The sequence below is a fragment of the Macrobrachium rosenbergii genome, chromosome 18 (assembly GCF_040412425.1).
Source record: "Macrobrachium rosenbergii isolate ZJJX-2024 chromosome 18, ASM4041242v1, whole genome shotgun sequence".
Taxonomy (NCBI): Eukaryota; Metazoa; Arthropoda; class Malacostraca; order Decapoda; family Palaemonidae; genus Macrobrachium; species Macrobrachium rosenbergii.
In genome coordinates, this window is record NC_089758.1 from 2,754,875 (window position 1) to 2,899,053 (window position 144,179).

The 144,179-nt window shown below is 39.8% G+C and overlaps 4 protein-coding genes across 28 annotated transcripts in view; 2 read left to right on the forward strand and 2 right to left on the reverse strand.

The window, feature by feature from the left end:
- LOC136848032 (uncharacterized) overlaps positions 1–12,103 on the forward strand; it is a 68,903-nt gene extending 56,800 nt beyond the window's left edge. For 11 of the 12 annotated variants that reach the window (XR_010855914.1, XR_010855913.1, XM_067120082.1 and 8 more), the window contains 5 exons: positions 4,576–4,641; positions 5,388–5,477; positions 7,132–7,682; positions 10,100–10,263; positions 11,551–12,103. Coding sequence is in view for 10 of the 12 variants with exons in the window: in XM_067120073.1 (XP_066976174.1) it covers positions 7,539–7,682; positions 10,100–10,263; positions 11,551–11,734 (492 nt within the window). In the remaining 2 variants the exon portion in view is untranslated. Of the gene's footprint in view, positions 1–3,671; positions 3,789–4,575; positions 4,642–5,387; positions 5,478–7,131; positions 7,683–10,099; positions 10,264–11,550 lie in introns of those variants that run through there. The other variant, XM_067120081.1, reaches the window with a different exon arrangement.
- Positions 12,104–25,176: 13,073 nt separating this feature from the next.
- Positions 25,177–38,456, reverse strand: LOC136848034 (vacuolar protein sorting-associated protein 33B-like). 6 transcript variants are annotated; one of them, XM_067120093.1, is made up of 6 exons: positions 38,321–38,456; positions 35,707–36,011; positions 30,254–30,406; positions 28,895–29,050; positions 28,283–28,460; positions 25,177–26,564 (listed from the first exon to the last, which is right to left on the reverse strand). In XM_067120093.1, the coding sequence occupies exons 2-6, from the start codon at positions 35,868–35,870 to the stop codon at positions 25,395–25,397; spliced, it is 1,821 nt and encodes a 606-aa protein (XP_066976194.1). In that variant the 5' UTR covers positions 35,871–36,011; positions 38,321–38,456; the 3' UTR covers positions 25,177–25,394. The 6 variants fall into 6 exon arrangements, with proteins under 6 accessions (XP_066976194.1, XP_066976190.1, XP_066976193.1 ...); XM_067120089.1 differs by lacking the exon at positions 38,321–38,456 and adding an exon at positions 37,692–37,909; XM_067120092.1 differs by lacking the exon at positions 38,321–38,456 and adding an exon at positions 37,595–37,763.
- On the forward strand, positions 38,093–118,667 carry ClpX (Caseinolytic protease chaperone subunit). 4 transcript variants are annotated; one of them, XM_067120084.1, is made up of 13 exons: positions 38,093–38,185; positions 39,738–39,903; positions 55,505–55,735; positions 63,832–63,974; positions 65,441–65,615; positions 71,101–71,331; positions 81,840–82,004; positions 86,038–86,138; positions 86,352–86,507; positions 89,698–89,865; positions 90,092–90,220; positions 90,656–90,748; positions 115,901–118,667. In XM_067120084.1, exons 2-13 carry the CDS (start codon positions 39,825–39,827, stop codon positions 116,069–116,071), a joined length of 1,842 nt encoding a protein of 613 aa, XP_066976185.1. In that variant the 5' UTR covers positions 38,093–38,185; positions 39,738–39,824; the 3' UTR covers positions 116,072–118,667. The 4 variants fall into 4 exon arrangements, with proteins under 4 accessions (XP_066976185.1, XP_066976187.1, XP_066976186.1 ...); XM_067120086.1 differs by having other exon boundaries at positions 65,441–65,609; XM_067120085.1 differs by lacking the exon at positions 38,093–38,185 and adding an exon at positions 38,298–38,421.
- Positions 118,668–139,031: 20,364 nt separating this feature from the next.
- The window catches only part of LOC136848036 (neurofilament light polypeptide-like), a 102,749-nt gene continuing 97,601 nt past the window's right edge, over positions 139,032–144,179 (reverse strand). For 4 of the 6 annotated variants that reach the window (XM_067120095.1, XM_067120098.1, XM_067120097.1 and 1 more), the window contains one exon: positions 139,032–140,261. In XM_067120095.1, the coding sequence (XP_066976196.1) occupies positions 140,152–140,261 (110 nt within the window). In that variant the 3' untranslated portion in view covers positions 139,032–140,151. Of the gene's footprint in view, positions 140,262–143,095; positions 143,132–144,179 lie in introns of all 6 variants that reach the window. The other 2 variants (XM_067120100.1, XM_067120101.1) reach the window with 1 other exon arrangement.

A 144,179-nucleotide genomic window follows, 5' to 3' on the forward strand; every position in this document is an offset into this window, starting at 1 on the left:
CAAGAATGTCCTCGGAGAAATGGGAAGTTCATTTGTAAAGTTTATTTGCCGTTGAGTCTTGCGAGTAATATTTGGGCGTTTCGGATATCTCGTTTACAATGATGAGAATAAGGCCAGTTCATGAAAGAGGGTTTGGGTAAAGCGATTTCGAGAGAATTTTAGGCAAGAACTCCATGATGAACTTAAATAAACATCACGGTTCAGTGACATGACAACTGCACTAAGTACATTTATTCACGATTGGCTCTAATTTCAATATCAAAAAGGCGAATAATACAGTAACTCATTACGTTTCGTTACCGATGCGCTTTTATCCATACAGGGGAACTCTAAAACCATGTTCATAAGGAAATGTGATGATGGCAAAAACCTGTCGTTTGGTATCCGGACATCATGGTGTCTATGTTCTCGTGAAAGAAGAGTGTGCTACTGAGCGCAGCCATGCGATTTTCAGTGCTCTGCTGTTTCTAGTTCTTCGAAGCATGACTGAGCGTATACGGAGTGACAGCCCGCATTCCATTATCAAATTCTTGCGGCTACTGTTCGCGAAAACACGTGAAGCTAGGTCTAGAGAAGACAGTGACTTCGCCTTTAAACACAAAGAGATAAAAAGCGATATTTGGCCTCTTCGGGAGATTAATAATCCTGCGGCCGTGGTTAGAACATGTGAAACATAAAAGGAAGTAATTTCATACTATGCTTTTCCGAAGAGCGCGTTCTTATGCATATGTATGTGTGTGTATGTATGTATGTAAAAGTGACTTTATTTCGAATTTATGCCCTGCGTTAAACTACAATGGTAGAGGATGCTTGGATCTTTTGTGCATTGAGGATGCAAGGACCTTAGTCACCCCACCTGGTCCAAACTTTCTTCTCCCTTCCTCCTTATCTTTTCTCCGCATTCGCTACTTATTTCATGAACGGAACTATTTTAAACGAGTTTAAATTGGCGGGTTCCTTTTCAAAATTACTGGTTATCTTTTCTATCAAAATTTTGATTAGGAAACATAATACCCTCACAATGAAGACATTGTAGGAAAACGTCTTCTAAGTTCGCAGGAAAATTGTTCGTTATCAGTTCTTCTATGGTTTCTTAAAACGTAAATGAGCCGTAGGAAGGTTATTGCTAGGCTTTTACCCTGACTGTATCTTTTGCAGATAATTTGCTCTCCAACCAAGACACTTTAGATTTTTTTTTTTTTTTACAATTATCACGGGTACTTAATGTGTCTGGCTAGATCGCAGTTGCTCCTTAAAAATATATTGTTCTAGTTACGACTTGCGCTGTTTTGATTGTGACGTCATACTCTTCTGTGCTCTCATGTTTGGTTGAGGTTAGCTGAAATAACACCAGCAGGCCTTTTACAAATCACCGTATAGAAAAACCAGAACCATTATAGATCCATAATTCTTTTCCCTTAAATATTTATCAAAACCCCAGTGTTGTTTTCATAAGCGAGCATAACACTGAACTCAAAATACATTCTAGTGTGAAAAGTGGCAACAGCATTGCCCTCTAGTGACGGTTAACCATCAAAACATATTAGAATCCAAGTTATTTCAGATATTTTTACCATTGCGAACGGATGAGAAGAAATAAAATTGGAAGGTTTATATAATTATAAATAAAGCAGTATGGTGACTGTTTCGTACAGGCGCTGTAAGTCGTTTACTTTCTACGAGTTGACCATACTATTTACACAGCCCTTTTCCGATTACTGGAAAAATTATGAACCAGGGCTGGTGCCCGCTGTGTCAAACATCTTGAATGAAGTATCGGGGAATTTGTCCACTGCGGCTACCATACGTAAAGTAGCTGTACAGTGATTGAGAGAGAGAGAGAGAGATTTAGCACGAAGTCAGTATATACTGTAGGCATTGATTCATTTAAGGGGATAGAGTATTGCGGATATACGAATTTCAAATGTCCCACTTACAACCGGTATTCAACATCCAAACTTTGAGTAAAGCAACGATATACACTCGCTATTTTAGCTCTGTTGACGAGGTCTGACGTTGTAAGATTTTCCCGTTGTAGTTGATGATCATCTCTTTGAATTTACAGAGCAGTTCTTATGACTAAGAATGAATTCAGGTAAAAGGACCTGGGATTAGAACCTACACGCTCACTCGACAGAGAATGAGTGAACATGGGAAAGCCCACGTACTTTCACGATAAGATACTCCCTGTGGTAACATGAAGGTGATTGTAAAGTCTAAAAAAAACTTGAGATAATGCCACGTAGCATGCTAGGAAAAGGATAAGAATTCCACGACGTACATACGAAACCACTGGTTCTTTTAAGTCACGTTGGTGTTGGATATAATGCGTGATAACATATTCATCATCATAATAACTCGTATTCTAAATGGGAGTGATAATGATCACAGGTATCATAGCCAGCACACTTACTGTACAGTGTAGTAAATCAGATTCAAAATAATGAGGAAGAAACTTTCCACTGAGTGACATTTATCCACTTAGCCTTCTGTTGAAAGCCATTAAAGGTAATCCATCCTCTTGCCTCCTGATCAGAGTGGATGACGTAGGAAAACCTGGGAATCGCAGCTGTTGCCTTTCTTGTGCCCACCGATAATAATTATTCTGTCAATTCGTCATAATGGATAACTAGAGCTTCTCTTAGGTCACTGTAAAAAAGAAACAAACCGCAGCTGGTGTCTTCTCGCGCGCGCGCGCACACACACACATGTATATATATACAGTATATATGTGTGTGTGTATTTGTAGGTGTATGTGCGTGTTTTCAAACTTGGACTCAGTGTTCTCTCGAGATTGCGGTGTTTAACGGCAGTTTCGTAAATACATGCACATACTGAATAAATACGCCTAAATTCGCACACAAGCACATATATACAATTAAATATATACATATATTTCTATATATATATATATGTGTGTGTGTGTGTGTCCTCTGACACTGTGTGTACCGAGCAAAGAGAGGGCCTCTGAAATTCCGCCGGAAATTACTGATCTTTCCTATTTACACTTCCACAAAATTCGCTTACCTCAACGCCATATATATGTATATTATATATATGTATATATATATATATATATATATATATATATATATATATATATATATATATATACATACACATATATATATGTGTGTATATTTGTATATATTCATAACGTATTTTAAACATGTTACAATAATGTGTTCATTATACTGTAAGTTGTATGTTGTTACTGTCTTGCTTGAATTCATAGCGAATAGTGTTGTATTAGCCAAAAATGTTCCACCCTCTCAATAGATATCATTATCATTATTATAGTTGTCTTGTGACGACAGACTGAGTAATCACGCCTTGTGGTTTTTAAATTCGTCTTGCAATTCACCATTAAATAACTTCAGCCGCTGTTCGCTCTTATACCTTCGGCTACCACTTGTAAACATACGAGTGAATTTTAAACACCCGATCTCCAGGTAAAATATGCTCTACGGACAGATGGAAATTTTATTTTAGATTCCTGCGAGCATGTTTAGATTAATTGTTTTTTAGGCCTAAACAGTGTATGAATTTTTATATCTCAGACTCGTGCTTCGTTGTATTGTAGCTTATCTGATTGTTGGTGTCAGTCTACTGTCGCATGATGTAAGGATACAGTACTTTAATGAAAGACATTTCTTGTAATCACAGGCATCAGTAAAGCGTTCATCTGGCCTTCTGTCTCCAAACGCTGGTCGTCAGATTGAATCCTTGATGGACAGTCACTCATTATACGAGAATGCCAGCGATTGTCTATATTCTTTATTCATTACGTATGTCTAATGATTGTACAGTTTGAGATTGATTAGGGAGTGTCTAGTTAAAAAAAAATAATTTAATGAGTATACAGTTTGGGGTTCATTAGGTAATGCCTAGTTAAAAACCTAATTAATGAGTGTACAGTTTGAGGCTGATTAGGTAATGCTTAGATGAAAAACCTAATTAATGAGTGTACAATTTAAGGCTAATTAGGTAATGCCTAATTGAAAAAACCTAATTAAGAAATGTACAGTTTGAGCCTGATTAGATAATGCCTAGTTTAAAAAGAACGAATGAATGCGTGTACAATTTGAGGCTGATTAGGTAATGCCTAAAAGAACGAATTAATGCGTGTACAGTTTGAGGCTCATTAGGTAATGCCTAGTTTAAAAAGAACGAATGAATGCGTGTACAATTTGAGGCTGATTAGGTAATGCCTAGTTTAAAAAGAACGAATTAATGCTTGTACAATTTGAGGCTGATAAGGTAATGCCTAGTTGAAAAAGACCGAATTAATGCGTGTACAGTTTGAGGCTGATTAGGTAATGCCTAGTTTAAAAAGACCGAATTAATGCGTGTACAGTTTTAGGCTGATTAGGTAATACCTAGTTGAAAAAGAACGAATTAATGCGTGTACAATTTGAGGCTGATTAGGCAATGCCTAGTTTAAAAAGAACGAATTAATTAGCGCACAGTTTAAGGTTGATTAGGCAATGCCTAATTGAACAAACGAAATTCTGGTATAACAGTAACTCTAGTTTGGTGCTGATCTGGTATAGCTCCACTTTGCTTTCTTTCCAGATGGAGAATGGGGGATATGAGGAATCTTCTGCTGATGATCATCCAGTTGTTTCACCGATGGTCCCGGTAAGCAGACATAAATCTTTCGCATCTTTTAGTGAAGATAGTTCAGCATTATGCAACTATTACATGAAATCATTTGCCGGTTTGACAGACAATTTATTAGTACTCGCCTATAGTGCTACTGATACATTTATCTTTAGTGGCCATGAGAGGTTTTCAGTGTGCCAACTGGAGTTTGATTAGAACCACCAGAAAATTCAGTTTGACGTGTGTACTTCACGAATGCCATTCATTAATAAAAATTCCTTATCCTTACTTTGGTCCATTATATTCTGAGTGTTCCATAAGTCACCAAAAGAAGCCGTTGTCCTTGGTGTTCATATCCTTATATTCCTTTGTGCGTCTTGTTGGTACTCACGGCGTCATTTCCTGAAATGAAATTGTCAGTGCACTGACGCCGTTTAGTTGTAGACTCCACCTTTTGGTTCGCATTGTTTGCAGCTCTTTAGGTCTCTGCGACATTTCCTTAATCGTTTATTCAGTCTCCTCCGCAGGACTGCACATTATAAGAACATACTCCCTTTACAGCTATCATCAGATATAACACAAAGGCATTATACTCCTTTGGTTCAAGTGGAAACGCTTGTCTGATGTGCCTAACATGAAATCTTACTTAGCAGTGATACCTCACCAGGCTTATCTAGTTATCAAAGTTCAATAGTGGCCTTGGTTATATTTCAGAGAGCAGAAAGTCTGATTTATTTCTTTATGCAAATGTTACCCTCAATATAATTTTGTTTTTTATTTAGGCACTAACTACGTCCAGTGCTTCTTGTCGATGTGAAGAGGAGCAAGTCCAGTGTGCCTGCAAAAAACAGTCACATCAGCCAAAGCAAAAGGTAATTTTTTCCGTTTGTCCCTTATAATTATTTTCTAGAACTTTAGTGCTAGGGGTTAAAAAAATCATTGTACTTTACTTGTAATTGATCTTTTGTTATTCTAAGAGAACTGTAACTAGCTCATAAGTAAAATCCTAAAATTATTTGGCCGTTTTGATAATTTTACAGATCATAAAATTTCTGATTTTTGGTGATACTTGATTCATACTGCCAATTCATAGGTTACGAATTTATGTTTTCCATTCAGAATTCAGCAGAATGTGTTAAACCACAGTTTAAATAAAAGTCAATAAAAGTCACTGTGGAAATCCTATCAAAATTGCGTAACTTTCATTTAACTGAGACATTGGTAGTCATAATGATGTCATAATTTAGGTATTTTTTTTCAAATGAGAAAATATTAATTTTTAAATGTTTATTAATAGCATATAGTATTTTAAAGGAATACTATGCAGCCAGATTTGTTGAATGATTATGGAACCATCCATGTAAATGTACTTGTTAAATAGCATTGACAAAACTTCGTCACGGTTGACTGAACGCCTCTGATGAATACTGATAGCCTTGGAATGTGGCTACGAATTTTAAGGATCCAAATGAACACAATGGTAGCTTTTCTAAACAACGAAGGATCATGACTCGAATCTAAAAGGCTGTCATTTAAAACAATTTTTGTATACAAGACGATATAATTATTACTATCGCTAATATTATTTCATGCCCTATACAGCTCTTGTAAATTTATCACCCCCCAAACCTCCCTCTTCATGGTATTACAGCTATCAGTCCTCACAGGTCCTTCTTTTTTAATCTGCTTTACCCTTGTTTATCGTTAAGTGGTTTCATACCAGCTGACTCGTCATCCGGGCTCTTAATATCGATTCGCTTTTTCAGTATGCAAAGTCAGTAAAATCTTAGGCCTATGAGGATACGGAAAGCCAGTGGGTCTTATGGTATCCCCTTGATTTTTCAGCGTTTGCAGATGAACTTTGCCCTGTCATTTCTTCCATTATGATTTAAAACTTTGGAATTTAACGCATAAAAAAACAGACTGGAAGTGGCTCACTATCTGTAGTTTTGAACATCCCGTAAACCTTGATTCCATAGACCAGCCCCTGATACATCTGTTAACGAGCCGCAGTAAATTTCGTGCAATGTCTCAGGTTCATTTGAATTGGCCATTTTGTACAAAACTTCTTCACCGACCACGTTATTTGCAACGGAATTCAATAGGGCACAGTGCATTTATTTATCACCGAGTAAAATCTCACTATGATCTTAATGCAACAAGAAGTGAAAACTGCTGTTAAGAAAGTCAGGTTTATGGATGACTGTATAGAGCATTTCAATGTGATTTCTGTTAATTGTGTTATTTTTGCTGTTTTCTTACCCAAAGTAAGTGCGTGTAGTGGCGTTTACTACGGAATTTAAGTTATAGAATGTGAGCTGAATGGATAAACATATATAATTGTTGAATAACTGAGCTAAGGACAGTAATACATACTGGTGTTTTGTAATGGTACGCCCCAAATAAGACAGGTTAATTGCACATCCTTTATGGTAGACATCCCCCGTCAATGAAACGAACGTTTGAATATACGGTAAAAAGATACTGCTTTTAGGCCAGACACTGAAATTTTTTTTTTTGTTTCAGATTGAGCTGCAGTCTTCAAGCCAGGCTAAAGTTTACTTTTTAATCGGGATTACCGGAGCATTTGTTCTCTGGGGCGCTATCTACTTCACCTTACTTGCCCTCGGTTACGTCTAAATTTGGCAGTTTATCATTAATCTACTCCAAAACTGTCAAATTATATTACATAAGGTGCTCGTTTTTTGTTAGGACTTTTTGTACGTGGAAATGGCTATTTTCTATACTCTAGCGAAGAATTTAAATTCACTGTAAAGTTTTAGTTAAGTGTAATTTGCTTCAGAAAGAAAAGACTTTGCACAAAAATTTATTGCAGCTATTGTGCTAACGAAGGGGTGATTTTACGTTGCATGCTAAAAGTACGTCATCAAAAATTCACTTGATTTAAGTAGTAGTGCAGTGGGCTTCTGAAAATGATAGCCACAGTATCTTGCAAGGAGAAGACTCCAAATGAAGGAAATCTTTGCCGTGGACCAAGTCTGGAGATGCACAATGTTGCAACGACAATCAGCAGCATTGTTGCAGAAAGAGTTGAAGGCGATCCGTCCCCTAACAAGGTTAGTGACTTCAAAGCAGTTAGCTGAAATTTCTTGCAGATGCTTTCTCGGTGTCATTAGCAGAGTGATATGTTCTCAACTTGGTAAGAATGAAAGGATCTTTCCTAGATAGTGACCCCAAGGGTTTAACCCGGTATGTATCCACCTTCGCGGCGTGTTTAGTACAAGCCCGTTGGGGGATGACCGTAAAAACGTAAGCAAAAGACTGTAAATATCATAAAGTTAATGACAACATGAAATATTAGTCCTAGATAACGACCCCCGAACTTTGTTGGGGTCACTATCTAGGAAAGATCCGAATGAAGTATTATAAAGCTCAGTTTTTATCACTCCATGACACTTATTTTTCTAAGAATTATTCGCCTAACTTCTAAAATAAATCATAGCCAGATACTCCTTTGTTGCTGTGAAAATTTCATCAGGGAATGATTTCCTTTCCCGGATTGGTTTGCACTAAGCACTTACAGGAAAAATCCTGTAATCTCTTAAAATGAGAAGTGCCGTGAAATTTTTTATGAAAAGTTGTTCGGCGACTAAGTGACATCATGGTTCAGGTATTCTAGAGTTGTTTGCCCGTTGATTCTCTTTGAGAAGCGCATGGTAGTCATACCGATTTATAAGAGCCGAGGCACTCTCAGACGGGGGCATTTGTATCGGTAGACAACACTGGTTTTCTCCAAGGGATCCTGCTTGAGGGAGCCTGGTTATTTCTCATCACCAGGCTGCTGATTTTCTTATTCCTTATTCCTGTAAAATATGACGAGTTTAATTCTCTTATCGGGCTCGGACAGGCTGATGTTCCCTTCAATGACGGTCCTGAGGGCGCGTTCGTCTTCTTTAAATCCTCTATGGAACTTTCCTTGGTAGAAAAGTTTCATGTCATCAGAGGTGTCGGGGCGAGGTTCCTGATGGTACCATCCGTTCACGGCTCCTCTAATCCACACGTCTACCTCCCGATTCATGTGTCCACTATCAATGAGGATCTGGGCAGCACGTTACAGTTTTCCATGGGTGTCAGTCCAGAAGGAGAAGTGCGAGAGAGCTCTTCTGACGAAGGTGCTGATGGCGGAGTGCTTATATCTCTCGGGGCACTCACTCTCTCCATTTAGGAACATGCCCAGGTTCGTAGGTTTCGTGTACACCTTCCTGATGAAGCGTTCCTCGACGAGGACGTCAAGGAAAGGGAAGCGACGATCGTGGCTGTGTTCAACTGTGAAGTTGAGACAACTGTGGGTGTGGAAGCCACGTTTCAAGCTCTATTTCTTCACTAGTCGCAGCGCTGACGAAGGTGTCGTCGATGTACCGTACGTACATTTGCGGCTTTCCTATACAGGTATTGTTAAAGACCCTCTTCCCGACGGTAATAATAATAATAATAATAATAATAATAATAATAATAATAATGATATTGATGATAGCACAGTACAACCAACTTTCGTTAGACTGACAGAAAGCTTTAAGACTAGTTGTGGTTTACTTTTGAGAAGATACTCATTTAGTTCTATTTTCACTCTCTTGTCTTTGCCATAAATACCAGCAAAAAGTTTCGTGAAGAAAATCTTTTCATTTCCTTTTGGCGGACCTCTTGAAGTCAGTGCCTATAGCCGCCATCCTCTTAGTATATAATCTCAAAACTAAATTTTGATTTTTGAAAGAGAAAAATACAGATGGTGGTGGGTATGAAATTCCAACTAAATCCCAGGTGGTAACCCATAACAGCAGTTACAGAAGTGAGTGCAAATGGCACCGTTTGGGAACTAAAGAATCACGTGTCCTCGAAAAGGATACTGGCACGTGTCTAAAAACAGAAATGTGGGAATGCATTCTAAGCCAAAGACCAATATTGCCAGAGGAGAGGAAATGAGAAAAACTGTAATTCCTCAGAACATGTAGACAACAAGCGGCGCATATTATGACAGTAAAATAAGTCTCTATAAAAATAACACTAACATACAGTCTTGTGGAAGTGTAGTATCAGAGAGAAGGTGAAGGTCTGTCTTGGAACGTCTTGTACAGTTCATCCCTCTCGTATGGGTAAGGTTATTTTTATTATAAATGACTCTGAGATTATTGAGCCATAATATTAAACCCTCATAGGACTTACCCTAAGGATTGGTTCTTAAGTGACAGTTGAAAGAAATGCCTATAGTAATATATCTTCAAATTATCAAATTATTCAAGGAGTTACTGAAAAAAAGACATAAAGACATAAAGTTGGTCCAACACTTGGTGTAGGGAAGAGCCAGTGAACTGGTGGTCTGGACAGTAATTTTCACATCTATAGTTGAAAAGATTCTGTCTTCAGGCGTGAGGTCTGTGCTAGTCTTCTCTTGAACCGGCTGATGAACTTTACAGAAAAGATTAATTAATACCACTTTGGTTGAAAGAATCCTCACAACAACTTCGTATGTTTTCAGAGATTGGAGGTCTGCACAAATTGCCAACATTTGTATAAAAACTGTGAAGTGGTTCTTACTCCTGCCTCCCTCTGCTACAGCCATCTTCCAGAGAAAGAGTCTTCTAAGAAAGATGTTAAGAAGTTCCATCCCTCTTCACCACTAAAGCCTTGGAAAGCCCGCAGGTAATACTCTAGAATGCTTTACTTGTTATTATTTTGTTTTACTGCAGGGCCAATACACGCTGATCTTCTCATGGAAGTGGCGTCAGCCAGTGGTTATTAATTTTAATTTTTTTATTAAAATGGGTAAAAAAAAAAGAGGAGCAATGTTATTGATCAATAATTTTCAACTAACGAACTATTGTTCCTGTGTAATACAACTGACTATAAAACAAAAAGTCTCCGAAAGAGAAGTAGACAGAATTGATCTTACGCTGAGATGTTTAGTGCGAGTCAGTGACTTGTGCATTGCGACCATTATTTTTAAATCGTTCTTATTAGATCCTTTATACCATACATCCATGGTAGCTCTGTAAGAGCCTGATGCCGTCTCTTCCAAACACGTGTGTGTGCGTGTGTGCGTCGTCCATCGGAGTGGACAAGACAACAAGAGCATCTCGTTTTCTTTCTCTACAGGAACCCGATTTCAAGTTCGTTTTGAGCTATAGTACTCCACTCCGATGGACGACGCACACACACGTGTTTGGAAGAGACGGCATCAGGCTCTTACAGCTCTTTTTATCATTCCCATTTCCTGATTTCGGTTGCTCGTGGATTTTTTGAAGAATTCATATAGCCTACTGTAGCTCTTATGGTTCTGTTCACAACATTCTCACTTTGAGCAGTGGTTTATTGAATAGAAATTTGTAGCTTATAAATTTTATGTGAATCTTTTGCACCATATTGCATATTGAGAACCAGTGCATTCCTACTATTTTCTAAACTGTTTAATATCCAAGGAGTCTATTGATGCAAGAGACTTTTCGTTATACTTCTTGTCTACATTGACAACTGTATGATTCACCAGGCCTAGGAAACCTTTGACAAGTAAAATAGTTACTTATTCTTATATAATCTTGGGTGGTTTTTTCAACTATTCTTCAACTTCTTCAACGTCTTATCACTTTCCTATTGTCTCGCAAAATATTTCAAACTAAATCTAGTTCCTCGTTGGGAGATTCGGTAGAGTTGTGGGCTAGCACTCGCTAGGCCTGGGTTCGAGTCTCCGGCCGGCTAATGAAGAATTAGAGGAATTTGTTTCTGATGATAGAAATTCATATTTCGCTATAAAGTGGTTCGGATTCCACAAATCCTTCGGGCCAGCCCTAGGAGAGCTGTTAATCAGCTCAGTGGTCTGGTAAAACTAAGGTATACTTAACTTTCAAACTAAATCTTTTTTTAATGATAGAGCAGAATGTAAGTAGCATAGAGCTTTGAAGGTGTCATAGTGAAGAACTTCGTTGCCTGCAGGTATGAAGGCATCTGCCGTTGGGATGAAGCGAAGCAAGTGTGCACCTGCGGCGCCACAGACCACCACCCGCGGACGACAAGAGCAAGATTCCTGGGGCCACGTTTCAAGAAGATGCTCTTGATTGGTGCTGCTTGTCTACCATTTATTTTTCTTATTGCCTATTTAGTTCTGACTTACATCTAGCATTGTGCTCACAGTTATTTCATAAACTGTCGCTTCATTTTTACTACTGCATGCATTACAGCCAGAATGTGTCAGTCTGTGCAACAAAATGACCTACATAATAACATGTAAAGCTCTGTGATAATGTTTTTGTGATAAGTGATTTTCATTGTTTGTTAATCTTTTACAGATATGTAGAGTTAGTCTATTAGAGTAGGTTATAAATTTTGTAGGCCTTTTAAGCAACATTATATAGGAATATATATATTACAATACATTTACCTACAAAATTATCCCTATATTGTTAAAGTGAATGTGTAAACAATTTATTCTTGTTAAGAGATCAACAACAATGTTATCTGAGATTTATGAATAAATATATTTCCCTTACTCTGTTACGAATTTATTCCCAACTATTGGACTGAATAAACGGGTTTAATAGTTACGTTGAGTAAAATTATAGTAATTGTGATTAAATAATTCCTTTTTAGATAAATAAATAGACTTAATGTCTAATTTAGACTAGTATAAGTCTAAACGTAATTATTAGATAGTAATAATGGGCGATTAAGGATGTATAAATATGCATTATTAAGCATTGTTGGTAAATAAATAAATAAACATATCGTTTAAATATATTGCTTTGTTCAGTAATGTTAAATGAATATGAACTTTGCTTGTAAACGAATGGTTAACATTATGCGGTTTAAACCGGTTTACGGTGTTAAGTTTTCAGAGAGTAAATTGGTTATGCGATTCTTAACTACCGTTTAAGTAATATCATTATCCATTATTAGATAGGACAAAGTAATTACTGTATTGTTAAATACGTAAGTATCTATTCATAATAAAACGAATGTAATATTTGTATTAACTGAAATATTCTAATAATTAATTCGTAATATCCATAAATAAGAAACAAGTTAAAATTGCATGCGAAATACCATTGACCTTTACGACTGGGCTTAACCTAGATTTGCAGCAAATGTCAGTTGGATCGGGACGGAATGCGTTTAGATTCAGAAAGGAATCAGGTAAGTGCAATATATGGTTGTTATTTTAGGCCTGAATTTTAGACATATATATATATATGAACGGTTGTCTGGTGAATTTCGACAGTGCAATTTCAAAGCAGTTGTAGTTGCCGATTAATTAATTTAATTTTATATGTTTTGTAATATTGCCTACTTAGGATGTAAGATAAATAACCTAATTTTCTTAAAAAGCACTGGGCCACTTCCATCAACACACGTGCTTTGCTGAAAGCCTCTTCTTATATGACAGTAACCATCTTGCAAATTTTTTGTTCCCCTCTAGATACAAATTATACATATACTAAATATTTACTGACATTGAACAAAGCTAATAAAACATCTTTGTATTTTACATCTATATTTGATGTATGATGCCTCAGCTTATTAGCCCAGCTGACAAAAATCGTCCGTAATCGAATCAGGTTATGCCTAAAAACTATGATGCCATATTAAAACACCCACGAAATATATCACAATCAATGGGAGTTTGCAACAGTCTTTGTAATGTATAAAAATATTAATGCGAATATAACCTTTTTCAAGAATTTGAATCTCAAACTTTATTTCAATGAAATAATTAATCAATTTAGTTAAGTAAACCTTTGAATTTGTATGTACATGGACTTCCATGTCTCCACGGTCCTTGGACACGTCATTAATTGACATACGTCAGACCTAACAAGGACGTGGAAGAAGCTGTACCATATATAGAGGGATGAATGAATTTTTATTTAGCATTTCCCAACAACGCTTTGTGTGAGAGAGAGAGAGCGAGTGTAATTGTCGTTAGTGAGTGTTTCGGTTGTTGGAGGAGGAATAGGGGTCGTTAGTTGGAGTTTGTTTACGGCGCTGTCTGTCTGTCTGTCGTGGTTCAGTATTGAGTTGAAGTTCAATCGTGGAAGTGGTCAGTTCAGTTCATCTGAGTTTTTGGATACCGGTTATTGTATGTTTCGTGAGTCGTGTTTTTTTTCTGTCACATGCCGTTGTTGTCGGTGCATGTGTGATGTGTCTCTTCCTTTTCTGTTGAGAGTCTGCTTTCAGTGTTGTTTGTGTGGTTTTGTGTGCTGTGTTGGCGACCATGGACCCTTAATCCATCTCTCAGCAACCGAGGATCAGGGTGAGTGTTGTGTGTGTTCTATGTATCTGTGTTGTGTGTTGTTTTTGTGGTTTTGAATTCCGCCACATTATATTGGCGCCCAACGTGGGGCAACTGGTGTTGCAGTTGCAATTAAGATTGGTGGCGGGTAGTGTGACTGGAGGAAAGGATGGAAGAGAAACTGGTGAGGTTGAGAGAGGAGAATGCATGGTTAAAGAGTGAGAATGAGAAATTGAGGCTTCAGTTGGAAGAGATGGGATCATTGGTAAAAGGAGCGAAAGAGGAAATGAAAGGGAAGATGAAAGAGTCAGAAGAGAGAATGGAAGAGAGGGTGGATAAAAAGTTGGAGGGAATGATGAAAGGTGTGGAAGAAATGGTGAAGGGTATGTTCAAGGGTGTTTTTGGAGAAGGGGCTGTTGGAGGCAGGTCCTCTGGAACGTGTGAAGGGGCAAGAGAGAAAGAAAAGGAGGAAGAAGTGAATGGAAGCGTGAGTGATGAAAGTGATGTGGGAATAGGAAGTAAGAAACGAGAGAATGAGAGGCAGGGTAAGGAAAAGGGGAATGAAAAGCAAGGGAAGGAACAGAGGGAAAGTAAGGATAAGTCAGCGGAAGAAAAAGGGAAGAAGGGAAAAGGAAAGGAAACTGGTAAGAAGGGTAAGGAAGTGGGAAAGGCAGGAAAGAAGGGAGAGGGTAAAGATAGTAGTGATAGTGAGGTGGATGGAGGTGAATGGATAAAAGTGGATAAAAAGAAGGGGAAGAAGAGTGTAATGAGTAAGATGAATGTAAGTGCGGAAGTGGACTTGTAAAGTCACCAATTCGGCGCCAGGATAGTGTTTCGGCGGCGCCATTAATTAAGTCTCCGCTGAGCTTGTTTTCTTTGGTGACTTCCCGTTTTCTTCAAGCTCAATTAGTCACGCCTAAAACGTGCCAGGTCACGCATTTTAATCATTTTTACTTTATGGTATTTATACGAATGTCACACATTGTGTATCACATGTTTCTTCATTCACAGGCATCAAGACTGTATCTATATTGTAGCTCTGTATGTTTTGTATTGTAATTTTGTACTCGTTCACTGCATATTATTGTTTATTGTTTCGACCTCAGGTCACAGTCAATTCCATTGTCTCTCACGACCCGCGCCAGTCGGCCGCAATATAAGCTGCCTGGATCTGTAATAAAGTAGCAGTAACCTTTACCTGCTCGTTTCTTTGACACACCTTACAGTGGTGACCCCGGAGTATCCCGGAGCCATTAGCGGACTCACACGGCGACTCAGTCTTGGCTCCAGGATTTCTCCAAAACGCTCTTAGCGGCTTAAACACGGCGCTGTAACCAGCGTTTGAGCGTGCTGACTCGTAGGCGCACCCCACCAGCGTCACTAGCGGAACCACACGGCGCACGAAAGTGTGCGTACTGACGCGATACCCCACTCCAGTAAGGGGTCAAAGGAGCGAGCATGGACGCGGATATCCCCTCCTTTATGCAGTTAAACGGTTGACTCCGAGGTTACCTACCTCCCATCACAGCCGCGCCCGCCCGCGCCGAGGCCCTCCCGCAACTCCACACCAGCGCCCGAACACACGACGGCGGGCAACACAATCGCGGCTGCCCTCACCGTAAAGCTGCCGCCGCGTTACGCAGGGGAACCCATCGATGTGGCTGCGCAGGGTGGAGAGCCACTTCAGAATCGCGGACCTCACGGACGAAATCCTACAGGCCGACACAGTGCTCAACGCCCTTCCGAGGACGGTACAACAAACTCATCTCGCGAGTACCCGAAACACACACCTCACATACAGCACCACAAAAAAAGTTCCTCCTCGGCTTGCTCCTGCCCATCGCCGAGCGGGCCGCCGTGCTATCGACCTTGCCAATAATCCACGCCACGACCTCAATCCAAGAGACGCGGCAGGGCATGGTCGAGATCTCCTGTCAATACCAGTCTTGGGTGGCACAAACAAGCGGCAGGAGATAAGCTTCATACGGAAATCTTCCTTCGCCAACTCCTCCCGGAAGCACGCAACCAGATCGCCACCCCTACACCATGCCTGTCGGGGACCTCAGAGGCGGCACAACACCTCACAGACTCCGTCAAGGCTTCACAGCGGCTAAAACCGGCCACACAGCCGGTCAGCTCCGTCCAGCCTGAAGAGGACGTAGAGCAGCCCGTCAACGCCATCGCCAACAGACGTCCACCGAACCACAGCAGACGGTGGTCCCGGGCTTTGTCGCTACACAAGTGGTTCGGAAAGGACGCCCGAAACTGCCTGCCGCCCTGCTCGTTCAACCGTTCAAAAACGGGGGTGGCGGCGGCCAGCAGGACAGGCCGCCATGGCAGCCGAAGAACCCAGGGCCTCAAAAACAGTAGGTTTTACGTCCAGGCGACACCGTCTCCGGCAGGATGATGCTGGTCGACACAGGAGCCTTTAAGTCGGTCTTCCCAGCATCCAGAGAGGACCGAACCAGACACCAGACCCGCCGCCTTCCTGACGGCCGCCAACGGAGGCCCCCATCCTCTCCCCACGGCACCAGGCTCCTGTCGATCTCCATCCTTGGCCAGAGTTACTCCTGGGACTTCATCGTCGCGGACGTAGGAACCCCACTCCTGAGGCCGATTTTCTGGCGCACGGCCGCCTGGAAGTCGACGTGGGGCTTAAGCGCCTCCTCGATACCGACTCCTGCCGGTCTCTCCCGTTAACGGCGGGACCCAGACCCACCATCAGCGCCGCCCCTCACCAGTATGCACACCTTCTGTCGGAGTTCCCTGAGGTGTTTAAGCCCGAGCCGCCAAGTCCCCGGGCCCCAGCCAAGCACGGCATATACCACCATATAGTGACTAAAGGGCCCCGACACATGAAGTTCCGCAGGCCCCCTCAGCGCCTTCAGGAGGCGAAAAAAGCATTCAAGGAGATGGAACAGATGGGCATCTGCAGGAAAGCCTCCAGTCCATGGGCCTCCCCTCCACATGGTGCAGAAACCGGACGGCTCCTGGAGACCCTGGGCGACTACAGGCGGCTCAACATTGCAACGGAGCCCGACCACTACCCTCTGCCCAATATGCAAGACCTCACGGCCTCCTTTCACGGGGCCAAAATATTCACTAAATTGGACCTTCTTAAATCTTATTTCCAGGTACCTGTTGCGCCAGAGGACATACCAAAGACAGCCATCATCACGCCCTTCGGGTCCTATGTGTTCGCCTTCTCCACCTTCGGCTGAGGAACGGGGCCACCTTCCATGCTCATGGACAGCATCCTGGGGACCTAAATTCTGCGTCTGCTACGTCGACGACATTCTCATATTTTCCAGGTCTCACAGCGAACACCAGAGGCACATCAAAGCAGTCCTCCAGCGCCTCCAAGAAAACGGCCTCGTCAGTCTGTTTTGACAAGTGTACCTTCGGCGTCCAGAAAGCAGAATTCCTGGGTCACGAGGTGTCTCCGACAGGCGTCCGCCCTCTTACATCGAAAGTGGCAGCCGTAGCCAAGTTCCCGACACCCACCTCCATCAAGGCCGTCCAGGAGTTCCATGGGATGGTAAACTTCTACAGGCGGTTCATCCCGGGATCGCGCACACCACGGCCCCTCTGACGGAAGTCCTAAAAGGTCAACCAAGTCCTGTCTTGGGGACCCAGCCAGCAGCAGGCCTTTTCCTGACGGCCGCCCTCACCAAGGCAACCGCCTTGGCACACCAGGATCCCAAGGCTCCCTCCAGCTGACGACAGACGCCAGTAACGTTGCCTGCGGTGCTGTTCTGGAGCAAATCATCAACGGCGCCCCAGCCCATCGCCTTCTTCAGCAAGAAGTTCAGTCCCGCAGAGTCCCGCTACAGCACCTTCGACAGGAACTCTGCGCGATGTACCGCGCAGTTGGCACTTCAAGTTCCTCCTGGAGGGGACGCCCTTCACAATCTTCACAGACCACCAGCCACTGGTTCACGCCTTCACGAAGCAGGGGGACGCATGGTCTTCAGACAGCAGCGCCACCTCTCAGCCATAGCCGAATTTACCTGTTCCGTCAGGTACCTCCCGGCAAGAAAAATCCCGAGCAGACGCCTCTCCAGAGTCGAGTTGAACGCAGTGCAGCTTGGTGTAGATTACCAGGACCTTGCCAGAGAACAGGCCGCTGACCCAGAAACCCCAGCATACCGCACCGCCATCACATCCCTCAAGTGGCGGGGACGTGACCCTCGCCCCGGAGGCCCCAGCCTGCTCTGTGACATCAGCACAGGCCAGCCCGCCTTTGGTTCCAGCCTCACGCCGCCAGGTATTCGACATCATTCACGCCTCTCACACCCCTCCGGCAGGACCACGCCAAACTGCTTTCAAAAAGTTCGTCTGGCACGGGTGCAAAAGGACGCCACAGCCTGGGCAAAACAGTGCCTGCAGTGCCAGACCAGCAAAGTGGGTCGTCACACGCAGTCGGGGTAGGCGAAGTTCCCACAGCCAGGGCGCCGCCGCCACATCCACATCGACGTCGCCGGGCCCCTTCCCCATCAGGCGGATCCAGATACCTCCTCACGGTGGTAGACCGTTCGACGAGGTTTCGGCCACGCCCATGCAAGAAGCCACCGCCAGCGCTGTGCGCTGAGGCCCTGCTCTCCAGTTGGGTTAGCTGCTTCGGCGCCCGGACCACATCACAACCGACAGGGGCCCCGCTTTCTCTCCGGTTGTGGTCTGCCCTGGCTCAACTGCTGGGAACCACGCACCACACCACCACAGCGTACAACCCAGCGCCAACGGCCTTTTGAACGGTTCCACAGGTCCCAAAGTCATCCCTCATGGCCCGCTGCGCCGAGGACTGGAAACATCAGCTGCCGTGGGTCCTCCTCGGTTGAGGACCGCCCAGAGCCGACGGCACCCCATCCGCAGCTGAACAAACCTATGGGGAACCCTCGTGGTGCCGGAGAGCTCGTGTGGATGATCGCCACTCCCCATCTCTGCAGAGGCCCGCGACGTGGCCGCAAGTTCGCCTTGCAGGCGCTCATACATCGACAGAGCAACCACCTTCATGCCGCCACAGCTGTCATCCGCCACCCACGCTTCGCCAGAGTCGGCGCCGTCCGTCCACCACTAACTAAGCCCTACAGGGGACCCTTCCGCGTGCTGGAGCGGAACAGCAAGGCGTTCGGCTGGCACTCCCAGGCAAGAACGACTGGGTTTCCAGACCGGCTAAAGCCCGCCTTCCTGTCGGAGAGTCCCGGCAGCGACGCAGCACCCCTTCCGCCCAAACGCACTCCAGCACGCCACCACCGCAGGCGGCGCCGCCCCAGGAAGGGACCGCCCAAACAGCAGCCTCACAGGCGGAGGCCCTCAGTTATCTTCAAGGAGCCGCGGCACCCTTCAGCGTCCCACCAGGTACAGGATTAATCAGACGCGTCCCTCGTCTTGGGAGTATTTGTAAAGTCACCACCGGGCGCCAGGATAGTGTTGCAAGCGGCGCCATTAATTAAGTCTCCGCTGAGCTTGTTTTCTTTAGTGACTTCCCGTTTTCTTCAAGCTCAATTAGTCACGCCTAAAACGTGCCAGGTCACGCATTTTAATCATTTTTACTTTATGGTATTTATACGAATGTCACATTGTGTATCACATGTTTCTTCATTCACAGGCATCAAGACTGTATCTATATTGTAGCTCTGTATGTTTTGTATTGTAATTTGTACTCGTTCACTGCATATTATTGTTTATTGTTTCGACCTCAGGTCACAGTCAATTCCATTGTCTCTCACGGCCCGGCGTCAGTCAGCCGCAATATAAGCTGCCTGGATCTGTAATAAAGTAGCAGTAACCTTTACCTGCTCGTTTCTTTGACACCTTACAGACTCTTTGTATTCGGAAGAGGGTATGAAAGGACAGAGTGAAAGTAGCGAAAGTGAGAGTGAAAGTGAGAAAGGCTATGTATGTGAGGGAGGTACCCCGGTGTGAAAGGTATAATGAGTATGGAAGTAGGGATGTGCATGATTTCTTTAGGGAGTATGAAAGGTTTTGTCAGGATAAGTATGGGGAGAGTTAGAGAGTGTGGGCACGAGAATTTGGAGAAAATTTGACTGGGTTTTTGCTTGATATGTACAGTATAGGGTTATTATGAGTGTGGGAGATGTTGAGTATGACAAGGTGAAAGCAGACTAATTGAGCAAGCGAGGCGTATGAAAGCGAGTGTTAAGTATAAGAGGAAGAATGGATCTGATGAGGCAAGAATGAAAGCTGGGGAAACCTTGTCACTGTATGCTTGTAGGCTGGAGACATTGGCGAGGAAGAAGTTTGGGGATGATGGAGTAGATGAATGTAAGGAGTTAGTATGAAAGTTGTTAGAGGCAGTGCCAGATGGAGTGAGAAAATTTGTGAACTTGAAGCGGAAGGAGAAGAAAAGATGGACGAGTGAAAGGTTGACTTGGGGAGAAATTTTGGAAATTGTAGAAGATTATGAGCTTGACAGGGTTATAAAAGAGAGCAGAAGTGTGAGTGTAAGGGCTGGGGTAGATGAGAGAGTGCCAGAGTTTGGAAGCTTTAGGGATGCAGTGTTGAGGGCCCAATGAGAATGGCAGATAGTGTAATAGATAGGAGTGTAAGAGCAAGTAATGTGGAGGTGCCAGTGAGGGTGAATGGTGGGTTTGTAAGGGAACAACGGGTTGGACGGGTTAGGGGTAGTAGTGTACAAAGGGGAAGGTCGGTGAGTGGAAGTCGAGCAGAAGTGTTTTAGATGTGGAAAGGAAGGACATACAAAGAATGAGTGTAGGTGGGCTTTAGGAGCGTGTTTCGGGTGTGGGCAGTCGGGACATTTGGTAAGTGAGTGTACAAAAGATAGGGGGGTTAAATGCTACAGGTGCGGACAGGTGGGTCATATTGCTAATGGTTGTAGGGGTACCCGAGTGAATGTAATATGTGGCAACTGTGGTAAGAATGGGCATTATGCGAGAATGTATTCAGAACCGAGAGCGAAGTGTGTCGAATGTGGAATGGAAGGGCATGTATCAAGTGTTTGTAGACGAAAGAGGGTGACTGTGACAGCGAATTCGGGAAACTGAGTGTGAAGGGGGTTCAAATGGGTGAATCCTCTAGGATGCAAGCGGTGCGTGTGATGCATGTACATGAGGGGTTGTTGCATGAGGGAGGCTTTGCTGGAAAGACTGACGAGTGCATGAATGTGCAAGTGTGTTGTAAGGGAGTAAGATTGATCGCATTAGTAGATACCAGGTGTAGTATGAATGTCATATTTAAGAATGGATGTGAGAAATTGAGGAATACGTGTGAAATTAGGAATTGTCAGGGGGAAGTAAGAGGGATTGGAAATTTAGGGATAGCAGTGGTTGGAAGAGTGTGTGAACGGTTAGAAATTGGGGTGTAATGATGGAAGAAAGTGATTTTTGTGTGATTGAGAGTACGAATGATAAATATGATATTTTAGTGGGATGTGAGTTTTTGAAAAAATGCGGGATGGTGGTCTGTCCTAGTATGAATGTAATTGAATTACGTATGAAAGGGGATGTGCTTGGGGATTTGTATTTGGGGAAGGATGGTAGGGTTGAGCAAAAATTGTGGAAGAGAGTGCCTGTAATTGCGACAGAGAGGGTAAAAGTGCCACATGAGATTGGAGAAGTTGTGAGTGTGGAAGTGGCATGGCCGGATAGCCTCGGGATAGCCAACAATGATAGTTGTGAGTATGTAGTTGAGGGAATAGACGTAAATAAATTAGTCAGGGCAAATGTGTGTGTATATGATGGGGTGTATAAATGGTTGAAATCGAATGTGGGTGAACCAAGTATGCATGAGAGCTTGTGTATGGAGGATCAGCAATTGGTTTTGATAGAGTATGGTAGGAAATGTAAGAAAGGGAAGAACGTAAGTGAACGGAATGATCGTAAATTGTGTGATAGGGGTGTGAGTGCCAAAGTGAAAATGAGTGATAAAGCGTGTAATACGGATGGAGCCTCGATGGCTCAGTCGGTTACAGCAGCAGCTTCGACTTCGTGAGAGGTCTGGGAAGGTTCAAGGGCGTTGGGTCTGATCAGAGAGGCAGACACTTTGCTATCCGGGTCTAGACATCCCGGGATTATATATGTAATCAGACGGATAGGTTTGCTTAAAAGCAAATGGATGTTACAGACTAAATACACACAAAAACAAAGCCACTACAACACCTTCTAAAAACATAACAAACATCTCACACGTTCAAACTCCTCGCCATAGAATAACGGATGCTGCTGGGGAGAAAGGGCGTATGGGTCTGGTATGATACATGAAACATAGGTTGACCGGGTCTGTGATGTCAGGCAGGGCAGCTGATCGAGACCACAGGTCTAAAGTAAAAGCGTAAATCAAAGTCCTTCAAATGAATGCATCGTGCTTACCCCCATACAAAAATGGGAATAAAAGCACGTTAAAGAAAAAAGCGTGTAATCTGGATGAATGTCTCGAACTTACTGCCATACCCAGGCGGCAATAACTTCTCGCTGCTGGGAAGAAAGGGCGTTGGGTCGGGTGATGACAATGAACCATACGACCTGGGTCGAAGCGATGTCAGGCAGGGCAGTGATCGAGACCACAGGTCACCCCAAAGCCAAATCAAAAGTCCTTCAAAGAATATCGTGCTTACCCCATACAAAAATGGGAATAAAAAGCACGTGAAAAAGAAGAAGAAGAAGACGGATGAATGGGATGGTATGAATAGAACGATTAATATGCGTGGTTTGATATTTTGGGTTGACTGATTTGTGGGGTGAGTGAACGGTTGGAGGTGAGCGAAAAGTGTAAGAGTAAGAGGCTTAGCATTAATATACGAGTGATTGAAAGCATGAATGAATCGTTGCAAGAATTGGAAAGGTCAATGAGCGAATGGGATGGGTTAGTTGAAGAATTTGGGGAGGTATTTGGGAACAAGTTAGAGGGTATAGATGAGATTGTGGATGAAATTGAGAGTGGTAATAGTGAAGAAGATAGCGTGAATCTGAGAGAGAATGGAGGAGAAAATGTAAATCTGAATGTTGCTGGAAGAGAGAGCGAGTCTGAGAGAATGATTGCGTGCCCGCGAACGCGTTCTAAAGGACCTGCTAGTGAGCATCCGTGGGTGTTGCGTAAGGCAATTTGAATGCAGTGTGAAAAGTGTTGGTTGGGAAATGCTAAAGGGGGGAGAATTATAGAGGAATGAATGAATTTTTATTTAGCATTTCCCAACGTTTTGTGTGTGAGAGAGAGAGAGAGTGTGAGTTTTAGTTTGCCATTTGAGATGGTTTTGTAAAGTAACGTAAGTTTTGAGTGAGACAGAGAGAGAGAGAGAGAGTGTAATTGTCGTTAGTGAGTGTTTCGGTTGTTGGAAGAGGGATAAGGGTCGTTAGTTGAAGTTTGTTTACGGCGCTGTATGTCTGTGAAAATGTGAAGGAGATTTCGGTTTTGGGGGTCTTTAGTCAGAGCTAGTGCCGGTCAGTGGTTTCGTGTTGGACAGTTTTTTCCGAGAGTTGTTAGTTTTCCTTGTTGGTGTGCTATTTATTTGTGTGTATATGGTTCTATTTCCTTTTTTTATTTATATTTCCTTGTTGTGTAGAGTCTGTCTTCAGTTTTGTTTGTGTGGTTTTGTGTGCTGTGTTGGCGACCGTGGACACCTTAATCCATCTCCCAGCAACCGAGGATCAGGGTGAATGTTGTGCGTGTTCTATGTATCTGTGTTGTGTGTTGTTTTTGTGGTTTTGAATTCCGCCACAACCAAAGTACCACTACCACTCTTCAGTACCACCATCGTCGCTAGTTGGCTCGTCGAGTGATCAATTTCTACTTTCTACACTTTTTATTGGTGGATCATTTACCGGAGGTACTGATGTGGTAATGCAGCTCAAGGGACTTCCTGTTGAATCACGAATCTTCGTAAGGTGTACGAAATTGAACATGGGAAAATTAGCTCATCGTGTGGGGGTACGAGGTGAAGGAAAATGCATGGTGGAAGACGACTGCAGAGTTCCAAGATTTTAGCCGATGGCTTTCGGGTAAGTATATGGAATGCAGATCCAAGGGTGTTGTGCGTACTTAGTCAGGCAATAGTGTACTATACGCTTAAAGATCACTGAGGCAAGGCCCGCCATTAATTTTTCAACCTTCAGTGATGTGATTAACGTATCGAGTATAAAATCGTTTGAGATATAAGTTTCTTGGTTTAGTCTCGGTACCCTTTTTTAGTGCTAAGTGTTTTGGGATGGCAACCAGTCGCTCCTTGTCGTTTTTTTCTCCTGTAGGTTGAAGTTTCACTGAAAGGAGTGGAACCTTGAGTGAAGAGAGGTCAAGAGCTATTGTCTTGGAACTAATGGGACACTTTCATCAATGTAGACTGGGGATATAATACTTAATTTCATGAAGCTCTAGCCTTCGATAACTTCAGTCTTGAAACGCACGTTTTATATCAAAGCTATTTAATTTTCATCAATTTCTCCTATCTTCATTAGTCTTTCCACCCTAAAAATTATCAAGTAATGTTCAATATTTAGTGAATACAAAGTTTAACGTAGATTTTACCTGCAATGTAAATATGCTGGACATTTCGGTGGAATTAATGATTTTATAAATTTTTTGATATACAACTAAACCTGCACAAGTGCCAGGAGTGTTCTTTTTTAATGTAATAACAGATATACATTGTTGAAGAGGTAGCCATTTGTCTGGGTAAAGAAATTTGGGAACACTTCTTTATGCAAAAGTACAGTGGAATAATTAGTGAGAAATTTCTTCAGAACTTAAATACTGTATTCATATTCCTTTTCCTGCTCAGATAACAGGGTTGCATTCTGCTTTCCATGTGGACATACAACCAGCATCGAGTACCCTAACTTGAGACAACCCAATAATGACAAAATTTGGGTTACTGAAGTGTTTGGCTGGTTTACAGTCATAAAACTATGGAACCACTTGACTGGGCACTTCAACTACTTGAAATTTTAAATAATCTTAGCTGTAAATTTTTCTCTTAAACTTTTATTTGGGGGGGGGTTTACAATTTTATTTTTTACTTTTTTTTTTATTTGAAATTCTGTTCTTAATTTTTCTAATTTTATTCTTAATTTTTTTCACAAGTGAATCTTTATTTTCCGAGTTTTCTGATTGATAATAAAGGCTGAGGCTCCCAGGAACTTTTGCATAGATTTCAACATATTTCAGAGGGAAAAATTAATGTGGCAGTCATTTGCAGTAAACATGAAAACAGTATTCATGTCAACAACAAAAAATATAAACCATAAAAAAAAAATGGTCCATACACTTTCCACTCCCAGTGGATGCTGCAACTGACTACTCAAAAATACATTTCAGAAAGAAGCAGCTTAAAAACAAGTAGTCTATAGGGGATGAAAACAAAAAAAGTATTGAATAATGTAATTCCAATTAGGTCATTAAAGAACACTTTATAAACTCGACCAATCTCCTAACACCAATCCTCAACTTTGTATCAAATGTGAACGCATATTTCACGATAACAAAATATAGAAAATGGAATCTTGTATGACAATAAATGGTGGAAATGTGACATGTTACCAACGTTATTTAAAACTTAGTATATTGAAAACAACAGCAAAAATTAATTCTCTACAACTGCACTGATTAATTCTGCACCAGTTGTAGTGCTTGTGGAAGCCAAGATGATCCTAGTACTTGAGGTGAGAGCAAGCAGTCTAAAAGCAGCAATTTCAGCGAAAGTTAATCCACCTAGCACCAACACTAATGCAACTCTTGGAACAACACCAGATCCTGGTGAAGCACTTCGTAACACAGATGTTCCAGGGAGAACCTTCAAAGTATCTGCAAGGGACTGGTTGCTACGTCCAGATAGCACATCTCCAACCACCTTTGGGATAACAGGAGTGTAAGCACCGTTGAACACATAGCTCATGTCAGTAGGGTTATGTAAATCTACGGGCTTATCGGCATCTGGTATAAGACGTAGACGTTTGGATGCTGCTTTCCATCCTGAATCCTTTTTAGGAATTAATGATGTCACCTGGGCTAGTCTTCCTTGTAAAGGAGCATTACTGGTATTACTGCTGGCACCAGTAACAATATTTAGGGTGCTATCAGAGTAAGATACTAAGCCAAGCTGGCGAAGGTTATAGAGGGTTATGAGTTGCTTATGGCCATACGCATTCATTAATTCAGTGCTAATAGTTTCATAATCCCGACGGGAAAAGCCATCCTGAGTTAATGAATAAAGACACAAAAGACGTAAATTAGCTGTTACGGGAAGCATCCTTGCAATGCAGTTTTTAAGGAATGTTTGAACTTCATTAGTATTACTTGCTCCTGTAACAAGTCCATGCTCAGTTTTAAGCAGTGTGTCAAAATCACGTCGCATCTGTTTGGTAATTTCCTCACACGCGCTTAAATGTAACTGCAAAGTTTTCTGCAGTGACTGCAAGGTGCGAAGTTCATTTGCAACAAAATCTTTCATTTCTGCAGTGGTCATGTTTTGCGCCTGATCTTTCTTGGCCTTTACTTCTCGAGCTCTTGTTATGAGGTAGCTCGAAACGCCAGCAAAGTGCCTGTTTCTTATGTTGTCATAGATTGTGTCTTTGCTGTTCAAGGGTACTTTGCGAGCCGCGTCTTTTCCAACTACCACTTCAGGAAACTCCACAACTCCTGCGTGAATACCAAAGTACTCGTCTAACGCCCCTTCGTAAGTTAATTGTGACAGTAGTGGTGTGACGTAATCAGCATCGCGATCAAACACGAAAAGGTGTCCGATATCTGGGGTCTGTTGAAACAAGAAATACATTAGCTTTATAAATCTGTGCTTACATTAGCTTTATAAATCTGTACTTATATGTTTAAAAGGGACAAAATTTTCTTATCTAAAAATTATATAATTACAGGCGTACACTGTTTAAGGTAACAGCACTACCACTTCATCATAATACAGTACTTAAATTTAAACCATCCTCAACAGACAAAAAACATTAAATTTACTAATGCTTCAATACCTTATACTCAACTAGGGCAGACAAACTAAGTGACAAATTAGTTATTTACAAAATATACCTTAAGAATTGTTGATACATTCCACTGCCTTTGAACATTTATCAATTCAGTGAAGAAACAACTAAGAATTTACAGATCTTGCTCTTCCAAGAGTGAGAGAGAAGCCTCTGACTCCTAAATTGTGTTTCAATTGTATCACAAAGCAAGGATGCTGTTAGGGTAATTCAAATTTACATAATACAGTACATGGATATAGTTTTGCAAATGTTTATTAAACAATCTAATTTACATGATCTGAGTATCTATATATGCCTCAATAATATATCATTAGGTAAACCTTATATTTTTTCTTACAATTTATTATGTAATAAATACTGTACTGAGTCACATGACTTCAGAACCATTTGGAGTCATGAGACTCAGTACAGTTTTTACTGCATAATAAATTGTAAGAAAAAGTATACGGTTTACCTAATGATATACTATTGAGGCATATATAGATACTCAGATCATGTAAATTAGATTGTTTAATAAATGTTTGCAAAACTGTATCCTTGTACTATCCTTTCTTATGGAGGAGTTCTCCATAAGAAAGGATTTTCTTTTTATCTTCACTCTGGTTTGTACCTCCTAAATGGACAAAGAAGAGTTGTCACCCTTTTGTTCAATGACTTCTGTCATAATGACCTACTCATTTACGCATTAGTTACAAGTAACAGCTAGGCTTAAGTATACTATTAGCAGCAGATTATATTTATATTTCAAAACTGAAAGGTTGGGTTGCTTCAAATGTTTATGATTGTGGATTTCAAGGAAATGTTTAAATGATCCAGTTGCTAGATCTTAATAAATCTAGCTAGGAAAAAGAAATAAACTATTTATAGCTAGTTTGGTTTGAGTAACTAGATGATATTCCATGCAATTCACTAATACATAATATGAAAGCACCAAAGACTAGAAAGAATGCTGTTTATATGATTAAATTCTGCACAAAGGCCTTCTTTCTAGAGGGGCTGCAGAGAGTTCATTTTGAGATTGCTGTATATGCAAGGATCTAGTACCATTTAGGATGAGAAGCTTGTGCTGGTATCTTACCTATGAAAGTGAATGAAATCCTATCTCTTATTAGGGCCACTCTAGGTGGCAGAATACAATTACTGTACTGTGGTTACAACATAGTAACAGACACTAAAAAAATGTAAACTCAAAATAATAAGCACACTTCATTTTTTATGTCAATAAATAATAAATCGTAAAAATACAGCAAAGCACAAATTTGAAGACGAATAACGAAATTGAGAAAAAGAAGAGACGAGGTATGGGTCAGAAGATCACGCAAAACAAGTTCAGTTGAAACTGAGTCCACGAACAAGAGCAGATAAGGAAGATCTCACCTACTGTTACCATAAATTCCAACATCTTAGCTGTTACTGTATTTAAGACTTACTGTACACAAGGAAACATAATTTACATGACACAATTTCTATTACTTACACGATTTGACTTTGTTGGTGAACCTTGCTCTGTCAGGATATCAAGGGCATTAAGAACTGCTTTAGATGCTCTTCCATGTGCTACAACATTTGGAATATTTCCATAAAGCCCCTGAAGAGTCTGAAGTGCTCGAGCAATACTCAAACAGGCCGAGTAATCCCCATCCAGAAAAGCATCTCTATAAAGTAAAATGATTCTCTCTAAAATCTTTTATGAAAATTTTTTAGCATTGGCTAAAATTCAAAACAGAAAACACTACTGTACATAAAATGGTGACAAAGCTTAATATGCCTTCATCATAAGCCATTTTCTTTGATAGAAAGGCCTACAGGTCTGTAGACATTCAGTCAAGTTTATGTTACACACTACAACAAAGTCTTCATTCTCATAAGGGCAGGAGGATAAGAAGCAGGGCTGCCAACCCCACCTAGCACCATATTGCTTTTCCTATAATAAATGGCAGAGGTCATCACTTCAAACTGAGGTGCACTGCTATCTAAGGCAGTGTTTTATTTGATATTAACAAACTATTATTTCATTACCATATCCATGTCATTATTACTATCATCAATTTTTAAGGAATAATGAACTGTAATAAAGTTTCCAACTTACCTAAAGAAGCTGTTCATTTCAAGAGAAAGTAAATCATCATCCAATGGAATGAAGTCTGGTGTGAATTCATGCATAGTAATAACTCCAAAGAGTCCTTCCTCTTCAACCAGACTAGTAACCCAAGTAGTGATTCTAGGTACGACAACTACGTGTACCCTGTTACACAAAGAAAAAATAGATTACATAATAAATAAATACATTTTTAGGATAACATGCAGTTTTCCTATTTATACAAACCTAGAGTCTTTTATATAGATATACTGAAGTCTGGTTACATGGTACAGTAGTTAACTAGCAACAGGTGAGTTAGGGGGAGCAGGACCCACCAAATCACTTGGTAAAAAGTGTCACCTTTTCCTTAGGCAACAAGGACAACTGCACATTAGTATACAGGTGGGATTTTTATGATAGAATTGTATATCTAAAAAAATGTGTCTTGAGAAATACAAGTGTCCCACAGGCCCCCAAAATGACACCCCTGCCTTTATTGAAAAAAAAAAAACAGCAAAATATAAATAAAATGTTATTTCACTTACAGAATCCATTTATACTGCACTTAGACTTTCATGTAAATTCTCTCTCTCTCTCTCTCTCTCTCTCTCTCTCTCTCTCTCTCTCTCTCTCTCTCTCTCTCTCTCTCTCTCTCTCTCTCTCTCAGTATACATATCCTTTAATGAAAAAACAATATATCAATAAAATGCTATTTGACTTACAGAAACCATTTACACTATGCTTAGACTTCAATGTAAACACCTTTCTCTCTCTCTCGCTTTCTCTCTCTCTCTTGGTATACATAGCCTTTAATGAAAAACATTTTGCTAAAAGAATCCATTTATACCGTGCTTAGACTTTGATGTCTGTCTGTCTGTCTGTCTGTCTGTCTGTCTGTCTGTCTGTCTGTCTGTCTGTCTGTCTGTCTGTCTGTCTGTCTGTCTGTCTGTCTGTCTGTCTGTCTGTCTGTCTGTCTGTCTGTCTGTCATACACAATGTTGCTCTACGAAAAAAGTGACTGACATAATTTTAGAGATACGGGCGACAGAAAAAATTCGTGAACTGGTGAAAGTTCCCGCAGAAAAGTGAAAGATACGTTCCACAAAAATCCACAATAAAATGTGTGAAAAAGTGAAGTGCGTAAAAGTGGGTAGTACTGTACTTCAGGATTGGAAAATGATAAACAAAAATTTATGGATTCACTAATTTATGTACTTCTGCCTCAAGTACAGATACTCCATTATTATTTTTTACTTTTCATAACGCTGGTTTATCCACTGGGAGTGCTGGTCGCATAGGGAAGGTTTGTGTAAACTGTTGAGTTGTTTTATATTAAGAAAAATAAAAATCTTGGTTATATTTTACTGACCTTATTTCTGGATGAGTTTGCCTATCAGCATGAACATGATCAGCAACATATTTCATAGTGACTAATGTTGGTCTCACAACATAGACTCTCTGAGAACTTTGAATGGGAGGAGGGAGTCGTTCCAAGCGATACATCTTCTGAACACCATGTTTCCTGCATAATTAATATAGAGCAGTTTACATCATTTGATTTAAGAAAGCCTGCAAAAAAATTCTGAATTTTGGGTGGGCAACATATAAGATCTTTATACATTATGAAAATACAGTTTTGTTTAAAAAAATACTCATGTTTTTACAGACACACACATCATCAACTTATTTTGCTTAATTTTAGTTAAATAATTGGGGAAAGAGGCAATCTATCTCATTTTTTTCATCTTTTGTTAATTTTCACTTCAACTTGCAGAATAAGGGTGAATCTGCACCTGATATGAGGGATAAGAGAATCACTCCTTGTGAACAATAAATTACTTATACTGTATTCATATGGGACCTAAACAAAATATATTTAGGTAATCTTCATGCCTATGGTAACAGACAGAGTAATGAATACTTTACTTGAAGGCACAAATCACCTCCCCTCCATACACCCGTTTCAACAGGAAATATCAAAACTCTTCATGTTGACATGTGATCATTTAATGTAATTTGTAATGTGTAGCTACAGTGTAACAGAAAAAACTTGGAATAAATATGCAACTTTGAAAGCGGCAAAAAGTAGCAAATTTTTTAAAGTAATCTGTATTTTTCCTTCGTATATAAAACTTTTGTGTAAGAGTACTTCTCAGCACAAATATAAAATTGGGTGCTGAAACTTGGTATTAAGGTAGGTAACCGGAGAAACTAAGCAGGGTGGGTGAGGTGAGATAATGATCAAAGGCTCTTGTTTGTACATCTAGGAAAAATACAAATTTCATAAAAAATTTGTCCCTACAGAAATACAAACCATTACCTTTTGCATAGAAGACTCTCTCCTTGGTGGAAGATTATCTTTCAACTGACTGTTAAGTTGAATCTCCATCTGAAAATGTCATGATAACTTGATGACTCCTGCAACCTATTTGATCTGACACAAACTCTCTGGACTAAGAGGTCGGGTCTTTGTTAGGTAGCACCTTACAGCTCACACCATCTGGACCCTTCATCTGGACCACCAACAAGGTCTTGGTGAGAAGGAATTGAAAGCTCTCTTGTGTCTCATCAGGAACTGTCACATGCTGGCTTTTCCTACCAACTCAGGAACCAACGAGAATGAGAGAGACTCCTTCAGTGCTGGACGAGAACAAAGGCCATGTGGCTCACCAATATGCTATGACAAGGCTAAGTTTAGCAGGAAGAATGTCTTGACTATGATACCTTAGTCCAAGGCTTCTCTCCAGGCCTCATACAGAACTCGAGTTAGGCTGCAGAGGATGAAAGTCACGTCCTACTCCAGCAGCCAAAGCCCATGGGGGAAGCAAGACTCTTTCAAGCTCATCAAGAGCAAAAACAGCTCAACAGAATCGGAGAGATCTATGCCTTTCAGTGTTAAGGCCTGGCTGAAGGCAGATTGATAACTATTAACCACAGGAGCCTGTCTCAATGAAGGTATTTGAGGAAGTCCACAATCCACTGAACAGAAGCTCCAACTGCCAAACGAAAGTTAGTTATTGTACGTAAGGCCTCATATATTTATAAGTGATAAAATCAATGCAACCTGTTTTAGGTCACCTGTCCTTCCTTTACTTCAACTGTTCTCCAGTGTGGATGCCTGCTTCTGCCAGAGATTTATCTCTGTTAGATACAGTAGTCCATGGTGGTAGGTTCCTGTTTCCTAATATTAGCGATTACGACTTGGACCACTGGCGGATGGTCTCGTTTGTCAATTTTTCACATTCACAATTGATCCCTGATCCCGTTTTCCTGCTGAGACCAACCAGATTTGCTGAAGAGCAGCACCAATATGCAGTAAATATGCGTTGCTGTTGAACATTACAATTCCAGAAGTCTTTTATTCCTCACACTGTTGGACTGTGGAACAGTCTCCCTCAGGATGTTGCGCAACTGGAGCTTCAGAGGTTCATGCAAAGATGCAATGAATTACTCCCCTACTCCAATTATCCTTGTATTTTAATAATTTACTTACATTTTTATCTACTTATTTCATAATTTTTAAATTTTCTTCTTTTTTTTATTAAGTGATCTCATCTTTCTGTATTTCCCATTACCTTCGGTTGTTTCTTTCCAATAAACACCATATGCTTTGGAGGCTTTAATTTCATGTCAACGGCCTCCATGGACTTGTTCCATATGAAGAGGGTTCATATTCTGAATAATAATAATAATAATAATAATAATAATAATAATAATAATAATAATAATAATACAGGTAGTCCCTTGGTTAGCAGCAGGGGTTCCTTTCTGAGGGTGTGATGATAACCAAAAATCGCTGGTAACTGAAAATCGGTGATTTTCGGGGCTTATTGGTACCGAAAAGTACCGATTTGCGATTATTGGCACATCTGTTAGGTATGTATCAGCGACGACACCCAATTATCGGCATTGATAAGCGGAAATCGACGATTTTCGGTGCCGAAAATTGCCAGTTTTTGTCGCTAGACAAGCGCCATAAAACCAGATCACCATTAACCGAGCCCACTGTTAACCGGGAACTGCCTGTAATAATAATAATAATAATAATAATAATAATAATATATGAAGGGAGTAGACCCTCTTTTAAACAGGTCTTATTAAAAAGGATGGCTGTATTATGCGAATTTATCTTATACAGTGTCTTTTCTATCTTCCTTATGATTCGCTTTTCAGGCTCAGCGATGTTAGTCAGCAACTGGCCAATATTCATGTTGGAAAAGGATAGTGTACGGAATATGGGAAGACTTTTATTAAAATATATCCAATCAGAAATCGTTCGTCTGAATTCAGGTTCTATTTTAGGAAGAAACGAGCTCCATCCTCTTTTGCAAGGTAATAATAGCCATCCTTTTAATAATAATAATAATAATAACTGGAGAGTCCCTCCATCTGCAAACACTAAAGATGACCCACTGCAGGTACACATTAGATAAGGATTTTTGAAGGTACCCAGACATCTCTCTCTCTCTCTCTCTCTCTCTCTCTCTCTCTCTCTCTCTCTCTCTCTCTCTCTCTCTCTCTCTCTCTCTCTCTCTCTCTCTCTCTCTCTCTCTCTCTCTCTCTCTCTCTCTCTCTCTCTCTCTCTCTCTCTCTCTCTCTCTCTCTCTCTCTCTCTCTCTCTGTAGCTAAGGGGACTGTACCACCTGATAAACCTTTGAACACATGGGGAAGTCGACCACAGGACAATCTCTCTGGGAGCCTGCCAAGAAAGCTAGCAGATCAGGAAACCACTTGGTGGGGCCAATGAGGAGTTGCCAGGACCATTCTGAGCATGGGGTGATCAACACACAAATAATCACCTCATGGATCAGACTGAGAGAGGGAAAGGTGTAAATGTTCAGATTCCCAAGGGTGCTGGAAGATGTCCTCCAGGACCACCCAGGGATCTGGCACCAGACAACAGGACACTGGGAGCTTCCTGTTTAGCTGTGTGGTGAACAGGTCAATCACTGGTAATTTTCAGAGCTTGAACAGCCTTCCCACTATGAATTTTTAAGGACCACTCTCTCCCTGCTACTTGCCCTTGATAAATAAGCAGGTTTGCCAAAATATTCTTCCTTTCTTGAATTAACCTGCTTTGCAGCTCAACAACTTGGAAAAATGAAATTTCATATAATAAAATAAAGTTTTATATATACTTACCAAGTAATTACATTGCTATTACTGTACTTCCACTCATGTGGCAGCTCAAAATTTAAAAGCCATGCCAGCGCTTTCATTGTTTTTGTGTTGGTGACAGCCCCATCCACTATCAGGGAACGATAGGGAACAACCCAACGAAAGAGCCCAATTTATTTATGCCCTTCATGTCCATGAGAGGGAAGGAGGGAAGGCTCTGATCATGTAATTACTTGGTATAAGTATATATAAAACTTTATTATAATAACATCATTTCTATATAAGTAACTTACCAGGTAGTTACAATGCATTGGTGAATCCCACACTGACAGGACTTGGGATACATGGACACATTCTGCTCCAAAACAATCAGTAATGGTAGCGAATTTGAAATACAAAAAGTTCACTAGCAATAATACAATGCTTGTTGTTTCCTTACCTGATTAGGCAGCTACTGCAAGTGATTACTGCCTCTGGTTGGTGCTCTCCTAATCCGTAGTGGCGTGGCATAAGAGCCATGGGGTGCCTCTACTTCAAATGGGGCTTTGCAGTGAAGGAAAAAGTCCCATGGCTTGCAAAGATAAAAGACCAGTGCCCTTGCCCTGGGCAGTACCAAAAACAACCAGACAATGCTGTCACCTACAATGAAAATTAAAATCCACCACCCATCCCCTAAGAACTGGTGGGCACTCCAGGTATATAGTACCCCCAGACTCCCCAGAAACTCGACACCCACATCAAGGCGATGTGGTTAAGGATATGAAGGAATGCTTCCTGTGCTTCCGCCCCTTAATACCATGCCAGCCACCAATATTGGCACCAGGGTACTGCAATTATCATACACTGTTTCAATGTCACGTAAACAGTGCAAAGCGAAACAGACTTACACTTCCAGTAAGTTGCCTGTAAAATTGAGGAGAGAGACATATTGTGTTTAAAAGCATACGAGGTGGTGACTGCCCTGACATCGTGTGCTTTGACCTTTAGTTGTTCACTTTTTTGTTCATATCCATGTTGAAGAAAAAACACAACACCATAAATACAACAAAAAAGTTTCAACTTGATGGTCAGTTTGAACACAAGAAATCATAATTTGACTGTGACTTTAGAAACAGTGCTTGACAACAGCAGGTGAGTGAGGGGCCCTCCCCCAACCCACCTACCACCAGTCAACTACCTTGCTACCAAGTTTCAATGGCCAGCCCATGCTGAAGAATACTCGTACAAAAAAGGCAATTGTTTGTATTCCAACAGAAACAAATGCCATGCTATACCACAACTGTCTTGGCACTAGTGTACATTATCAAGTTTGTAAACAGTATACTGTACTTGAAATAAAATATTTCCAAATAACAAATCCATTATCAAGTTTGTAAACAGTATACTGTACTTGAAATAAAATATTTCCAAATAATAAATCCATTTACCAAGCCAAAGACTTGTAAAGCAACTGGTATGGAAATGAAGTGTTCTCACGGTGTACTACTTAACTCTTCACTCACAGTACTAAACTTCAGACATCTACACCTAAGGATAATTACAGTACCTAGTTATCTCTGATTGCAGTTCTTCAACATCAGGTATGGCCAGCAATGAAACATGAAGAAAACTTCTGTTTCTTTATTTATTTGGATAAAGAACCAAACCTAGTCTGAAAAGAAGTGAAAAACACAAAAATAGATGTATTTGCAATCTATAACATACCTCAAGAGTGTTGCTCCAGCAATGCGATCAAGCATCTTCATCAATTCTCCATCAATGATAAGGTCCTTTGCTCCTGGGGCATCTTCAAGGACTCTTACTAAGCGATCACTACTCAAACGGCGAAGGATCTCGACATCCAATCCTAAGCTTCCTGAACGAGACATTATGCTCTCTGCTGGGATGTAGCAGGAGGAATTTTCATTTACATCCTAGCTCTGGTAGCAATGTAGCATCAATCACTGAATCTTCATGTAACTTTCAAGTGCATACCATCTCCATGGTTACATACAAACATGGCCACATGGCTAAAAAAACACAATAAAAATGACAGGTTACATACAAACATAGCCACATGACTTAAAAAACAACAAAAAAATGACAAGAGTAGTAAATATCAGAGCCACTAAAGCTACTTTAACTGTACACGGTAGTCTTTTTCATATAAAATTAAAGATATTTCACAACTTTACAACATGAAATAGTAAAACTGAAATGGTTAAAAGTGGATAACAAGATATACTATAGTCTTAAAATACTGTAACTTAAATTTTTTAAAGATATACAAACAAGAGGTGATTAGGCTATGTAGAAGTAACCACACCCGAGGGTTTGGCTACCACTGCCTTCAACCTACAAATAGGCTTGAAGGACACCACATTGTAAACAAGAGTGTCCTGAGACTCTACTCTTCTCCTTTTCACTTCTGCCTCCACACTGCTTTTCAGAAAGAGTAATGAAGAGTCCAACACCAAACTGTTCCTGAACAAGAGACCTTTCATAGGAAACTTGCAAGGGGGACACACACACCCATGTCCCTTCTTCCCAGACACAGGTTAGCCCAAAAGCTGTAACGTAGGTGTATACTGGGAAAGTCAAAGCCTTTCCTCCAGACAACAGTAACCTCACAAACTTTGTCCTATTGTCCTGGGATGTGACGCCTGTCATGGCAGGGTCTGAAATTGTGTTCGACCAAAGATCAAACTATGAAGTAGCCTGATGCCATGGTGTCAGACCCCACGGCAATGATCTTGAAGGCTGAAAAGGATGCATCTTTTTAAAAAGTCTCTCTAGGGGAGGTCCAACACAAGAATAATCTCTGCTTCCTCTGGTGTACAGTGTCCCGTATGTTGTGTGAGCAGAGGAGAGAGAAGTTTACTTGATCTGCTAGACTGCAAAGAACTCCCTGAGCTGCAGATCAACATTCACTTCGCCCAATACAAGCAAGATGGGACAACAGCAACCTGACCAACAATCTCGTTTCAGGAATGCAACCATGGGTGGGCTCAACTGATAGGACTGTGGCCAAGATTGAAGCTGATTATTAAACTTATGAATGAGGGGGTTTGGGTGAGGAAATACACTGGGAGAAAACCGGAATGTCATGTTGGCCACATGGAATGCTTCCGCACATTCACAAGTCATTAGGGAGCAATATGTTCAAGAAGGGAATGGTTAAGGAAAGCTATTATAAAAGGAACCATCTAACCTAACGTACCCTAACCTTACCTAAACTAGTAGGCCGTGTTACTCAGCCGGGGCGGACCTGGTGAAGTTAACTCCACTTTTTACCGAAAGTTCCCCTAAAACACTGCGCTTGCACGAGGCATTCCAGGGTGGCCAGCATATAATAACATATCAGTTCTGTGGTTAATTACAGTCAAACGACAAAAAATAAAGGTAAATTCTTGATAAGCAACCAAAATACAATAGCACAACTCAATTTAAATATATATAATGTATGTATATATAGCCAATATACGGCTCCGAGGAAAATCTAAAGGAGTTTTGTACCCACAATGGGCTAATGGTCAGAAATGAATATGAATATACGAAAAATATGTTGCTCTTGCATTTGCTGATAAATTAAACTATCATACCCTGGCATTACCAACGACTCCACGTTATCCGTAGGAGCTACTATAAAGTCAAACAAACAAAGAACAGTCCACAAAACTTTTCAACAGGCAAAACAGTTTACTACTTGCCCAGAGAGTGTAAGGGAAAAGTTGCGTATAACTGTAGTGTTGTTTGTTGACACTGTCGGTAGACAGCTGATTACCGTCACCACTGGCGACAAATTTAATTCCATAATTTGGGAAGATAGAGTTTTTCGACGGTGTCATAATAATTTACATAATAAAACATCGTAAAAATAGGAACATTTTATAATCGTGCATGTTTATTTTTTGTTTTGTAAATCACTGTCGGTTCATTCCTTTAGTATTATTCTCCAACAGTAATTTTAATAAAATGCACAGTAATTATTCTATAAATGCCACGAACTATTGAAATTTAATTTAAATATCATAAAAATTACGTCATGTGAGTTTTATGATTTTCATTTAATAAAGATCCCAGAAATGCTGGCCTCAATATTTCCTAAAAGCATCCGCTTACCTCGCAGAACTTCATGACTTCGTCCATCACTGAACTAGTGACAACCGCAACATCATAACAGAAAGGTCCCATGAATTTAAAGGTATTTGTATGGATTCTTTGTATTCTGTAATGCAAGAATTATGGTGATCAATAATATTGTTGTGTGTTTCATTTAATTTGGCAAGGTTGCTGTTGTCTCACGACGTGTGGACAGTAAACCAAAATGAATACAAACCCGAGTGGAAGATCAGCTGAGTGTTGCTAGTGAAGTGTTAGAGTGTATCGCCTTATCACGTTACTGTCCCTGGTGCCATTACTTCCCGATGCTGCCTCTTGGTCGGTGATTTAACGCTTGTGTGTTTGATAACCTCATTTATATTTCTGTAAGGTTAATTGGATTAGGGTCGCAATTGGTACTGCATTGTTTATACGGTATATGGCACTCTATTACGTAAGCTCGTGTTACCTAGTCACAGATTATGTAAACGCAGGAAATTTTTGGCCATTATATTTGACTTCGTGTAGCCAGAATATATATTCATTACTTAAACTAGTACCAGGCACTTTATGGAGTATTATCCTACCCAGTTTTGCCAAAAACTGATGAACGATTAGCCTACGGTAGGCTATCAATTTTAATGCAACTTGAGGTTGCCAACTTTCGAGGTCACACGGCTATTGTGTGTGTGTGTGTGTGTGTCTAGGGTAGAGTGCCCTAGGCACGTGTACAAGGCCCTTTGTATTTACAACCACGCTCCAGGAAGTAAGATGTTAACCCACTTTTGATTGACCAATATTGCTGTTTGCCTAGCCTGTGTTGCTAATTTCATTGCCTAATTGCCTTAGTGGTCACAAGGTTGAAGTTCGAAGTTCTGCAATGTTGCTTAATGAGTCCAAACTCGGGAATGTGATTGTAGCTTTTTTTTTTGGGTGAATTACTTGTAACTTTATGTTTAGATACATAGTCTTGAAGAATATGACAAGGCTACTTGGTATTTTTTTCATTTTGAATTTATATATGTGTATGTGTGTGTATTGATTTTCATTTTCCCATGAAGGTAGTGCCCTGAGATACTCTCATCTGCTTAGAATACATATTGTATTCTTAACTTCAGTTATCTAAGTTTGACCACATCAAAGAGTTCTTTGAGTTGTTGGTAAATAGCTCATAGTCCATATCATGTACAGTATGGTAATTAATTAGTAATTCATTTAATCTTTAATAATACTATGGAATTTTATAAAATAGGTCTTATTAGCTATGTTGTAGAATATTAAAATTACTTTTTAAAAAAATCATATACTTTTTCAAGAGATCTACAAAGCATTTTTTTCCCTCAGTGATAGGGCCTCATTAGGGTTTTATAGCCATGATGTGTATCATAAGGTATATTATATACTATTATAACCAAATTTAGCTTAACCTAAGCTGTAGGTTACTTTGGCATTGTTAGTATCTCATGCATTTTAATATAATATACTTTGCTTTAGTGTTTTTAAACACCTAACTAAACAAATTTACAACCATTTTTCATGTCTTTTAGATAGTAAAGGTGACAGAATTTGTATGGCCTGTCTGCACACCAAATTATGTATGTTATGAATGCATACAAAATGCATTGCTATTAGTAATTTTTTTCTTTATTTTTCAGTTTTGAATAGTGCTTATAAACTGTGATTACCAAAATCAAAGGACGAAAGATAACCAGTGCCTGAATTTGTATTAAAGAGAAAGCATTATGTCTGGGGTAAGATGGGGTGCCCGATCCCTCAGGTACCTTCTCACCATCAAAAACTCCAAGAGCTTCTCTCGATACGGTAGTGTATTTTTGTGTCTTTTGCTTTTTACTGCATTTGTTTTAAAACAGTTTAATCAGTTTAATATTACCTAATCCTTTTGTCAGCAGCTCCTGTAGACTCTAAAGAGAGAGAAAATAGGAGCCCCACCAACTGGTTTGGTATGCATCATAGAGATAGGAGGACTGACATTGTGGTAATTCTAAGTATTAGCTCTGTGCCTGTTTTTACCTTGGAAACTGGTTTTTTCTACACTTTAAGGGCTTCTGATACTGGCGGTGGTTTGTTTTTTTGTCGGCCAAATGGAATATCCCTTTGCTGTGTTTAGTACCGGCCCGGGGGCCGTGGTTACCCATACCTTAACAAGTTATTGCACTTGCCGGAGGGGATGTGAACCGTTCCAAACAGACGTACCCGTGCTCTTTCTTGTGAAGATGGCATATGGAAACCCCTTGTTGGATGGACTTCAAGGGTTAATTACAGGTTAATTACATTCGTGCGACAAAAATTGAAGGTAAATCCATAATTAGCAACCAAAAAACTGTAGAAAAAGTCAAGTTAGAAGGTAGTCTCAACTACAGAGCAACTACTTAGTTCTACCGAAATTGTTTTAACGAGACTTTGTATTAGTCATTCCCGATTGACACAGCTTTATTCTTGATGGAAGTGATGCTCCAGTCTGTGCTCACTGTGGCTGTCTGTTGACAGTTAAGCACATTCTGGTGTCTTGTCCAATATATGGTCTGCCCATAGGAAATTTGGTCTTTCTGGGAAACAGCTTGCATATATTTTAGGAGATGAAGTTGATATCGACAACCTTGTAAAATTCTTGAGAGAGATTGATATGCTGTATAAACTAAAATTTGAGTTACTTTACTAAGATGTAATTCTATCAATTACCTAATGCATACAAGTGTGTGTACTTACACTTTTATTTGTATTTTAATTTTTTTATTTTATTGTATTTCTTGTATTATACTAATATATTCTTACGTGAGTCATTCGGATGATGAGTTTAATTATTAATTACTATTATTTATGTATCCTTGCTTTACCTTTACCTAAGACCCACGTAATCCTATCAACCAAGGCTAAAAGTTACCAAAAAAGACAGATAATTAACTTAGATTCAGTCGCCAGTTGAAACTAGGTTACTGAATATATTGATTTATTCTGAACACATGAATTAAATAAACCACATTACTCAACCATCTAGTTCAGCAAAAAAAGTGAATGAAAGAAAAAATCTTATGGGAGCTAATACTGTAACAGCTCCAACTTCGTCCCACTTCGGACACACAATATTTCAAGATACGTTAGTGGATGACGCAACGACAGAGAAAACTCTTGTGATGCTCAAGAAAGTGAGGCGGCCCTCACTCATTTTCTCTCTGCCAGACAGCAAGAGACCTTCTACTGTGGACAGACCAAATCGAGTGAGTCTAGTCACTCAATTTATTCAGGGCAAACTAAATATTCTGGCGGATGAACTGAGCCATTGAAAAATAGGTCCTTCCCACGGAGTGGACCTTGAATCCCCTGGTCTATCAGAGTCTGTGAAACTGTGGGGCAGGCCAACATTGGACCTGTTTGCCACCTCAAGGAACCATCGCCGATAACCGGAGATTAGCACCTCTGTTAGGTATATATCAACGCCAATATCGATTATCAGTGCTGATAAGAGGAAATTGGCAATTTTCGGTGCCGAAAATTGCCAATTTTCGTCACTAGGTAAATGCTGTAAAACCAGATTGCCGATAACCGAGCTCGCCGATAACCGGGGACTGCCTGTATACCGAGACAATTTTTTTTTTTTTTTTCCTTACTCAGATGGGAATATTATGTAAACTAATCCACATACTGTACATTGTAGCTGTTATTTACAGTAAGATATGATTATTTGGCTGTTGTAATTTGGTATCACTTAGCTCTGTTACTAATTAAGTTCATAATATAAAAGTGTCATTTAGCATAGCCAAATACCTACATTGGGTGCTGTTTACAAACCAGTATATTGCTCACTAATAATGAGGATGAGTCATCATATGTAGGTAGCATGGAAGTTTTTGTGTCATTTTTTGTAGAAGGAAGTGTTCTACGAGTAAATTTAGCTGTGATTTGTAAGAATACACATTTTCTAAGTACACTATATTACTATTGTAGCCTATATAGTATACTGTATATCTTTTGTAAAATGTTTTATAATTGCAGTTATGTTTTCATACCAGTAACATACCAAGTAATTAAATGGCTAATGTTTCAACTCACATGGCAACTTTTTAAAATGAGCGGCAGCGCTTTATCTAGGTGACAGCCCCGCCCACTATTGGGGAACACGGAAAATAATCTGGCAGGTATGCTCAATTTGTTGCTGCTGGCTCTGGTACTGTATAAACATCAGTGCCATTTGCAACAGCTTTTTGAATTCTCCAGTTGTTATTTTGTATTTGGTGAAGTACAGTTGCTTTGTTCTGGTTGCGCTAAGGCTATAGGCAGTTTATTGTCTTAGTTTTGATTAGTTTTCCACAGGATTTTTTAATTATGTTGGATTGTAGCAGTTCTGGTATTCGATTTTGCAGCGAAGGCAGCAAGACTAGGCTCAATAAAGCTTGCTGTGATCCTCACAAGATCTGTAATCAGTGTAAGGGACAAGACAAGCTGTAGCATTGATCAGACCTATAACGAATGTTCAACATGGGATGATAAACAGTGGAAGGTTCTTAGGTCTCAGACAAATTAGAGAGGGATAGGAAGACGAAAGCAGCTGCTAGAGCCAATAAACAATCTCCTAATGTAGAAGCTACACCAAAACCTAGATTGAAGGTTAGTCCTATTTCTCTCCCAACTACTATCCCTTGCCCTCTTACTGTACAACCTCCTACTCCTGTGCCTGGCTCCCTCGCTTCCGATCCTAATGCCATCGCCAGTCTCGAATCTAGATTTGACAAGAAAATTAACCTAGTTATTAGTACCGTTGTAGAATTAGGAGCTTCCCTTAAAGTGATTTTCTGATAGAGCGATAAGTATAGTGCAGTGCTGGTGGAGGAGGTGGCTATCCGTCCCGCCGGTTCTCCTAGACTGAGGTCCCCGTCTTGCACCCCCCAAACCTTGGAGAGGGGGTGCAGGACAGGACTTGTCTATGGATGTCCATCAGTTATCCTCAAGCTCTTCTGAAGACTATGGCGTGGACAGGAGGCACCTCCAACAGTACCTGAACTCTTCCCGACTGCTTAAGTGTCCTTCTGAAAACCTTGGCCGACATCCAGATCCGCTACCTGTTAAGCGGTACAAGGAGTCTTTTAGTAGTCCCAAGCCATATTGCAGTTACACTGTGGACCCTTCTGTCCCTGCCCCTGTCCATCAGTATCCACTTCTGTCTTCTTGGGACAGTCGAGAGACCTCACCGGAGCACTTAATAGCTGAGTGCCCTCACCTGGCTCCCAACCGCCCAGCAACAGCTCATAAGCGCTCGACTCCTGCTTCCAAACGTCTGGTGCTACATTCCAAGTGCCCAGCGCCCGTTTCTGAGCGCCCGGCGCCTGTTTCTGAGCACCCGGCACCAGCTTCTGAGAACCCAGTGCCAACCACCCACTCCCAGGTGCCCATCACCTCTTTTGTGTGCTCAGGATCATGGTCTCCTTCGCCTCCTCCAGTTAGACCTCCAGCGTCATTTCCTTCACCTGTGGACCATGAAGAGCCTGTTCTGGATCCTATTAAGCAGCAGTTAGCTCAAATTGTGGAGTTATTGAAGAAAGCTCCCTCCCCTCCCAAGCCTTCTCAGGATGATGCCCTGTCCTTGGTTTCCTTAGAAGAAGAGACCTACCAAGAACCTGCACCTCCTTCAGCTTATGCTGCTTTACTGCAGTATTTATTGGCGAATTTTCCCTCATTTTTTTGCCCCAGCTGCCCGGTCCTTGCCTGATTCAACCTTTTCAATGAGGAATCAACCAGATGACAGGACAAGACTCCCCAAGATGGTACTTTCATCGTCCTCTAAGAAGTCCTTCAAGGAGATGGGAGACTGCCTTTAATTCGCAGGAGGTGGTTGTCGCACGTGATTGGCGAAGCTCCTTCTTTGGGAGTTGCTGCCTCCTCCCAAGGGGACTTCTGTGGTCTAATCAACTCATCTCATCATTCTGCATTTTCATTGGTGAAGATCATGTTTTCCTCTGCAGAACTAGATCATCTAGTCAAAGACATTTTTAAAGTTTTTGAAGTATTCAGTTTCCTGGATTGATTGGTGGGCACACTGGCCAAGAAAATTGAGGACCACCAGTACTTGCTGTAGATATTGCCTCAGACTGGCTCGGGGTTCTGTCCTGTGCCAACTAAGCCATTAGAGATGGCTCTCTAGAGCTTTCCACTCTAGTCATGTTTGGAGTACTGAAGAAAAGAGAGCTCTGGTGCTCCTTTACTTCCAAGGGGTTACCCAGACTCAAAAGTCAGCTCTGTTGTTCTCGCCTCTGGACCAAAATCATCTCTTCTCTCAAGACACAGTGAAGGGAATAGCTTCAGATATTCAAAAGAAAACTACACAAGTCTTGCTGGCCCAGTTGTCTAGTCGTCCCAAGGAATCGACTTCTTTTCAAAACAGGACTACTTCACCCCTCCAGCAACATCCCTTTCTAGGAGGGAGATCTGGAGCCCCATTTAGGACCCGTACAAATGTCTGGTTCACATCGAAGTCAGTTAAGCAGAGCTCTTTCAAGCCAGTACCAAAAAAGTGAGATAGAAGTCCTGCTTGTACCTGTAGGAGCCAGACTTCTAGAGTTTTGGGAGCAGTGGCTGTTAAAAGGAGTGGAGCCTTGGATCATCAGTGCTCTGAAGGAGGGCTACGTCTTCCCATTCTTGGAGAGCCCCCATTTGTCACCTCTCCCATCACATTGATGGCGTACTCATTGGGCTCCGAGAGACATTCGGTCCTTTTGGAGGATGTTTCCTCTCCCATCTAGAAAAGGACCATAGAGAAAGTCCGGAATGCCACCACAGAGGGGTTTTACAACAAACTCTTTGTGGTATTGAAAGCATCATGGTGTTGGAGATCAGTCCTCGATGTAAGCGCCCGCAGTCATTTTGTCCTGAAGACCAAATTCAAATGGGAGACAAGGCATTCAGTCCTTTCATCCATTCACCAGGGCAACTGGATGATACCTTAGACATGCAGGATGCATGCTTTCATATTCTAATCCATCCAGTTTCTAGGAAATATGAATTTTTCATAATAAAACTAATATTGTAATACTTACCTGAACACCTGAATTAGCCCTGGTTACCTACCAGCCCGAACTATATCCCCGACTCATTACCCACTAAGTGGGTAATTAACTGTCAGCGTTACCAACGCTTACAGGAAAATCTTGTCAAATGAGTTACCTAGCGTAGCGTTGGCAACGCTGCTGTAAGTCCCGGCTGTGTATGGCCGAGATCCCCAATTGCGTTATTCATTAATCGGATTGAAGTGGGGAGGAGGGTGGGAATCATTCAGGTGTTCAGGTAAGTATTACAATATTAGTTTTATTATAAAAACTTCATATTGCAATACACTCCCTGAACACCTGAATTAGCCCGATTAACAAAATTTAGTGGAGGTGGGTTCAATTAAGTCAGACCGACCTACCAACAAGTAAAGCAGGTAACTCATTATTTATCTACTATGCATATAAACGAATCCTCACCTGGTTGTCCACTCGGCAGGTGGGGATGCCTGAAAGGAGAGAGTACCCTTAACGTCAGTCTCGAGTCACGGTACTGTCTGGGTTGAACTACTTCCCATGTGCTATTCAAAGAAAACCTTCCACGGAAGAAGGGAAAACTAACTCCCATGTGGCTAATCAAAGCCTCGCATGTAGCGGAGTCTGGCGAACCTCCCATGTGGCTATTGATAGCCTCTCATGTATGGAGGGGTACGACGAACCTCCCATGTGGCTATTGTAGCCTCTCATGTACGGAGGATAAGTTGAGTGTGCAGTCGGATCTTCTGATTCATAGCCGTCCGTTGCCGTCGATGCTGTGCCGAATGGGTGAAATAAATCGAGCTGAAAACCACCTGGATTTACCTAACCTCGTTGAATTATTGTAAAATCTTGTGTTCCGTAATGAATTCCGATTCACTGACAGTTCTACTTTCCTATCTTATGCTGTCCAACCCCGCCCATACTCTCCCCCCCACCCTGAGTTTACCCTTTACTAAAGAATTGAATTGGCCGCCACAAAAGGACCCAGCGAGTAACCCTTCTCTGACGAAAATTGAATGTCCTTAAGGTAGAAAGACTTGAAAATAGATACTGATTTCCAAGTTGCTGCTTCTAGTATTGCCGACACCGAGAAATTCCTGAGAAATGCCGACGATGTCGCCACCCCTCTAATACTATGGGCTCTTGGGCGCTCAGAGGAGTTCGATGGTTCCGAAAGAGCTGAATAATTTGCCGACGATTGTTGAATCACTTCTTTTAAGAAAAAACTAATAGCAGTCATCAAGATCGAACGCGAAGGACATCTGGGAGAAACGAATAGCATTCTCGGGCGAGGTAGCAGCTTTTCTGTGTGTAATAAATAAGCCTTCAGCGCCCTGACCGGACATAATAGCATTTCTGAAGCGTCACCTCCTATGAAATCTTCCAAAGACGTTACTCTAAATGCTCTGGGTAAAGGATTCGATTCCGATTTAGCTACGAATTCCGGCAAGTATGACAGAAAAATATCTTTCCCTGAGAAGGATACAGTTCTTGAAACAGCCCGAATTTCTCCTACTCTTTTAGCTGTGGCCAGTGCAACCAGAAATAATACCTTTTTCGCCAATTGCCTTAACGACAGTGATTCTAATGGCTCTATTCTGACGATCTAAGGAGACTTAATACTGCCGCTAAATCCCACGATGGTGCCCGAAGAGGAAGAACTGGGCGTTCTATCTTAAAAGACCTTAGGAGATCGTGAAGTATTCTGCTGGTCGCCAATTCCAGAAGATGGAAACGGAATGTACTACTAAGCATTGATCTGTAACCTGTGATCGTAGAGTACGATAGTTTCTTTTCTATCCTAAGAAAAAGGAGAAAGTCCACTACTTTTGCTGCTGTTGGAAGTGAAATACGATGACCTTGGTTCCGGCACCAATTGCGGTAAACCGCCCACTTGGCCTGATACAGTTTCCTGGTTGATCTTCTCAGACAGAAAGACAGTTGGCGAGCCACTGCCTTAGAGTCCGGCATGACGTGCCGCTCGCTGGACAGTCTCCACGCAGCTAGCTTCAGCACGCGGAGGTTCCGGTGGAAGTGATGGAAGTGCGGCTGTCTGAGAAGATCTTTCCCCTCTGGAAGGAATACCGGAACATCTGTCAGTAAATCGAGAAGGTTCGGGAACCAAGGTCTTTGAGGCCAGAAAGGGCAAATCAACATCATTTGGGTGTTGTTGGAGTTCCTGAGCTTCATCAACACTTGTTGAATCATTCCAAATGGAGGGAATGCATACGTTTGCATGTCGTTCCAAGAGTGCAGCATGGCGTCCGTCCTGAAAGACATGGGATCTTCTACTGGGAGGCGAAAATTTAGTCTTGTAGTGAACAGGTCTATCATTGCTGGCCATTTCTTCAATAGAAGTTGAACTTACTCCTGCACTAATGTCCATTCTCCTCCCAGAACCTCTTGTGATTGGCTTAGGGCGTCCGCCAATACGTTGAGTTTTCCCGACACAAACTGGGGAATGAGAGTAGTCCTGTGGCTCTCGCACCAGCGGAGAATTCTCTGTGTGATTTGGTTCAATTCTTGCGATTTTGTCCCCCCCTCTTTCTTGAGGTATGACACTGCTGTTACATTGTCGCAAAAGAGCGCTACAGTCTTGTTGCTTATTTGATCTGCGAAGCAACCTAGAGCCTCTTCTACTGCTCTTAGTTCCCTGTGGTTGATGGACTCCCTCCGATCCAGACTCGTCCAAAGGCCCCTGGCCTGACATTCCTCCAGGGTTGCTCCCCAACCCTGATCTGAGGCATCTGTGTACAGATGGACGTCTGGAAGGGGCGAGTCCAATCTTACGCCGATGGTCAGATGATATCCTTCTGACCACCACCGAAGATCCTTCAGGCAAGAATCGTCCCAGACTATGAACGCGTTCTCTTCCCGAAAGTCCCAGCGAATCGTGAGACATGCCTGAAGAGAACGCATCCAGAGACAAGACCCTGGAATTAGGAGTGAGAGGGAGGCCATCCTGCCCAGCAAGCTCTTCCTTAGGCTCACAGGTTGAGCTCTGTTCTATCTGAATGTTTCCAGTTGGCTCAGAATTGCCAAGACTCGTTCCTCCGTCGGGAAAGCCCTCAAAAGACGCGTCTGAATTGTTATTCCCAAATACGTCTTTGTCTGAACTGGAATTAATGAACTCTTTTTCCAAGTTGATTTGTATTCCCAACTTCTGACATAAGTTTAGTAAGAAGTCTCTCGCCTGCAAAACTTCGTCTACTGACGAAGCCTGAACTAACCAGTCGTCGAGGTAGCGCCTCATCCTGAAACCGTGACGATGCATTATCTCTGAAATAGGAGACATCGCCCTCGTAAAGACTTGAGGTGCTGTGGTCAGACCGAAGCAGAGGACTCTGAACTGAAATGTTCCAGTTGGACCCGAGAATCGAAGGAACTTTCGAGATTCCGGATGAACCGAACCTGGAGATATGCGTCCCCTGAGGTCCACTGAAATCATCCAGTCGTCTCTCTCCGGACCGACCACAGCACCGACTGAGAAGTTTCCATATGGAACTTCGGGGAGATGATGAACCGGTTGAGAATTGAGAGATCTATGATGGGTCTCCAAGATCCTCCCGACTTTGGTGCCACAAAAATCCGACTGTAAAATCCTGGGGAAGAATGAGCGGGTTCTAATGCTCCCTTCTCTAAAAGGGCTCGTACTTCTGCTGCTAAAGCTATTCCCCTGATGGAGGAAGGGAATAACTGGGAAGATGAACCGGTGAGCTGGATAGCGGAGGAAGAGAGCGAAAAGGGATTCTGTACCCCTTTCTTAACACCTCCACTACCCAACTCTCCATGCCACACTCCTTCCAGATTTCCCAGAATGGAGCTAGGCAACCTCCTACCGGTGCAGACGAGGGGAATGTCTCCTACTTCCGAAAACCCTTCTTAAGGACAGAAGGGTTTGGATCTGTCTGAAGCAGGAACTGAAGACTTGGATGAGAAACGGACTTTCATAGGGGACCTAATTGGTGATTTGGAACGCGTCCGCTTAGACGGTGATGTCATCCTGGAACCTCTCGGTGATCTGGCGGTCTGCGCTGCCACCTGAATCATTGCTTGCTGTGACTCGACAGCCGAAGATGAGGAAACGAAATTTACCATAGACGCTACATCTTCTTCCCTGAAAAGACTGTTGCTGAGCGTCAATGGTGCCCTCAACAGAACCCTCTTGTGAATGTCCGGATAATGCGGAGGCAGATGGTTCAGAAAGAAGTCCCTCCTTTTCTTACCAAAGAAAGTTGTACATCCGGCCGAAATGTTCGCCTGATAGGCCAGTCCCATTGACACCGAAGTGATGAGATTGTCGAACAACGTTGGGTCCGAGGGAGAATATCCATCCTGTTTAAGGAACCCCATTAAACCGGATAACATCCACATCGAATGGGATAAGGCCTCCGACTGAGTACAGAAAGTGTCTTCCAAAATACCCGCCTCTCTCGCCGTGACAGATACCAAACGATTCGAAGAAGGGACCCTAGACAGAATAGCTTCCACCGATTCATTTAGAGGGACCCTAACACCTGCAGAAGGGTTACCCGCAACCTTGTAAAACCCCTTTCGAGTAGGAATCAAGGTGGAATCCTGCTTACCCGACCCAATTAATGCCGCTAACCTACCGTCCGCCTCCCTCAATGCCTGCTCGACACGGCCAAACCAAACTAGATTCTTTGGTACATGCGCAACCACTGGTTTTGTCGCAAACAGCGACTCAAACATCACCTGATTAGGTTGAAAAGATTCTTCCGGAGCCTTGGACTGTGGATAAAGCGCATGAATGAAGTCCACCATCCGCTTGTACTCATTCTCGTTCGCTGAAGGAGAACAGGCTTCCGGTACCGGATCCTCTTCCTCGCAAGAGAAATCCTTATCGGAAAGATCCGACCGAGTCGAGACAGGAATAGAGACAGGCTGACACCTAGAAAACGCTGGATCAGCCAACCCAGAACACGAAATACCTGAGTGCGCAAGACGAACACCTGGAGGCTCAGTCGCGATCATGTTGTGGGCAGCCGAGAAGGGTTGCGCAAACCCCGCACTCTCCAACAACAGTGGCGCCACGCTTGAGCCAGCCACACCTGGGTGAACCACGCCCACCTCAGAAAGCGGAGAAGCCGCAACACCCGCAACCCCCGAACTAGACTGAATAACAGTCGCATGTGGATGAGGAACCGCAGCAGACACTCTGCTATTTGTGGAAGAAGAACTAGGGGGGAAAAAACCCTGCTAACCTGCAACCGAACCCGAACCTACAAAAACCGCCCTAACCGGAGGAACAGGGAAACCTGTCGGAAAGGTAGAGAAGGAAGGTACTGAAGGAGGGAAGAGAGAAGAAGCCACTCTCGGGGTAACCACCGGAGTCCCTGCCGATGACGTCATACAGGTAGAGAACGTACCAGTCAGACCAGAGCTCAAAGGGGTTTCGCATGGAAAACTGCGGGATACCAAACCCGAAGCGTTTGCGGCTGATAGGTTACCAGTAATCCTAGCTACCGGAGTGATTGTTGAGACTACCGGAGCCATAACATTGAACGTGGGAACAGCTGCACTGCCAGTTGCCGCAGCAACTAGCTCCGGAGGATGAGAAGTCATAAGATTTGCGGAAGATTGTCCCGAAGGCAAGTCCGCTAATGGTAGAGAGCTTGGATGAGTGAGAGAAGAAATCGAAAGTCTCCCCGAAGAATGACCCGAAACAGAAGGCTGAGAAAAGGCAATAGAAGAAGATTTTGAAGCCCTAGGAGAAAAGATGTCTATAGATACAGAAGAGGCCATAGATTTTAAGGAGAGAAAATAGACCGATGCTGTTCCCCCCTGATAGTCTTGTAAAGCATCATTCGTGAATTCTGGGAGATTTTTCAAAACATGCTCAAAAATGTTAGAAAAACCAATATTGAAACAATTTCTAACCAAAGATCTGTAGCCTTTAGAAAGACCGAACAGGTCAGCATTATACTCTGCAATGTTCAGCAGTTGATCTACCGAATTAGTCTCTGAATGGGACGAAGGTTTGTCCCCAGGGGGAAACAGAAACTTCGAAGAGGAGGAGGGGATACTTTCCAACCTATCCAAACCAGAAGAGCTAGGAACCAAAATTGAATCATCCTCCCCGATTTTGCAACCTTTTGTTGCAGAGAACATACTGCAGGAAAAATAACCACTGTTGGATCTAACAAGGGAGCCGCAACTTTAATCACACCTGACTCAAACCACCTTCAGCCTATCTTCCTGATTATCTACTACCATCCTATCCCTAACTGTCTGAGTCAAGCCTAAATTTGACTTTACCTTAGGACTTATGTTACCAGGGGAAATCTGCTGCTGACACTGCCTGCTCCGTGCCGGGGCGGGGGTGGGCGGCAGATCCTACCTTTGAGGTTTGCGGTTCTCCATGTCCCCCGGCACCCATTAGGGCTGGTTCTGGAACAGGCAGGGGAGCTGAAAAAGAACGATTAGATTCTGTGTCCCTATTACCTTTGTCCTGGTCTTTTATTTCTGTTAATTTTGACATGAAACTGGAAAACAGACTAGACATGCTGGCTGACAGTTTGTCTTCTAATTTCCTAAATAATTCCGATTCTAAGGCATCTTTGTCAAAACCCTGAGTCTCTACCGCTGAATCCTTACGCTTGCTCTTAGAAGCTAATGATTTTCTTTACTTGAGATAATCTTCCATCTGTCGTATTGACCATGACCTACATTCGTCACATCGCAATGTGACGTTACATTGTACTTTCCTGCAATTTATGCACAACGAATGTCTGTCATTTTTAAAGGTACTCATCCTTTTTCTTGCAGGCTGTGCACGAACGATGGGCTGCAGTTTCTCCAGCGGTAGCAATCTCCATCGTCACGGCAGAAGCAGAGGTGGAAGCCGAGGTGTTGTCCAAGGGTGGTGTCTTATCTAGTTTATCCATTTCAAAATCCAAAGCCAGGCCAAGTCAAGACGGGAGAGAAGGTCCAAATCCAGGGAAAAGAACAATCCAGGAGAGAAGGGGCGATAAAAAAATCAGTCCAAGTCGTTATCCAATACAAGAACAAAAAATGGGGGTCAGGCTTAGAACCAAAAATTCACCTGATGTAGGACAAGTCCTAGCAGCACGGCGAACAAAAAGCAATTGGGGATCTCGGCCATACACAGCCGGGACTTGCAGCAGCGTTGCCAACGCTACGCTAGGTAACTCATTTGACAAGATTTTCTTGTAAGCGTTGGTAATGCTGACAGTTAATTACCCACTTAGTGGGTAATGAGTTGGGGATATAGTTCGGGCTGGTAGGTAACCAGGGCTAATTCAGGTGTTCAGGGAGTGTATTGCAATATCCAAGGTTTGGCTTCCAGGACAAGCTGTACCAGTTTTGGGCCATTTGCTTTGGCCTTTCCATGGCCCCTCCAGCATTCACTCCAAGTCTCGAAATGGCTCCACTTAGTAGGGATCAACGTCAGTCTTTACCAAGATGACTGGCTGCTTCAATCCCTGTTGAAGGACAGGTGCATGGAGGACACACAAGATACTTGTTACCCAGGAGCTGGGCCTTCTTATCAATCTTCAGAAGCCCCAGTTGACCTCATTGCAAGAAATCCTATATTTGGGGATGACTCTGAGCTCTCAGATTTTTTGGGCTTTTCCACCTCATAAGAGAATATCCAGCTGCCTTCAGATGGTTTGGAGTTTTTTACCCCTTTAGTCTTGCTCGGCTCAGCAGTGAATGAGCTTACTGGCGACTCTAGGATCCTTAGAAATGTTCGTCAGACTGGGCAGACTTCATGTGAGAGTTCTCCAGTTTTACCTGAAGGCCATCTGGAACAGAAAGACACAGCCAGACACTTACAGTTTTCAGATCAACCCAGAGATCAAATCGGACCTGCAGTGGTGGCTGCCAAAGAAAGGCTGTCAGAAGGGAAGTCCCTTCAACCTCTGAACCCCGACCTAGACTTTTATTCCGACGCCCCAGATATAGGCTTGGAAACCCTACTGGAAAATCAAGAAGTATCCGGGACATGGACCCAAGATCAGCAGAGCTTACATATCATCGTAAGAGAGCTGAAGGCAGTTCAGCTAGACCTTCAGAGTTTTTTGCCCATAGTCTGCAACAAAACAGAAGTGGTGCATGCAGACAATACCACAGTCTTAGCCTATATTTGCAAGCAAGGTGGCACTCATTCCTTTTCTCTCTGCCAAGTTGCTAGAGAATTACTCCTGTGGGCAGACTGAAATCGAGTGACTGGTCACCTACTTTATTGAGAGGAAGTTAAATGTGATGGCAGACGAACTGAGCCATCTAAAGCAGGTCCTTCCTGCTGAGTGGACCCTGGATCCCCTGGTTTGCGTAGATCTATGGAAGCTTTGGGGCAAGCCAATGATAGACCTGTTTGCCACCTTGAATAATCATTGCCCTCCTCTCTTTTGCTCTCCAGCCCCAGATCCTCATGCATGGGCGATGGACACCATGCTACAAGATTGGTCGAACCTAGACAAAGGGTGGGAAGGCCCCATTTTGGCCTCTGAGGGAGTGGTTCCTGGACCTTCTTCGGCTATTAGTAGACTACTCAAGACTTCTTCCCAAAAAACCATCTTTACTCAAACAACCCCACTTCTGAAGACACCACCATGGTTTGTCTGCTCTTGCCCTGACAAGCTTCAGACTTCTGTAAGCTTGTCAGAGCAAAGGGTTTTTCAGGGGGAGCTGCAGAGGCTATTGCACAGTGCAGGCGAAGGTCTAGCTTCGTTTACCAGGCCAGGTGGTCAGTCTTTCGTCGGTGGTGCCACAACCACAACGTCTTAATCTTCTGAGACGTCTGTGACACAGATTGCAGATTTCCTTGTTTACCTGAGGAACACTAGGAATTTGCCTTCCTCCACCATTAAAGGTTATTGGGCTATGCTTAGCACAGTATTTAAGCATAAAGGTCTGGATCTTTCATTGAACTCCGATATTAATGATCTGTTAAAGTCTTTCAATACGGCGAAACAGAAACAACAACACTTTGGTCTCTTGGAATCTAGATGTAGTCCTGAAATGGCTGACGGGCCCATCTTTTGAGCCCCTTCATTCTGCTTCTCATAGGAATGTGACATGCAAGACTCTCTTCCTCTTTGCTTTATAAGCTACAGCTAAACACATCAGTGAATTACAAGCCAGCGATAAAAGGGTAGGTTTTTCTCAAGGAGATGCAGTTTGCTCCTTTACCCTAGGCTTTTTGGCCAAGAAAGGACCTATCCAAGCCCTGGCCTTGTTCATTTACCATTAAGAATTTAATGGATATTCTCAGCCATGAGGAAGAAGAGAGAGTACTATGTCCAATCAGAGCTCTGAGATACTACCTGAATAGGACAGAAAAGATCAGGGGTCCATCTAGTAACCTTGGGTGTTTGGTAAGGGACCCAGATTGTCCTCTGTCAAAGAACACCTTTTCTTTCTTCCCGAGAGATTTTATTAGAGAGGCACATTCTCAGATCCAGGAGGACTTTTTACCAAATTTTAAAGTGAGGGCTCATGATATTAGAGCAGTGTCTACCTCTTTAGCTTTCAGACATAATATGTCCTTGGCCTCTGTTATTCAGTTGACCCACTGGAAGTGCAGGTCCATTTTTGCCTCTCACTACTTTAAGGAAGTGGAAACAGTGTTCGATGATTGCAGTACTTTGGGGCTGTTATTGTTGGCTGGCATGGTATTGGGTAAGGAATTACAGGAAGCACTCTTTTTCTCCTACTATCTTTTCGCCTTGGTGTAGGTTTTTCGTGTTTTAGGGAGCCAGGGGGTACAAGGTGCCTGTAGTATCCACCAGTCTTAGTGGATAGGTTGTGGTGTTTTACAAGTGTTTTCAGAGTAGGTGACAGCATTGTCTGGTTTTTTAATCTTGGTATTGCTCCATGGCAGGGTCACCTTATTGTATGTTTTGCTAGCCATCAGGCGTATCCTCCGCTGCAAAGATCCCACTTAAGTTGAGGCAGCCCACGGCTCAACAGCCACGCCAACCTACGGGTTAATATGAGCACCAGCCAGAGGCAGTATTCACCTGCAGTAGCTCTTACCAGGTAAGGAAACAACAATGCCGGCAGATTTTTTTCTATTTCAAAGCCATTACCATGCTTTACGTTTTGGAGTAGAATATGTCCATGTATCCCACATCCATTCAGTGTGGGATTCATATATACTTACCAAGTAATTACAGAATCAGAGCCACTTATGGACATGAGGGCACAAGCAAATTGAGTATACCTGCCAGATCGTTTTCCATGTTCCTGATAGTGGGCGGGACTGTCACCTAGATAAAAACAGAAGCAGCGCCACTGTTAAATTTTAAAAAGTTGCCGTGTGAGTTGAAAAGTTAGCTATGGAATTACTTGGTGAGTATATATGAAACTTAATTTTATCGTAAAAATGTCATTTTCAGGTGTGGTATGCTTGAGGTTGGAAAATAAACACCGAAACATCTCCCTGACCCATCTTCGGCCTATATGCACAACAGCAAACAGGTGTCAGTCATCGTCAGCAGGAGGACCTCCAACGGATGGAAGTGGTAGCGGCGGCGATGATGGCAATGACAAAGATGCGCAGAAGAAGAAGGATCAAATGCTCTGCCCCAAGTGTGGTGATCCCTGTACACACGTGGAAACTTTTGTCTGTGAGTAATTTTTCTTGTTCAGATTTTCACTAACTCCCTACACTTACTGTAGTTAGAAACCAAGATGGTGTGTAGTTTAAAGTTTACCAGGCATATTTATGCACATAACCTAGGTAGTACACATAATAGGAGGTTTATTAAAATTGCCTCAGACATTTGTATGAATGGTACCCCCATACCCTATGCTATATAGATGGGATTTTGTGCATTGATGCCCAGTTTTGCTGAATTATGAATTATTGAGATGAATCTTACTGTTAAAGATAGGTTATACTTCAGCGCCAGTAGCCAAGTCAGAATTCAAACTAAAGAAGATCAAGTGGCTGACCCCAGATGACTGCCTAGTACACCTGTTCCCCACCAGGTGTGTTTTGAATGTTTTAGCTCTTGTCAGAATTCTCTTTGCCACCATACCATTGTGTATAGGCACTCGTTGGTATTGCTTGGTTTTGACTGTTTGCTGCTTTCACGAGACTTTACATTTATTTTTCCTAGAATACCTTCTGCTGGATTCAAGGCTAGGGGCATCAAATTCAGTAGGAATGATTACTGTGTTTGCAGGATGTTGATTTTTGAGGCAGATAGACACACTGTTTGTGCTGGCTGCAATGGTATAAAGTATGATCTTGGGAATAGATGTGAGGAAGTAGGGATTTTGTACATGCAACTTACCCGTCAGATATATACTTAGCTATAGTCTCCGACGTTCCCGACAGAATTTCAAAACTCGCGGCACACGCACAGGTAGGTCAGGTGATCAACCATACCCGCCGCTGGGTGGCGGGAATAGGAACCATTCCCGTTTTCTAATCAGATTTTCTCTGTCGCTGGTTCCGCAACATCTGTTGTTGGTTCCTCCTGCTTTGATTTTCGTTTTCTCGCTTGCTGAGGATCTATTTGGCCTGATTTTGGTGACGTATTGGATCTTTGGTTTGGCATACGCTATTGTGGACTGTTTTTTTTTGGATTTGCTTTTGGATTGTTCATTAAGATGTCTGACGTTAATGTTTCGCCTGTGTTCGTGGTGTGTGTGCTAGGCAAGAATGTAAGGTGAGGTTGCCGAAAGCTTGTAGACCCCTCACACTGTATGTATGAGGTGTAGGGGAATGATTGTTCTTCGGACAATAGGTGCAAGGAGTGTGAGAAATTGTCTGATCAGGAATGGAAGGTTTTGTCTTCTTATCTGAAGAAGCTTGAAAAGGATAGAGTTAGGAAGGCTTCCTCCAGAAGCTCGAGTAGGTCTCGCTCTGCTGAGCATGATCTAGAAATTAACCCAGTAGACTCTCCTAATCCTTTGGTTTCAGCCCTTCTCCCTTCATCGAACCTGTGGATTCGCCTCTGAAATGGCTGCGATGAAAGCGGAACTTCTTCGGTGAAATCGCAACTGCGCGCTGATGAAGGAAGGTAAGAGTGACAGTGATATGTGCAGTGTCCCCAGTGTAGTGGAGGGGGCGTCTGATCGGCCCGCATTGCTCCTAGGCCTAGACCTCTTCCAAACTCCCAGGACCAGTGGAGGAGGAATGTCGAAAGCCGCAGGGAGGATGTAGAGCATCCCCAACGATCAGGCGTCCCTTCGGCAGATCGTGTTGTTGCGCCCCAGGCTGCCTTGGATCGCCATAGAAAAGGCATCCTGAAAAAGTGTTTCTCGTCGCCTGACGCGTCTTCTCCGAGACGTGGTTGGAGTTCGGCTGAGGAGTCGCGCCCTTTGAAGAGATCTTGGAAGGCTCCTAGAGTAGAGCGTTTGGACTCGAGCCCTGAGCGCTTTCCCGAGGATTCTCCTATTGTCAGGAAGAGAGCTCGAGATCCCCCTCCTCTCTCCATCAGGGGTGAAGGATTCGACGAAGAAGATTTTGATCGGCCTCCAGGAGCAGTTATCGCGCTTGTTGGATCTCTTGCAAAGGACTCCTCTTCTCGTAGGAAGGATGACTTTCTTCCTGTCAAGAGTTCCAGGAAGCTCTCTTCTTCAACTCGTCGCTCTTCTCCTGCCAAGCTTCCTTCTTCCAGCAAGTTTTCTTCGCCTCGTAGACGCCGAACAGGCGCCAGTCTCCCAGCAGGCGCACTTCTTCCAGGCGCCGTCATCGAGAGAAGCGCCTCTCCTTCCAGGCGCTCGTCATCGGAGAGAAGCGCCTCTCCTTCCAGGCGCACTTCGCCACTGTACTCTCTCCTTTGGGCAGGCGCCGTCGTCTTCCAAGCTCCCTCCTTCCGGCAGACGCCGCTCTCCTACCAAGCGCCCTCGTTTTAGGGCCTCCTCTCCTGGAAGGCTCTCATCAGTGGACAGACCCCTCTCCTGACAGGCGCCCGTCCGGGTCAGGCGCCATTCTCCTGGTAGGCGCTCTCCAGTTGGACAGAGTGCTTCTCCTTCCAGGCTCGCTTCTCCTGATAGGCGCTCTTCTTCTCTTAAGCCTTCCTCTCCGCCTGCTGCTTTGGAGGAAGTTTCAGAAGAGGATTCTCCTAAGGACGCTGGAGTTTCGGATTACAAACGGTTGGCTTCGGTTTTAATTCAGGAGTTTGGAGATTCTCTTTGTCATGCTGCCCCTCCTTCTCCGGGATCTTTGTGGGACAGCACCAAGTCAACTAGACCCTCTTCGTTTGTCAAGATGCGCCCCACGATTTCGATGAGGAAGGCCTTTAAAGGAGTCGGGGAGTGGATGCAATCTAAGAAGGATGCAAGCAAGACGGTTTTCTCTTTCCTCCTTTGAAACTTTTGGGAAAATCAGGAATGTGGTATGAGACCAAGGAGCCTATGGGGTTAGGGGTCCCACATCTGCTGACTCAGATTTCTCTAATCTGGTTGACTCCTCCAGAGACTTTCCCTTTCTTCAGCCAAGGCGACTTGGGAATGAGTGAAATGGATCATCTCCTCAAGGGTCTTTTTAGAGTTGTGGAGGTCTTCAACTTTATGGATTGGTCTCTTGGAGCTTTGGCCAACAGGACTCGGGATCCCGAATTCCTGTGTTTGGATGACTGTGAGTGTTTTGTCTTGCTTGGACAAAGCAGTGAGGGACGGTTCCATGGAAGTCGCTGCCTTATTCGGAGCTGCTATTCTGAAGAAGAGGTCAGTATTCAGCTCTTTCTCTCACGAAGTCTGTGTCTCCTCTTCAGAGATCTCTCTTCTGTTTGCTCCTTTTTCTCCTCACCTTTTCCTCAAAACTTGGTGAAGGAGATTTCTAGCTCGTTATCTGAAAAGGCGACACAGGACCTTTTGGCCCAGTCTTCGAAGAGGGTCAGACCTGCCGTCCCTTTCGCCAAGAAGGAGAAGGCTCCCTTTCAGGAGCCCTTTCGAGGTGGTCCTTCGTCCAGACCCTCCTTCAGGAGCAAAAGACCAGAGAGAAGAGGAAGGTCTTCTCCTCGTTCTATCAGAAGGACCAAATGAAGAACGAGTACTCCAGACGACAGTGGGTGCCAGACTGCTACAACCGCCGAGGTCTGGGCACAGAGAGGGGCGGACGACTGGTCCCTCTCCATTTTAAGAAGAGGCTACCTTATCCCCTTCAGGGAAAGTCCCTTTAACATCAACTCCCAGGAGTTATCCGCCAGCTACAGGGATCCCATCAAGAACCAGGCTCTTTTTCTAGCAGTGGAACAAATGTTAGAAAAGGAAGCAATAGAAACGGTTCAAGACCTCCATTCCCGGGTTTTACAACCGTCTTTTTCTGGTTCAAATCCTCGGGGTTGGAGACCGGTTCTGGATAAGCGCCCTGAATTTCTTCATAATCAAGACGAAATTCAAAATGGAGACTACCTCTTCGGTTCTTGCAGCTCTTCGTCCAGGGATTGGATGGTCTCCCTGGACCTGCAGGACGCTTTACTTCCACATTCCCATTCATCCCTCGTCAAGAAAGTTCCTGAGGTTCGTGATTAGGGGAAAAGTTTTTCAATTCAGGTCCCTGTGCTTTGGTCTTTCGACGGCCCCACAAGTGTTCACGGGCATCTTAAGGAATGTGGCACGCTGGCTTCACTTAGAGGGGAGTGAGGATATCAATGTATCTCGACGATTGGCTGATTCGAGCTCAATCAAAGGACAGTTGTCTGGAGTACTTGTCGATCACCCTAAATATGACACAGTCCCTTGGACTATTAGTAAACCTACAGAAATCCCAGGTTGTTCCGCAGCAGAGCATTGTTTACCTGGGGATTCTGATGGATTCTCGGATTTTCTAGCCTTTCCATCCCAAGAGAATAGATCGCTGCATAGAAAAGGTGACAGTTTTTCTAAGGAGAAAACATTGTTCAGCGAGGGAGTGGATGAGTCTGCTGGGGACCATTTCCTCGCTGGAACAGTTCGTCTCCTTGGGAAAACTTCATCTGAGACCTCTTCAGTTTTTCCTAAAGGAGAGTTGGGACCAGAAGTCTCAGGACTTAGCAACTTTGTTCCAAATTTCGGACAAGATAAAAGAGGATCTCAACTGGTGGTTAGACCTCGAAAATTATGCCAAGGACTGTCTCTTCAGTTACTGAGCCCTACCCTAGTGTTGTTCTCAGACGCTCGGAGTCGGGATGGGGGCAACACTAGGGTCGAGAGAAGTGTCAGGCACCTGGGAGGGAGACCAGGTGAACTGGCACATCAACAAGAAAGAGCTATCAGCAGTTCATTTGGCTCTCATCAAGTTCGAGTTCTTGTCGCAGGACAAGTAGTCCAAGTGAACTCAGACAACACTACTGCCCTGGCTTATATAAGGAAACAGGGAGGAACACACTCCTTCTCCTTTACGAAACGGCAAAAACGTTGCTGTTATGGGCTCAGGAGAGGAGGATCAGACTCCTCACCAGATTTGTACAGGGAGAGAGGAATGTGAGGGCCGACCTTCTCAGCAGGAAGGATCAGGTCCTTCCCACAGAGTGGACTCTCCATTCAGAAGTCTGCGAAAGACTGTGGAACCTGTGGGGAAGGCCGAATATCGACCTTTTGCAACCCACTGGAATGCAAGGTTGAAAACTACTGCTCTCCGATATTGGACCCGAGAGCAGTTGCAACAGACAGTCTTCTCTAGATTGGACAGGATTAGACGGATATGCCTTTCCCCCATTCAAGATCCTAGGAGAAGTGGTAAGAAAGTTTGCATCATCGGAAGGCGCGAGACTGACACTGGTAGCTCCGTTTTGGCCAGCTCAAGACTGGTTCACAGAGGTACTGGAATGGATAGTAGATTTTCCAAGATCGCTTCCACACAGGAACGATCTTCTCAAACAGCCCCACTTCAACAGATTCCACAAGAATCTCCCCGCTCTCAGTCTAACTGCCTTCAGACTATCGAAGGTCTGGTCAGAGCGAAGGGTTTTTCGCACAAAGCTGCGAAGGCTATTGCAAGAGCCAGGAGATCCTCAACCCTTCGCGTCTACCAGTCGAAGTGGGAGGTCTTTAGAAGATGGTGCAGGACCAATAAGATATCCTCTTCCAGTACCTCTGTGACAAACATTGCTGATTTCTTTATCTTCCTGAGGGAACATTGCAACCTCGCTGTATCCACAATTAAGGGATACAGGAGTATGTTATCTTCAGTTTTCAGACACAGAGATCTGAATATCTCGGAAAACAGAGACCTTCATGACCTTATAAGGTCTTTTGAAACGTCAAAATTCATGACTTCGAAACCTCCCAGTTGGAATCTAGACATAGTTTTGAAATTCTTAATGTCTAAAAAATTCGAACCTCCTCATCAAGCTTCCTTCAGGGATCTCACCAGGAAGTCACTTTTCCTCTTTGCCCTTGCCTCAGCTAAGAGAATAAGTGAAATACAAGCCTTAGACGGCAAAGTTGGTTTTAGGGAGGTTCGGCTATATGCTCCTTTAAACCATTCTTTCTAGCGAAGAATGAGAATCCTTCTAAAACCGTGGCCAAGAACCTTTGAATTAAAAGGTCTTTCTTCTGTGACGGGACATGAGTTGGAGAGGACTCTATGCCCTGTCAGGAGCCTTAAATTCTACTTAGAAAAGAAGAAATCTCTGGGAGGATCGGTTGAAAGTCTTTGGTGCTCTGTCAGGAATCCTTCACGAGCGATCTCAAAGAATGCGCTGTCCTTTTTTATTAAGGACGTCATCAAGGAAGCGCATATCTCATGTGAGGATGAGCACTTTAAGCTCCTTAGAGTGAAAGCACACGAAGTGAGAGCCATTGCTACTTCCTTGGCTTTTCACAAGACGTTGTCTCTCCAGTCTATTTTAGAGGCAACCTATTGGAGGTGTAATTCAACGTTCGCATCTCATTACTTACGAGATATTAGAGTAACATTATGATAAGTGCTTCTCTCTAGGAGCGTACGTATCTGCGGATTCGGTGCTGGGACAGGAGCTGAATCCAATCCTATTTAGTTTAGTTAATTTAGTTGTTTTTAGGCTTGGTGGTGTGTGTTTTTATGGTTGGTTGAAAGAGGGTGATGGAATTATGCTTCCCCCTTTCAATTCTTATCACTAACAAGGTTAGGATTGATCAGGTGGTCGGGATTGGTTGTCATGTTCCTTGTAATTTTTATGGACACCTAGCTCTGTCATGTAAGAGGGATAGCCCCATTGATACGATTCAGGTGTAGGCTCGGTCATGTAAGTGGGTCAGCCCCCTTGACACGATCCGCTATAGGCTCGCCATGTTAGTGGGTCATTCCCCATTGGCACGATCCAGAAGGGCTGTCAGTCACAGGTCACATCCTCGCTGAAGCTCCTGAGGCAAGCAGACTCATAGACAGTATCCATGAAGTCTTCTGCCCAATCAGGTAAGAACCATGGTTTTTGTTTATCCTACAACATATGTTGTTTCCCGTTTTTAGTTATTTTCTGTCTCTTGCCCTCCTCCAAGGGTGCCATTCAGCTAAGTATATATCTGACGGGTAAGTTGCATGTACAAAAATGATATTTTTATGATAAAATAAAGTTTTGTACATACTTACCCGCAGATATATACGATTGATGGCCCGCCCAGCCTCCCCTCAGGAGACAGGTGGAAGAGAAAATCTGATTAGAAAACGGGAATGGTTCCTATTCCGCCACCCAGCGGCGGGTATGGTTGATCACCTGACCTACCTGTGCGTGTGCCGCGAGTTTTGAAATTCTGTCGGGAACGTCGGAGACTATAGCTAAGTATATATCTGCCGGGTAAGTATGTACAAAACTTTATTTTATCATAAAAATATCATTTTTCGAAGGACTGTCTGCTTAAGTTCGTTTGTTAGTACAGGGAGAGAAGGGAAGTGGATAGATTGCGAAAGCAGCTAGTTAGGTCAGGTCACCAACCTGCCTTTTCTCTCCCTTCTCTTGGTCCTTTGTCTGTAGTTATTCATACTCAGTTTAGGCTTTTCTTTTGCTAATGCTCAAGGTAGTATCGAGACTTCCTTTTTAGCTCCACCTTCTCTGCTCCCCTTTCGGTTCAGGAAGTTAGAACAGGATGTAAACCCTATTTTGGTCAGTACAAGGTTTGTCTGAATTGTTTGGGAACTGGTCCGAGTCTCCCCATAGTGTGTGATAATTTTTGCATTCCCCTATAAGAGGTAAGGTGTTGGTACCCTCCCCCGTCTGTAGCCCGAGCCTAGGACTGCCCTGTGACAGTTGGAAGAGTCGGTTGCCAGGGAACTGGGTCGGGGCGATGTGGTTCTGTGCCTTCCATCACCTGCCTCTCCATTTTTCACATTCTGGGTCTCGTTTAATGCATTAGCCAAAAGATTGTTTTGGTGAACATTAATTCCAGTACATGGGTATCCTGAACTAAGACCCGTCACACATGGGACATGGCTTGGCGGACCTGTGGAATGGGCGAGCAAGAACAATGGACGTCCACTCGCCATCAGAGCCAAAACACAATGAGAATGAACTTGGGCCAGGCGCACCTGACTCATGGCAAGACCAGAGCACCTCAGGGTCTAGTATGGCCGCTGCTTATGGTAGTGACTGCATCCTTGTAGCAGCTCTCTTTCACGGTAACCTATAATGAACAAGAGATTGGCGGCAGCGGAGGAATAATACAGGAAGGACAAAATGAGAGGAGTATACTATATGGGCAGCCATTTGCACTTTATTTGCATGAGGGCAGCCATTGTGTAAATATAATAGATATATAAGATATTTTATTTAGGATCATTTTTTAAAATTTTTATTAATTTGTCTTTCAGCATCAACACGTTTTGTGAAATGTGAGAAATGCCACCACTTTTTTGTTGTTCTGTCAGAAGCGGATTCAAAGCGCAAACAGAAGGAAAAGAGAGAAGACCCTAAAACTGCTTTTAATCGTAAACCACCACCACCCCCCAAAAAGGTAAGGATTAAATTTTAATTGTTTAAAGATGCACATGTAACTTTTGTCCGATTTGCTTAAAAGTTCATGACTGTAATTGATATTTTAGTTGTGTTGATTTCTATTGCTGATCGCGTTAGTAGCACAGTAGAATGTCAAAATTTGGACTTTGTTACAGAATGGGGCCTTTATAGATGGAAAATACTTTGTAGAGAGCTGTGAAAAACTAGCATATGTTAGCCTCTGGAGACATTGAACTCCACTGATATGGCTTTCAAGTACTAACTAAACAGCATACAGAGTGAAGTGGTAAATATGCATATTCTTGTATGTGAATGTGAAAATAGTATCTGTAGGCATATTTTTACGAAGCTTAAAATTACAGGGTGCTTAACATAGGTCTTGGCGTATGTATGTGTGTCCATGTCTGTAAGAGAGAGACAGAAAGAGAAAGAGTGAGGGCGGGTGAATGATTGTGTAAGTCTGTTTATACAGGTGCCTAATTCCAAGTCCTTATGATCTGTTTCGATGCTCTTATAATCAATGTTTTGCATGCCCTAGTACGTCCTTAAATAGCAGTATTATTTTAAGATACAGGCAGTCCCCAGTTATCGGCAGCATCGGTTATTGGCAATCCAGTTTTAGGGCGCTTGCCTAGCGACGACGATAATTGGGTATTGGTGCCAATATACAGTATACCCAACAGAGGCGCCGATAACTGAAAATCAGCACTTTTTGGCACCGATACGCCCCGAAATCGCCGGCAATGTTCGGTTATCATCACACCCTCAGAACAGAACCTCCGCCGATAACTGGGGACTGCCTGTATAATCAGTAAACTGTAGATTATATGGAATAATGAACTTGATAGTAACAAATTAAAACAAATCAAGCCCAGTGTTGGAATATGGAATTCATAGTAACCAAAGGAACAACACTCAGGTAATTTTGACTCATCTTAGAATTGGTCACTTGTTTGACCCATGGCTATTTGATGAATAGCTCACATAATCCAATTCCTGTATTTACAGAATGTACAGTAACACTAACAGTTAAACATTTTTTTTAGTGAAAATGCCTAGTATGTAAGGAACAACAAATGTCCTAAGAAAGTTTGTCAGAATTACCATCATTTTCAACAAATATAAATATAAAATTTCCTCTAGTAATAGAACTATCTCCTCCTCAGATTATATATTAAGCTAATTCACTCTCATTCATCTGAACTTTCAATATTTAAAAGCTTTAATTTAACAAATGAACTAAAAATTTACATAAAGAAAAATCCTTTGTAGAACTAAATGAATTGGCTGTGATCTGTGTACTCTAATTAATAAAAGTAATAATGTAACAACTGCTGAGATTGACAAAAAATGGCATTTTCATACCAGTAATTTGTATTAATGAAATTTTTACTTTTTATTGCTGATATAAATCTTGCTACTACAATTAATCTGTTGGTAACAGTATTTTTATTTTATTTGCAGATCTATGAATATCTAGACATGCATGTTGTTGGACAAGAACGAGCAAAGAAAGTCCTTAGCGTAGCAGTTTACAACCACTATAAACGCATATATCACAATATTCCGCAGATTAAACCAGAACCTTTGCAAGTGGACACTGCATCTATTCCTCAAGGACTAACTAACAGGGGTAGGGGTCAGTGTCCTTTATTCTTTGGTTATAGGAGTGTCATCAGCTTGTAGTAGGCGTAGATAATGTCCTGCTGCCTGGAAAACATCCCTTGATGCTTGGACTCCTGTCAGTTTCATTTGTTCATGTGTTTCATTAATTGATACTAGTTAAAAAAACAAAAATCAGTATTTGGGTACTGTTAGGCATGGATATGTGGACTCCTTACCAGGTAATATCAGGTTTGTTATGAAAACCCTTGCTTGCTAGTTTGCATTTGGGATAACAAGAATAGATTTATTGCTAGAGTTTAATCAAATAATATAGTGCAATAACACATCTTGAACTATTTAAACTACTTTGCAAATAATGGGTTTCACCCAGTAGTGGAATTCAGCCCATTCCCACCAGTTCGTGCGAACTGTCTCATAGAATTTTATGAGTTTGGTGAACCGGCTAAGTGTAACAACCAGTTGATGACCCAAATAGGCAATTATAAGTAGAATAGAGCATGCAACTTTTAGCTCGTAACATAAATTTCACTAATCATTACCACTGGTAATCGTGACATCAGACTGGTTTCCTGCCTGAGAAGGAAATAGGATGATGATGAGGTATAGGGGAAACACAACAATTACATAAATATGTATTATAATGCATATATGTCTTGTAATTAAATTTTACCAACATATTTATATATTCTTCATGTTTATACTTTCATGTTTCAGGTCATACTGGTCTTGATGATAGAGAATGTATAAGAAATTATGACACTCATAATATTATGCTTATTCGTAACTGTCTTTTTTTATTATTATTATATTCACTTTTAATTTTAAATTTATCACAAGAAATGTAGCAGTATTTTCTTGCTCATAATGTTTTCTTTCATATGATATTGTTTATTAGGAAGAAATAGAGCAATAACGTAACTAAAATATACGTATTCAGTTAACGAGTTACTGAAATATTCACCTTTTCCAGAAAATGACTTAATTAAACATTTTGTGAAATAGACGCAATTCCTCAAGAAAATCACAATAGCTTTTAGATTGAACATCTGGCCATTTTGTTTCTTTTTCAATAAATACTCTATATCTAATGACTTTTTCGCTAATTTGGTGAATGATTACCACCTGTTGCTCACTCATGGTCAGTAGCCTATCGCATCCCATCCAGTAATGTGTTCTCAGTGACTTAGTGCATATTGTGTATTTCAACAAGCGGTCGAGCAGGTTTGTTACCATGTGTACCATGCTTGCTTTCCCTGTACATTCGTATATATAATTTATATTATTAGACTACACTATAATATAACCAATGGTGCAGTTCAGCAGGTTCAGTAATCCAAGTAAGATTATCTAGGGCCCGGCTAGAAGCCTGCATGGGCCGGGCCATGAGATTTTACCACAAAATCTTTTTAAAGATTTCTAATTCAGACATAGTTGGCAAACCTAAGTCTTAATCTAAGCTTTTCTCTTCTTTTTCAAATCTAGATTTTATAGTCTCAGCATACAAGTAATACACTGAATTTGATCTGTGTAAAAAAGCACAACATTCAAACATATATACAATACTGGTACATAGATATGTTAAGTTCATTACCTATACTGTATAGTCTAGTAACATAGACACTACTCAGTATCATTATAATGATTCTTAACCATTATTTAAACATTTTATACGGGAAATAATTATAATTGATAATTTTATTTGCTAGAATCCAAGATCAACGTTTGAACCTAAGTGGAGCAAATTTGACTTGCTTTTTGTGATAGAACCAGACGACAAAATATTTGAATCCCACCACTGGTGTCACCCCAAACCCACTACTTTATAATTAGTCCTTTCTTCTGCAGTAAAATCATCCCTGATCTTTACACTGCAGTCCATGTTCAAGTAAAAACAACAGTTAGCAGACAGTACAGCATATGCATAATCTGATCCCTTGAGTTTCCAGTTGCAATACCAGTCGTTTATTGTGTCTTGGAGTGTGTTGCCAGCAAGTTTGAAGATCCTTAATGTTTTTTTATATATTTTCTGCCTTAGTGATAGATGATGAGTGAGTTTTCTTCATTTCTGCCAGGAGATTGAAATCTGAATTGGTTACTTATAAGTTTTGTTTTTTCCAATAGTTTGAAAGTACCTGTACCAGAATTTTTTTTCTTGAAGAAAAACTTTCATTAACCATTTTTTCATATCAAACCTGTAAATCAAAGACTCCAGTTTGCAGTCTGTGTGCCACGTCAGGCTGATGGTTCACACATGTATGCCACTGGTCCTTTTGTTAATAAGTGCCCACTTTGTATTGCATGCCACACCACTTTAAAAACTGGTGTTAAATCATTCCCAGTTTTGCTCAGATAATGTGGATACTGCATTAATTTTCATTCATTTTTTATTTATTCTTTTTAATTCTGTCATCATTTGATATCTCTCCTTTCTTTCCCATTATTTAATGAGTGTAAGTAATTACTCATAGAGACTAGTCTTACAGGGTTCCAGGTTCTTACAAGTATTTCAGTTATATGTATTTATTAAATTTTGCCTTATCTTTGTAGTGTAATTTAATGCATAATTCAGTCATTTTTTTAATGTTTGCTCTGACTGGGTGTTAATAATACCTAATACATTTGTGATCATACTTTGTGTTGGATAACTACATTCTGATCAGTAGTTAATACCAAGAAATTTTGTTAGGTGCTTTTTGTTTTTCAGTTAGTATTTCTTTGCTTTACTCAGTTGTGCTGAAAACTGTAAAAACTGTTAAATCAGTTGTTGCCTTTGAAAAGTCAGTATAAAAGTGGGATTTGAACCTTTGATGTCTAGTATGTTTGACAGCATTAGGTACTCTGTTATTGAAAGTGGGATATTCAAGACTTAGAATTGACGCTTCTCCTCCTAATCACCTATGCTTGACATCCTCCACTCACTGATCACTTATAATGCCTTCTAGGAAATGTGGAGATAGAAAGGCCTAGCTGAATTTGCATCAATGTAACATGAGAAAGGCACTGTGCATAATGAAATTAAGGGGTTGTGAGGGTGACTGTTACATGTCAGTTAAAAGATTATTTTAGCCTTTGACCATTTTGCTTCTGTACTAAAAGAAGTGTCAGCATTGTTAATTAAAAGACTGGATGGTTGGAAATGAAATTCAAAAAATATGGATGCTAACTGTTACAAACTAAAATCAGAATATAGTTGTTTACAGCTAAATATGATGACTTGTTAACATTAGGGCAGTTAGTGTTGATTCAAATAGGTTATACAGGCTTGTGCAGCTTGAAGTTGAGTTTTAGTTTTGGAAGTGCATAGAGGTACTAATGCTCAGAATAATAATCTATTATCTTTGTTAGCTTAAAGAGAATTGAGGTTTCTGTTGTTGTAAATTTGAGACCACCTAATCATTTCTAGGCCCGTATACAGCTGAAGGATTTGTTTGTAAATAAGAGGTGAAAGAGCAAAATTGGAAAGCCTGGTAGGAAAAACTAAATGGAATGAATAAAAAGTAAGAAAGCAGAGAGTTATGTAACTGGGGACTGAAGGGGTACTGCAAAATCTTTAGCAATGTACAGTGTGCTATACAAGGTGCATTTATTATAAAGGTCTTGAACTAGACCCATGGGTCACATCATGAGACTCTTAGGGCTCACCAAAAAGAGAGGCTTTTAATTGATAACTGAAAATTGGAGCCAGCTGACGTTAGATTGGACAGTAGTTCAGGTGGGATCCAAAGTGTCACTGCAAATTGTTCAGTGGAAGGCAGACCCTCTGTAAGTGACAGCCTTGTACAGGATTCCCTGGTATAAGACTGCAATATCTTTCTTGGATGACACAAGTGCTTTTCATTATAATAAACTTGTGAATCAGTTTTGAGTATTATGTATATTGTCAACTTCCTCTTAGGCTTCTTATAAATATTGTGTCCAGTAACTTTAGGCTTCCTATAAATACTGTGTCCAGTAACTTTGATCCTTGGATCTAGCAGAATTCCATTACCGCCTACCCTCCTGTTTTAATCCTCCAAAACGCTATCTTTCCAACACATCTCATAACAAGCTTTGTCGGTTTCTACTTGGCCAAAGGTCTTCTACTAGTGTTGTGTGATAATGGAACTTTGTTATGGCGTGTTAAAAACTTTCCTAGAAGTTATTTTTTCATGGTCACTTTATATGGCAATGTGTATGAGTCAAGACTTGTTATTTTTAGTCCTACCCTTCACATGTTTGACCATAAGTCTCTAATAGTTTCTAATACTCTTTGTAACTTTTGTTTTGCCTGGTATGTAATGAATTTTGTTTGCAGTTTTTCAAGTGGCTTTTCAGTTGAGAGTTGTTATTGCCTTTAGTGACTAAGAAGTGTTATGAGAGACCTTCTGTTTTTGGGTCTTTACCATTGACATAATTGTTAGCATTAGTGATATACATAAAGACAGGTAAAAGTGGCGTTATTACGGGTAGGAATGGGTACATCCATCAAACATACATGTATAGTTATTTAATGCCTACCCATTATGACCCAGTTCTCGTTTGTAGCAAATTTAGTAGAACATTAAGAATTGAGTGTGGTTTTTGTGAATTTCCAAGTTTTACTCCAAGTTGAGGCGCATGTGTACTAAAAATGCCCTTTCCCATAGTTTAGATTTCCATTTGGTATTCTTAGAATTCTAAAGCATTGCTCAGAAAAATTTATGCTACTCTTTAATTTTGCAGGGTTATTTGGTGCCATTTTATTATGCAGATAGTGAAGTTAGTTTTTCTCCCTAGATTGTATAGAGATTTTAACTGATTCATAAATTTGTTGAGTAAATATGAACTAATCTAAAGTTTCTGTACTCTGCTGCTAGATTTTGGGACATTAGGTAGGTATCCACTCAATTACCTTATGTCTTTTTTAGCTGTGAATATTTCTTTTTGAGAAATCATACTGTCAGCATGCATATTCAGATATTGTCCTTTCATGAAGTGGATACTGTTGGTAACCTATTCCCAGTTTTAGTTGTGAATTTTTCATTGAATTAACAATAACAGTTCCATGGCAAAGTTATTTAAGATTTTGTAGTCATAATGTTTTTAACTGAATGCAATTCGAGATTTCGTTTTGAGTTAACTTCTTTGATAATTACTTTTTTGTAACTGCTACTGCGATATTCAGTTTTTTCTTAACTCCATCTTGCTATAGGTTTTCAAGAGTTGTTTTAGTGTGAAATCTGTTGCCAGCCTGCTGTCTCAACAAGCATTTTATCAGTTTAATTGAAATTGATAGGTCAGTGTTAGCTGCCTGTGTAAAGAAAAATGAGGGGTAAAAAGGAATATAGCTTTATAATTTTTTTAATTACAGGTTTGGTGTTCTCTTATTTCTTTCCATCAAATAGGCTTAGTGAAGTTACTTCTGAAGTGCAGTATTAAGAAATAAAAGCCTTTGATAGGAAGTGACTTTTTTATACATGTATATTATCATTGTTGTAAATTATCCTTCTCCTAAATATATTTTCCTCAAATTTCATCAGATCTCTTACACATAGCGGGGATCAGTCAAGGACATGCACTTGGCGTCACGGGGTTCCAGAATCCAGAGCAACAACAGCAGCAACAGCAACAACAGCAACAAATGGACCAACAACCTGGTCCTAAAAGACCGGTGGCAACAAATTCTCACGGATCCGATATTTTAGATGCAACAACCCATAACTTGAGATTGGAGAAAAGTAATATTCTGTTGTTAGGACCAACTGGCTCTGGTAATTTCAGTTTCACTGTACAGTGATTAATTTTGTACTTTACTCACCCAAACTGCTAAACACTGCATCTTTATTTACTTTAGGATTGCTAGCTTTAGCCCAAGCTTTAGGAGTTGCATACAAGTTAGACAATAAGGAATTTGTAATTTTTTTAGATTTTAGATGTACTTTGGACTTTTTACCCATGCCTTTCACCCTTTGATTAAAAAAAGTTAAAGAATGGCTCATATCTCATGTCAGTCATTATTCCCTTCATTTTTGTCGAGTTCATGCACATGTTAGAATCCAGGGAAATGAAAAAGCAAACATTGAGGCAGGAACTTTGCATTTTCTAGTTATCAGTATCAGTAAAGTCCCTCATTATAATTTGAAGCAGTGAAGTGACCAGTACAGTTATCTGCTTTAAGAGCATGACAGAAAAGATAGTTTTCCCTTCTTTGGAGCCTTAGAAATACAGCTATTCAGGAGATAGTGTGCCTCTTTGGTTATCTTTGTAATAAGATAAGTGGACAGATAATATTAACAAGACTCTGGATGATGGTAGATTTCTAACCCACAAATTGATTGCAGAAGGAAGTAGTGTACCTAAGTTAGTTTATTGTGATACATTTCTGTCAGTGAAGTACATTCTGGGTCACTTTCCTATGCTGTATTTTAACCAGTGGCAAACATGCCTTCAGGGTATCTCCTTGCCCAGTACACTAGGAGGTGATGGTGACATTGATGCTGATATCTTTTTCTTTAAAAAAACAACTGGAAATCTTGGTATCTAGAAATAATTCAACTTTCAGCTTATTTATCTATTTCAAACATCTAACTGACCTGGCAGTTATATATTTAGCTTAAGACCCTGACGTGACGGCAGAATTTCAAAAACTCGCGGCAATCGCCGATCGGGTAGTCAGGTGGTCCACCTGTACGCCCTCTACCCAGGTAACTGGAACCATTCTACACATTCCTCAGATCTTCCCTGCCACCGTAACGGTGACATCGTTGGAATTTCATTCGCAGCCTGTGTTTTTTCAGTTATTTGGTGAAGTACACTTTGGCTTTGGCTTTCGCTTGCCTTTGGATTTGCTTTTGGATTATTCTTAGACCTTTTAGATACTGATTGGTTTGAACCTCTGCTTGTGTTTTGGATCTCTCTTTGATTTTTCAACATGTCTGACTCTTCATCGAGTGTAAGAATGTGTGTGAGGGGATGTAAGACTAGACTTCCTAAAGCCTCTTTGGATCCCCATCAAATATGTGTAAAATGTAGAGGTAAGAGTTGTGAATTGGATGATAGATGTGAGGAATGTTTGGGTCTGTCTGAAAGAGAATGGTTAGATTGCAACCGGTATGTGAGAAAACTTGAAAGAGACCGGCTCAGAAGAGCCAAGAGTTGTATATTTCACTCTTCAAGGGACAGTCAAGGGTTAGATATATCCTGCCCAATTCTAACAATCCAATTGACCCTTCCCAGTAGCGGTAATTTCTAACCCCCTTCTGATACAGGTAATAAAGAACCAACTCTTTCAGGATATGAACCCCTTTGCAGAAGACAGGGAAAATTATGGTCCGATATGAGAGATCTAAAAGTGAAAAGATTAGTGCAAGTGCAGTGGAGCAGTGGAGGTGCTCGGTCCTGTTGCGCCCTAGTCCTGGACCTCTTCCAAGCTCACCAACCCTGTGAGAAGGAATGTCGAAAGACGAAGGGAGGCGAGAGGCTTTAGTTACCGAGCGGTCGTCCCCTTGAGCGCACCTGTTGACGTTTCCCAGGACGCCACCCCGCCATAGAAAAGGCGAGGTTAATTCGTGTTTTTGTCTTCGACGACGCAGTCCCCAGACGGGCTGGCGTCTTAAGTCAGAATCGAGACCTCTCAAGAGAAACTTCCGCTGTTGAAGGGCGCCAGAGAGAAGTCAAGCTCCAGGGTGTAGCCACTGGAGCAGTCCGGAGCGTTTTCCTTCCAACTCCGAAGGCAGCTCACCCGCCAAGAATAGACGTAAACTGGCAGGTTCGATCAGGACGCCTGACAGCAAGAAGGTGGACACATTACTACCCTCTGTACATGCCCCTCCCCTTCCCTCGGATTGGTATTCGTCCCCAGAACACTCTCCACAATCCTTACGGGACGTTGAGAGAAAGTTGATAGATGAAGTTGTGTCTTCCCCGGTCTGTCCTCAGCAGCAGGAAGCTCCACAATTACAACTGATTAAAGACATGCAGCAGAAACTCTCGTCCTTAGTTCAAGTCTTACAGCCTGCAGGAAAGAAGGATACGGTTCTTCCTCCGATTGCTGTATGCCATCCGGAAGATACTTGGGACAGATGTCGCACGGGCGGCCAGTTCTCAAGTGACTTAAAGGATCGGCAGTACAGCTTTAATCAGAAAGAAGATTGGTCCTGCTCAAAAGTTACTTATCGCTGAACGCCAACCTGAGGAAGCTTTTGACAGATGTCGCACAGGCGCCAGTTCTCAAGTGACCTCAAGGTTTGGCGGGACATTGAACGCCAGAAGGCTGGACGCCAGGACGCAAACAAGTTGAACAACAAGGCGCCAAGTGTCATTTGGCTGGACGCAAAGACGTTGATCTTCAAGAAGACAGGCACCAGGACGCCAGGCGCCAGGAGTTTACGCCAGGACGCCAAGCGCCATGAAACTGGGCGCCAAGAAGTTGATTTCTTAGAGGAGAGACTCCAAGACTCCAGGCGCCTGCAGATTGGAAAACAGGACGTTGGTCGCCAAGAGGTTGGACGCCAGGACGCCAAACGTTATGAGACTGAATACCAAGAGGCTAGTCTTTTAGAAGGTGGACTCAAGACGCCAGGGCGCCAAGAGATTACGCCAGGACGCCAGGCGCCAAGAATTTGGACGCCAGGACGCCAAGTGTCATGAGACTGTACCATGGGAAGTTAATCTTTTTAGAAGATAACCTACAAGACACCAGGCATCAAGAAACTGTATGTCAATATGCTCTAACAGGACGCCAGGACGCCAAACGTCAAGATGACATACATGAAACTGAACTCCAATATACAAAGGAGGACTTTACTCACCCGATAACAGGACAGCAGTCGGATGACGTGGAAGACGATCTGCCTCACCCACTCAGACAATCCGTGGATGACATATCGGACGAGGAAGAGCAAAAAGACCAACATCCTCTTCGGACTTAAAGAGATTAATGAAAGTTTTCATGGAACTTTTCCTGATAACTTCATTCCAGCCTTTCCTCGCTCTCCTCCATCGAATTTACTTTTTAAGAAAGACGTCACAACGAACTTCTTTATGAAAATGGTTATGTCTCGCCATCCAAACGGGCTTTAAAATTGATGGAAGAGTGGATGAATACTAAGAAAGATCTAGGCCGACAGTGTTCTCCTTTCCCCCAGCCAAGCTAGCTTCTAGATCTAGTGTGTGGTATGAAACTGAGAATCTCTTGGCCTAGGAGTTCCTCTTCTTCCCAGGGGATTTCTTGAGCCTAGTAGACGTTCCCGCCGCACAGCTATGATGAAGTCAAAGGTGTTTTGGTCCGCTTCTGAAATGGACCATCTTCTCAAAGGAATCTTTAGGGCCTTTGAGGTTTTTAATTTTCTTGACTGGACCCTGGGAGCCTTGGGTAAGAAGATGGACGTCAGCAAGAATGCAGACACGGAGGACCTGGTACACATAATGGCTTGCATGGATAAGGTTCTCAGAGATGGTCAGACAACAGCTGGATGGCGCTTTTCTCTGCAGGATCTTAAAGAAAAAGGGCACATCTTTGCTCTTTTCTTTCCACTGGAGTAACTACTACTCAAAGATCAGAACCTTTATGCTCCTCTTTCTGCTCACCTGTTCCTCAAGAGCTGGTAAAAGAAGTCACAGCGGCCTTATCACAAAAGGCCACGCAGGACTTGATTAAAAAACAGCTAAAAAGTACTGCCAATGAGCTGCTTCAAATCCCTTCAGTAGAAGAAACTCAAGATCTGCTGGGAGAAGATCAACTAAAAGAGGCTACAGACAAGGAAGACACAGAGTCTGATGGGAGTCTTCCCTTCAGACAGCGGTAGGAGCCAGACTGAACAACTTCTGGCAAGTGTGGGAGAGGAGAGGATCGGATCCAGTGATCCATCCAGTTGATCAAAGAGGGGTACAAGATCCCTTCTCAGAAAAACCCTCGGCATCAAGACCGATAGACCTTTCGCCAAATACAAGAAGAAAACTCAAGGCAGAAGGCTCTGCAACAGCAAATATCTCTTCTGTTGCAAAAGAAAGCCATAGAAAGAGTTCAAGACGTGGATTCCCAGGATTTTACAATCGCTATTCCTGGTTCCCAAGAACTCGGGGATGGAGACCAGTGTTGGACGTGAGTGTTTCAACTTTTTATTCAAAAGACAAAATTTACAATGGAAACTACGAAATCTGTCCTAGCAGCAGTCAGACAGAACGACTGGATGGTATCATTGATCTGCAGGATGCTTATTTCCATATCCCTATCCACCCAAGCTCCAAGAAATATCTGAGATCGCTCACGAGGAAGAAGTGTTCCAGTTTCGAGCTCTTTGTTTCGCTAAGCACCGCATCCTCAAGTTTTCACGAGATTGATGAACAATGTAGCAGGAATGTTGCACACGAGAGGCATCAGAATCTCCTTATACCTAGACGACTAGCTTCTCAGAGCCCCTTCCCACACACGCTGCCTGAAGGATCTTCAGACGACAATCCAGTTATCAGAAGAACTGGGCCTACTTATAAACAAGGAAAAATCCCAACTGAGTCCATCCCAAGAGATTCTATACCTTGGGATGAGGATTCAGAGTCAGATTTTTCAGGCTTTTCCGTTTATTGTCAAGAACGGAACAAGCCTTAGAAAAGATTCAGAGCTTTCTAAGGAAACTAACATGCTCGGTGAGGGAATGGATGAGTCTGCTGGGGACCCTTTCTCTCTATAGCAGTTTGTCTCCTTTGGGAGACTGAATTTCACCGTTACAGTTCCATCTCAATCGGAACTGGGACAAGGGTAAAGAATTGAGACGAAGTGTATCCCCATCTCGAATCCTGTGAGGCAATATCTAAAATGGTGGAATGACCCCATCAAGCTCCAGAGGGCCTTTCCTAAAACAGAGGAACCCAGACCTAGTGTTGTTTCTGACGATCGGACTCAGGATGGGGAGCAACTCTGGGAATCAAAAGTCTCGGGCTCTGGACCAAACAGCAAGAGTCTTGGCATATCAATCAGAAGGAACTAACAGCGATCCTTCTAGCTCTCAAAGAATACGAACAGGTAGTAAAAACAAAGTGGTGCAGGTCAACTCCGACAACACAACAGCGCTGGCCTACATCAGCAAACAAGGGGGCACTCACTCCAAATCTCTGTACGAGACAACAAGAAAGCTTCTTCTCTGGGAAAAGGAGAAGAATGTGATACTACTAACCTGCTTTATTCAAGGGCAGAGAAATGTAAGAGCAGACATGCTGAGCAGGAAGAATCAAGTCCTGTCCACAGAATGGATGCTACATCAGGACGTCTGCAAGAGCATGTGGCTGATTTCCTTGCATAGACCTTTTCGCCACAGCACGGACGAAGAGAATAGAAACTTATTGTCTCTGCCCAGATCCAGAGGCTGCTTGCATAGACGCGTTCCTCATGGACTGGTCAAACTTGGACGTTTATGCATTTCCCACCTTCAAAATAATCCACAAAGTATTACAGAAGTTTTTGTCGCACGAGGGCACCAGAATGACTCTAGTCGCCCCTTACTGGCCAACAAGAGATTGGTTCACAGAGGTACTGGAATGGATAGTAGACACTCCAAGAGAACTTCCTCTAAGAGTAGATCTACTCAAACAACCCCACTTGGAAAGGTATCACCAAAACCTCCAAGCGCTACACATGACTGCCTTCAGACTATCGAAAACTCGCAAGAGCTAGAGGTTTTTTGAAGGAGGCAGCTAGCGCGATTGCAAGAGCAAGGAGGTCTTCCACCATTAAGGTATACCAATCCAAGTGGGAAATTTTAGAGGATGGTGTAGAAACAACTCTGTATCCTCTTACCAGTACCTCTGTGACTCAGATAGCAGACTTCCTTCTTCATCTTAGAATAACCTTAGATTTTCAACTTCAACCATTAAAGGGTATAGAAGTATGTTAGCATCGGTCTTTAGACACAGAAACTTAGACCTTTCTAACAATAAGGACCTCCAAGACCTTCTCAGATCCTTCGATACATCTAAGGAGAGGGTACAAGAATCACCGGCTTGGAACCTAGACGTGGTCCTGAGGTTCCTCACGAGTGATAGATTCGAACCTTTACAAAAGGCATCATTTAAAAGATCTCACTATGAAAACCCTTTTCTAGTCAGTTTAGCTACTGCAAAACGAGTCAGTGAGATTCATGCTTTAACAAAGCTATAGGTTTTAGACAAGGCAAAGCAGTTTGCTCACTGCAACTAGATTTTCTTGCAAAAAATGAACGTCCATCTCAACCTTGGCCCAAAGCATTCGAGATTCCTAACCTGACAGATGTCACAGGTGAGGAAATAGAAAGAACTCTGTGTCCAGTAAGAGCTCTAAAATATTATCTAGAAAGGACAAAAGACCTTACGGGGGGATTCAGAAGGGCTTTGGTACTCTGTCAAAAAACCCTCTTTACAAATGTCTAAGAATGCTCTGTCCTTTTTTATCAGACAATTAATAAAAGAAGCTCATTCGGAATGTAGGGAAGCGGACCACAAAATTCTAAAAGTTAAAGCACACGAGGTCAGAGCGGTAGCAACCTCTGTGGCTTTTAAACAAAATAGGTCCCTCCAGAGTATCTTGGATACGACCTTCTGGAGGAGCAAGTCTGTTTTTGCCTCACATTACCTTAAACAGGTACAGACTGTTACACGCTGGGTCCTTTTGTAGCTGCAAATTCAGTAGTGAGAAAAAGAACTACCCCTACAATCCCATAACCCAATACCCTTTTTCTTCCTTGGAACTAAGATGTTGTTTTTGGTTGTTTGCGAAGGCTGGACGCAGTCTTCCGCAATCATTAGCAGACAGTTTTTTTAAATAATATCATTTACTTCAGTTCTCTTAGTCAGGTGGTCGTTTGTTCCTTGGTAGCGCCCGGAATAAGGGTATTAAAAGGAGGTCTAGTCACATAGAGGTTATACACCGGTTGACAGCCCCTAGAGATTTTTCAGCCCCCTGGGTGGATCGCTGGATCTCTTAAGGAATGCAGACATAATGAGGCAGGAAAACAATGAAGTCAGCTTCCTTAACAGGTAGGAACCTTTAGTTGGTTTTATTAAATTTTAGTATTTCAATTCCAACGATGTTGGCTGTCTCTGACCCTCCACCAAAGGTGTCAATCAGCTATATATATAACTACCAGGTCAGTTAGATATTTAAAATGTTATTTTCATAATAAAATAAATTTTTGAACATACTTACCTGGTAGTTACATATAATTAAATTCCCTCCCTCCTCCCCTCTAGAGACTAGGGGCATGGAAGATCTGAGGAATATGTAGAATGGTTCCAGTTACCTGGGTAGAGGGCGCACAGGTGGACCACCTGACTACCCGATCGGCGATTGCCGTGAGTTTTTGAAATTCTGCCGTCACGTCAGGGACTTAAGCTATATATATAACTACCAGGTAAGTATGTTCAAAAATTTATTTTATTATGAAAATAACATTTTTTTGTGACCTTTTTAGCAGCATGTTTAGAAATAATCTTTGTTTATCCATTAGTGGTCTACCAGCTTTTTATCAGTTTTTTAATATGAATTACTGCACTGGTTGTCTTTGTCATCCCCAGTGCATGGGTTCTTTAAGAAATAACTAGAAATAACTAGCATACCATTCTTTATTTACTGCCACTGAATTGACCAGAGCTTATCAAATGTATACATGAAATGCAGTAAATGCAAGATGAACACCTGATTTGAAGCATAAAAGCACTGGTCCCCTTTTCTCCAAGCAACCAATAATCCCAGTGCTAATTTTTAGCAAACTACCATTCTTGACAGAGGGAAACTATTTGATGTGGCCAAAACTATTTGATGTGGCCATCAACCTTCTGTCTTCAGAAATTAATTAAAATCACTAACAGCCTCATTGCTTCAGTGAGAATTCATATAAATCTAGAGGGAAATTAATGGGATGTGAAATGAATGTATGCTATCCTTTGTTGAAAGCAATTAGTTCATGATAAAACAAATAGCTATTATGCTTATCATGAACTAAATGTACAGCTATTGCATTTTTGGTAAAATCCATTTTTTAAATGGACCTTGTCTCTCCATTTTATAGCTTTTTACTTCCATGCCAGTGGGAGTTCGACAGATTGCAAGAGAAAAACAAGAGCACTATTTTCAGTGAATATCAGTTTTCCATCCATCTATTTCAACTACCAGGGGACCAATAGGTACATACACTCATAGCTGGTCTGTCTACTTCTGTTGGCGGTTTTGATAGGTGGTAGACATTGTTACATGTACAGTACTCAGATTTCTGTTGACGAAATTGTTTGTTTTTGGATGTTTTTTATTTTATTTTGAATGTATTGGTAAGAACCTGTAAGATAACAGTTGCTTTATTCCAGTTTTATTGACCCTCGTGATGTGTATACTGGTGAGGGAAGGATTATAATTTGAATAACCAATGTGAATCTTAGTTTAATGAAGTCATGCAGAAATTAATTGTGAGCAGAGAGAGCTTATTAGTTTATAGAAAAAACTAAAGACAAGAGGATAGGTCTCCTAAGACTTGTCTTAAATGGATGCATGTTTGTCTGCTTCCCCTTTTAGTAACTGAATACTGTAGGTCCTCTGCTGCTTCGCTTCAGTCAGTTTCTCTAACTGAGCTACCCATCAATTCAGGGCATTAGATTTGATAGGACTGAATCATATTTTATGTTTACGTGGTGAGTGTTCCGCAGAATTTTTTTGTGCGCTATCCTCCAGTGGGTCTTGTTTAAGTTTGGATATTTCTCCATGTCGGAGGAAGGGTCAGTGCCCTGCTTTTGACTTGCCAGGCCTTTGGCACATCCTGTCTTGCTTCCTCTGGGCCTGGGGCAACCGGGAACCAGGACATGTTGGAGAGCGGTGCGTTTCTGTGCCTGTTGTTTCCTTTCTCTATTCGATCTGGCATCAGTGGCACCAGTTCCAGCATTAGCAGCACCATATCTGTTGTTAGGAGCTCCTGTTCTGATGCCAGAATTCATTCTCCGATAGGATCGTTTGGAAGAGAATAAGATGAGTCGCTGCACATTTCCCTTGCTTAGTTTTTACTATCAGATCAGCTTGGTAGGAGTGATGCTTTGTCTTTTCTGGTATTTGTAAGAGCATCCAATGAGTAGGAGTGTAATGTCCTTTTCTTTAGGCCTTTGGTTAAGGAATCTCGTGCTAATTTGTATCCTTGTAATGGTGGTAAACCATTTGACATGGGAGTAGTGGCTACAGCTTTTAAATTTGGAAAGAACTTATCTTTGGACAAATTATTGAAGTCACTCATTGGCATGGTAATTCTGTATCTGCTATGATCTATCTTCATGTTGCGGAGATTCCACACGATTATTGCAGAGCGTTAGCTCCTCTGACATGTTCAGGGGATATTAAGTCCTGTATCAGTTGCTGGCCTTTTTCTGCCTACTGCCTTTTAGACCCAGTTGTGGCTTTGGGAAGCTTGGAGGCACTCTTGTGTTGAGTATAGGTAGTGTACCTTCTTGTATGTACTGTAGGTATCTGTTAGTTATCGATCGTTGGCTGTGCAGTGTTTTGGCGCAGTAACCCACCCTCCTCCTTCTGCTGAAGGGGGCACCCTCCAAAAGAGATCTCGGGTATCTTCATGGTAAGGCTCTCATGCCTGAGTGGCATTCTACCCAGGGCAGCAGTAATAGCCTATGGATTGAGTTCACTAGGTAAACAAGCACTTTTGTGCATAATTTTTTATTGCTAAGTAAATTCTAAAGGATTAGCTGTTTTTCACTTTATCCACCTTTTCAAATGTGGGAATCAGCTATATAATGGAGAGGTAAGGGTCATATAAAAGATATAAATAGTTTGATATTTAGTTTTTAATACCTCTCCATTATATAATTTGCCCTCCCTACCTTCCCACATTCAGAGTAGACAGAAGTAAACTGACCAGCTACGAGTGGTTGTACGTATTGGTCCCCTGGTGGGGGATGGGAGAAATAGATTGATGAAAACTGGGATATCCATTGAAAGCTGGGTGTTCTCATTTTTCTTTTGCTATCTGTCGAACTCCTGCTGGCACAGAAGTAAAAGCTATATAGTGGAGAGGTAAGTATTTAAAAAATAGATACTAATTTAAGTATTTATATTTTTTATATAGTACTTCCTTATGTTTCTCTGCCATAGTAATGGCTTGTTGAGAACAACTTGGGGCTTATAGTGATGCCTTGACATGAAATTTTGGTAATTTATGATTCTGCTCAAGTATTTTGAATGTTCATTAGTTCTCCAAGTTTTCTGAAATTCCATCTCTTCACATCAAAATTTTGTGGAAGTAATCTGTGTAATCTTTTTCAGGTAAAACCCTCCTAGCTCAAACCATTGCTCAGTGTTTAGATGTTCCCTTTGCAATTTGTGATTGTACTACACTAACTCAGGCTGGCTATGTGGGTGAAGATATCGAATCTGTTATTGCTAAACTTCTCCAAGATGCCAATTATAATGTAGAGAAAGCTCAGTGTGGTAAGTTTCTAGCTTCTGGCGATGTTTTACATTTTTTTTTTTTTTTGGTTTAATATGTAGGTACAGTATTCCATCACAGCAAAAATAATACATAGCTACTGGAGGCCTCATTTCTTTCAGTTTACTGTATTCCTGAGAGATTTTTCATATTGTACAGTATATGTAAACTAGGAATGTGTATCTTTCATTGTCTGAAATCTGTTTAAGTATCATGTGTCACAAAATGTTTCCAGTACAAAAAACTTTCGTAAGTAAGAATGCCAGTGCTCTAGCAGGTAAGTAGTGAGCATTTGTGGTAAGATCCTTTACGTTTCATATGGTTCCCCAGACTTGTCAGAGTTTACTAAGCATTGCTTTGATATTCACTATCATTTTTTATACTGTTTTCACACTACTCGGCATCATTTTGGTGTGTTTTGACCTATTTTGGGGGAGATAGTGCATTTATATCTAAGGCCAAGAAATTAATTTCTTCTTGAAGATCTTCAATCCTTTGTTTTGAGGATTGCAAGTATGCAGCCAAGGATAAGTTCTCTGACATCATGGCTTCCTCAGAGAGGAGAGAAACCTTAGATCATCAGATTGTGTAGTCAGACAGCTCTTCCTAGAGTCCACCATAGTAACCAAATAGGGCTGATGTGCATGATCTTTGAATTGTTATGGCTACAATTGGCAGCAGAGTGTAGGTCCCCAGACCAGGGAGGATAACAAGCAAGATTACCAGGAGTTCTTTTCCCTGGACTTCCCATGACCTTGAAGATCTCTCGGCAAAGGCAGCAGTAACACTTTCATTGATGTAGATCCTGTAGATTAGGTTTTAGACCATTCCTTAAAGGGAGGAGCGAAAATTGATGTCTTTTCCTCAGCGTAGATCCTGTAGATTGGGTTTTAGACTATTCCCTAAAGGGAGGAGCGAGAATTGATGTGTCTTTTCATCGGCGTCAGGACTCTATACTAAGGGCAAAAAATTTGGAGATTGTGGAAGAGTTAAGGAGCAGAACCTGGGGTTACTCAGGTGATCCAAGAAGGTTGCCAACTTCCTTTTTGCCTCTATGGCCATTCAAGCTGTTCGCGGGGAGGGTGCGGTACGTATCCCCTGCAAATATAGGGGGTTTACTGTACTGGATATAGTCTTATGCAGCAATTTTCGCTAATCACAAACAAAGGAAAACTAAACACCACAATGGGAAATTTCAGTAATATGGAATAACCTTTTATTGCTCAGTTACATTCCTTCAAAATCACATGAACATGACATCCAAATAGAAAAATTGAATAAAGATTAAATTCCACACAATACAGGTATTACAAATAAGAGCAAAATGTTTTAATCTTCAAAATCCAAAAATATTTTGCACATTGTTACTTTTAAATTTTGCAAAGTACAAGAACTTGATACAAATGTATGATTTTGACAGTAAGATTTACCTGTAAACCCTTTGGTCAGGTATTTTTTCAGGAGAGTTAAAGTACTGGTATATTTATATAGAGCAGTCAAGTTTCTACTCGTCCATTAATGGTCTACAGTAGTCTGCCGGTTCAGGAATGAATTTTTATGATTATGCCTTTTTTTATGATACTTCTGTTTACAGTAATACCTCGATCTTACACAATTCGAGTTGCGTGAATTCACAGACACGCAAACTTTTCATTGGAATCTAACTAATTGTCATATGCAATTTTTTTCACAAACAAGCTACATTTGCAAATCCTTGATAAAAGGAGAGAGAGAGAATGAGAGAGATAAGTGTTATCCTTACTTTAGAGAGTGAAATTATTTATCAGTTATTACAGAGAGAGAGAGAGAGAGAGAGTTATGATTTACAATGGAAAAAGGAAAAAAAGAAGAGAGAGAGAGAGAGAGATAACATTAGAAATCCTTGGACATGCTGTGGGCAACGACTGACATATTTGACAGCTTTGCCATCGCCCCTCTCTTCAAAGGTTTCGTGAAAGATCGGGAAATGATATTTGTTTGTCTAAAATATCACATAATTTACTATAGAAATGTATAAATTTTTGTAATTACAGTATTATTATTATTATTATTATTATTATTATTATTATTATTGTCATTATTATCATTATTGTTTAATCTTATTAATATTTGAAAATTAGTACTTACTATTAGGTAAATAATTTATTTATCAACAAAACAAATAAACATATACACGTAACCATAAACATTCTCTCATCTCGGTAAGAAATGAGAGAATTTTTATGGTTGGATGTATATGTTTATATGTTTTGTATGATAAATGATTTATTTAATAATAAGTACTAATTTTCAAATATTAATAATAATAATAATAATAAAACTAATTCCGAATTTATACATTTCTACAGTAAATTACATGATATTTTAAACAAACAAATATCATTTCCCAGTCTTTCGTGAAACCTCTGAAGAGAGGGGCGAGGGCAAAACTGTCAAATATGTCAATCATTGCCCACAGCATGTCAAAGGATTTCTGATACTATCTCTCTCTCTTTCTTCTTTTTTCCCTTTTTACTTCATAAATCATGAATTTCCATCTTTTGATATCTAACATAAGAATTTCTCTCTCTCTCTCTCTCATGTTATTCTCTGTCTCCGTAATAATTCATAAATAATTTAACTTGATATTTCAAGTAAGGACAATTCTCTCTCTCTCTCTCTCTCTTTTGTGTTAGCCTCTTTGTCTCCGTAATAATTGATAAATAATTTCACTCTTAAGCAAGGACAATCTCTCTCTCTCTCTCTCTCTCTCTCTCTCTCTCTCTCTCTCTCTCAGTTAGCACTCACACATTTTATAGCTTATTATTTCTCTGCACATCTTTACCTATACAACAAATAGTTTAAATTGATCTAATTTTACCTGTACCATCCATGAAATGTAAATGCACTAGTGTGGCAAATACATTCTAGAACATAGAGACATAATAATTAAGAGTTGTATTAGTCCAAATAAAAAACACTGTTTGAAAAATCATATCGGAACAGAGAGAAGACGTAGAATAAAGAAGGTATTAAAAAGAGGTTGAAGAGACTTCTAAAAATAGATTGGTCAGAAGGGGGGAGAGAGAGAAATTCTTGGAGTAATGTATTAAGCTAACTTTTAAATGAAATTACAGTAACTTTAATTTCATTTAAAAGTTAGCTTAATAATTTGGGAGCATGATTAGGTGATATTTAGTGTTTAAACTTCATAAATAAGCATTTATTACCATTTTTAGAGACCATGCTAAACTTGTGTGAAAATTTGCCTTGTGCTAGGAGTTCTGGAACCTAACCTCACTTAAGTTCTGATTACTGTCTAGCAAAAAAACCTACCTCTTAGTTTAGTATAGGCCTATGGAAAACTTCACGTTTGGTCTTTGGAATGCATGGCAAATTTCCAACACTTTTTATGGAAAAAAAGCATCTTCAATGCCAGGAATTATGTAAGTTTATATCAATTAAAATGGAAATTCTTATGCAAGTGGAATGGAAGGAATATTAATCCTATCTATGCCATTGCCCCCTACTCAACCAGCTTCTATCTTTTTCTTAGGAATGAGAAGATGTCATTTCAGCAATAAAAGTTTAGAGGTCTGATTTCTACTAGACCTTTGAGACCCAAGATATGAACCCCTTCTGACCTGAAATGACTTATTTTGAAAAGGTGATACCTTGTTAGATGATTAAGCCCCCTTACATGGGATCACCCCCTGGTTTTCAGAAGTTGGCTAAAGCCCCTTATGACCTATTGCAGCAAGCCTCTTTGTTCTATCTTAGGGTGAGATAGCTCTTCTCTTGGTGTTTACTCTTATTGTATAAGTGCACTACTTATCTGGTGCAGTACCATTGCGTTTTCTTTTCGTGAAGTTTTTGTTGTGGAAAACTTTGCAAGACAAATGAAATGGGCACTACAAGTTATGTATTTATATTAGAATTAATTGAGTCTTGATAATCTTGGTGAAATGGGAGATGGACTACACACTGTTTGCTCTTTCGTTTCATTTTTACCATTTTGAAAGGGAAGGTGTGTCAATTCATTTTAAAATTTTCCAGGTATTGTGTTTCTGGATGAAGTCGATAAGATTGGTGCAGTGCCTGGAATTCATCAGTTGCGTGATGTTGGTGGGGAGGGTGTGCAGCAGGGGATGTTGAAGGTAAGAGTGGTTTTATTGCCATCAATAATTTAAAAGGTTTTTAGAACAATAGTGAGACATTGGCAAGCACACAGCCTAGGATGCAAAGCAGAATGGTAATTAAAGTAGTATTATGAATATTAAAACATAATTTCCATACTTCAGTTGAGTAGTTCACAAGATCCCTTCTTTTTTTTAGAAATGTGCTTCAGTGGATCTAATTCTTTTTAACAGATGCTGGAAGGTACGGTTGTTAATGTACCTGAACGAAATTCTCCACGTAAACTTCGTGGTGAGACTGTGCAAGTTGATACAACCAACATTTTGTTTGTTGCTTCGGGGGCATTTAATGGCTTAGACCGGGTTGTATCTAGAAGAAGCAATGAAAAGGTAAGGTGCAAAATATTGTGCTATGTAATTTCTGTAGACTAATGTAAACTACCTAGGAAATTTGTCATGTACACCTTTGGTTACAAGAATATTCACAATATTTAACAAGCTTGTAGCAAAGTTAGCCAGTAGGCTACTATTATCGTCACAGGAAGGGGGACTAAAAGAAGTTCAAATGTTTACCTAGTTCATGTTTATAATGTTTGTGTTCAGTCAGTTAGCTATTGTTAACAGTTATCAACTGATAAACATTGCTGTTGCAAATGATTAGCTAAATGTTTTGAAACCAAGTAATTTATGTACAACCAAATGCCCTTTATCATTTTTTTTTTTTTTGAGATGCCAAAACCAGTGTCTTTGCTTAAGAAATATTAGCATGACCATATTTTTGTGTGTTTTACCTTGTGTAAGATCATGCTAGAAAAATTGATGAATTGAATGCTGTTGTACCAATTTAATTTCTTGCTTTCCCATTTACATCTATAAATACCAGTTAAACTGAAAGTAATATACTGTAAACAAAGAGGTCAGTATGTTGTCAGGCTTTCTTTTCCTTGGCATCTCTTTGTGTCATTAATGTTTTTTACTAACGTGTACTGTAGTGCACGTCTTATTTTTACTTGTCTTTTTATTAGTCCACGTTTCAAATAACTCATTTTAAAGTTCATGGATTATTTACTGTACTAATGTAGAAGGTCTGACACGAGTTATTATAAATATTGGTTACTCAGTTCCTGGAGTTAGAAGAAAGGCAAACAGGAAAAAAATTGTATCCTAGCATAAATGTATTTATGCTCTGAGATCATAGTGGCAAAGCTATTTTCAAAAATTTGGTTTTATTATAAAAGTTGGTATGTTGACATGCTAGTTATTTTATGTTTTAGTTTAGTTATCAAACCAGTCGTTATTTTGAGCATCAAATTTAGTTCAGTAATCAGACAATTCATCAAGTCAATATTTTGATGAATAAGTACTTCTTTAAGCTAATAAATTTGTTTTCATGGTATGAAAAAGTATTATGAAGTCGTATGCAGCACTCAAGAACAGTGGTTATCCTTATAACTAATAGTAATAATTAATAAGATGTTTTCTTCTTTTCATGCTTCAGTATCAAGTAAGTGTGAACATTTACTTTTTAAGTAAGAACTTCTTTTTGTCCCTTTCCTTATTGTTGCTTAATTTTAGGTAGGGGTTTGTATTTTTTATCCTTTAAAGGCTCGTGTCTATATGGTCTTTGAGCAGTTGAAGCACAGGATGCTTATACTGTCTCTCCAAATTCATGGGTTTCATATAGTCTTAAAATTAGCCAGGTAAGTCCAGGATTTTGTTGGTATCATTTATTACTTCAGAGAGTTTATTAGTGTAATCATTTGTTACTTATCAGAGAAAAACTTTCAAGTATAAAATTGAAGGCTAGAAGTCATAAGTCCTGTGGAGAACAGAATGATTAGAAGGTTAGAGGAAACTTTCGCAAGGAAAGGGCAGTAAACATTTTAGTTATTCATACACGAATACAAACCTTCAGTCTTTACATTTGGGATATTGTCTAAGCGCGAGCTGGACTTGTTAGAGTCGTGAACGAAGTGAAGCCATAATTGCCCAGTCTCCAGGAGGGGACAGGAGGAGGAGGAGGAGGTGCTCCTGTCTTCCCCGGACTGTTAGCGTCAGTTTGTCTTCTGACGCTTCCTAGTGCAGTCGTTCATCGATTCGCTCGCTACCTGGAAGCTAATGTTTCATTCTAGAAGCTTCTAGTGGTTTCATCATGCCGATAATCGATCTGGTTTTACCTTTTTGATCTTTTTTTTCTTGTGTGATATTGCGCATATTTGTCTGTGATTTAGTTTGTGTGTTATGGAAAACAAACAAACACCCATGATTTACCGCAGGCTCCAGAGGCCTCTGGCCTCAAAGAGGTACCGAAGTCTCATGTTCAGAGACACTGCTTGGGACACATTTTCCCGAGATGTAACCGAGTACCGGAACCTTTCCCGAAAAAAGCAGGATGCCATATCTTAAAAACTAACCATAGAATTTTCTTGAAAATAATCTCATTACGTTTCCCACACCCAAATTAACTTAGAGGTATTAATCTAACCTAACGTAACGTAGGGGCATGGCAAAAAACCGGGGCTGGTGCAGTGCTAGCATACATCTCAGAAATTTGCACCCGGGGCATGAAGGACAGCCCTGTCTGTGCTACCTCTCATCTTTTGAGACTGACCCCCCACACTTTTTGCAGTAGGTGTCATATTCATGATTGTAGTGTGCGTAACCCTTGTTCTGAGTGTTGTGATTGATCTGGACAATGGAAACGTTCCTCCAAGAAGAAGTACAAAAGGAAAACTTCAGGTTCGTCATCGGAGAATGCGTCTCCGATAACGCCTAAGGGAGCAAATCCGTGGAGTACCTTTTCTTTCCTCCAGCGAAATTGCCCACCTTTGCTTCATCTTCTCTGGAAGATGTTTCCCCATAGGAGTCTACTACTGCTTTGACAATAGATATCCCACAAGGGGTGACTGGTGTCCATCATGACGACTTGTTGGCTGCTTCGGTTCGTTCGGGGGGGAGGTTTCCCCCTGAGCTAATCGAGACATCTACTACAAATGTTTACCCAACTGTTTCAGGGAATTGCTTCACTTTGTTCGCGAATCTGATGAGTCCAGGTCACCCTTAGACAATATTCCACATGTAAAGACATCAGGTTTGTTGGTAATGAAAAATAAAAATCAGACTTAAAAATCTGTCATTTTTAGAATATTTATCCCAGAAGAGTTGTGTAATTTAAATACTATAAATGAAGGCCAAGTCTTTGATCCCAAGGTCATCTTTTAATAAAAGTTGGGCAACACATAGAAAATACCATGATTGGTTAAAGGTTTGATATCAGAGTTGTTGGTAATATCAAGATTTAACTTCAGGGTAATTATCATCTCTTGAAGGGATGCTAATTATCCTGTGACTGAAGCCTCAAATTGAGAAAAATGGGTAAGAATATGGGACACTCTCACCCTCTAGAAGAAGCAGGTAGCCATTCCCATTCACTCTTAGTTTCTTTTCTCTTCAAAAATGGAAGTAAAAATCTCTAGTAAGACAATGATTGGTTCTTCATATGAATATATAAATGTCATGTTTATTGAAGATTATATTGACTTAAGGAAAATTAATTTATTACTTTTTTGTTATCCCTCAGTATCTTGGCTTTGGCATCGGTGGACAGTCAGCAGGTCGACGAGCTGTTTCTCAAGCAGACGTTGCTCACCAAACAGCTGTCAATGATGTTGAGGAGGATAACCAGGAAAAAGATGCATTGCTCAGTAAAGTAGAAGCAAGGGATCTCATCGAATTTGGAATGATTCCTGTGAGTTTTAAAACAAAATAATTCGGTTGCATTTACTTAAAATTTTTTTTTTTGTACACAGTGCACTAATGTGTATTTTTCTGAAAAGTTATGACACTTGACATGTGGTTTAGCTGTATATCAGAGTAACATTCAAAATTTTTCAAACAAAAAAACTCTGTGGAAGGTGTGCAAAAGATAAATACTGTATTTGGCTGTGGTTAGTAACATCCATTTTTCTTTGTAGGAATTTGTTGGGCGGTTTCCTGTAATAGTACCCTTCCACTCTTTGACGAAGGCTATGCTGGTGAAGATTTTAACAGAACCCAAAAATGCCCTTGTACCACAATTCCAAATGCTGTTCGGAATGGATAAGGTATTTAAATCATATTTTCTTATGTTCAAGTATTGACAGAGTTAATTGTGTATTTGGATTTATTTTTTATTGACATATATTTAATTCGTAGGTATGTATGATATTTAATTCGTAGGTATGCATGGTCACACTATTTATAATATTTGAACGCTAAAATGTTCTGTATATGTAAAGAAAAGTTTTAGGTTTAAAGTATTCCAAGATACCACTTTGATGTATGTAGTGGAAAATGTCAGTTTGAATAGATTAACGGTTTTTGGCTTGTAATTTTCATGCAATTCTTTTTAACTTATTATACTTAATAAGGAAAATTTTTAACTACATCTCTCCAAAACAAGTGATATTTATATACTACAAAAAGTACTAACCATGTTGTTACTAGTGCCATAAATATCCTGAAACTAATGTACTTTAAGGTAATTATAATCATTACAGGTGGAGTTAAGTTTCACTCAAGATGCAATGGAAGCTATATCACATTTGGCAATGGAAAGAAAAACTGGAGCCAGAGGTCTACGTGCTATCATGGCAAGTGTTAACATATATTTGGCTATGTGGAGTAAGGTGACGTTTATATTTGTTAGTGAAAAGATTTTCACTGAATCTTTACATGTTTCATCAGATTACTTAACTGCTAAGTGTAGATAGTATCTAAGTTAACAAGAAGGACATCTTTTCATTCATAGGTAAGCAGTTCATTGAGAGTTAATCCATGTACTTTCCAATGAAATGCTTCTTTGCCAAATAAGCAGGGCTTTATTTGAATCCAAGTGTCATGTATAGATGTGTTTAGTTTAGCAGAAATCAAAAGAAAGAGGAAAGGGAGCAAGAAAAATTAATACTTTTTAATAAGAACAATCAACATTAATTACACCAGGTCACTGACATGCATTAGAGTAAATCAACCAAGGAAATCATGAATGTCTGCAGACGCAGACTTAAGACCAGGTAGTGATTTGAAAGCTTTTGGAAAGCAATCAACCCACCCCGCCACATTCGTTAATCATATCATGTCAAGATTTTACAAAAAGGAAACAAATTGAATAGTAAAGTAAAGTAGGGATATTGATGGATGGGAATTTTTTTTTATATATATTTGCAAGCATCGTCTATGTACTGTATACCCAGTAAAACCTTAATCATCATCAGTGTTCTGTGCTCAGGAAGATCATTATTTGCCCACACTTTTTTGTTTTGATCACTAACTGATTTTTTCATTCAGTGCTTCTCCCTATATTCCTTTAGCATCCTATCAACTTTATCCAGTCAGGTATCCAAATTAGTGTCCCTTCTCTCTGTAATACATAATCATTCTGGCAGTGTTTTGAGCTGCATCTTATTTGCCCTGGCAATAGATGACATTACTATGAACCTGCCTGAGCAATATTTTTAACTGCTGTCATTTCTTTAAGGAAAAATTTTTAATGAATGAAGATTAGACTTATTTTTTGTAAAATTCCAGATGGAGGTATAATTCCCAGTAGTTACTAAATGGTACACCATAGAAATTACTGAAGGTTCTTTGCAGTTTCTCTTTAAAATCCTCCTACCAAATGTCCAATTCAGTTTTTTACTTTTAAATATAGTGCATGAGGAATTTTTTATGCATAGTACCATACAGAACCTAGTTATCTGCCATGGTTTTACAAGGAGAGTCTTTTGTAAAACTTGGCACTCATGGGACTTTTCTTGACAGACTGTCTAAGACTAAAGCAATGTGCATGAAGTGGATATCAAGGTCTTTGTACCAAAGATCTTATATTCCTAAATTTGTAGGGCCACTCTTGAACCATATAATACTTTATATTTTATTATGGAATTAAACCCACTCCTGAAGTGGTGTGAAACAGCCATGAATAACCCCACACAACCAAAATGAAAGTTAATGTTGTATTACCTTAGAGCCATCCATAGAGTGCCTGATGTACATGTACAGTAGGAAAGAGGAGGCAGGATTTGAAACTCAGTCATATTGTCATACATTTTTGAAAATCTTTAGAAGTTGGAAATAGGTTTTTACTCATAAAATCAGACAATGTCTAAAGACCCTCTAGAAAGTAATTGATTGATAATATAATACCCTACATACAAAATGAATGTCTTTTTAGGCTACTTTATTAGAACCAAACAGTTAGTAATTGAAGCAGCCATGAAGAATAGTGCATTATCTATGTGTTAATTTCATAGGAGTGGCTCAATGCTAAGTTCTTAGCATTGAGCAGCTGTTAATAAGCTCATTAGCTTCCAATTTCTCCCCTTTGTTTCTATGTATGTTGAAGGGTCACTGGGCAGTGTCTATGAGAGTGTACACAGAGTTTTTTGTGTTCAGTGAAGAGCTCGTTTCTCTGTGTGTTTCTAGTTTTATGTGCTGTAGCTCTTTTGAGCTTGTTCCATTGTAACTGCCATACAGTTAAAAAGCACCCCTTCAGAGATTTTCCTTTTATGCATATGTAATCTGATTGTTTCAATCTTTCTACCTATTGTTAGTAGAGGAGCAGCTGCTCCAACTGATGTCTTTTTCTGCCCTCTTACTTCTCTAGCTTCTGGTTTAAATGTGGTTGCTTCCTCTGGTTTTAGTTTATTTTTAATTTTTTTTGTCCCAGTCACCCCTTCAGGAGTTTCAGGCTTCCAGCTCAGTTCCCACTTCATCCAGTTTTGTTAGCCTGTTCATGTAATTTCTCTGTCCTGTGTTCTTCTGCTTTATGTCCCCTACCGACAGTGTTGCTTCTGGTCATCCTCCATCCATCTTGATGATTCTTGAGCACCAATGAACATCCTTTTGCCAGGACAAAAATTTCTCTGTAGCCTTTCAGCCCCACACTGCCTTTTCCAGATGTTATCTCCATGTTAGTTAACAAATTTCAAATTAGCAATGCTTCCCAGTATTACAGACCTTTAGTAGCCACATAATAGAATGAAGGTTTTGTGAGGATGGAAAACTTTGTAATACTGAAGTCTCTTTTATTGTTAGTCTGAATCAGGCTGTACAGCAATCATTGTTCTTAAATGTAAATATGTAGTTTTAGTAGGGTAGAGTTGATGTAAATAAACTTAGACAATAACAGTGAATATCATCAGACTTGAAACATTTGTAGACAATAACAGTGAATATCAGACTTAAAACACAAATGACTGGCTGGAGGAGGAGTAAGTGAGACAAAAGAGATCATCAAAAACATATCTGTAAAAAAAAGTGGTTTTGTTAATCCCTTGCGCGCACTTGCATCTGGCGCCTGGGGTCTATTGACGTGATTCTTTTGTTCCACTAAGTTAGAAAAACAAAGAAAAGGGCACAGGAGCACTAACGCTTGTGCTCTTTTGGTGACTTACTCGGCTCTCTCTCTGACCTGGGTCGAAAATTGGAGCTTTTTGCTTGTCGTGAAACAACCATCCTTTAAACAGCTTGCGGCAGTCTGAAAAATACTAAGAACTCGTCAATACATACTTCAGAGAAAAATGTTGGATGGGTCTCTAAAGCTAAACCTGTAAGCTGCTAAGACTTTTTTTAACACAAACAGTTAGCTTTTCCTCTATATATATATATACAAATATATACATATATATATATATATATATATATATATATATATATATATATATATATATATATATATATATATACATATATATATATATATATATATATATATATATATATATATATATATATATATATATATATATATATACTGTAATATACATATATATACATATGTAATGGGAAGGCTTACTTCTTATTAACTTTATCCGTTGTACTGCTTGCTTTCACTTACGTAGGAACAAGTTGCTCGATATTTAACTATGCTGGAACTTCACTTATCGTGCTCAGATGTCGGCTATCTTTCAATATTACATAAGTTCTTCTTTTTGTTAATGTTGGTTAAATGAAATTTATGTTTCCCATAGTACATTTATTTAGTCTTTTAAACTGTATAACTTTTCCACCTTTCAATGGGTAACAATGACGAGTCTTTATCTTAAAGGCACATCGTAAAATTAGTGGACTTAAATTTTCACTTGTACTATAGAGCATTCAAAATTTTATAAGTTCACAAGTCTGTTCGAGTTGTCTGTCACCTCTCTCACATCTAGCACACTCCCTGCCCTGATGCCCTTTTCTAGTGACTCTGCTTCCAGAGACTTCGGTATATGGGTATGGGTTGATGCCTAAATCTGGTATATTTCTAGTTTGCGTCAGATAGGCTTCCCTTTTCATTAATGTTTCCGTTTAATTGTCTATGCAATTAGTTCGGCGGTTGTTATCGAGTTAACGTTATGGTCGTTATGGTGTGCGAGAGGAGTGCGGGCGGTCAAGATCTAATTATTTCATCTTTTGCCCAGCGCATGATGCGGGTAAACTTACTTTTAGTCACTAGCTGACGGTTAAGCTTCGGCATCTATTTATGTAGTTTTATTAACGTCTTTTCTGTTTTATTTCTCTTTGTCTTTATCAGTGATTTTTCTGTATGCCCTTGTCGTATATTGAAATAATTAGTTTGTTGAATTATAGACTCATTTCTATTATCTGGAGAAGCAAGTTAGTATTTGCCTCTTACTATCTAAACAGTCCAGACATTATCACGAAGATTTTGCTATACGCTGTGCCGTTTATAGCATCTGATTCAATGTGAGGAGGAATACCCCTACAATCCCATAAACCAATGCCCTTTTTCTTACCTTGGAATTGAATATTTTTATGGTTGTTTGTGAAGACTGGACGCAGTCCACTAATCATTGGTTGAGGATTCCTTGGTAGAGCCAGAACAAGGGTATTGGAGGAGGTCTAGTCACATAGAGGGTTATACACCAGGTTGACAGCCTAGAGATTTTCAGCCCCTGGGTGGGTGCTAGATCTCTTAAGAATGGAGACATAATGAGAGGGAGTTCATTGAAGTCAGCTTCCTTAATCAATCCCATAAAAAACAATACCCTTTGTTCTTGCCTTGGAATGGTTGAAGTTGATGGTTGTTGTGAAGATTGAGCGCAGTCTTCCACAATCATTGATTTTGATGAATCATTTTGTTTATGGTGGTGCAGTTTCAAAGGGTATTATAGGTTGTCTGTCACATAGAGGTTGAGTACCGGTTGGCAGCTCTAGGGTCCTTCAGCCCCTGAGTGGTCGCTGGACCTCTTGGGAATGCGAACATAATGAGGGAGTTCATTGAACTCAGCTTCCTTAATCCAATTCCATAAAAACAATACCCTTTGTTTCTTACCTTGGAATGGTTGAAATTTTATGGTTGTTTGTGAAGATTAGACACCAGTCTTCACAATCATCAATTTTAGTCAAATGACCATTTTGTTCCTTGGTAGCGCCGGAACAAGGGTATTATAGGTTATACATCACATAGAGGTTGGTACACGGTTGGCAGCACCTAGAGGTCTTCAGCCCCTGGTGGATCCGCTGGACCTCTTGGGGAAAGCAGACAAAATGAGGAGTTCATTGAAGTCAGCTTCCTTAATCCAGGTAAGAACCTTAAGTTGGTTTATTAACCCTTAGCAAATTCCAACGATGTTGGCGCAATATCTGACCCTCACCAAGGTGTCAGTCAGCTATATATATAACTACCAGGTAAGTTAGATGTTTTAAAAATGATATTTTCATAATAAAATAATTTTGGTATACTTACCTAGTGATTCCTCTCTGTCAAAATTCCCACCCTCCTCCCCTCTAGAGACTAGGGGCATAGGAAGATCTGAGGAATAGTTGGAATGGTTCAGGTACCTGGGTAGAGGCGCACCAGGTGGTTCACCTGACTTCACGGTAGCGATTGCCGCGAGTTTTGAAATTCTGCCGTGACACGATAGGGACTTAAGCTATATATATAACTACCAGGTAAGTATGTTCCAAATTTATTTTATTATGAAAATATAATTTTCATATAAGTTTTAGTAATCGATAGGTTCGATATTGGTCTATAGAAGCTTAGTTTTCCTGATAAGCCTCTTCGCTATAGGCCAACATGCTGTAAAGGCGTCAGATGTCTCTTCCCTTCCCATTAATCACGATCATGATAAGCGTCTGTCAACACAGCGAAATCTGTGTATATATTTGTATGTAGAATTTCCTGTCCTTTTCGCCAATATATATTTTATCAAGGTATGTACATTATGTCTCTTATTATTGCTATTTGATTGACTGTTAACAAACACAAATTGCTCTCACTCAGCGTACGGGTCACGGCAATCAAAGGTCGGGCACTTCATTTCCGTCCGCACGCTGCTATGTATACCTGTGCCCAGGTAAATAAATTAGTCAGTACCCAGTTCTGTCTCTTTGACCTCACAATACAAGCAAGCTTTTCACTATTTTGGAGGATGCCTGTACTAGACTCATTTTGACAATATCAAAATATATAGCTCCTGCAGCTGATCAAAGTTAGAGAATGTGATAGTATGGTATAGATACATACTAGACCTAAAGGTTCCAGCATAGTGTGGGTCAAGTTAGGCGTTCAGTCGTATTGTTATATCCTAATATGCTTAATGCTTAAGCTTTGTGCATTGTGTAGAATTAAAATATTGGGAATGGACTCCATCTCCAGTGGGCTAAACTTATCAGGTCTTCCCAGCTGAAAATGATTATGCTGTGATGAATTCTCTATATAGACTGTGGGTTTTGTGGTACCCCACCGCAACCCTTGCACTAAGCTATCTCGCAGTGTCTTGTAGTTTTCTTTATTCTGGCAGGAGGGGTTGGGAGGATGGTGTGATGAGAACGGCAGATCATTAATTAAATGTTTGGGGTTTAAAGGTTAATTCTCCTTCTCGCCCATCCAATTTGTTCTTGGTGCTGAGGTCTGGGATTCTAGTGTAATAAAACTGGGACCAAACTCCTTTGGTTTTATAGCAGAAGATGACGACCAACTGCAGAGAAAGTACCATTTGATCTAAATGGAGTTAGTAATCAATCATTACCATCGTACCCATCAGTCATTACCATCATTACCCACCATGTCTCTCAGTTTTAGAGAGACCTTTCTTTTGGCTCTGGAGAAGGCTTTCTTGTAGTCAACCCATGCCATGCTTAGGTTGGTTCTTCTCTTAATATTCTTCTTCTTTCGACCTTATTAATCCCACTGTATAGCAGGGTTGGCTGCTCAAGTCAACTTTCTCCTTCTATTTCTTGAATCTGTTTCCCCTCGTCCCACCTCATCCATGTCCCTCCTCACCACATCCATCCATCTGATCCGCTGACGTCCTCACTTCTCCTCACCACTGGCATGTTCTTAGCTCTCTTGATTGATTCCACCCCCTCTCTTCTTATTACATGGCCATAGTATCTCAGACGAGCTTCTCTAGCCTTCTCCTTTACGTTACATGTACCACACATTATATCTCGACCCTCCCTCCTTTCCGATATTCCGGCAGTCCATCTCACCATCCTTATCTCAGTTCGTTCCAACATTCCCCCCTCTTTCCTCTTAAGTGCCCAAGTTTCTGCCCATATAATAGCACAGGCCTGATAACTGTTTTATAAGTTTTCATTTTGAGCCTTAATAGTATTTTCTTGTCCTAAACTGCTCAGTTACTTCCTCCATTTTCGTCATGTTCTTTCACTCTATCTCACTGCTTTCTCAGTACCTCCCTCCTCTATTATTGTTGATCCCAAGGAGTTAAATTTTAGTCATTGTTCATTTTTAGCACTGTACCATCTTCCACTTGAATGTTTACTTCTTCATGTCCTTCTTTATTACTAATCATTAACTCTGTCTTTCCAATGTTCACTTTCAATCCTTTCTTTATCTAGGGCTCCATTCCATTATAAAAAACCTTTCTTGCAGTTCTTCTTCTGTGTCTGCTATAGCCAGCTAAATCATCAGCAAACATCATTTCTCACAGTTCTTCGTTGTTCCTTAATTCTGATGTCAGTGTCTATAATGATGAGGAACAAAGTGAGTCTCTATTCGATCCTGATGAGGCCAACCTCTACAGGGAATGCCTGTCTCCCATATTTTGTCAGCATACTGGTTTCTTGCCCCTCATACATTATCTTCACTAACCCGTTTTCCTTCTAAATATTTCTCTTGGACTTGTCTTGTAAAAATAGCATCCATTGTGCTCTTTCCTTTCATAAACCCAAACTGCTGCTCTGTATATCAGCTCTCTCAACCTGCCTTCTACTATTCTTTTTGGTATCTTGTATCTAGTATCTAGTACTGTATCTCTTCTCTTACTATTCTTCATTACCATTTTGTCTATCAGGAGCTGGTCTTTTGTGCCCTTACACTTCCTTCTGCAGCCCTTCTGTTGGTGGGGGATGATGTGTGTATCCTCTAGGTAGTTGTATAGCCTTTCGCTGATGATAACTGTTAGTAACTTCCATTATTGGTAGGCAGGTGATAGGCTTGTGGTGCACCATATTTTCCTTGTCCATGTCTTTCCATTACTAAGGATGTTCTCCCTGTGGTCATCCATCTGGGTGTCAGTGGTTTATGACACAATGGGTGGGATTTGTTATTAAATTGGGTGTAGGGCCTTGAAGTTTTGAGCCAGTATCCACATGGACTTCATCAGGATCTGGGGCTTTCCAGTTGGGCAACATCGAGACCTGGGGCTTTCCAGTTGGGCATTTTCTTTAGTTGGTGTCTTACTCTGTCTGTCGTGATCTCGGTGAATCATCGTTTTATTCTCCCATTTCTTCTGCCTTGACTTCCTGGAGCCATGTTGCATGTTGGTTGTGTGATACAGGATAGCTCCATGTGTTTTCCCAGAGTCTCTTACTTGGTTCGGCTCCAGGAATTTCCTGGTGGTTGTCTTCCCTCTTAGTTGGTTGTGTAGTCTTTTCTGGTTGGTCCCGAAGAGTTTTGTTCTGTTGGTATCCATTATTCCATCAGTCCACACTGGCACCAAAGGGAAGCTCAGGGCTTTATTGTTTGCTCCTAAGCATGCATTGTCTAAATATATATATATATATATATATATATATATATATATATATATATATATATATATATATATATATATATATATACATATATACAGTATATATATATACATACAGATGTATATATATATGTATATATATATATATATATATATATATATATATATATATATATATATATATATATATATATATAATAATATGTGTGTGTGTGTAATAAGCTGATTCTAGAGGCTCTATACTTTATTTTAGTCTCCATTATATATATATATATATATATATATATATATATATATATATATATATACAGGTAATTCTTTCGATTTTGATAATTAGACTTACGATAATTAAGCTTTACGATAATTAGAAAGCACTACGATGGGATTAGCAATTAATATCGATACGACAATATTTTTGTCACATTATTTTAAATTTGAACGACTAGTGCCAGGCAACAACATACAATCGGGCAGTGTACGATTATGCGATCGTTGGCCGAGGCTGGAATAGTACATTAATTCAATGAGCCGACCTCACTTGCCCTCGTTGTGTCGAGGAAGTTAAAAATAGGTCGGTGTTAAGTTTACGCAATTTTTGTGCGTTTGTAAATACAGGTAGTGCGGTAGCGATATTAATTCATCTTCACGACAATTCGAGTTCGATGAAGTTGGCAATTAATAATACAGTCTGACAATATTTAGAAAATATTTACCCCAAATTTCGAGGCGGGCACAAGCAACGGCGTTTTCTGGTGCCGTGATCAGGCAGCAAGAAAGACCAGCTTACAATAGATAACTTCTTTCTCCATCTCTTTATTCCATCTTCTAGTTTAAAAGTAAGAGAATAATAAAAGAAGCATTGTTAGTAACCTTATACTCTTTGAGAAAATGGTACAGCCATAGAAACAACTGAGCGAGACACTTTTGTTTGCTAATAACCCGTCGGATAACAACTGTTTTGCTTGTATTTCAACCATAAATGCAGTTAAACAATTATCGTAGTTATGTTAAAAATGACATTAAGTACTGATATGTTTTACACTACCCTTAACTCCGCTTTTGGAGAAAAGATCGGCAGAAATATACTGCTGCAGTAAAATTAAGCTGCAAGTTGTAGCTGGCGAGAAAGATGTGCAAGCTGTATGACTATAGAATTATCATTACATTGTAAGCATGGATGAAACTACGACCGCAAATAAGGTGGAAAGTATTTTAATCAAAACTACTGGACATGAAAGGAGCACATATTACTGCTGTTTTCGCCGATAAAGATACGCCACAGCTAAGTGGTATGATGATGGAAATCAAGAGAAAATAGCGAGCGAATCTTGATTTTTGTTTACACAAAACAAAGGGCCAACCTTAAAATCATCTACTAGCATGAAAAATGGCTAAAATAATTTCTGCAGAGACATATTTAAGGTATATTTCGACATAAAAACACTTCGTATAACGAAAAATACACATGTCCCCTATAAATAAAGTATCTAGAGATTCATTTACGCTAACTTGAAGCAAGAAATGCCCTCTGAACCGAGTTAAATGCATCGAAATAAAGACCACGTGATCAATTCTGAAACCAAAACATTTGATCGCTATGATCAGAATTTATAATGCAAAAGCAATATAAGAATATTTACGATTGGATACAGTGTAGTAAACATAACATTTTAAAAGATCCATGGAAAAGATGCACATTCGTTATTTTGATGTTTTGTATGTCTGACAGTGTTATGTGAAAATAGAATACAGTATAATGTAGGCTGAGCTGCAGAGTATATGATATCTTTGAAAGTGCAGGCCAGGCCTTGTTATTCAATTTCTCTTAATACTGACATCATGTCAGTCTGCATCGAACCTGCAGGGTAGCTGACATAATAATTACTATACCATATATGTATAAAGTATACTGTGTAGTGTAGGCTGAGCTGCATATATGTATAGATGGTACTGATTACCCTAGTGTAGGCTAGGCCATATTAGAGAGTTCACGATTTTCTCAACAAGCGATGGGTTTTGGAGACCTAACTACATCGTAAGTAGAGGAATACCTGTATATATATATATATATATATATATATATATATATATATATATATATATATACAGGTAGTGCTCGAGTTATGAAAATTTGCCTTACGATAATACAGTTTTGTGATGGGGTTAGCAGTTAATACCGATACGACAATATTTTTAGAAAATATTTTTAAATTTCGCGGGTGACTGGCGCGGGCAACAATGTATAATCGGGCAAATGCGATTATGCGATACGCTGGCCGGAGGCTGAATAGGTACATTAATTCAATGGGCGACCTCACTTGCTCTGCGTTGTGTCGGAAGTTAAAAATGGGTCAGTGTTAGATTTTGCGAATTTTTGTGCGTTTGTAAATAAAAGGTAGTGCACGAGTGGCGATAATTCATCTTACGATAATTCCGAGTTTACGATGGGTTAGCAATTAATACGATCGACAATATTTAGAAAATATTTTAAATTTGACGGGCACAAGCAACAAGCGTACACTACAGTGCCGTGAATCAGGCAACAGAAAGACCAGCTTACAATAGACCAACTTCTTTTTCTCCATCTCTTTATTCCATCTTCTAGTTAAAAAGTAAAGAAGATAAAAGCATTGTTAGTAACCTTATACTCTTGCGAAAATCGTGCAGCCGCAAACAGCCGAACGAGACTCTGTTGTTTTGATAATATACGTCGGATAACTGCTGTTTTGCTTGTATTTCCAACCATCAATGCAGTTAAACAATTATCGTAGTTGTAGCGACCGAGTGGGCGTTATGCAGGTTCTTTAACATACTCAGGGCGGGGCTGTCATGACTGGCTGACAGATACAACAAAGGAGGAAAACAACAAAACAATAAATAGACTTAAAAATTAATTTATTTACAATATTTACAAGTGAGTCAGGTCTGGTAAAAAGATAAAAACCTTAAATACAAAAAAAAACAAAAGGCAGCTCTAAACAAAATCAAGTTAAATAAACAAAAAGTAGCTGTAAGAGAAAAAAGGCAAAAATAAACAACAGGCAGAAAAAAAAAAACAAACATACGTCCTCCATCGGGGCACCAAGACAGCCCTCAGCTGTGCAACTGGGACAAAAACCCACCAACAGAAACCCCGATGGAGACGTCAGGACAGCCTCACGCTGTCATCAAGATGAGCAGCTGCGTGGTCACCACGACTACTCATGGTCACCTCACCTCGGCGTGCTCCACTTGTTAGGCGTGCTCAATTTGCTGCTCAAGCTTCGACCAACGTCGACTCCAAAAAACACCTGCTGCCTGGCAGCTACCTTAGCTGCCCAACCAGACCCCGACTGGCCAGGAAAAAGCGGCCAGCTCACGGCGAAAACCTCAAAACAAAAAAAAGCGAAGGTAAGGCGGCAATCCACAAAAGGGAACAAGCGAGAACCAGCAGTTCCGCAAAACCATCATAACGTGACGGTAGTTATGTTAAAAATGGCGCTAAGATACTGATATGTTTTACACTGCACTTATCTGCTTTGGAGAAAAAAGATCGGCAAGGAAATATACTGCAGTAAAATTAAGCGCTGCAAGTTGTAGCTGGCGCTGAGAAAGAGTATTCAAGCTGCTAATGACTATAAATTATGGTACGGCCCAGCAACATGAATGAAACTTCGACCGCAAATAAATTGGAAAGTATTTTAATCAAAACTACTGGACATGAAAGAACACATATTACTGCTGTTTTTCCATAGAATGGAGATACATCCCAGCTCGTGGTATGATGATGAAATCAGAGAAAATAGCGAGCGGAATCTTGATTTTTGTTTACACACAAAACAAAGGGCCAGCCGCCAACGTCATCTACTACTTGAAAAAATGGCTAAAATAATTTCTAGAGACATATTTAAGTTATATTTCGACATAGCTGCCATTATAACGAAAAATACATATCCCTTATAAATAAAGTATCTAGAGATTCATTGCGCTAACTTGGAAGCAAATGCCCTCTGAACGAGTTAAATGCATCGAAATAAAGACCCGCGTGATCGATTCTGAAACCTGAAACATTTGATGCAGCTATGATCGGAATTTATAATGCAAAAGCAGTATAAGAATATTTACGATTGGATACAGTGTAGTAAAGCATAACATTTTAAAAGATCCATGGAAAAGATGCACATTCGTTATTTTGATGTTTGTATAATACGGCAGTGTTATGTGAAAATAGAATACAGTATAATGTAGGCTAGGCTACCGTATATGATATACGAAAGTGCAGGCCAGGCCTTGTTTGTTATTCAGTTTCTCTTAATACTGGCTTATCATGTCAGTCTGCATTGAACCTGCAGAATTAGCTGACACTAATAATTACTATACCGTATATGTATAACGTATACTGTGTAGTGTAAGCTAGGCTTTACCATATATGTATAGATGGTACTGATTACCCTAGTGTAAATAGGCCATATTCGAGTTACGATTTTTCAACAAGCGATGGGTTTTGGAACTAACCCCATCGTAAGTGAGAATACCTATATATATATATATATGCAGAATCTATGGTCACTTTTACCAGACACATATGTAATTCTAATACAATACCTCTTAAATTAGCTAATTCTTGGCGTTTTTTGGATATGCTTGTAACTCTGAGCTTGATAGATCCAAGGGAAGAAATTGAGGAGCATATGACTGACGACGTGAGAAGCGGTGAGTTACCTTAATCACCAAGGTCATGTTTTGACCTGAAGCAGAATTAAGCGAAGTTAAGGGCATTGTGGCTATTAGAATTTACATATATTATAATATAATATATATATATATATACTGCTATATGCTATATATATATATATATATATATATATATATATGTGTATTATTGTGTGTGTGTAATAAGCTGATTCTGAGGCTTATATTTATTTTAGTCTCCATTTTTAAGTACAGAGGTTGGTATCTCACTTTTCCGAGATGTTATTGGCGATAGAGTGAGCCGACATCATAAGTTATTCTAAACCTTTTCCTAACTAAATTCCAGGACTACTGGAATGAGATGCTAGGTACAAAACTAAACCTTTATTGACAAAAAAATAACGAAAATAACTTAAAAAATACGAAGAATAAATCAATGATTCAACATAACTATGAAAATCTTCTAAAAATGATCAAATCGTAGTCACCAATTATTTAAGGGAATACAGAAATAATTCATATGTCATTCAGATCATAAAAATGTCAATGAATACATTCAATTCAATTCACCATTAAATGTCCACACCCTTCCTTGAAGAGGAACGTAGAGGGAGAGGAAGGAATACCTGTAAAAAGAACAAGCGTTATATTAAAACCAGAAAATGTAAAAATTGCGAAACACAAGATTTCACTGCCACAGGAGTAAATCTATACCCATAGTTCTGAAAGAAAATTTTAAAATGTTTTTGAGCGGTACTCAATTCACCATTGTCCTCTGGAAACACAGTTTCAATCTGGGTGTTTTTTCTGACACCCGAGCACACAATCATTTCACTACAATGTGAATCTCATTGTCTCCCCTCCTCTGTGAAGAACACGCATTATAGGATTTGTCAACGCACATATGGGAACATACTCGTGACATCGTTCGAGGTCAAAGTGCTGATGAACACGCCTCTTGCAATGTGAAGTCCACGAGGCCTGCAATACTCACACATTCCATTATGATATTCTCTTCAAATCCCCGGATTTATAACCGGATCACCTTCTAGAAAGAGTTCTTTTGCTGAAATCGCATTTCAGCTCCTGCGTGTTTGCCAGCAAGAGTTTCTGAGCACGTTGACTTTTGTGGTATATGAACGACACTCGTCTTTTTACATGCTGTGTATAGTCAAATGATCCTCGAACAGCTGACCCATCTTTCCAAGGTGCCTTCGTGAGCAGTTACACACACACACACACACACACACACACACATATATATATATATATATATATATATATATATACTCTATATATATATATATATATATATATATATATATATATATATATATATATTATTACGATAATGTAGTCTTGAAGTTTGATCATGTATTATTCAATTTACGTAAATTTTGGCCTACAAACCAGATTACAATGACCATCACTTGAAGCCAAAAGTTAACCTCAAAGACAGGCATTAATTAGCCAAAGGTCGCCAGTTAGGGTTATTAACCCTTAACAAAGAATATTTGAGATAATTTGATTTTTAAGCGCAGCGGTTCTTCCAAACATTGGACGAGGCATACAAAACATCGAGATTTAACCTGAGTTTTGCCCTTACCTAAAATCCTAGGTATTTTACTGGAATAATGGGTTGAAGCTAACAACATAATAATTTGGCTTAATCTGAACTTCGTGAACACATATACCCGTAGTGGTGGCTGAAGGGAACAAGAAATTGAAATACAGAAAACAAAGGATAAAGAATGGGCGAAGTTTGAACAAAAAGCGACTTTACCTTAGGGCGAGCGTTGTCGCGCATCAGCGACCGGCGTGGAGTTCTTGCAATTGTTTCTTCACTTCACTAATAGAGATAATAGAAAGAAAGGGAAGAGGAGTCCAACTGGGCGTGTTATCTCGGAGAAAGCTTGGTTCTCTCTCGTTCCCTGACCGACCTAGGTCAAAAAAGTCACCCCAGGCGTCCGCGTTCTTGTAAAAAACATTCGCCAAAGAGACAGGTAGGAAGGAAAGGGACCTTAGGACCACCTGTTCTTAAGAGCTGATAGGAAATTTTTCTATAGGGTAAGGCCTAACTTACTATCCCGTTCTCCAACGGGCCGTTGGGATTTGAACTGAAGGCACTAGCGTGGGACAAAGCAATTTCCCTGTCTCAGTCAGGCTGATATTTCTATCACTAAATGTTCGAGGGCGAACAGCGTAAATGTTTATAAAAGCTCCCCCCTTTAAGAGGGCCTTCACTCCCTTTTCGGGCATGAAGTTCTATACTAAGCAAGCTGTTCGCCTCTCGTAGGTTACTCTCCTTCCCCTGAGCAGATTAGTCCTGGTTAGCCTACCTGGCTACAGAACTGCCTAACCCTAGAGAGGGATATGAGCTATAATTACTACTTAACCTAATTCTAATAGTACTAGAGAGGTGCTCACGGTTATTATAGGCTACCTCCTACAATCATGATGTATTTTAGACCTAGCCTAATTAGTACGTTCTATGATATTCTAGCCTAACCTATCTAACCCGACCCGTAGCACCAACATAAGGTTAATATTCTAACTAAATTACAGCATGGTTTATGTTTAATACAATTAAAATTTACTAGTTAATTCCTTGAGGGTTGCCTCATATGATAAATGGGTGCCTCACTGAGGTCTTAGGCCATGCGTGTCACGAGCATCGTGTTTCGTTTCTAATAAATTAAAATTTTCAAAATTAGATTAGGCTACTTACATGATTACTGCTGTTCGGTGGTAAGTGGAAGAACAGGCTACTAAATTGATGTACTGTACTTCAAGGTGGCCTAGGCTGAGTACAAATGAAGGAAGAGATCACACTGGCTACCTTCTCTGGGCAAGGGCCAGGATCACTCTTAGATATTAGGGCACTGTGCCGAGGGCACTAGTGCCAGGATGAGCACCTCTTCGCAGCTACTGGGCTCTCTTCCGCCCCTTCTTCTTCTTCTTCGGTTTCCTCAAGGCCTATCAGTAGCTGGCCTAGCAGGTGAGGAAACACCGACTCCCGAGGACAGGCCAGAGAAGGGCTAGCGGGCTGCGAGGGTGGGGCAACTGCAAGAAGCTGCGGGAGGACTCCTACTCCGGCTGCTGCGACAACCGGGCAGGCGATCGACTTCTGCGATCCCGAGGATGCCAGTTCCTGGTCTTCAAGGGAGGGTACCATTCGATCCTCAGGGGTTCATCCCCTGGATTCCAAGTCCCCAAAGAAGAATCTTGCAAGAAGAAGTTTGGTGCTGGAGGCTCTCCAGTCGCGATGATCAACTGCATGGGGTCTAAATCTCCAGAGGAGGATTCACCTCGCAGTTAGACCGACATAGGGGGCCTTTTCCATTGGTAGCTCAGCGTCCGTGGCGGACGGAGTCTGGCACTGCTCGGTGCTACTTGAGTGGCACTGGCAGCAGTTGAGGGTCAGGCATGCCTGATGAGTGGTCCGGAGGTGCAATACCTCTCGGACGACTTGGGTTTGGCTGCGGCAGAGATTCCTGCCCCAGCAGGAGATCGTAGCCTCTCCTAGAGTTTTGTTCGGGGGCGTCCGCTGGGCGTTGCTTGCTTGGGCAGCCCTCCCAATTTGTGGAGTGGTCTGTCCGCTTGCACGTCCTGCAGCGGTACTGCTCCTCCTGAATCTCTCTTCGCGGAGGGGAGGACTACTCTTGTTGGGCCAGCCCCCTTCTGGTGGAGAAGGCTGAGCCTGGAATAGTTTGTTGTGCCCTTCCAAGGACCACTTTGGTGGCGGAAGGTGGAGGTTTGTCATTATTGAGAGTGTTAGATGGGGCCTCTGTGGAGGAGGTAAGGGTTGCGGAGTGGCGTTGGTGACGGGCTTCCGCAGAGAAGATCCCGACCCAACAAGAAGACCACTCGGGCCGACTCCACCTACCACGCCAAGGCGGTGGGGTATTGTGCCCCAAGGTGTCATTACCTGGAGTTGGACCGTAGGAACGGTAATGGTGTGGCCCTGTATCACTTCATTTCCCAACGGGTTTCTTCATCAACCATGGCACCGGCTGGCACTTGGGCCCTAGTGATCAGGCTAATGTCTGTCGCAGTGTCTACTGTGACCGGAAGGGTCACTGGCAGGCTAGTGCTCTGAAGAGGGGCCACCGAGATGAACTGGGTTTCCAGTCTCTCGGGGGAAAAGATCCGGTGCGGACCGGCCGCAGCGAATGAAGTGCTAATTAGGTTGACAAATTTGGTGGTGGGGACATGATGTGGACACGCCGGAGATCCAGCATTGTAGTGGCTAGCAGCCCCACAGGATTTGCATGGGCCTTTTGGATGGGCTCGGTGGCCTGCAGTAACTGTTGGAGGAGAGGGCTGAGCGGATGAATCGGGAGCGGAGTTCTGGCTGGTAGGGTTAGGCTGCTTATTAGTGCCGAGTTTGTATCGGCACTCAGCTTCAGCGTGGCCCCCCTTCTTGCAATAGGTGCATATGGTCTTGCTCGGCAGTCCATTCTTCGGGCGAGTGGAGTTCGAGAGGTAGGCCTGGGGAACAATTCGCTTCTGCGAGGTGCTATGCGACTGATTGAATGTTTCCCACGAATCAGCCATGCGACAAGCTTCCATAAGTGTGGAGGGCTGTTTATCGTTAAGATATACTGCAAGGGGCCCTGGCACACATTGGAAAAGGTCTTCTAGCATGGTCCGATTGAAGAGATCCTCAAACGTCGTGCAGGCCAAGGAGTCGAACCAGCGCGTACCGGACTGGGTTTTGTGACATGCCCATTCCGTCCAAGACCAGCCGACTTCCTTGGCAAGACCTCGGAACCGCTGTCTCCATTTTTCTGGGGTTATCTCGTAGGCCTTTGTAATGACTCTACGAACTTCTGCCATGTTGCCTCTCTGGCTCTTCTCCAGTGAGCTAAGCGCTGCCTGGCTTTTTCCTCCATATGCTTGGCTAGTATTAAGGCTCTCTCCGTCTCCGTGGTGCTGTAGTTATTGAAAAGAGCCTCGATCTCCTCCAGCCATGCTTCTGGCTCGTCCTCAGTCCACTTGGGGACTAGGGAATTGATCCTCGAAATTGGAGCGTTTGATGCAGCAGGTGTAGGACTGGAGCCTTGCTGTCGAGCCATAGCTTCGGCATTCTCCATTTTTGCTCTTTCCAGCTCGAGCTCTTTCTCCTTGCAGGCTAGCTCACTTTCCTTGCAGGCTAACTCATGCCGTCTTCTTTCTTCTCTTTCCTCTTCTAATTGCCTTTGCTCGGCTTCATACGCCCTTCGTTCTTCTTCATACTTCCTCTGCTCGCTTCATACTTCCTCTGCTCGAGTCTTTCTTCCTTCTCCCGCTTGGCCAAGTCGCCCACTTGCTCCTTAACCCAGGTGGTAAGTTCCGAGCCGGTGAGACCTGCCGCCCCCCCAGCCCCAGGAAGGTTTTATAATGCTCTGCTGCCATGGTTCTGGTGGGGAAGGGCGCCTAACCGGGTCGACTGGGCGATTTGGGCAGCGAGGAAGTGTCTCTTCAATGACGTGGCACCCTTTCAAAAGGTGGCACTGTAGTTTGGGTGTGCCGTGTACAGGTCACACTGGTGGCACTCAGTATCCCTAGGCACTGGTGCAGGTTAGGTCCCAGAAGAACTTTCTCTTCTGTGTTCCCCTTTGTTTTTCTTTTAGTGGCACTTATGGTGCCAATGTGTTCCTAGGGACCCTCTGCTGGAGTCCAACTAGGCTATATGGGAGGAAAGGCACTCTACACCCCTGCAGTGTGTGACAATCAATGAGAGAGAAAGAGAAGAAAGAGAGAGAGAGAGAGAGAGAGAGAGAGAGAGAGAGAGAGAGAGAGAGAGAGAGAGAAAAAAAGTAAGCTATTCGAGTGATGACAGTGTAGCAAATTATTGGCACTGTGGAATAAAGTGAATTTGTTTTTTTTTTTTTTCTTTAAAGATCCTCGTGAGTGGCTGGTCCCAGTACCCAGTGCTGACCCCTTCTTCTTTCAGAGGGTGAAAAACTACTGTTTGCTTCGGTCTGGGTAGCAGGCCTCACTCGTGACCGACAGTTTATGACTGTATTGTAATTACTCTTAACTTGTCCTCATCTATTGTGGGACAGAGGTGTTTCTTTTATTTGGCTTATTGTATTCGAATTAATTAGCCTAGTGTCGGCCGTTCTTTCTTTGAAGAGGGTCACGTACACTTAGGTTAGGAATGCTTACTTGAATGAAGAGAGAGAGAGAGAGAGAGAGAGGAAGATTTTCAATCAGCTAATTTCTTGCTGCTTGAGAACATGTAAAGCAAAGATTTTATAAATGCACAATGGCATGGATCTTAATAAAATCTGATAGATATACGTCGTCTTGGCTTCCTTAGGGATTGCTTTATTATCTTAATTTTCCTGGGAGCCGACGTCACAAAAGTTTATCGTAAAAATTTAAATTCTCTTTATATGATTTTTATAGCAGGTATTTGTATAGGAACTTATGGTATTACTCCTAACTAAGGCATATCTTTCCCTGCCTAACTTATCTTTTGGTTTTGTCTATCGAAGTCTGTCTAGCTAAGATATTAGGGAGGTGGGTTACGCCACGAAAGGAAAAAAAAATGACCCAAGAGTGGCTCGTGCAGAGTCTGGTCACAACAGCGGATGACAATAACACGGGTCTTCAAATGGCGGCCAGGTCCCGTTAGGCCTAAATTTCAAAACCTTGGGCGGCGCGAAGGAACACCAAAATGGCCGGTCCTCTAGTTTAAACAATTTCAAAACAACCGCGCGAACACGGCGGAGGAATCCAAAATGGCGGGTATTTTCTTTTTAGCACAAATTCAGACAACAAACGAAACAAATGCAGGTATCCAGATTTACTTTAAATATACCAATCATGCATAGCGTTTTACGTTACGGATGGAAAACTAAATTACCAAACAACTTTGTGTCTTTTGTTATCGTACTCTCCACCCGGACATTAAACAAAAGAATGAAAAAAAACTGCTGTCCTACCAGCGTGAATTTACGTTGCTGCACGGTACATTTTATTGTAAAATTACTATTTCCGTTCGTTTGCTATTTTACTGACACGGTTTTACCTGATTCCCGCTATATGAACAATAACGATCGAAACTGCCGACGCGATTACTACATTACTTTGTGTATATGAAATGGGCTCCGCTTTTCTCAGCCTTAGGATTCGTTACTTGAACGACTTGACTCACGATCCGAACACGGTAAAATGCCCTTCCTTAAACGACACAAATTGTGATTCGCTCTGCTCTCGAGTCGCACCCTTCCTACCTACAGCTAATTCTCACTACCTGTTATTATAACTATTCTCTTTACTGCTTATTATTATGCCTCGTTCTTTGTTTGGAAGATTGAAATGGAATTCAATATCTGACTTTTATCTTTGGAATTAATGTAATTTTAATTTCCTTTTCTCCAGATTCTTTCTCTAAACTTTACTTTTAGATTCTACGCAAGGTTGCCACTGTTACGTGCAGGGTCTTGGCTGATCATGTATTATTCAATTTACGTAATTTTCACGGCCCTGCAGAACAAGAATGCACGTAACCTGCCACTTGAAGCCAAAAGTTAACCTCAAAGACAGTCGTTAATTAGCCAAAGGTCGCCAGTTAAGGGTTATTAACCTTAACAAAGAATATGCAAGAATAAAGACTTTATAAAAAAACCGTCCTCCAACTGCGGACGCCTTTCTCTACCGTTAAGATGACGATTCTTCCAACCAGAAACCGAGACATACACAAAGCATCGAGACTTAAAATGATTTGCTTAGCCTATATCCTAGTATTTTTGACTGGAGTAAAGGGGATGAAGCTAACAATTTAATAATTTGACTTAATCTAGACTTCATGAACACATATACCGTAAGTGGTGGCTGAAGGAAGAAAACAAAGAAAAATGTGAAATACAGGAGTACTAGTCAATCGACGAAGCTTTAACAAGAATCGGACTTACCGTGAATGTCGAGTCACTGCGCAAACGAGGGACTTCAGGAGTCGTATTCTGGCAGTCTTCCCAATTCACTAATTAAGATAGACGTAGGAGAAAAGTAATAAAGAACAAAGAATATCGTTCGGGCACGCACGCAGCGTCACCCTGGTTCAGTGACCGCGTTACTCTCTCTGCCCGACCTCGCTTCGTTCCCGCCAGATGAGGTGGCCTCTTGACATACCGCCCCGGGCAATCCGACCTTGACAAAGGCATCGCCGAATGCATAGAATAAAGCTTAAGGCCACCATAACTAGGGGTCATGGAGTGTAAACCCTCTCTGAGGCTTAGGTCCCTAATGCCCTAGCATATTTTGTTTTAAAACTGCCCAGCCTATGCGCGGCGCCATCTGTCTACTGCTGTGATCATTATTTTGAATTGTCTAGCCTACCGGCGGGGCAGAGATGTTCTCTGTCGAGGTCAATCTGACTAATATTCCTACACCTAAATACATCGAGGGCGAACAGCAGTAATATTTATAAAAATATATAATGTATGTATGCATATATATATATGTATAATGTATGTATATATATGCATATATATAATGTATGTATGTATATATATATATATATATATATATGTATGTATATATATATATATATATATATAATGTATATATATATATGCATATGTATATATAATGTATATATATATATATATATATATATATATATATATATATATATATATATATATATATATATATATATATATATATATATATATATATATATATATATATGCATATATATATATATATGTATGTATAATGTATGTATGTATATATATGCATAAATATATATATATATATATATATATATATATATATATATATATATATATATATATATATATATATATATATATATATATATATATATATATATATATATGTATAATGTATGTATGTATATATATATATATATGCATAAATAAATATATATATATATATATATGTGTATATATATAAATATAAATATATATTTATATATGTATACATATATATAAATATATATATATATACACATATATATACACATATATACACACAGATATATATATATATATATATATATATATATATATATATATATATATATATATATATATATATATATATATATATATATATATATATATATATATATATTATATATATTTTATCAAATACCTTTTCTTAAGCCCAACAATCTTAAGGTAACGTGGAACTGGGGTTTGGTTTCTATCTTAAGTGGGAACACTGATTAATTATTATATTATTTGTATCACTTGATTTAAAGTTTTAAGTGGGAAATGACGAAATGAATTCCAGTTATTTTCTTTAGTTGTACTCTTGTTATTACAGGATTTCCACCTACAGTATTTAATGGGACTTGAAACTAAAATGTTTGAGCAGAGACTTAATGATTGGGATAACTGTTTATATAATAACCTTTCACACACAAACTTCGCTCTGTGTTTGGGATGTTCCCTCTCTCCAGTGCTTGCAGCTTGGCTCTGCTTGTCCTATTAACTTTCTGCTTCTCCTGCTTCTCTCTGGGTGTTTCTGGTCAAGTCCCTGGCTTTTAGGCATCAACCTTGGTGTTACCAGTACATCGTAAATTTCTTTTGGCACTGCCTCTTCTGCTCCAATTTCGACTTTGGGAGGTGTGCCTTACCTACTTCTTGCTTTTTATTTGGTAACAGTTCTTTGTAAGAAATCCTCCAATTCTTGGCCCTTAAGTTATCTAATTGGCTAAGTCATGTAGGCCTATGATGGTGGGAGTGGCATATTTTGTGGGATCCTCCTTCAAACTCAGTTGCTTTCCAAAGCCAGACCGGCTGTGATTTGTTCTTCACACCTCGTTAGTTTCGTATCGCTCTCGGAGTTTTCGGTCGAGCTTTGTTTGGCAAGGGACAAAATTTTGAGAATGAGTTCAACTTTTGGTTCCTTTTCTGGGGGCCTTAAAAAAATATGATATTTTCACTTCAAAAATGTTTCTCTCTGGTATGTCACTAAAGTCTCAATACTCTTATTTCGAAAGCAATATAGTCCTGATACAGTCTTGGCCACACTACCTAGCCGGCTCCTGACAGCTTTCTAACTAAACAAAATATTATGAACTATGAGGACTTGTAATGACGTGTACATTTAGACTGACAAGTTCATTGTATAAATCTGGCTTTAAGCAATTAAAACAATTACATATGATTTATAAAAGTGCAAAGAAATATTAGCAATTAACTATGTAAGTTACATTTGGATTTACTAAGTCTTCATACCTAGCTGCCTATCAGGTGGATTTTGAATTCTTAAAAGTAATCAATTTAGACAATCAAATGGCGGCAATCTTTATTTCTTGGCCTTTCTTCATGGATTTCTTGTTGGGCTCACTGCTACAAATGAATGTCCTTATTTGTCTTGGGTGTATTCAAACATTATGTAACTAACGTGTATTGTACATGTGTACATTTTGCTTGACTTTATCAATGTAATTATAAACGTCCTTTTGCATGAGAAACTTCTATATGTTTAATGTCCAACTCAAAGGTATGACTGGCAACTTGAGTAGGGAAAGTAAAAGTAGTACAGTACTAATGAGTATTTTGTGATTGGCAGAACAAATTAGAAGTCTTCACTAGTTAAGGTATCTCTAAAAATTAATATCATAAACATGTTAGTTCTATGGAAAAATAAGTAATTATTTCTACTTCTAGTGCTAGTACTTAGTCCATGCACTTCTTTCAGTGTTGACTTGGTATGCCAAGACTTCTCCTTGATGAAATATCCTTAAAGTATTCACAAATCTTACAGACTGTATCTGTCATTCCTTTACTTTTTATTTCTATGATTAGTACACTGATTCATATTCGTAATTTAAACCAAGATTCTCGTTGAAATCACTTAATATCTGTCCTAACCTTCTACCTTATTCTTCTATTAGTGATACAGTAGTGGGTTACAATTCCCTAAAAAAATTACTGCTAACCTTCTGACTTGAATACATGACATTTCAGAAATTTTACTTTACATTTCTTGTTTCCTAAGTATTCCCCTTAGTTAGAGAAAAAATAAATTCAAAGTTACGTCTAACACTGGAATTTTTGCTACAAAATCAACTAATTAAAGTAAGAATTGCAACGTAATAAAAAAAATGGTTTCATTGCTGAGTCAATCAATGAAGGCAAACTCAGCAATAAAAAAATCAGATACAGGGAATAATAGGATGAGTTGATGGGTTTGTTCTAATTATCATTACTGAAATGTGACTTCTATCTCTTAGGTTATATCTAGTTTTTTTTTTCAGAATTTTCTTCTAATTCTTCAGTCAATTCTGTCTCTTCAGCCTCCTTAGTTCTTTTGACTTTGTCTTTATTTATCCAAAATCCCTCTTCTTTTAATGATTAAGTATACGTGGAAGGTTAGGTTATTTATTTCCCTAACTTTCACTTAAGTCTCTTGTATGTCTAGGACCTTGTAAGGCCCTGTGAATTTAGTGACTAACTTATGATTAATTCTACTTCTTACTTCCTTCTTCTTAATGTAAACTTCATCTCCAATATTGTACTCTACTGGCTTTAATTCTTCTTGATGCTTGTCTTATATTCTTTTGGGCTTCCTCTTAATTAGGCTGTATTGTTCCGACATGGCAAAAACGGTTAATTGAAAGTTAGTACGTTAATGGATTACTAACTTCTAATACCTTGATTTTAATAGAAAGATGGCAGGTGCATACCTCATAGTAAGCCATCATGGCAATTCACAATAAGACATATTGTCCAGCATAACTGAAATGAATGTTTTCTAATATACTTTAATAGAATCCTTTAGAAAAAAAATTTAAATTTAATATTTCTAAATCTGCAAGTGCTTCTATGTACTCCTCTAATCTTAGGTTGAACATTTCTGATCTTGTCTAATGATATAGACCACATTTTACCCTCTTAGATCCCAATGATTTCAAATGATATTATGCAAGTTTCATCCCTTGAATTTCTGATGACATCATGTAGAATATATAAAAAAAATAATATTATGGCAGTACCTTCAAGAGATGTCTTGAAGGTATTTGGGATGATTTCAATATAATATATCACAAAAGTGGGGCTGTACATGGAGAATAATCCTTAAACCAATTCTAAATGGGAATTCATAAAAAAAGATTGTTCATTTCAGTAATTTGATTCCTCTTTTCCTCAGGAAACATTGCTCCTGGATGCCATGTTTGAGATCCCAGGCTCTGATATTGTCAGTGTGCATGTCACCGCTGAAGCTGTAAGAGGAGAGGGGTCTCCAATTTTCATTCATGGACAGCCACTACCATCTGAAGAAGAGCAGGAGGAAGAGCAAGCTTTAGCACAGGCAAAGTGAACATAAAATCCTTATGTATTCTTTGCAATTACAGCCTGTGTGAAGGATGTAAACCCAGTTATATTTTTTATCTTTGTCTTATTTTGTTCCAGGAAATGTTTTCAATATTTAGATATCAAGCCAGTGATGTATTTTATGGAATGGAAATATGTGGTTGTAGTTTGTAAAGAGTATTTTCATTCTCAGGTCAAGTTGACTCCCTAATTTCTTTAAAAGTCATGTATTTGGTTGCAGTTAGACAAGGATTTTAATCTGTATGAAGCACAGAATACTTGAGGTGAAATTAAATGGATAATTTTTCTTCTCAGAGTGACTGCTAACCTAGTGTTAGTATGTAAAGATTTGTAGAATAAAATTATGTATCATGTGTACAAGCCATAAAATTAATATGCAAACACTTTTTCAGAAAGGCACTTTACTAAATGTAAAGCATGGTTGAAATTAATTTTGTTTGTGGGTTCATGTTAACTTGTTACTGTTATATGCTGGTATAAACAGTTAGTGGTCAAATTTGGTATAACTGTTTGCTTCTACATTTTTTATATTAGGAAAATCTTACTTATTTCATAATACAGAACAATACGTGTAAGTCAGAAATCACTTTAAAGTGATGACTGCCTCAGTTTCATGTAGAGTGCCATATTGCCTCAAAACGTCCCATCATTTCACAGCTTTTGAATGATACAAAATTTATCCAAAACCTTAGTGATAATATTTTAGTCATTTTGTAAATATATATGTACATACAAAAATGTATTGGGTGTAGGCCTTTTATATTTTTTAAGAGGTCTGGAGTACTTGCTTATTTTTTTTTTTTAATTTGGGATCTTAAGATGTAATTTTTTGTAATTTTTAAATAATTTGATGCTATGACATATGCTCATCTGAATGACATTAAGTGGTGGTATAGTATGTATCCTTGTACTTTTTATGACTAGGACATCAAGGAAAAAGATCATTTATCACATCTAAACTTGCTTTTAAGCTGCTCATAATTGGAATATTAATTCGTGTGATTGGTGGTGTTTGCCCTTTTAATGCACATTTTAAAAAATTAAAAAAGTATATTATTGCATTCATGTAATAGAGGGTATAAACATAGGACCTAGTCATCAAAGAAGGAAAGCTATTGGCCATCATAGTTTTCAAACATTTAAACAAAAAAATATATTTTTTGAAATTTCCTTTATAGGCAGTGCAGGTAACTATGAATTTTATAGTCTTAGAACTTCAGTTTTCATGAGATCAGTAAAATGAGACTGATTTATATATAAAGATCTTTCAGTGTTTTCGCAGAAGTTTGTATTTTCATTAATGGGCCCGGTTGGTGGTTATATAGTTTTATGGTTCAGTCAAACATAGTATGTACCCTAAATTCATCATAGGCTGTTTATCACTGTTTATGGAGTGGTAAATTTAATAATACTTCAATTCCCCATAAAAAAAACACTAAATATAAGAATTAATATCATTATCTAGAACTCAGCAAAACTGTGAATATATTTGCCACAACCAAATTGCAGTGGATTGGAGTGCTGTAATTATATTTGTGATTAGTGACCCTAAACACCACGATCCCAAATTGAAGACAAAAAAATTTTCAGCCAAGAAAATACGAGACTTATAAAAAAAAATAGCTCCTAAACGTGCAACTTGATCCCCCAAACCATTGTGTATAGTAACACTTGCCACAGTTTTATTATATTTATACCATATTTAGGTAGTTTTTGGTCAGTTTGCAGTGGTGAAGCAGAGATGTGTTTACTAAATAGTAAGGAGAAACTCTCAAGATGCTTATGGAACCATCTTGGCTTATAATTTAATATAATTGTGATCTGGAAGAGATTAGGGAACTACATAGTAATTAAACATTTTTTGGTGCTTTGGAAGATGAGTTTTTTTTTTTTTTTTAACCAGGTCGTAATAGTGTCTTATGTATGAAATGTCCTTATCAATACTGAAGTACTGGGTAGTAAGGAAATGATTGTGAATGACTTCGATGGACATGAGTAGTCTGATATTTGTGAGAATAGAAAGTGTGAATAATTGAGTTATTAGCTAAGGAATAGAATTACTGTATTGGAATCATGCAAATGTGTGTGTGTACTGAAAAGGAAAACAGCATGTGTAAAGCATTTGAGTATGTAAGAAGGCCATTCTGTTCTGTGTATGTTGCATGGTGACTTAACAGAATGCTAATTCAACAGTTACTTTCTGTGGCACTCGATGTCGTTCATTGATGTGTTACCAGGGCATGGAATCATTTACAGTACATGCTGATGTTGTGTATCAGAAAGACTTTTTTAATTGAGAAAGAGTTTGAGAAATACGATTTTGGTTATTAGTTCCTAGTTTCTTTGAATGAAATCAGTAACAAAAAAAGAAGATTTCCTTGTTGGAAAAGCAAAGGTATTCAAAATAGAAGCTCTGCTTCATCTAGACAATTGTAGAAGCAGCAGCAAGATCAGGGATAAGTGGGAAAAAGTTAATGTGTTTTTGTACTGTATTACAGTAGCTCTGTTAATGATAGCTCTTTCTTGCGTTTTTTACTGTTGTGTGTATATATTACAATAACAATTAAAAGTTTTATATACAAGTTTTAAAGTCTTCATTACCTCTTTTAGTTGTAAGCCAGTTTGTAATATTGACTATGAATCAGAAGGTTCCACTTAAGATTGTTTTCGTTCTGTTCTTTGCAGTTTTGGTAAAAGTCAAGTTTTTGTTTCTGGTCACTTTGGTAATTGTATGAAATGTCCGTGATAAGTATTGCAATGTTCAGAAAAGTTATAAATGCCATTACATGTGCCTTAATTGTCCATGTGATGTCCTTTTTAAGAAGAATGTTATGGATGTGAAAATCAAACTAAAACATTTATGCTTATCATCCCCTGAAACACACCTTGTTTCTTAGTAAATTGATCCTGGTATGATAAAAATTCAGTTTTTGTGTTGCAGGTTCTCTTACTTTAGCAGTTTAGGAAACAGCTAGCCCTGTTTTTTCTATTCTACCCTGAAATGAATCTGACCTTGTACAGAAACGAAGTTTGGTGTAGGATTAATATGACTGATTGGTTAATTGGGCTTTCTAAAACTGGCACATAAATGGCACTGAAGGGTTAAACTCAATGGTGTATAGCACATTAGGTTCAATGGAGAGAGTTTATGGTTTTTGTGGCAGTTGATGTTGTTAGGGGGTTTAAGATTTAACAATGTAAATCATTCTGTATTATATCAGCATCATTTACTAATCTGTCAAAGCTCTGCAGAAGTTTACTTTATTACTGGAAATAGTCATTGACTTATTTTTAATAGTAGTGTGCCTGGAGGATGCTGATTTAACTGATGTGCATTCTAATAAGTTTCTGCCTTTAACTACTCTAGGACTTGAAATCCTAGCAATAGTTGTAACTCAGGATCATTGCTTAATTTTGTACAGTATTGTGTAAAGTTCTCTGGCAACAATGCATTCTGTAGAGAAATATGACAGTTAGTTGATTATATCAAATTTAGCAACAAACTCATTTGAAAATTCCACCCAGGATAATAGTATCACCATAAAACCAAACTACATTTTGAATATACCTCAAGTGTATTGAGCAAGTCCTCAGACAATTATTTTTTAACTTGTCTGTAAAATTTGATGGTGTAACTTATATTTTGTAGGTGAAGCTTAGCAAACCAGCAAAATCCCTGATGTACCAGTTGAATAAAATTCCTTTTGGGGACACACAAACCTGGGTGCTATATTGAAATGGGTTTGATGCATTATTGTACAGTAGTAGGATTTCATGCAAATAGTACAATATATGTATTAATGACAAAACAATGCCAACTACATTGGCATTTTGTAATATTACAGTTCTTGCTTATATTCATGCAAGAGCTTGAAAGCAAATTCTTATTTCTTTGTTTCTACAGTAATTGGTTCTCGCAAAATATGAATACGCAGTTTTGATACACAATGAAGGTATCCCATCGTCAATAAGTAATATCTTATGTATGTCAGTATCACTGATTTGTTCCAGCAAAATGTGGTAATGATACTACATAAAGAAACCGAGCCTTAACGGCTGTGCACTGGCTGTCATGATCATCATGGGGTTTTCCTTTACATGGTAAGACATGCATAAGTTCAATCTACTGTTTTATTGCACTCTCTTTAGGTTGTCATTTATGCCCTTTTTGTAATTATCCTGTCCTTTACAGCTCTTTGTCCTACTCTATTTACTCTTTGGCTAACTGGTCCTCATCCAAACCTTGTCAGTCTTTGAGATTTATTTCTTTTCCAGCAGCTTTACACCACATCTTCCTGCAACTCGTTCATATGTAACATGATCTCCTCTTAGCATCCTGCATTCAAACCTTTCTATAGTCTTCATTATTTTTGTCAGTGTCCATGTCTCGGTGGCATAGAGTATAAAGCCTGTGTGTGCTTGAAATAAATTTTGTGCTGTTTACTAATAAGATACTTTTATTTACTGGTAGTTTCGCAGTCTATTTCCACTTTAACCCACCTCTTGCTGCTGCAGTATTTTTAAAATTTTATTGCCCTCTTAGTATGTGGGTGTTCCCAAGGTAACAAGTGTTTCTGCCCTTCTAAAGCCTTTCATTCCAACATAATGTACTGCTCTACTTACTTGTCTTCCCCATTTCATCTGTATGCACTGTAAATCAAAATTCCATGTTATTCCATGTATATTTTTGCAGTTATGGGCATCTCTTATTGATACAGTCCGTTCTCTTCTACACACAGCACTGAATTCATCCCCACACCTTTCCCAGAGCTCTAAAGGGCCACTCTGCTGACAGTACTTTCATTTGCTTCCCTTCCAGTTACCATAATCTTTGTGTTGATTAAAATTATTTTCATTCATTTCCTCTCTCTTTCAGTCTTCAGTTTTTTCCTCTGATTTTGCTCTTAAATAGTCTTCAATGTCTTCTCTGATTCTTCAGGTAACAAATGCTTGGTCATTAGCAGAATCAGAAATAGTTGTCACAAATATGTTGAAGAATTGTGAGAGTGTAGTGGCTAAGGAGAGAACTGAAAACCAGCGTAAGCAAAGCAAAATGAATAGTACATCAATTAATTATATGTATTTTGCAAACTAGTCAGCAGCAAAGATAAGAACTTAAACTTTGTTGATTTGAAATTTTTTTCACTGTATGTCAAGTTTCCATTCATCCTTGTAAAGGATACAGGGGACTGTTATATTGGCTTATATTGCAACCTTATTTCAAATCAGTAAATGAGATTTCTCTATACCAAATGTAGGAAGAAACAAAGTTTTTGTTTTTAATTACTGTACATGTATATGCAATAGCCACACTTCATTGTATTGAATCAATGTGATCACTAGAGTGGCATTGTAATTGGTCACATGATTAAATGCTTGTTGACAATAAGATTGCTGACTGAATCAAGTTGTATTCCTGTTCAATAACATTGTGGAATTTGACTGCAGATCATGTTATTTGTTAGACCTCACAGTAAAGAGCTGATTTTTTAAGGGGATTAAACTTCACAAGTCTTATTGTCTTTTTAGAGATGGCATGCCTCAAAAGCTATTCTATTGGAAATTAAAGTATTTTAATGATAACAGATTAGTGTTTTTATTATCAACAATTCTATCATGTATTGTGGACAAAGCCTCAGCATGTAGGAAAACACTGGTGAAAACAAATTCGTATAAAGTTGAAAGGCAGCCAAACAACTTGGAATTTGAACCATGCAGTTTCAGAGATAGTAAGAAGCATTGGAAACTGAAACACTTCAAACTGAAGACTTTAACAACAGTAAGAATGCAAGTGTCCATCAAACACAAACATCTCTTAAGACTAAATTCATCGTAGCCCTAAAAATGTAGATAAACCTTTGTCCTGTCTGTTAAAAGATAGAAATTAGGTAATCAATGAGAATACGTACTACTGGAAGTATAAAAATAGATTTGTTCCAACAAGTATATGAACTTATGCTTTCATATGGGGTAATCCACGCTTACCTACCTTCGGCTACTAATGAACCATCTCTGAAAAACAAAATCCTAAATTTATACCTGGGTCACATGGTGTGACCTGAATCGACCTACCATCTTCCATAGTGATTGCATTCGCCCTACCGTTTGCACGTTTTCCGAGTCATCTCTCGTATCCGTTCATACTGCTCCCTGTCCTTTGTGATTGGGAGTACATACTCCCTGTGCTTCGCAACTGTCTGGCCGTTTTCACCTTCATGTCTAGATTATATCCTGTTTCTGTATGTTGGTTTTTGTACCTTGATGCAGGACAAAGAGTGGCAGACTAGAACATGACTCACATGCGTCTTCCTCTTGGAGCGAAGAGAATAGCACATAGATTAAGTGGTGTGTTTTTTTTTTAGGTGGATTTCCATCCCAAGCTATACAGCCTTAGTGAGAGGGTTTTTTTCTGCGAGATCTTTTCTGGGGTCAGGAGAGCGATTTCTGTGCCCATGTGATTGCACGTGTTTGTGTTTTCCAAACATCCCTAGAGTTCGTGTCTCTCTCTCTCTCTCTCTCTCTCTCTCTCTCTCTCTCTCTCTCTCTCTCTCTCTCTCTCTCTCTCTCTCTCTCTCTCTCTTCCTGCGGTGACAGAAGAAAAGGGGAAGAAGTGCGTCATTGTGCAGGCAAGGATAAGCCCTTCAGTAAATTCATGTCACCGATAGATGTAGACCTCCATGTGGTTTGTATCTTGTGCAGGATCGGGAACATTCCTGTGAGGCACTGTGTGGAGTGCGCACAGCATGGCCATCGCCCCAGTGGGGAAAATAAGAAACGACAGATGAAGAAGACCACCCCCTTCTCCTTTCCTCCCCTCTTCCCCATCGTCGGTACCACCACAAACTTCTCCATTCCCTGTGACTCCCAGTATGGATCTTTTTCCTCCTACTAAGCCAGCAGGTAAGATGATACCTGAACATGTTTTGCAAGCTCTCATGTAGTTCCTCAGGGAAGAGGTACAGGACAGCGGTGCAATGGAGTCAGGGGAGCTGAACTGATCAAATGCCAGAGGGTGTAAGGGTGGATTGCCATTCATGTAGCCAGGTGAGACAAAGATCCCCCTTAGTAGAGCCAAACCTCTTCTCCAGACCTTCTTTATGGCAACAGGAGACACACCACCTGTGACCGGCATCCAACAGACAAAGCTCCTCTCCATGAAGGAGCCGCTCAAGGAGGAGGAGCAGGTCCCACTACTCCAACGGACTGATTGGAATAGGAACAGTGTGCCATCTCAGGAACAATTCATCCCAGTACTCCGCCAGGGGAGTTCCCGATCTCGCTCTAGAAGCAGGTCATGGAAGTGGCCCTCCTCGAGGCAAGAATAGGATGGAGCAGAAAAAACACCCATCCCTGCACCGCTCCCGACACTGCTCACCAAGACATAATGCTGACGGAAAGTCAGGGAGACACTGCCTCTCTCATTCAGGAGACAGGTCCCAGGAATGGCCTGACTCCAGGGGCGACTGCAGCAGAGCAGGGTCCCACGCATCTCACTAGTGTCACCAGGACAGGACAGCATGGGTAGATCCTGATACGCCTCAGCCTCCCCACAATGGCTGTTAACAGACAGCCACCCAGCAGGACAGGACAGGTACCAGAACCTGCCATGACCTGCTACTCCAGTAGGTGCAGCAAGCCTGGAAGAAGGGATCAAGTCCCTGCCCTTAAGGTTCACAGGAAGTTGGATCTAGCAGAACCGGACGATGTGACAACCGAGGATTACCTCAGCTTCTCGTACTTAGGGCATATGTTAGACAGTCCCCCAGCGACCAGGCAAACAATTTATTATGAAGGTGCTTGACAGCCTAATAGGGGGAGAAGAGGGATCCTGAGCCTCCTCCAGGTCCCAGAACTTACTTCCCCCACCGTTTCCCCACCAGGCCAAGTACTGTATTATGTACTAAATGAGGCCAGCACCTTTCCGAGAAATGTGAATTCGTCAGTCTGCCAGCTTTCGGGCAACATCTCTCTGGATAGCTTCCAACAAATTGACTCCAAGTTCACCAAGGGAAGATGACAAACCAGGAGGTAATATCAGGAGGGGCATTGAGGGCATCTCTTGGCTTGATAGGTGCCAAGGGGCATGGATCAGGGACATGGAGGTCATACCACCCGAAAAATCACCTCGAGCAGGACGCCTTGACGAAGTGGGGGCTAAGGACCCTGGCCTTTGGGCCCGGGTCCTGACGAATCATCCTACGTAGTTTTTGGTTTAAGTGGTGTGGACATTTCGACATTCGCAAAATTTTACTGCTTAGGTTAATCTGAGATGGAATCGTTTTTTGGAAGGGGTTCGCAATCGAAGCTAATTTTGGGAGTTGTGGTTGAGTTGCCACCCGTTATGGTTTGGACCTAACGGGTGATGGGATTCTCCCATTGCCATCTTGGAGGGGCGGAACCATCTCTGGGGATCAGCCCATTGGAATCCAGGGGGGTCTGGTTTTTGGAGGTGGGGCTTTTGTCCGGAAGCCCACCGTTACGTTTGGAGTTGGGAGTCAGTACCAATTAGTGGGGGGCAGAACTCCCAGCAGGCAGACTGGCTTCCTGGGCCACTGCAAGTGTATTGGCGCCATCCTGAAAGGGTAGGGTATGGGGTGGACTGTTGGGAGTCGACTCTCACTTGTGCCATTGGTGGAGAATGCGAATACCTGACCGATCCACAATACATTCTTGATATAACCAAGCAGTTTTGGGTGGTGGATGAGCTGGTTTGTGAGTGGTGGTCTGATGTGTGCACGCTTGGCATCTTGGGATCTCTTTGCGGGCTTTGTCAGTGTGTTGGGGTGGGGAAGCTAGGCAGTAGAAGCTGCCTGGTTTTCCCTTTCTGAGATGCTGTTGGGGTCTTTGTGGGGGCTCTTGGGTGTCGGGTGTGCACTTTTTGGACTTCTGTTTGCGGACTGGTTTAAATTTATGGATTTGGCTATTAGTTTTCCCTCCCCTGGATCCGACGACTTAACTGCACTGGCAACGACTTCTGGCATGAACATCGATACGAGATTGGCTGTTGGACAGAACTAAACACTGAGACACCAGTTAGATTATGAGTGTTTATACAGTGTAGTAAAACAATTTGGCAAAGTGGAAAGTGTTAAATTAATTCTAGAAAAAGATAAGCAGTCATTTTCTGCTTTTGTTAAATTTTCCTCTCCCTTGGAAGCTAGTGAGGCACAACAGACTCCATAACCACATTCTAAATGACTCAGTTCTTGGCATGAAACTGTTTTCAGCGAAAAACTTAAATGAAGAGCCATTTGATTTTATTCCTAAGACTGAAGAACATGGACCAGCCCATGTACCAGAGCTCTTCCTCCCTCTTTATGGCATGTTGCTGTCTAAAAGGAGGGAGGGAAAAATTTAATAAAAGACGCTGAATGTATTGAGAGCAAGGTTGGTTCCATTCCCATTGGAAATTTAAAATGCTATGGAAAGAACCTTCTAATAAAAGCTGGTAATGAGACTCAAGCAATTTTGCTATCTAATTTTAAACCTCCTGAAAGTGGAAATATTGAATGTATTTCATCTCACAGATGAAAGGGGTAGTTTACTCTAAAGACTTGCACGTTTTTAAAGAGGGGAGATTCTCCATCGATGTGATCCTTGTGTATCTCGTGAAGAAACTGGGAGGGGATGCAGCTATCCTTTTAACCTTCTCCAGTTACCTAGCTGATACCATCATTGTTGGCCATGAGAGGATGCAGGTTAAAAAATATAAAAGTAAATCTCAAGCAGTGTCGCAAATGCTTTGAATATGGCCACATTCAAAACTCTTGTGATAACAATAAATGATGTTCTGTGTACAATAATTCTGATGAGTGCGAAGCAGCCCGATACTGTTTTCTATATAAGGGTGATCACACTCCAAATTCTAGGGCTTGCCCCAGATACAGATTTGAACAAGAAGTGTTGGCAGTGGCTGATACGGAACATATCAGCATTAGCGGAGCAAAGCACATGGGAATGGGGGCAAACAAAAGAACCAACCCTACCTATGCTTCTGTAATAAAACTTATGAAAAATTCCAGCAATGCAAGGCCACCAATAACTGCATCTGATAGTAGACATCACAAACCTGCTACTCCTCAGACTGTATATAATAATGAAAATCTCCAAACTGGTCAGAAACTTTTGTCGGCAAGTACATTGGAGTCCAATACCAAAAATTGTACTTCCAAAAGCACAGAAAATTTATCTTCCAAAGTCGATACAAATGCCACCTCTATGATAGCTGCCGATTCATCTCCAAAAATAAGTGTGCCAAAATCAACCAATAATTCAGGAAGATGCTCTACTTCATACAAAAATACTTTACACAAAAAGAAGCTAAAGGAGCAATCCCAATTAGATAGAGCTAGGTTAGAGCCGTCAATCATAACAGCCACTAACAAAAGTAATAACGAAGCTACAATTACAACTACCAAGAAGTGCACAAGAAATACTCCCCCAAATAATGATAGGTTTAAATTAAAAACTTCAAATTGGGTTCAGTGTTTTGGAAGAGATCTCTCCTAGAAAAGTGGTTCCAAAAGTATATTCAGAACAAAAACATCTGAGTTCAATTCAGTCTTGAGACAAATAGGATTAGTGGTGCACAGAATCACGGTAGAAATTCTGAACATCAGGATCATAATAAAAAATACGAAGATCAACCAAAGACCCTGAACTCCAATTCAGAAGAAAAGGGATTTAGAAAACAATCTCTTATAAAGGAGAATTTCCTACTCTACCTCAGGAACAGTACATCCCCTCCAAGAAGCGGGAAGTAGCACATTTTACCACCTTAGCAATCATGCTTGATATCCTTCAGTGGAACTGTAAAGGTCTCAGAGCCCCGTGCAGAAGACCTTAAAGTTTTAATGCATGAATTCAATCCAGGGATTATATGCCTGCAGGAGACAATGTTAGGCAACTCTCCTTATAATTCTGGACTAAATTATTCAATATTTAAATTGTATCCCCCAACTGGTGATCGTGCCCATTGATGTGCTGCAATTATCATTAATAAATCTCTACAGCACTCCACAATACAATTAAATACAACTCCACAAGCTGTTGCTATTTCGGTCATTTTGGAAAAGAGGGTAACAATCTGCTCCTTATACCTTCCACCAGACCTTACTTTTAACATTGGAGATATTCAGCTCTTAACCAACTTCCAGCTCCTTTACTTCTAGGAGATTTCAATGCCCACAATCCCCTTTCGGGAAGTCGGTTTTGAGACAGTAAAGGGAAATTAATCGAAGACCTTATTGACTAATCATTTCTCTGCACTGGACCTTAATGTTTCTTCAACAAGTATCCACCTTGATTTTAATTGGTCTGTTTGTGAAGATTTAAATGGAAGTAATCACTACCCGATCCATTTGAAATATGCTCTAAATGCTCCATCTGAAGTTTTACCTAAGTGGAAGGTAGAGGACGCAGACTGGGATAAATTCAGTAAGGGTGTCAATCTAGATAGAGAGTTTGAGTCTTTTCATTATCATCTAGATGCCTATGATTACTTTATTGAATATACTTTGAAGAGTCCTGAAGGCTTGATTCCAAAAACAAAAGGCAAACCTTGTAGACCTGCAGTTCCCTGGTTGAATAAGACACGTGGTATTCTGAGGAAAGTGACTAGGAAGTGCTACATATGTTACAAAACTAGTGGCTCCCCTCAGTTTAAATTAGTCTACATGGGTGCTTTAGACAAGCAGCAGCGCTTTTATAAGAAAGCCAAAAGAGAATGCTGGTTTTACTATATTAATGGAATAAACTCCAAGACGCCACTAAGAGTGGTGTGGCGCAAAATAAGGAAACTGAGTGGAAAATTTCACCATTACCCTCATTAAAAATAAATGATACTCTAATCACAGAGCACACTGAAGTTGCCAATGAGCTAGGAAAACACTTTTCTAAAGTTTCCAGCTCTAACAATTATTCTCCAGAATTTAAAAGAATTAAGAATTCTGAAATGACTTTGAAGTTTGATTCAGGAAAATCTGAACCATACAGCTACAAATTTTCCCTAAGAAAATTTTGTCAGGCGCTCTCCTCAAGTGAATCCACAGCTCCAGGTGAGGAAACAATCATTTATGAAATGCTTAAACACCTCCTAGATGATGCCAAAAAAATATTTACTCAAGATTATAAACAAAACATGGGGAACAGGAATTTTACCCAAGGACTGGAAAATATCCATAATTGTTCCTATTAAAAAGTCTAATAAAGATGGTTCCCAAGCCACCAGCTATACTGTAGTCCAATAACCCTCACCAGCTGTGTGTGTGAGGCTGACCAACCAAACTCAGCAAGGATTTGTCAAACAATGTCAGACCATCAGCATATTTTTTGACTTAAGAGAAAGCATATGACACTACCTGGAGAACTGGCATCATGAAACAATTGCACAAGATGGGCATATGTGGAAGAACGATCAGGTTTATATATTCCTTTTTAACAGACAGATTTTTTAAGAGTGGGAAACTCCCTCTCCCAACCTCTTATGCAGGAGGAAGGAGTTCCCCAAGGAAGCGTTTTAAGTGTAACACTTTTCAGTGGCAATAAACAGTGTGGTTGAAAAAGTCATGCCCCCTGTTAAATGATTGCTTTTTGTCGATGACCTTGCAATATACTGCACAGGATATGATTCCTTGTCTGTATGTAAACATTTGCAGAGGTCTGTTAATGCTATTACTAAGTGGGCTGATGAGAATGGTTTCAAATTCTCCTCTTCCAAAACAGTTACAGTGCGGTTTACCAGGTGCCGACATGTGGAAGATGTTCCCACACTTACTCTAAAAGGGTCTATCCTTCCTGACGAAAATGAAGTAAAATTTCTGGGGATGACTACTGTCCATAAATTAACATGGGTCAGCCACATAAAAGCCCTAAAGATTAATGTTAAACAATCTTTGAATATTTTAAAGGTTGGACTGATAAGAAATCCCTTTTGAGGCTATATGACTCTGTGTCGATCTAAGCTAGACTATGGCGGTCAAATTTATTCCTCAGCTTGTAAAACCAAGCCAAAGGAAATGTATGCTGTACACATGGGGTTGAGAATATGCTCAGGGACTCTTAGAACTTCACCTGTTGAAAGTTGAAAGCATATACGTCGATTTTCCCGATCTAAGAAGGCAAGAGCTAGGGTTGCGATACATGGCTAGAATGAAAAGTGTTCCCAAAAATCCCTCCTTTCAAGTACTACAGGAAACAGACTCTCGGAGTTTTTCTTGTACAAGAGCTTCTAAACCATTCCAAATTCTACTGAATAAGGATGTTAGGAATAATCATCTTAAATCCCAGAAAGTCCTGGAAGTAGGACATCCTGTAAATCCTCCATGGCTTATTCCAGAAGCATTAGTATGTGAGAAATTGTTTAACAAAAAGGACTGCACTGAAGAAGAGATCAGGGGAAAATTCTTAGAGCACGATTTTACCCATGCTAATTAAACAAAGATCTATACAGATGGATCAAAGTCAGATTGTGGTGTTGGTTACACTGTTATCCTTGGTGATACAGCATACACAGCTAAATTACCTGACTCTGCATCAATATTTACGGCCGAATTATCAGCCGTAGTCTCCGCCCTAGATTTATAGTTTTTCAAAGTATAGTGACACTAATTTTGTCATACACTCAGATTCTAAAAGCACTTTAAAAGCTATTAAAAAATTGAATAGCTTTCATCCATTAATTCAAAAAGTTCAGGAGTGGCTTTTTCGTATCTATTGTCGGCGTACATTTCGCGGAAACGAGATGGCAGACAGGGAAGCGAAAGCTGCTAGTATTTTAACAGAAACCACTTTTAGAAAAGTGCCTCATATAGACCTAAAAGGTCCTATTAGATCTTATGTTTTAAGTAAATGGCAAGAAAGGTGGACTTCTCCTCTTCTTGCCAATAATAAAGAACATAGAAATATTAGAGATAATATACTGCCGTGGTCTTTGTCATTCCAGCATGACAGATGAACAAAGGTTATTTTAACCAGATTAAGGATTGGGCACACTCGTTTAACCCATCAGTTTATTTTAGAAGAAAGCAACCCTCCAGAGTGTGCTTATTGTGACGAGACACCAAAAGTGGAGCACATTCTGGTGGTCTGCCCCAGATATTTTAACCAAAGAGAAAGATATTTCCAGGGTAAATCCCTCTTGGATATTTTGGGAGATGAAGCACATAATTCTGCTATCATCTCTTTTTTAAAGTGTATAAAAATTTTTAACGATATTTAATCTATTTCCTAATATATATATTACATCATACAGAATTTTAATGACATTAAATATTTTATTTTATTTTATTTATTGGTCACATAGCTTCATTTTTTTTTATTAATCATTTCCTTCACTAATTCATAAATTCATTTACCTTAACAACTTATTTTCTCTTCTTTACGGTGCTGAATGGTCTTCTTGGCCCCGGTGCATGGGCTTTTGCCCTAAATATCATACATCCATCCATCCACCTGAAAAATGGCACTCCGTGAAGGAACACATGGCCCCAGCAGGCAAGGCCTTAATTAGCAAAGCATGTGACCTACGCTTGGGCTAACATCATCCTGAAAAGGAGGCATGCCCTTTTGTCAATGGCTCAGAGACACATGTCGGTCGATAGTTGGCTCAGCCTGAGAAATAGCCCTCTCAATGGTCTCGCTTAGGTCGGCCTCAAGATGGTGGTTGGCTGGCCTTGTGGCCCAGAGTAGGGCTTCCACTCGCCGCAAGACCGTCGTTTCCTCCCTGATTTTGACAACAGAGCCACTCACCCCCTTGAGGGAAAGCACAAAAAGAAATAAGACAGGCATTCCATACCATTCACCCCCTCCGACACAGAAAGCAAAACAGGACGTGGAAGAGAGAGGAGGTTCTAGCGGAGAATCCAGGCACCAAACTTTGAATCCAAATCTCACAGGTTTATTCTGAATGCACTGTTTGCAGCCATGCCTACCAAAATATTCTATCATTGCTACGTCAAGTGATAAATGTTGATTCATTGGGTATGCCATAGAAAATTTTGTGTTCAAATGGTTCATTAGAGGTTGGATTTTTGCCAGTTTGTCATCCATGTTTAGTGCCTGATTATCAGTAAAATGCAGAAAATATGGCATTTCTTCAAATCTATCACGTGACATTGCCTTAGCAACGAGTTCAACTCCAACATCAGCATCCAAACACCAGTATAATCAGCGACTAGATAATGTGTGGTATTCTGAGAATATGAGAATGCCAAAGACCACTCGAAGTTCCGAAACATAGATGGTAAACCGCATTTTTCTGGCAAGCAGACCTCCATGATTCCTTGGCAATCATATTCATTATATCTTCATCATAGAAATATTCGAATTTCTCCACAGGTGACTTTCCCTTCAAATCTATGGCAGGTGACGGTTTATCATACTGTGTTTGATTGACTGAAAATCAAATTTTACTTGCTTTTTCCCAGTTATATTCCAGACATCTTTTGACTCGTTTTCCCCCTTGTCTTTGATTCTTGCTGCTCCTCTGCATAACTGACATTTCTGTTTGCCATTTCATCATCTTCTTCACCTAAGATTCTCCCATTATGAAAGAATGCTTCAGCAGAAGCTGTTAGTTGATTGGAATGTAGATTGTCAGCTAAGCCACCCTCATCATCTTCAGCTGAGCTTTTTAGACACACATGGAAAACAAAATAACTTAATTGTTACACTGGACCATTCTTCCCAGTAATAGGGAACTGAAACAACTAAGACATTGTTAGCTGCAAAGTAGCTTCACCAGCTACTAGGCATGCATCCATGGCAGTTTATTCTAATGAAGAAACGAGAAAGGTGCCTTAGGGAGGTACATTTGCTAAGATTTTTCCTGTCCGTTCCATATTTTGGCTGCATATCTGCCTGAGCTACTATATATAGTAGGTAATGAAACAAAGCCTGTAATATTTATGCTTCAACTTCTGTCTCAATTTCGAATACAGTATATGAATTGATTAATGGTTTTCAATGACAAGATGTGTATCAACAAAAAGATGTTTCATGAACTTGTGTAACCATGAGCTTGAATAAAAAATGTGAATATATAAAAACATTCTATATACCTTTGGTATTTTGTCAAAAAGTAGAAAAATATGGATACGTCAAAGAAAAACTCCTGTTTATATTAGTGATTAAATAAAAAAGAACCCAAGAATATGCAAAACACTAAGAAAAAATAAGAGATTGGGATGTAATATTTCCTACCAATTGCACTACTATATATAGTAGGTCAGGCATTAACGGGTTAAAGGACTTTGTAGGGGATGAAAAGGACGAAATGTTGCTATGCCAAGTCAGAGCCCTGAGAGCATACCTTAAACATACAGCCCCCCACAGACCAGCCCTTAGGAGACTGTTCATAAGTACAGGTTGGGAGAAGTGAAAGTGAGAGATTTCAAGAACACCATCTCCTTCTGGCTGAAAGAGGTGACCCGTGAGGGTACGCCACTTGGACCATAGCAAAGATCCAGGTCCAACCAGAGTCAGGGCTCACGACATCAGAGGAATAGGACCGTTGGTAGCTTTAGCATAAACCACTTGGTTGGTTAGGTCCTCTGGGCTGGGGTCTGGAAGAGGCAGACGACATTCACTTCTTTCTACCTCAAGGATATAGCACACAAGTCCTTAGATACCTTCACCTTGGGTAGTTCCGTCAGGAGGGGAAGACATCACCAGCAACATCACTAGGAACTGGGGTGAGAACGGTACACACAGCATGCACCTCTTGCATGGCCTTGGGGTATCGAGTAGGAACACTCCCACATGTTTGTCAGAGAGATTTTCCTCCTGCCTTCAAATGAGGGCTCCATATATGAAAGCATAGGTTTGTATAAGTGTTGGAACAAATACCAAATTGAAAAAATTTTTCTTCATAATATACAAATCTATGCTTTCATATAGGTAAACCTATGCTTTCATGTGGGTCAAGTTACCCTCCTTGTACCGTCCCATGTAGTTTCGATATCTCAATCCTCTTGGGAGGATGAGCGTAGTTGGCCATGGGCTGACTCACATAATGGAAGATGGTGGGTCGATCCAGGTCACACCACATGACCCAGGTATAGCATTAAGATTCTGTTTTTCAGGGATAAATTAATAACAGCCAAAGATAGGTAAGTGCGGAGTAGATTAAAAACTGATCGTTCATGGGATGAATACAAGTCTGCAAGAAATTAATATAACCTTCTGATAAAAAGGAGGAAAACTGAGTACTATGATAGAAAAATTCGTGAGGCTGGAAATGATACAAATAAGTTATATAATCTCCTTGACTGTTTGACAGGAAATTCAAAGAGGAAGAAACTCCCTGAAGGTTATAGTGATCGAGTTTTAGCTTAAAAGTTTTTCGAGTTTTTCAAGAATAAAATTGAAAATATAGTTTCAAATTTTTAAGAAGCACTGCATCACACCATCATTTCTGCAGTAGTTGATACTAGATTTCCTATTTTTAGTACTTATTGATGATGTCACTAGAATTATTAAGAAAGACAAGAAAACAAATTGTTCATCAGATCCGGTGCCTATATCGGAAATAGTTGCAGCTGAGAACTTTCTAACTTTTGAGTATGTGATTTTGAAGATCGTAAATTGCTGCATCTCTGAATGCAAATTCCCGATATCTGAGAAAATTGCAATTGTTAAGCCAGTTTTAAAGGGTACTCTTGTCTATCAGGAGATGAGTTCATATAGGCCTTTATCAAATTTATCTTTTATATAAAAAAATTATGGAATATGTGATCCTCGAACAAGTAGCTTACCTAAATAGTACGGGTGTTTTTCCCTGATTGCCAGCCTGCATACTAACAATTATATTCCACAGAGACAACTATATGTTCAGCGGTAAATGACTTATTGGAAATGATGTTTAAGTGTGGTATTTTGGTGCTCTTGGATCTTAGCACTCCTTTCAATGCAGTTGTACATGATTTACTCTTAAATGATCTCCAATCCATCGGAGTCGTAGATGATGCACTTGAACTTTTGAAGGACTATTTGAAAGATAAGTCGCAAGAGGAGCTCCTCAGGGAAGTGTGCTTGGCCCTGTACTATTTTGCATCTGTACAATTAGTTTGTCTAATATACTACATAATCTTGGAGTAGAATTAAAGTTGTATGCCGATGACACGCAATTCTGTTTCATCGTCACAAATATTTGAGAATACAAATAGAAAATTAAATGAAGTTCTGTCGAATACTAAACAATGGATCACTTTGAAACAGTTGAAATTGAACGAAAATAAGACAGAGCTTATGATAGTTGGTAAGGAAAGTAACTTAAGGAGTTTGGGTGTTAATCAAGTGTGTATAAATGAAAACCGGGTCCAGACAACTGATAGGGTCCATGATCTTGGGGTGTAGCCTACTTGGATTGTAATTTGTCACAGTAAAAGTTGCTGGATATCATCTCAAGATTATAGCCTTTGTGAGGAAATATCTTGATGAGAGTTTTGTTAAGAATCTTGTCATCAAGATTATTGTAACTCGGTGTACTATAAGTTCCTCAATGTACAGCTCAAGAAACTGCAGAAAATTATGAACTGAGCTGCTAGACTAATAAAACGTGTAGCTTCGCGGGACAGGATTACCCATCTTAATCAATTTGCACTGGCTCCCGGTGAAGGCCAGAATAATATTCAAGTTGTTAGGACCGGCTCTCCTCGATATTTGAGGGAGCAACAGATTATACGACCAATAAACCGACCTGGTATGAGACTAGACACAGATGGTTTGAAGGTGGGAGAGCCGCGTTTTTCCTCAGTCTGTGGCTCCCAAGCCTTTAAGGGGAGCGCTGACTCCATAAGGCCCCATTATAAAGTAAGTGCTTATACCTTCCTTATGAATGAAGGGATTTGCTTTAAATTTTTACCACTTAATCTTCAACTAATAATGAAAATTTCCTACACGGTAAATTTGGCAAAAAGATTTCAAAACTTTTCAATAATATGCAAAAAAAAATTTTTCACTCTAAAATAAATTTCCCGTGTACAAAATCAAGATATATAGTTATACTACACTCTGTAAAAGTTTCATCGAATTTGATTCAGTCTTCTTGGAGTTATAAGCTTTTATTTTTGAAAAAACTAAGTTTTGATAAAATGGCAAAAGAAAAAAATTTAATCATTATTTTGTAATAACTATGAAACTATGACAGTTAGAAGGCTAATTTTTGCACAAAAATTATTTTGTCATATAAGAAATATGCCCTGAAATTTTCAATGTAATCAAATGAATAGAAATGAGCTCTCTCTTGATATATATATATATATATATATATATATATATATATATATATATATATATATATATATATATATATATATATATATAATATATATATATATATATATATATATATATATATATATATATATATATATATATATATATATATATATATATATATATATATATATATATATATATATATATATATATATATATATATATATATATATATATATATATATATATATATATATATATATACAAAAAAAGGCCCATAAAACACTATTTGAATGCTGCAACCATATATATATTTTGGGCACTTCTGCACCCATGTCCACTGGTAAAATATGGACACATGATGTGTTACAAGAGTATATATACAAAGCATAAGTAGGCGTGGCAGTATGTATACACTTGTAACACATCATCTCCCCATATTTTACCAGTGAACAGGGGCAGAGAAGGAAGTGCTCGATATATATGGTTGTAACGTTCAAATAGTGTTTTATGGGCCTTTTTATCTTCATATTATACTGTTGTATTACAGTAAAAGATATTCATATATATATATATATATATATATATATATATATATATATATATATATATATATATATATATATATATATATATATATATATATATATATATATATATATATATATATATATATATATATATATATATATATATATATATATAATATATATATATATATATATATATATATATATATATATATATATATATATATATATATATATATATATATATATATATATATATATATATATAAATATATATATATATATATATATATATATATATATATATATATATATATATATATATATATATATATATATATATATATATATATATATATATATATAAATATAGTATATCAGTACAAAGTTTTTTCATAACAAATATCCACTAATATATGCTATCAATATGTTTTCTCCATAACCTATAAAAAATAGTATATGACACCTATAAAAAATAGTAGGCTATATGCTATCACTGCCAAATTTGTTTCATATTTTTTATTTATAAAAATAAATGCCCTAATGAGGTTAGGCCAGGACATGGTATTCTAGGAAAGGTTTGTTTCCATCATTTTAAACTCACCCTAAAGTTTTCTTCAAAACCTATAAAAGTATATGCTATCAATATCGATTTTCTAAATAACCTATATACGCTACCAGTGTTGTACATGTTTTCCGTTCAGATACTGGAGAGGCAAATAAACAAACAACCGAGAGGATAAAGTAGACAAACACTGAACAACCAAGCCTACAGAAGTCAGGAGTCTGATGACAACTCACTGCACTAAAATCAAGCTTTGTTTTCTTATATAATTATTAATATTATGAAAAATAGTAATCACTAATTAGAATATCACTAATAGAGGAAAAAAAATCCCTTACTTAGATATGGGTGTTCTGGTGTCGTTGCTATCCCAGCAGGATTCGAGGCAATTGCCATTTGCTTGGTCCCTCTCTTGTAACAAACTTACGAGACGCAATCGTTCAAATTTCTCCCTCATCAGAGTGGTACTTTTCTTGCTTAGGGCTTGGAATTGCGTGAATGCATTACACGGCACGAAAATCGAAAAGGAAACGCGCCACAAAGCACTACGATATCACTTGAGCCAAAACTGCTCAACGAATCGCGAATTCGATTGTTTACTGGTAAAACCCGACGCTCTGTTTGGAACTGTTACCTACTTATATAATTTCATATTTCCGAAAAGACGTAGTAAAAATATGTCAGTAAATATAAAATATTATATGTATACTTGTTGGCATGGTATATCTGTGATAACGAGTTCAAAATATCGATATACATAGATATATATTTACTTTTTATCTTTTTTTTGATATTTTTCTAGAGAACGAACAAGCTCTTATCGTAGAAAATGGGTAGTTTTAGTAGGATACCGAAATAAATTTCTCACTTTCTACTATTTGTAGGACTTTTGTCGCTCAGTGTCGCTCACAGGGCGATACTGAGATACATATTTACTCTGATATCATATTCTTTGAGAGAGCCAGTTTTTATTGTTGATAATGTGTATTTTTGTAGGAACATGTTTGTTTAGACATATACCAGTCCAAAACCATAAAAAACTAAAATTCGATAATTTCTCGAAATTCGGCGATTGGCGCGCCCCTTAACATCTCAATAAGATGAAAACCAATTCCTTTTTCCAGTCCACCAATTATGAAGGGTATTGTCCTTAATTCAAAAGAAAGATTTCCATCATTACACAAACCACACCACGCCGAAAGGAAAACAAAAGAAACGGAAGAGAGAGAGAGAGAGTGAGAGAGAGATATTCCGCTGACGCAACAAGCATGGAAGAAGGAGACTTGAAGAAAGAAATCAGTGAAGAACACCGAAGAATAATGTGAAGAAGAGGACGTACAGCCAAAAAAAAAAATAAATAAATAAATAAAATCTTTCCTGATAAAGCAAACACAGAGAAATCTATGCGGTGACGGCACTTCAAATTTGAAACGGCGCGGCGGAAGGTAATTATAAGAATAATATCAACACAAAAAAGATTTCTTTTTAAGGTAATTCAATGTGATATTCCATTTGAAACACAAAATCTACACAAATTAAGTAGACATACAATTGATTTGGCAACATTTTTACTAAAATTTATTTTGCATTTACTAACCCATAATTTCTGTATTTTACTTGTGTTATTCTATTTGATTTTAATTAATTTATTTTTTTTATTCAACATTAACTGAAGTTATTTTATTTCATTTTATTTCTTCTTAAATTGAGTTATTCTATTGTAGTTATATTTTTATCCTAAACCCTCTCAATTAATGTTGTTTAGAATTCTAAGTGATTTTTCTTTCTAGTGATTATATGACATCGCCTCCGGATGTTTTAAAATGTTAAGAATGTTTTTCTGGGTGTCAGACTGTTTTTTTAAGGGGATATCTTTTTTCAATGACTCTTAGTCCGTTGTTTCTGTGGAGGAGTAGTTAGGATTTGTGATTAAAGAATTTAAGGTTAACTACCGCTAAAATTAATTGCCACTGATTTTCATTTTGTTAATCATGCCAGACACAAGTTCTTCAAAAGATATAGATAGTTCAAGTTTATTTTTTGAGTAAACACTCTTTACAACCAACGTATTTCTTTGAATGACTTCAGAATTTACAGTAGTTTTCTTGGACGATAAACGCAACAGTAGACCTTTTCAGAAGTCAGTTAATCGTTACAAACTGCAGAGCCTCACCAAATATGTTTGAGCAACAGAAGTAGGTTGAAATATGCTTCTGTTCTGGTCCTGTAAACATTCACCATTTATAATACTGTTTGCCACAGTTTTTGGTTAACTTTTATGACCGCAATGACTTACTTCCGCATCCATTCAGTACTGATTTGGGAATTGGTGAAAAAAAAAAAATTGGAGAGTTAATCTGGGCCAACCTCAAGAATTTCCATATCCTTATTAAAGAGTAGTCTATTGTCATATCAGCAGCTGAGGTGACAGAAAAGGAACTGAGTCAATTAATCTACTAAAGTACTGTGCATGAATAAAGTTGGCATTTATGGAAGCGATGCAGTACAGTACATTAGAAAAAAGATTTTCCGCTTAACTCCTTGGTACAAGACCAGATTTCAACCAAGGTTCTTTCAGACACATCTTACATCTTTTATTAAGTTTTTTCCAAAAGGGTAAGTAAAACAAATACTTCTAACTTACGTGTATTAAAGAGTAAAGACTTCAGTAAATACATACGGAAAATATCTAGGCTAACATTTACACACTCTGTGTATTAAAGTACACTAGTCCTAGGATGTTTGTATAGGGAATGTTGGTAGCACAGTCTTTTTTATCACATTTAAATGAAAACAGTTGAGTAATTATGATACGGTATATCAATTTGAAATAAATTAAGACCTATCATTAACAAACATTTTCTTGAGAAAATTTCTGAAGTAACACTGATATGCATAAGCAGCAAGGATTGACCACATAGCTAGATAATGTAACTAAGCTCATTCACACTAGCAACTACATCTAATACATACAGCAGGATGTATATTAATGCTATTGATAATTTTTTTTATTTAGCACACATATGACTTATATAAAAGTACAAATGGATTCCTAGGGCAAGATCTATAATCTGCAAATTTTTGTTTAGAATTCATGAAGATTTGAAGGTCTTAGGTGATACCTGATCTCATTAGATACTGATAAAATCTATCAGGAGTTTTAAATATATGATTATTCTATATATCTAGCTGATCAGTATATACACTAAGCCCTGGATGGAAATAAATGCAATTTGTTTACAAAGACATCCCATTCTTTAGGTTTTACCTTGGGAAGCCTTTCACACTGGGACTCTGTCAAACAATAAAGACCTATAGAACTGTTGCTCAATTCTAATCCATTGCTTTTTATAAAGGTAAAAAAAAAGAACATTCTTCATTAAAACAAAGTGAACTTAACTTTGGGAATTAGCTTAACACTTGTGTGCACTCTCCGGATAAACATTATTTTCTGGTGTGCTCAAAGAGTTTGTGATCTGTAGAAGAAATTTGCCTCATGATTTATGAACCTCCTGTGTATGCGTATATCGAGGCACGAGATTGAAAGCAGCACACCGATTTAGAAAAAAAATATATATATAATAATGGCCCATTAAACAGATAAAGACTCGATCAAAAGTTTAGTTTAAAACCACTAAACTTTTGTACTGTACTTCAAGTTTCTACAGGTTGTTTCAATATATTATATACACCAATAAGACTACAGTACATGTAAGGCCATTAAATGCTCTTCAAATCAAAATTTATCAATACTCAATGAGCAAATTTCAGTGCAACAAGGGTGGATAAAATCACTGTGGAGAAGGAGAAGCAGGCAGAGGTGGCTCCGTTGTCGCTCTCCAGGCCAGCCGTTTTGGAGGATTCTGCGAATGAAACAAGCTGGATCAGAACAGTGCTCAAGGTGCACTTTTCACCACTCGCCTACATCAAACACTCTACAAAACGTTAACACTGAACCGTTACGTTACATTAATATTCCTCTTCAACACAGAGTGACATAAATCAAACCTATGAGCTTTGACGCTCTTCGACCAAATGTGAATTGTCTGTTAAAAAAACCAGTTTGATACTGTTTGAAACTGCAAATCAATTTGATATACTTTTCCTGATAAGTTTCATTCTATTTAGCACTTTATTTTAGTATATAAGTTTTCCTAACCTGTTTCAAACTATTTAGCACTCTTTCACCAGTTAAGTATCCTATTTTCCTAATCAGTTTCAAAACTATCTAGCAATCTCGTCCACTTGGTATACTCTTTTCCTTGTCTACTGGAAAACTCTACATAAAACTAAAGTCGTGCACTTTGCAATCTAACAACACACTAAATAAATATTCATACCTAAAAATGGGGTTTACTAAAATTATGAAATACAAATGTATGATACTGTATTATAATGAGAATATTTGTAACGGCAAAAAATAGTACTACGATTCTGCTCCTCTGAAAACATGAGCTGCTCTCATCAAATTCTGTCTATTCAAAATTTGGACTAATACTGGCAAGTAGTTGTAAACGCTCTTTCAAATCAAGCTTTTTTTTTAACATGACTTACGATATATTAATTCTGGACATTAGCAAGACCTTCTTACAAAATAAAGCAAAACAAAACATGTAACTGAGCATACTCAGTAGCTTCTTGAAGTATCAAGAAACAGTATATCAAAAAGCTAATACACTAGTGATACTGAATATAAGCACCAACACATAAATCATGTACACAGAGAAATAACAAGACCATTATTTGACTCTTTGCCTTTTGCTGGAAACAAGAGACGGTCCGTAGCATAGACTCTACCCACTAGAATCTACAGGCGTAGCAATAAAAAGCTTGATAATGCGGAGTCCTTGCAGGCCACACACGAGAAGCTCTTGCTGCAAGCTCTGCAAGCTCTGGATAACCTTACCATATGCACCTAGACAAAATTAGCAAGCATGGAAACATAATCTACTCTACACATATTTTCTGATACAATGCACTACTTTATTTGCATAACTCATCATCCAACTGCTGAATGTTCAAAGGGCCACTGACAATTTCTTTTTTATTTCTTAAGTCTTAAGTAGAAAATATCAATACAGATTAATAGGAACATGGGCACTAATTCAATGCGGAAATACAATTTCAACTTTTAAATGTAAAAAATTTAAGCACAAATACGAAGCCTGAAAATTTTACGGAGTTGCACTCGTGAAGAAGACGCATGTCGTCTTTCACTTGCATTTGAACATGATGGTAAAATTATTGGTCATATTTTTAGAGAATTAAACGTTACAGGAATATCTTTTCCTCTCCCATACTCATAAGATATTTCACATTTTATTTTTCAAGACCATACAAATTACTAAAACGGGGAAAGGGATCAGTGTGTTTATTTGGTCCCAGTGTGTGTGTGTGTGTGTGTGTGTGTGTGTGTGTGTGTGTGTGTGTGTGTGTGTGTGTGTGTGTGTGTGAGAGAGAGAGAGAGAGAGAGAGAGAGAGAGAGAGAGAGAGAGAGAGAGAGAATTATTTAGATAAGAAATGCATGAGACAGGATTGGTTCAAAGGAACATTTAATTACAAAAATATTGTGATATACAGTATATATATATATATATATATATATATATATATATATATATATATATATATATATATATATATATATATATAATCACACACATATATGTGTGTGTGTACATACAGTAATAATATATATATATATATATATATATATATATATATATATATATATATATATATATATATATATATATATATATAATCACACACATATATGTGTGTGTGTACATACTGGTAGCCCTTTTATATATATGTAATAATATATATATATATATATATATATATATATATATATATATATATATATATATATATATATATATAATCACACACATATATGTGTGTGTGTACATACTGTAGCCCTTTATATATATGTAATAATATATATATATATATATATATATATATATATATATATATATATATATATATATATAATCACACACATATATGTGTGTGTGTACATACTATTTATATATATGTAATATAAATATATATATATATATATATATATATATATATATATATATATATAATATATATATATATATATATATATATATATATATATATATATATATATATATATATATATATATATGTGTGTGTGTGTGTGTGTGTGTACCGGTAGCCCTTCATGTGGTTACAAGTGAAATGGGTTCTCTCTCAACTCTCGTTCGTCTTCTGCAAGATCTAGTCCTTCTTCTATTTCGTTTTTTCGTGATTTTGTGGACATTTCTCCTTCCATATCTACTGCAATGATTTTCAGGCTAACTGTTCCCCATCCCCTTCCATCGCTATCTTGGATTTCGGCCCGTTGTCAGGCGGCTGGGCACCGCGCCTCCACGCTACTTCCTCATCCGCCATTTGATCTTCCCACGAATCCAACCATTCTACGGTCATTCATCAGTAAACATAATGAAATCTCTTTATAAACCCGGGTGTCTGTGTGATCCTGCAAGTTTTACTTCCCTTGTATACTTGCCTCCTTTCCACGGCTACATTTGTGCTCAGCAAGAAAAAGGTACAAAGGATAATGTATGTCAGCAGCCCTTGACACATAATCTAGAAGCGCACGAAACAAAGGAAGCGCAATCTAATCTACCACCAACACTCTTTACTCTAACCATCTTACCAGTGTTATTGACAGTCGTAGAACTCTTCCCTGAAACTAGATCAACAGAATGTATTACAACCTCAAAAAATGGCCATGCAAGCCCGTATCCCAGCTTCACTCTTATTACACCGTTTGCATAAGCAATTCTCTTCTTATTAAAGTATTAATGCACGAAGCGCATAAATCATTTCAATGGCAAAATACAAAAGCTTGTAGCATATATCCTCTTCAACCTCTATATTCTACTTAGATCCACAGTAGTTGTAGCAGTTAAATTCTATCATGCTGTAAACATATCCTCATGGTAGACCACTATACCATTATTTTTTTTTAGAATTTTAGTCAAAATACAAATCAAGTTGGAGTCATACTCGTCAGGTTGTGCCATAATTACAACAGTCTACCATTAATCATCTTTTAGGCTGTTATATTCTGTACATTACACCGTAATTCACCGCCTGAAATGGAAGCATTTTCGTACAATAGAGACCAGTGAAAATGTACATGAAAAAAGGAGCAGCTAATTAAACTCAACTTTTCATGAAAACCTTACCTTGAAAGAGCATCCAAAGGCGAAGAAGAGAAACTAGTAAGTATTCTCAAATGGCCTTTTTATTTCCATTAGTGATGTGTTGGTATTGAAAGTCAGCTAATATCTTCAACATAAATAAGACTGTCATGGCTAACAACCAGCATTAACACTATAGTAACTATCTGTCTTGTTTTTAAACTTCTGTGTATTAACAAGACCAATGTTAAACACATATGAAGCTGAATCATTTGAATTTTTCTGGATACAGTGGGTCATCTCCTCCTGTTACTGCTGTGATAAATAAACTTCACGAAAAAAAAAGAACAAATACCTTTGGAAACATTTTCGATAAAGCCGTGTCTTGAGGCACAGTCAGATCACACTCATTTCACTGTGCATTCATGCAAAAGGACGAAAATAAAGGTTAAAGTGCAACACCGCAATGTCACTGTCATGCAGGTAGGCCTATGTGGTAACTTATACTGACATATCTGTTATAACTTGTTTCCGCATGCGATGGTCAAAATACCCGCACTATGATGCAACTTGATTAAGCATTAGTATACTGTA

Excerpts from the sequence above, each read along its gene's own strand:
- LOC136848034 (XM_067120093.1), bottom strand. The coding sequence starts at position 35,870 with ATGTCTCGTTCAGGAAGCTTAGGATTGGATGTCGAGATCCTTCGCCGT. Across the intron at positions 29,051-30,253 it reads CAAACTCATCCAGAAATAAG|GGTACACGTAGTTGTCGTAC; the intron begins GTCAGTAAAATA and ends TTTGTGTAACAG. Across the intron at positions 28,461-28,894 it reads GAAATGAACAGCTTCTTTAG|AGATGCTTTTCTGGATGGGG; the intron begins GTAAGTTGGAAA and ends TTTACTTTATAG.
- ClpX (XM_067120084.1), top strand. The coding sequence starts at position 39,825 with ATGTCTGGGGTAAGATGGGGTGCCCGATCCCTCAGGTACCTTCTCACC. Across the intron at positions 71,332-81,839 it reads GTTAGGACCAACTGGCTCTG|GTAAAACCCTCCTAGCTCAA; the intron begins GTAATTTCAGTT and ends AATCTTTTTCAG. Across the intron at positions 86,139-86,351 it reads TGCAGCAGGGGATGTTGAAG|ATGCTGGAAGGTACGGTTGT; the intron begins GTAAGAGTGGTT and ends TCTTTTTAACAG.